General features: G+C 59.8%; 1 pseudogene; it reads right to left on the bottom strand.

The window, feature by feature from the left end:
• Positions 1-89,824: 89,824 nt before the first annotated feature.
• LOC147666755 (uncharacterized) lies at positions 89,825-140,900 on the bottom strand (annotated as a pseudogene).
• Between the last annotated feature and the right edge of the window lie 3,279 nt (positions 140,901-144,179).

Raw genomic sequence — 144,179 nt, 5'->3', positions numbered from 1 at the left:
CATGACACCGCCAGGCCTCCGTGCTGCATGACACCGCCAGGCCTCCGTGCTGCATGACACCGCCAGGCCTCCGTGCATGACACCGCCAGGCCTCCGTGCATGACACCGCCAGGCCTCCATGCTGCATGACACCGACATGCCTCCGTGCTATATGACACCGCCAGGCCTCCGTGCTGCATGACACCGCCAGGCCTCCGTGCATGACACTGCCAGGCCTCCGTGCATGACACCGCCAGGCCTCCGTGCTGCATGACACCGCCAGGCCTCCGTGCTGCATGACACTGCCAGGCCTCCGTGCTGCATGACACCGCCAGGCCTCCGTGCTGCATGACACCGCCAGGCCTCCGTGCATGACACCGCCAGGCCTCCGTGCTGCATGACACCGCCAGGCCTCCGTGCATGACACCGCCAGGCCTCAGTGCATGACACCGCCAGGCCTCAGTGCATGACACCGCCAGGCCTCCGTGCATGACACCGCCAGGCCTCCGTGCATGACATCGCCAGGCCTCCGTGCATGACATCGCCAGGCCTCCGTGCTGCATGACACCGCCAGGCCTCCGTGCTGCATGACACCGCCAGGCCTCCGTGCTGCATGACAACGCCAGGCCTCCGTGCATGACACCACCAGGCCTCCGTGCTGCATGACACCGCCAGGCCTCTGTGCATGACACCGCCAGGCCTCCGTGCTTCATGACACCGCCAGGCCTCTGTGGTGCATGACACCGCCAGGCCTCCGTGCATGACACCGCCAGGCCTCCGTACATGACACCGCCAGGCCTCCGTGCTGCATGACACCGCCAGGCCTCCGTGCTGCTTGACACCGCCAGGCCTCCGTGCTGCATGACACCGCCAGGCCTCTGTGCTGCATGACACCGCCAGGCCTCCGTGCATGACACCGCCAGGCCTCCGTGCTGCATGACACCGCCAGGCCTCCGTGTATGACACCGCCAGGCCTCCGTGCTGCATGACACCGCCAGGCCTTCGTGCTGCATGACACCGCCAGGCCTCCGTGCATGACACCGCTAGGCCTCCGTGCATGACACCGGCAGGCCTCCGTGCTGCATGACACCGCCAGGCCTCCGTGCTGCATGACACCGACATGCCTCCGTGCTGCATGACACCGCCATGCCTCCGTGCTGTATGACACCGCCAGGCCTCCGTGCTGCATGACACCGCCAGGCCTCCGTGCTGCATGACACCGCCAGGCCTCGGTGCATGACACCGCCAGGCCTCCGTGCTGCATGACACCGCCAGGCCTCCGTGCTGCATGACACCGCCAGGCCTCCGTGCATGACACCGCCATGCCTCCGTGCTAAATGACACCGCCAGGCCTCCGTGCTGCATGACACCGCCAGGCCTCCGTGCTGCATGACACCGCCAGGCCTCCGTGCATGACACCGCCAGGCCTCCGTGCTGCATGACACCGCCAGGCCTCCGTGTTGCATGACACCGCCAGGCCTCCGTTCATGACACCGGCAGGCCTCCGTGCTGCATGACACCGCCAGGCCTCCGTGCTGCATGACACCGCCATGCCTCTGTGCTGCATGACACTGCCATGCCTCCGTGCTGTATGACACCGCCAGGCCTCCGTGCTGCATGACACCGCCAGGCCTCCGTGCTGCATGACACCGCCAGGCCTCCGTGCTGCATGACACCGCCAGGCCTCCGTGCTGCATGACACCGCCAGGCCTCCGTGCTGCATGACACCGCCAGGCCTCCGTGCATGACACCGCCAGGCCTCCGTGCATGACACCGCCAGGCCTCCATGCTGCATGACACCGACATGCCTCCGTGCTGTATGACACCGCCAGGCCTCCGTGCTGCATGACACCGCCAGGCCTCCGTGCATGACACTGCCAGGCCTCCGTGCATGACACCGCCAGGCCTCCGTGCTGCATGACACCGCCAGGCCTCCGTGCTGCATGACTCTGCCAGGCCTCCGTGCTGCATGACACCGCCAGACCTCCGTGCTGCATGACACCACCAGGCCTCCGTGCATGACACCGCCAGGCCTCCGTGCTGCATGACACCGCCAGGCCTCCGTGCATGACACCGCCAGGCCTCAGTGCATGACACCGCCAGGCCTCAGTGCATGACACCGCCAGGCCTCCGTGCATGACATCGCCAGGCCTCTGTGCTGCATGACACCGCCAGGCCTCCGTGCTGCATGACACCGCCAGGCCTCCGTGCTGCATGACAACGCCAGGCCTCCGTGCATGACACCACCAGGCCTCCGTGCTGCATGACACCGCCAGGCCTCTGTGCATGACACCGCCAGGCCTCCGTGCTTCATGACACCGCCAGGCCTCCGTGGTGCATGACACCGCCAGGCCTCTGTGCATGACACCGCCAGGCCTCCGTGCTGCATGACACCGCCAGGCCTCCGTGCATGACACCGCCAGGCCTCCGTGCATGACACCGCCAGGCCTCCGTGCATGACACCGGCAGGCCTCCGTGCTGCATGACACCGCCAGGCCTCCGTGCTGCATGACACCGACATGCCTCCGTGCTGCATGACACCGCCATGCCTCCGTGCTGTATGGCACCGCCAGGCCTCCGTGCTGCATGACACCGCCAGGCCTCCGTGCATGACACTGCCAGGCCTCCGTGCATGACACCGCCAGGCCTCCGTGCTGCATGACACCACCAGGCCTCCGTGCTGCATGACACCGCCAGGCCTCCGTGCTGCATGACACCGCCAGGCCTCCGTGCATGACACCGCCAGGCCTCCGTGCTGCATGACACCGCCAGGCCTCCGTGCATGACACCGCCAGGCCTCAGTGCATGACACCGCCAGGCCTCTGTGCATGACATCGCCAGGCCTCCGTGCTGCATGACACCGCCAGGCCTCCGTGCTGCATGACACCGCCAGGCCTCCGTGCTGCATGACAACGCCAGGCCTCCGTGCATGACACCACCAGGCCTCCGTGCTGCATGACACCGCCAGGCCTCCGTGCATGACACCGCCAGGCCTCCGTGCTGCATGACACCGCCAGGCCTCCGTGGTGCATGACACCGCCAGGCCTCCGTGCATGACACCGCCAGGCCTCCGTGCTGCATGACACCGCCAGGCCTCCGTGCTGCATGACACCGCCAGGCCTCCGTGCATGACACCGCCAGGCCTCCGTGCTGCATGACACCGCCAGGCCTCCGTGTTGCATGACACCGCCAGGCCTCCGTTCATGACACCGGCAGGCCTCCGTGCTGCATGACACCGCCAGGCCTCCGTGCTGCATGACACCGCCATGCCTCTGTGCTGCATGACACCGCCATGCCTCCGTGCTGTATGACACCGCCAGGCCTCCGTGCTGCATGACACCGCCAGGCCTCCGTGCTGCATGACACCGCCAGGCCTCCGTGCTGCATGACACCGCCAGGCCTCCGTGCTGCATGACACCGCCAGGCCTCCGTGCTGCATGACACCGCCAGGCCTCCGTGCATGACACCGCCAGGCCTCCGTGCATGACACCGCCAGGCCTCCATGCTGCATGACACCGACATGCCTCCGTGCTGTATGACACCGCCAGGCCTCCGTGCTGCATGACACCGCCAGGCCTCCGTGCATGACACTGCCAGGCCTCCGTGCATGACACCGCCAGGCCTCCGTGCTGCATGACACCGCCAGGCCTCCGTGCTGCATGACACTGCCAGGCCTCCGTGCTGCATGACACCGCCAGACCTCCGTGCTGCATGACACCGCCAGGCCTCCGTGCATGACACCGCCAGGCCTCCGTGCTGCATGACACCGCCAGGCCTCCGTGCTGCATGACACCGCCAGGCCTCCGTGCTGCATGACAACGCCAGGCCTCCGTGCATGACACCACCAGGCCTCCGTGCTGCATGACACCGCCAGGCCTCTGTGCATGACACCGCCAGGCCTCCGTGCTTCATGACACCACCAGGCCTCCGTGGTGCATGACACCGCCAGGCCTCCGTGCATGACACCGCCAGGCCTCCGTGCTGCATGACACCGCCAGGCCTCCGTGCTGCTTGACACCGCCAGGCCTCCGTGCTGCATGACACCGCCAGGCCTCTGTGCTGCATGACACCGCCAGGCCTCCGTGCATGACACCGCCAGGCCTCCGTGCTGCATGACACCGCCAGGCCTCCGTGCATGACACCGCCAGGCCTCTGTGCTGCATGACACCGCCAGGCCTCCGTGCTGCATGACACCGACATGCCTCCATGCTGCATGACAACGCCAGGCCTCCGTGCATGACACCACCAGGCCTCCGTGCTGCATGACACCGCCAGGCCTCTGTGCATGACACCGCCAGGCCTCCGTGCTTCATGACACCGCCAGGCCTCCGTGGTGCATGACACCGCCAGGCCTCCGTGCATGACACCGCCAGGCCTCCATGCTGCATGACACCGCCAGGCCTCCGTGCTGCTTGACACCGCCAGGCCTCCGTGCTGCATGACACCGCCAGGCCTCTGTGCTGCATGACACCGCCAGGCCTCCGTGCATGACACCGCCAGGCCTCCGTGCTGCATGACACCGCCAGGCCTCCGTGTATGACACCGCCAGGCCTCCGTGCTGCATGACACCGCCAGACCTTCGTGCTGCATGACACCGCCAGGCCTCCGTGCATGACACCGCCAGGCCTCCGTGCATGACACCGGCAGGCCTCCGTGCTGCATGACACCGCCAGGCCTCCGTGCTGCATGACACCGCCAGGCCTCCGTGCTGCATGACACCGCCAGGCCTCCGTGCTGCATGACACCGCCAGGCCTCCGTGCATGACACCGCCAGGCCTCCGTGCATGACACCGCCAGGCCTCCATGCTGCATGACACCGACATGCCTCCGTGCTGTATGACACCGCCAGGCCTCCGTGCTGCATGACACCGCCAGGCCTCCGTGCATGACACTGCCAGGCCTCCGTGCATGACACCGCCAGGCCTCCGTGCTGCATGACACCGCCAGGCCTCCGTGCTGCATGAAACTGCCAGGCCTCCATGCTGCATGACACCGCCAGACCTCCGTGCTGCATGACACCGCCAGGCCTCCGTGCATGACACCGCCAGGCCTCCGTGCTGCATGACACCGCCAGGCCTCCGTGCATGACACCGCCAGGCCTCAGTGCATGACACCGCCAGGCCTCAGTGCATGACACCGCCAGGCCTCCGTGCATGACATCGCCAGGCCTCCGTGCTGCATGACACCGCCAGGCCTCCGTGCTGCATGACACCGCCAGGCCTCCGTGCTGCATGACACCGCCAGGCCTCCGTGCTGCATGACAACGCCAGGCCTCGGTGCATGACACCACCAGGCCTCCGTGCTGCATGACACCGCCAGGCCTCTGTGCATGACACCGCCAGGCCTCCGTGCTTCATGACACCGCCAGGCCTCCGTGGTGCATGACACCGCCAGGCCTCCATGCATGACACCGCCAGGCCTCCGTGCTGCATGACACCGCCAGGCCTCCGTGCTGCTTGACACCGCCAGGCCTCCGTGCTGCATGACACCGCCAGGCCTCTGTGCTGCATGACACCGCCAGGCCTCCGTGCATGACACCGCCAGGCCTCCGTGCTGCATGACACCGCCAGGCCTCCGTGTATGACACCGCCAGGCCTCCATGCTGCATGACACCGCCAGGCCTTCGTGCTGCATGACACCGCCAGGCCTCCGTGCATGACACCGCCAGGCCTCCGTGCATGACACCGGCAGGCCTCCGTGCTGCATGACACCGCCAGGCCTCCGTGCTGCATGAAACCGACATGCCTCCGTGCTGCATGACACCGCCATGCCTCCGTGCTGTATGACACCGCCAGGCCTCCGTGCTGCATGACACCACCATGCCTCCGTGCTGTATGACACCGCCAGGCCTCCGTGCTGCATGACACCGCCAGGCCTCCGTGCATGACATCGCCAGGCCTCCGTGCATGACATCGCCAGGCCTCCGTGCTGCATGACACCGCCAGGCCTCCGTGCTGCATGACACCGCCAGGCCTCCGTGCTGCATGACAACGCCAGGCCTCCGTGCATGACACCACCAGGCCTCCGTGCTGCATGACACCGCCATGCCTCTGTGCTGCATGACACCGCCATGCCTCCGTGCTGTATGACACCGCCAGGCCTCCGTGCTGCATGACACCGCCAGGCCTCCGTGCTGCATGACACCGCCAGGCCTCCGTGCTGCATGACACCGCCAGGCCTCCGTGCTGCATGACACCGCCAGGCCTCCGTGCTGCATGACACCGCCAGGCCTCCGTGCATGACACCGCCAGGCCTCCGTGCATGACACCGCCAGGCCTCCATGCTGCATGACACCGACATGCCTCCGTGCTGTATGACACCGCCAGGCCTCCGTGCTGCATGACACCGCCAGGCCTCCGTGCATGACACTGCCAGGCCTCCGTGCATGACACCGCCAGGCCTCCGTGCTGCATGACACCGCCAGGCCTCCGTGCTGCATGACACTGCCAGGCCTCCGTGCTGCATGACACCGCCAGACCTCCGTGCTGCATGATACCGCCAGGCCTCCGTGCTGCATGACACCGACATGCCTCCGTGCTGCATGACACCGCCATGCCTCCGTGCTGTATGACACCGCCAGGCCTCCGTGCTGCATGACACCGCCAGGCCTCCGTGCTGCATGACACCGCCAGGCCTCGGTGCATGACACCGCCAGGCCTCCGTGCTGCATGACACCGCCAGGCCTCCGTGCTGCATGACACCGCCAGGCCTCCGTGCATGACACCGCCATGCCTCCGTGCTAAATGACACCGCCAGGCCTCCGTGCTGCATGACACCGCCAGGCCTCCGTGCTGCATGACACCGCCAGGCCTCCGTGCATGACACCGCCAGGCCTCCGTGCTGCATGACACCGCCAGGCCTCCGTGTTGCATGACACCGCCAGGCCTCCGTTCATGACACCGGCAGGCCTCCGTGCTGCATGACACCGCCAGGCCTCCGTGCTGCATGACACCGCCATGCCTCTGTGCTGCATGACACTGCCATGCCTCCGTGCTGTATGACACCGCCAGGCCTCCGTGCTGCATGACACCGCCAGGCCTCCGTGCTGCATGACACCGCCAGGCCTCCGTGCTGCATGACACCGCCAGGCCTCCGTGCTGCATGACACCGCCAGGCCTCCGTGCATGACACCGCCAGGCCTCCGTGCATGACACCGCCAGGCCTCCATGCTGCATGACACCGACATGCCTCCGTGCTGTATGACACCGCCAGGCCTCCGTGCTGCATGACACCGCCAGGCCTCCGTGCATGACACTGCCAGGCCTCCGTGCATGACACCGCCAGGCCTCCGTGCTGCATGACACCGCCAGGCCTCCGTGCTGCATGACACTGCCAGGCCTCCGTGCTGCATGACACCGCCAGACCTCTGTGCTGCATGTCACCGCCAGGCCTCCGTGCTGCATGACACCGCCAGGCCTCCGTGCATGACACCGCCAGGCCTCCGTGCATGACACCGCCAGGCCTCCATGCTGCATGACACCGACATGCCTCCGTGCTGTATGACACCGCCAGGCCTCCGTGCTGCATGACACCGCCAGGCCTCCGTGCATGACACTGCCAGGCCTCCGTGCATGACACCGCCAGGCCTCCGTGCTGCATGACACCGCCAGGCCTCCGTGCTGCATGACACTGCCAGGCCTCCGTGCTGCATGACACCGCCAGACCTCCGTGCTGCATGACACCGCCAGGCCTCCGTGCATGACACCGCCAGGCCTCCGTGCTGCATGACACCGCCAGGCCTCCGTGCTGCATGACACCGCCAGGCCTCCGTGCTGCATGACAACGCCAGGCCTCCGTGCATGACACCACCAGGCCTCCGTGCTGCATGACACCGCCAGGCCTCTGTGCATGACACCGCCAGGCCTCCGTGCTTCATGACACCACCAGGCCTCCGTGGTGCATGACACCGCCAGGCCTCCGTGCATGACACCGCCAGGCCTCCGTGCTGCATGACACCGCCAGGCCTCCGTGCTGCTTGACACCGCCAGGCCTCCGTGCTGCATGACACCGCCAGGCCTCTGTGCTGCATGACACCGCCAGGCCTCCGTGCATGACACCGCCAGGCCTCCGTGCTGCATGACACCGCCAGGCCTCCGTGCATGACACCGCCAGGCCTCTGTGCTGCATGACACCGCCAGGCCTCCGTGCTGCATGACACCGACATGCCTCCATGCTGCATGACAACGCCAGGCCTCCGTGCATGACACCACCAGGCCTCCGTGCTGCATGACACCGCCAGGCCTCTGTGCATGACACCGCCAGGCCTCCGTGCTTCATGACACCGCCAGGCCTCCGTGGTGCATGACACCGCCAGGCCTCCGTGCATGACACCGCCAGGCCTCCATGCTGCATGACACCGCCAGGCCTCCGTGCTGCTTGACACCGCCAGGCCTCCGTGCTGCATGACACCGCCAGGCCTCTGTGCTGCATGACACCGCCAGGCCTCCGTGCATGACACCGCCAGGCCTCCGTGCTGCATGACACCGCCAGGCCTCCGTGTATGACACCGCCAGGCCTCCGTGCTGCATGACACCGCCAGACCTTCGTGCTGCATGACACCGCCAGGCCTCCGTGCATGACACCGCCAGGCCTCCGTGCATGACACCGGCAGGCCTCCGTGCTGCATGACACCGCCAGGCCTCCGTGCTGCATGACACCGCCAGGCCTCCGTGCTGCATGACACCGCCAGGCCTCCGTGCTGCATGACACCGCCAGGCCTCCGTGCATGACACCGCCAGGCCTCCGTGCATGACACCGCCAGGCCTCCATGCTGCATGACACCGACATGCCTCCGTGCTGTATGACACCGCCAGGCCTCCGTGCTGCATGACACCGCCAGGCCTCCGTGCATGACACTGCCAGGCCTCCGTGCATGACACCGCCAGGCCTCCGTGCTGCATGACACCGCCAGGCCTCCGTGCTGCATGAAACTGCCAGGCCTCCATGCTGCATGACACCGCCAGACCTCCGTGCTGCATGACACCGCCAGGCCTCCGTGCATGACACCGCCAGGCCTCCGTGCTGCATGACACCGCCAGGCCTCCGTGCATGACACCGCCAGGCCTCAGTGCATGACACCGCCAGGCCTCAGTGCATGACACCGCCAGGCCTCCGTGCATGACATCGCCAGGCCTCCGTGCTGCATGACACCGCCAGGCCTCCGTGCTGCATGACACCGCCAGGCCTCCGTGCTGCATGACACCGCCAGGCCTCCGTGCTGCATGACAACGCCAGGCCTCGGTGCATGACACCACCAGGCCTCCGTGCTGCATGACACCGCCAGGCCTCTGTGCATGACACCGCCAGGCCTCCGTGCTTCATGACACCGCCAGGCCTCCGTGGTGCATGACACCGCCAGGCCTCCATGCATGACACCGCCAGGCCTCCGTGCTGCATGACACCGCCAGGCCTCCGTGCTGCTTGACACCGCCAGGCCTCCGTGCTGCATGACACCGCCAGGCCTCTGTGCTGCATGACACCGCCAGGCCTCCGTGCATGACACCGCCAGGCCTCCGTGCTGCATGACACCGCCAGGCCTCCGTGTATGACACCGCCAGGCCTCCATGCTGCATGACACCGCCAGGCCTTCGTGCTGCATGACACCGCCAGGCCTCCGTGCATGACACCGCCAGGCCTCCGTGCATGACACCGGCAGGCCTCCGTGCTGCATGACACCGCCAGGCCTCCGTGCTGCATGAAACCGACATGCCTCCGTGCTGCATGACACCGCCATGCCTCCGTGCTGTATGACACCGCCAGGCCTCCGTGCTGCATGACACCACCATGCCTCCGTGCTGTATGACACCGCCAGGCCTCCGTGCTGCATGACACCGCCAGGCCTCCGTGCATGACATCGCCAGGCCTCCGTGCATGACATCGCCAGGCCTCCGTGCTGCATGACACCGCCAGGCCTCCGTGCTGCATGACACCGCCAGGCCTCCGTGCTGCATGACAACGCCAGGCCTCCGTGCATGACACCACCAGGCCTCCGTGCTGCATGACACCGCCATGCCTCTGTGCTGCATGACACCGCCATGCCTCCGTGCTGTATGACACCGCCAGGCCTCCGTGCTGCATGACACCGCCAGGCCTCCGTGCTGCATGACACCGCCAGGCCTCCGTGCTGCATGACACCGCCAGGCCTCCGTGCTGCATGACACCGCCAGGCCTCCGTGCTGCATGACACCGCCAGGCCTCCGTGCATGACACCGCCAGGCCTCCGTGCATGACACCGCCAGGCCTCCATGCTGCATGACACCGACATGCCTCCGTGCTGTATGACACCGCCAGGCCTCCGTGCTGCATGACACCGCCAGGCCTCCGTGCATGACACTGCCAGGCCTCCGTGCATGACACCGCCAGGCCTCCGTGCTGCATGACACCGCCAGGCCTCCGTGCTGCATGACACTGCCAGGCCTCCGTGCTGCATGACACCGCCAGACCTCCGTGCTGCATGATACCGCCAGGCCTCCGTGCTGCATGACACCGACATGCCTCCGTGCTGCATGACACCGCCATGCCTCCGTGCTGTATGACACCGCCAGGCCTCCGTGCTGCATGACACCGCCAGGCCTCCGTGCTGCATGACACCGCCAGGCCTCGGTGCATGACACCGCCAGGCCTCCGTGCTGCATGACACCGCCAGGCCTCCGTGCTGCATGACACCGCCAGGCCTCCGTGCATGACACCGCCATGCCTCCGTGCTAAATGACACCGCCAGGCCTCCGTGCTGCATGACACCGCCAGGCCTCCGTGCTGCATGACACCGCCAGGCCTCCGTGCATGACACCGCCAGGCCTCCGTGCTGCATGACACCGCCAGGCCTCCGTGTTGCATGACACCGCCAGGCCTCCGTTCATGACACCGGCAGGCCTCCGTGCTGCATGACACCGCCAGGCCTCCGTGCTGCATGACACCGCCATGCCTCTGTGCTGCATGACACTGCCATGCCTCCGTGCTGTATGACACCGCCAGGCCTCCGTGCTGCATGACACCGCCAGGCCTCCGTGCTGCATGACACCGCCAGGCCTCCGTGCTGCATGACACCGCCAGGCCTCCGTGCTGCATGACACCGCCAGGCCTCCGTGCATGACACCGCCAGGCCTCCGTGCATGACACCGCCAGGCCTCCATGCTGCATGACACCGACATGCCTCCGTGCTGTATGACACCGCCAGGCCTCCGTGCTGCATGACACCGCCAGGCCTCCGTGCATGACACTGCCAGGCCTCCGTGCATGACACCGCCAGGCCTCCGTGCTGCATGACACCGCCAGGCCTCCGTGCTGCATGACACTGCCAGGCCTCCGTGCTGCATGACACCGCCAGACCTCTGTGCTGCATGTCACCGCCAGGCCTCCGTGCTGCATGACACCGCCAGGCCTCCGTGCTGCATGACAACGCCAGGCCTCCGTGCATGACACCACCAGGCCTCCGTGCTGCATGACACCGCCAGGCCTCCGTGCATGACACCGCCAGGCCTCCGTGCTGCATGACACCGCCAGGCCTCCGTGCTGCATGACACCGCCAGGCCTCCGTGCTGCATGACACCGCCAGGCCTCCGTGCTGCATGACACCGCCAGGCCTCCGTGCTGCATGACACCGCCAGGCCTCCGTGCATGACACCGCCAGGCCTCCGTGCATGACACCGCCAGGCCTCCATGCTGCATGACACCGACATGCCTCCGTGCTATATGACACCGCCAGGCCTCCGTGCTGCATGACACCGCCAGGCCTCCGTGCATGACACTGCCAGGCCTCCGTGCATGACACCGCCAGGCCTCCGTGCTGCATGACACCGCCAGGCCTCCGTGCTGCATGACACTGCCAGGCCTCCGTGCTGCATGACACCGCCAGGCCTCCGTGCTGCATGACACCGCCAGGCCTCCGTGCATGACACCGCCAGGCCTCCGTGCTGCATGACACCGCCAGGCCTCCGTGCATGACACCGCCAGGCCTCAGTGCATGACACCGCCAGGCCTCAGTGCATGACACCGCCAGGCCTCCGTGCATGACACCGCCAGGCCTCCGTGCATGACATCGCCAGGCCTCCGTGCATGACATCGCCAGGCCTCCGTGCTGCATGACACCGCCAGGCCTCCGTGCTGCATGACACCGCCAGGCCTCCGTGCTGCATGACAACGCCAGGCCTCCGTGCATGACACCACCAGGCCTCCGTGCTGCATGACACCGCCAGGCCTCTGTGCATGACACCGCCAGGCCTCCGTGCTTCATGACACCGCCAGGCCTCTGTGGTGCATGACACCGCCAGGCCTCCGTGCATGACACCGCCAGGCCTCCGTACATGACACCGCCAGGCCTCCGTGCTGCATGACACCGCCAGGCCTCCGTGCTGCTTCACACCGCCAGGCCTCCGTGCTGCATGACACCGCCAGGCCTCTGTGCTGCATGACACCGCCAGGCCTCCGTGCATGACACCGCCAGGCCTCCGTGCTGCATGACACCGCCAGGCCTCCGTGTATGACACCGCCAGGCCTCCGTGCTGCATGACACCGCCAGGCCTTCGTGCTGCATGACACCGCCAGGCCTCCGTGCATGACACCGCTAGGCCTCCGTGCATGACACCGGCAGGCCTCCGTGCTGCATGACACCGCCAGGCCTCCGTGCTGCATGACACCGACATGCCTCCGTGCTGCATGACACCGCCATGCCTCCGTGCTGTATGACACCGCCAGGCCTCCGTGCTGCATGACACCGCCAGGCCTCCGTGCTGCATGACACCGCCAGGCCTCGGTGCATGACACCGCCAGGCCTCCGTGCTGCATGACACCGCCAGGCCTCCGTGCTGCATGACACCGCCAGGCCTCCGTGCATGACACCGCCATGCCTCCGTGCTAAATGACACCGCCAGGCCTCCGTGCTGCATGACACCGCCAGGCCTCCGTGCTGCATGACACCGCCAGGCCTCCGTGCATGACACCGCCAGGCCTCCGTGCTGCATGACACCGCCAGGCCTCCGTGTTGCATGACACCGCCAGGCCTCCGTTCATGACACCGGCAGGCCTCCGTGCTGCATGACACCGCCAGGCCTCCGTGCTGCATGACACCGCCATGCCTCTGTGCTGCATGACACTGCCATGCCTCCGTGCTGTATGACACCGCCAGGCCTCCGTGCTGCATGACACCGCCAGGCCTCCGTGCTGCATGACACCGCCAGGCCTCCGTGCTGCATGACACCGCCAGGCCTCCGTGCTGCATGACACCGCCAGGCCTCCGTGCTGCATGACACCGCCAGGCCTCCGTGCATGACACCGCCAGGCCTCCGTGCATGACACCGCCAGGCCTCCATGCTGCATGACACCGACATGCCTCCGTGCTGTATGACACCGCCAGGCCTCCGTGCTGCATGACACCGCCAGGCCTCCGTGCATGACACTGCCAGGCCTCCGTGCATGACACCGCCAGGCCTCCGTGCTGCATGACACCGCCAGGCCTCCGTGCTGCATGACTCTGCCAGGCCTCCGTGCTGCATGACACCGCCAGACCTCCGTGCTGCATGACACCACCAGGCCTCCGTGCATGACACCGCCAGGCCTCCGTGCTGCATGACACCGCCAGGCCTCCGTGCATGACACCGCCAGGCCTCAGTGCATGACACCGCCAGGCCTCAGTGCATGACACCGCCAGGCCTCCGTGCATGACATCGCCAGGCCTCTGTGCTGCATGACACCGCCAGGCCTCCGTGCTGCATGACACCGCCAGGCCTCCGTGCTGCATGACAACGCCAGGCCTCCGTGCATGACACCACCAGGCCTCCGTGCTGCATGACACCGCCAGGCCTCTGTGCATGACACCGCCAGGCCTCCGTGCTTCATGACACCGCCAGGCCTCCGTGGTGCATGACACCGCCAGGCCTCTGTGCATGACACCGCCAGGCCTCCGTGCTGCATGACACCGCCAGGCCTCCGTGCATGACACCGCCAGGCCTCCGTGCATGACACCGCCAGGCCTCCGTGCATGACACCGGCAGGCCTCCGTGCTGCATGACACCGCCAGGCCTCCGTGCTGCATGACACCGACATGCCTCCGTGCTGCATGACACCGCCATGCCTCCGTGCTGTATGGCACCGCCAGGCCTCCGTGCTGCATGACACCGCCAGGCCTCCGTGCATGACACTGCCAGGCCTCCGTGCATGACACCGCCAGGCCTCCGTGCTGCATGACACCACCAGGCCTCCGTGCTGCATGACACCGCCAGGCCTCCGTGCTGCATGACACCGCCAGGCCTCCGTGCATGACACCGCCAGGCCTCCGTGCTGCATGACACCGCCAGGCCTCCGTGCATGACACCGCCAGGCCTCAGTGCATGACACCGCCAGGCCTCTGTGCATGACATCGCCAGGCCTCCGTGCTGCATGACACCGCCAGGCCTCCGTGCTGCATGACACCGCCAGGCCTCCGTGCTGCATGACAACGCCAGGCCTCCGTGCATGACACCACCAGGCCTCCGTGCTGCATGACACCGCCAGGCCTCCGTGCATGACACCGCCAGGCCTCCGTGCTGCATGACACCGCCAGGCCTCCGTGGTGCATGACACCGCCAGGCCTCCGTGCATGACACCGCCAGGCCTCCGTGCTGCATGACACCGCCAGGCCTCCGTGCTGCATGACACCGCCAGGCCTCCGTGCATGACACCGCCAGGCCTCCGTGCTGCATGACACCGCCAGGCCTCCGTGTTGCATGACACCGCCAGGCCTCCGTTCATGACACCGGCAGGCCTCCGTGCTGCATGACACCGCCAGGCCTCCGTGCTGCATGACACCGCCATGCCTCTGTGCTGCATGACACCGCCATGCCTCCGTGCTGTATGACACCGCCAGGCCTCCGTGCTGCATGACACCGCCAGGCCTCCGTGCTGCATGACACCGCCAGGCCTCCGTGCTGCATGACACCGCCAGGCCTCCGTGCTGCATGACACCGCCAGGCCTCCGTGCTGCATGACACCGCCAGGCCTCCGTGCATGACACCGCCAGGCCTCCGTGCATGACACCGCCAGGCCTCCATGCTGCATGACACCGACATGCCTCCGTGCTGTATGACACCGCCAGGCCTCCGTGCTGCATGACACCGCCAGGCCTCCGTGCATGACACTGCCAGGCCTCCGTGCATGACACCGCCAGGCCTCCGTGCTGCATGACACCGCCAGGCCTCCGTGCTGCATGACACTGCCAGGCCTCCGTGCTGCATGACACCGCCAGACCTCCGTGCTGCATGACACCGCCAGGCCTCCGTGCATGACACCGCCAGGCCTCCGTGCTGCATGACACCGCCAGGCCTCCGTGCTGCATGACACCGCCAGGCCTCCGTGCTGCATGACAACGCCAGGCCTCCGTGCATGACACCACCAGGCCTCCGTGCTGCATGACACCGCCAGGCCTCTGTGCATGACACCGCCAGGCCTCCGTGCTTCATGACACCACCAGGCCTCCGTGGTGCATGACACCGCCAGGCCTCCGTGCATGACACCGCCAGGCCTCCGTGCTGCATGACACCGCCAGGCCTCCGTGCTGCTTGACACCGCCAGGCCTCCGTGCTGCATGACACCGCCAGGCCTCCGTGCTGCATGACACCGCCAGGCCTCCGTGCATGACACCGCCAGGCCTCCGTGCTGCATGACACCGCCAGGCCTCCGTGCATGACACCGCCAGGCCTCTGTGCTGCATGACACCGCCAGGCCTCCGTGCTGCATGACACCGACATGCCTCCATGCTGCATGACAACGCCAGGCCTCCGTGCATGACACCACCAGGCCTCCGTGCTGCATGACACCGCCAGGCCTCTGTGCATGACACCGCCAGGCCTCCGTGCTTCATGACACCGCCAGGCCTCCGTGGTGCATGACACCGCCAGGCCTCCGTGCATGACACCGCCAGGCCTCCATGCTGCATGACACCGCCAGGCCTCCGTGCTGCTTGACACCGCCAGGCCTCCGTGCTGCATGACACCGCCAGGCCTCTGTGCTGCATGACACCGCCAGGCCTCCGTGCATGACACCGCCAGGCCTCCGTGCTGCATGACACCGCCAGGCCTCCGTGTATGACACCGCCAGGCCTCCGTGCTGCATGACACCGCCAGACCTTCGTGCTGCATGACACCGCCAGGCCTCCGTGCATGACACCGCCAGGCCTCCGTGCATGACACCGGCAGGCCTCCGTGCTGCATGACACCGCCAGGCCTCCGTGCTGCATGACACCGCCAGGCCTCCGTGCTGCATGACACCGCCAGGCCTCCGTGCTGCATGACACCGCCAGGCCTCCGTGCTGCATGACACCGCCAGGCCTCCGTGCATGACACCGCCAGGCCTCCGTGCATGACACCGCCAGGCCTCCATGCTGCATGACACCGACATGCCTCCGTGCTGTATGACACCGCCAGGCCTCCGTGCTGCATGACACCGCCAGGCCTCCGTGCATGACACTGCCAGGCCTCCGTGCATGACACCGCCAGGCCTCCGTGCTGCATGACACCGCCAGGCCTCCGTGCTGCATGAAACTGCCAGGCCTCCATGCTGCATGACACCGCCAGACCTCCGTGCTGCATGACACCGCCAGGCCTCCGTGCATGACACCGCCAGGCCTCCGTGCTGCATGACACCGCCAGGCCTCCGTGCATGACACCGCCAGGCCTCAGTGCATGACACCGCCAGGCCTCAGTGCATGACACCGCCAGGCCTCCGTGCATGACATCGCCAGGCCTCCGTGCTGCATGACACCGCCAGGCCTCCGTGCTGCATGACACCGCCAGGCCTCCGTGCTGCATGACACCGCCAGGCCTCCGTGCTGCATGACAACGCCAGGCCTCGGTGCATGACACCACCAGGCCTCCGTGCTGCATGACACCGCCAGGCCTCTGTGCATGACACCGCCAGGCCTCCGTGCTTCATGACACCGCCAGGCCTCCGTGGTGCATGACACCGCCAGGCCTCCATGCATGACACCGCCAGGCCTCCGTGCTGCATGACACCGCCAGGCCTCCGTGCTGCTTGACACCGCCAGGCCTCCGTGCTGCATGACACCGCCAGGCCTCTGTGCTGCATGACACCGCCAGGCCTCCGTGCATGACACCGCCAGGCCTCCGTGCTGCATGACACCGCCAGGCCTCCGTGTATGACACCGCCAGGCCTCCATGCTGCATGACACCGCCAGGCCTTCGTGCTGCATGACACCGCCAGGCCTCCGTGCATGACACCGCCAGGCCTCCGTGCATGACACCGGCAGGCCTCCGTGCTGCATGACACCGCCAGGCCTCCGTGCTGCATGAAACCGACATGCCTCCGTGCTGCATGACACCGCCATGCCTCCGTGCTGTATGACACCGCCAGGCCTCCGTGCTGCATGACACCACCATGCCTCCGTGCTGTATGACACCGCCAGGCCTCCGTGCTGCATGACACCGCCAGGCCTCCGTGCATGACATCGCCAGGCCTCCGTGCATGACATCGCCAGGCCTCCGTGCTGCATGACACCGCCAGGCCTCCGTGCTGCATGACACCGCCAGGCCTCCGTGCTGCATGACAACGCCAGGCCTCCGTGCATGACACCACCAGGCCTCCGTGCTGCATGACACCGCCAGGCCTCTGTGCATGACACCGCCAGGCCTCCGTGCTTCATGACACCGCCAGGCCTCCGTGGTGCATGACACCGCCAGGCCTCCGTGCATGACACCGCCAGGCCTCCGTACATGACACCGCCAGGCCTCCGTGCTGCATGACACCGCCAGGCCTCCGTGCTGCTTGACACCGCCAGGCCTCCGTGCTGCATGACACCGCCAGGCCTCTGTGCTGCATGACACCGCCAGGCCTCCGTGCATGACACCGCCAGGCCTCCGTGCTGCATGACACCGCCAGGCCTCCGTGTATGACACCGCCAGGCCTCCGTGCTGCATGACACCGCCAGGCCTTCGTGCTGCATGACACCGCCAGGCCTCCGTGCATGACACCGCCAGGCCTCCGTGCATGACACCGGCAGGCCTCCGTGCTGCATGACACCGCCAGGCCTCCGTGCTGCATGACACCGACATGCCTCCGTGCTGCATGACACCGCCATGCCTCCGTGCTGTATGACACCGCCAGGCCTCCGTGCTGCATGACACCGCCAGGCCTCCGTGCTGCATGACACCGCCAGGCCTCCGTGCATGACACCGCCAGGCCTCCGTGCTGCATGACACCGCCAGGCCTCCGTGCTGCATGACACCGCCAGGCCTCCGTGCATGACACCGCCATGCCTCCGTGCTAAATGACACCGCCAGGCCTCCGTGCTGCATGACACCGCCAGGCCTCCGTGCTGCATGACACCGCCAGGCCTCCGTGCATGACACCGCCAGGCCTCCGTGCTGCATGACACCGCCAGGCCTCCGTGTTGCATGACACCGCCAGGCCTCCGTTCATGACACCGGCAGGCCTCCGTGCTGCATGACACCGCCAGGCCTCCGTGCTGCATGACACCGCCATGCCTCTGTGCTGCATGACACCGCCATGCCTCCGTGCTGTATGACACCGCCAGGCCTCCGTGCTGCATGACACCGCCAGGCCTCCGTGCTGCATGACACCGCCAGGCCTCCGTGCTGCATGACACCGCCAGGCCTCCGTGCTGCATGACACCGCCAGGCCTCCGTGCTGCATGACACTGCCAGGCCTCCGTGCATGACACCGCCAGGCCTCCGTGCATGACACCGCCAGGCCTCCATGCTGCATGACACCGACATGCCTCCGTGCTGTATGACACCGCCAGGCCTCCGTGCTGCATGACACCGCCAGGCCTCCGTGCATGACACTGCCAGGCCTCCGTGCATGACACCGCCAGGCCTCCATGCTGCATGACACCGCCAGGCCTCCGTGCTGCATGACACTGCCAGGCCTCCGTGCTGCATGACACCGCCAGACCTCCGTGCTGCATGACACCGCCAGGCCTCCGTGCATGACACCGCCAGGCCTCCGTGCTGCATGACACCGCCAGGCCTCCGTGCATGACACCGCCAGGCCTCAGTGCATGACACCGCCAGGCCTCAGTGCATGACACCGCCAGGCCTCCGTGCATGACATCGCCAGGCCTCTGTGCTGCATGACACCGCCAGGCCTCCGTGCTGCATGACACCGCCAGGCCTCCGTGCTGCATGACACCGCCAGGCCTCCGTGCTGCATGACAACGCCAGGCCTCCGTGCATGACACCACCAGGCCTCCGTGCTGCATGACACCGCCAGGCCTCTGTGCATGACACCGCCAGGCCTCCGTGCTTCATGACACCGCCAGGCCTCCGTGGTGCATGACACCGCCAGGCCTCCGTGCATGACACCGCCAGGCCTCCGTGCTGCATGACACCGCCAGGCCTCCGTGCATGACACCGCCAGGCCTCCGTGCATGACACCGCCAGGCCTCCGTGCATGACACCGGCAGGCCTCCGTGCTGCATGACACCGCCAGGCCTCCGTGCTGCATGACACCGACATGCCTCCGTGCTGCATGACACCGCCATGCCTCCGTGCTGTATGACACCGCCAGGCCTCCGTGCTGCATGACACCGCCAGGCCTCCGTGCATGACACTGCCAGGCCTCCGTGCATGACACCGCCAGGCCTCCGTGCTGCATGACACCACCAGGCCTCCGTGCTGCATGACACCGCCAGGCCTCCGTGCTGCATGACACCGCCAGGCCTCCGTGCATGACACCGCCAGGCCTCCGTGCTGCATGACACTGCCAGGCCTCCGTGCATGACACCGCCAGGCCTCAGTGCATGACACCGCCAGGCCTCTGTGCATGACATCGCCAGGCCTCCGTGCTGCATGACACCGCCAGGCCTCCGTGCTGCATGACACCGCCAGGCCTCCGTGCTGCATGACAACGCCAGGCCTCCGTGCATGACACCACCAGGCCTCCGTGCTGCATGACACCGCCAGGCCTCCGTGCATGACACCGCCAGGCCTCCGTGCTGCATGACACCGCCAGGCCTCCGTGGTGCATGACACCGCCAGGCCTCCGTGCATGACACCGCCAGGCCTCCGTGCTGCATGACACCGCCAGGCCTCCGTGCTGCATGACACCGCCAGGCCTCCGTGCATGACACCGCCAGGCCTCCGTGCTGCATGACACCGCCAGGCCTCCATGTTGCATGACACCGCCAGGCCTCCGTGCTGCATGACACTGCCAGGCCTCCGTGCTGCTTGACACGGCCAGGCCTCCGTGCTGCATGACACCGCCAGGCCTCTGTGCTGCATGACACCGCCAGGCCTCCGTGCTGCATGACACCGCCAGGCCTCCGTGCTGCATGACACCGCCAGGCCTCCGTGCATGACACCGCCAGGCCTCTGTGCTGCATGACACCGCCAGGCCTCCGTGCTGCATGACACCGACATGCCTCCATGCTGCATGACAATGCCAGGCCTCCGTGCATGACACCACCAGGCCTCCGTGCTGCATGACACCGCCAGGCCTCTGTGCATGACACCGCCAGGCCTCCGTGCTTCATGACACCGCCAGGCCTCCGTGGTGCATGACACCGCCAGGCCTCCGTGCATGACACCGCCAGGCCTCCGTGCTGCATGACACCGCCAGGCCTCCGTGCTGCTTGACACCGCCAGGCCTCTGTGCTGCATGACACCGCCAGGCCTCCGTGCATGACACCGCCAGGCCTCCGTGCTGCATGACACCGCCAGGCCTCCGTGTATGACACCGCCAGGCCTCCGTGCTGCATGACACCGCCAGGCCTTCGTGCTGCATGACACCGCCAGGCCTCCGTGCATGACACCGCCAGGCCTCCGTGCATGACACCGGCAGACCTCCGTGCTGCATGACACCGCCAGGCCTCCGTGCTGCATGACACCGACATGCCTCCGTGCTGCATGACACCGCCATGCCTCCGTGCTGTATGACACCGCCAGGCCTCCGTGCTGCATGACACCGCCAGGCCTCCGTGCATGACACTGCCAGGCCTCCGTGCATGACACCGCCAGGCCTCTGTGCTGCATGACACCGCCAGGCCTCCGTGCTGCATGACACCGCCAGGCCTCCGTGCTGCATGACACCGCCAGGCCTCCGTGCTGCATGACACCGCCAGGCCTCCGTGCTGCATGACACCGCCAGGCCTCCGTGCTGCATGACACCGCCAGGCCTCCGTGCTGCATGACACCGCCAGGCCTCCGTGCTGCATGACACCGCCAGGCCTCCGTGCTGCATGACACCGCCAGGCCTCCGTGCTGCATGACACCGCCAGGCCTCCGTGCTGCATGACACCACCAGGCCTCCGTGCTGCATGACACCGCCAGGCCTCTGTGCTGCATGACACCGCCAGGCCTCTGTGCATGACACCGCCAGGCCTCCGTGCTGCATGACACCGCCAGGCCTCTGTGCATGACACCGCCAGGCCTCCGTGCTGCATGACACCGCCAGGCCTCCGTGCTGCATGACACCGCCAGGCCTACGTGCTGCATGACACCGCCAGGCCTCTGTGCATGACACCGCCATGCCTCCGTGCTGCATGACACCGCCAGGCCTCCGTGCTGCATGACACCGCCAGGCCTCCGTGCTGCATGACACCGCCAGGCCTCCGTGCTGCATGACACCGCCAGGCCTCCGTGCATGACACCGCCAGGCCTCCGTGCTGCATGACACCGCCAGGCCTCCGTGCATGACACCGCCAGGCCTCAGTGCATGACACCGCCAGGCCTCCGTGCATGACATCGCCAGGCCTCCGTGCATGACATCGCCAGGCCTCCGTGCTGCATGACACCGCCAGGCCTCCGTGCTGCATGACAACGCCAGGCCTCCGTGCATGACACCACCAGGCCTCCGTGCTGCATGACACCGCCACGCCTCCGTGCATGACACTGCCAGGCCTCCGTGCTGCATGACACCGCCAGGCCTCCGTGGTGCATGACACCGCCAGGCCTCCGTGGTGCATGACACCGCCAGGCCTCCGTGCATGACACCACCAGGCCTCCGTGCTGCATGACACCGCCAGGCCTCCGTGCTGCTTGACACCGCCAGGCCTCCGTGCTGCATGACACCGCCAGGCCTCTGTGCTGCATGACACCGCCAGGCCTCTGTGCATGACACCGCCAGGCCTCCGTGCTGCATGACACCGCCAGGCCTCCGTGTATGACACCGCCAGGCCTCCGTGCTGCATGACACCGCCAGGCCTTCGTGCTGCATGACACCGCCAGGCCTCCGTGCATGACACCGCCAGGCCTCCGCATGACATGCCAGGCCTCCGTGCATGACACCGCCAGGCCTCCGTGCTGCATGACACCGCCAGGCATCCGTGCATGACACCGCCAGGCCTCAGTGCTGCATGACACCGCCAGGCCTCCGTGCTGCATGACACCGCCAGGCCTCCATGCATGACACCGCCATGCCTCCGTGCTGCATGACACCGCCAGGCCTCCGTGCTGCATGACACCGCCAGGCCTCCGTGCTGCATGACACCGCCAGGCCTCCGTGCTGCATGACACTGCCAGGCCTCCGTGCATGACACCGCCAGGCCTCTGTGCTGCATGACACCGCCAGGCCTCCGTTCATGACACCGGCAGGCCTCCGTGCTGCATGACACCGCCAGGCCTCCGTGCTGCATGACACCGCCAGGCCTCCGTGCTGCATGACACCGCCAGGCCTCCGTGCTGCATGACACCGCCAGGCCTCCGTGCTGCATGACACCGCCAGGCCTCCGTGCTGCATGACACCGCCAGGCCTCCGTGCATGACACCGCCAGGCCTCCGTGCATGACACCGCCAGGCCTCCATGCTGCATGACACCGACATGCCTCCGTGCTATATGACACCGCCAGGCCTCCGTGCTGCATGACACCGCCAGGCCTCCGTGCATGACACTGCCAGGCCTCCGTGCATGACACCGCCAGGCCTCCGTGCTGCATGACACCGCCAGGCCTCCGTGCTGCATGACACCGCCAGGCCTCCGTGCTGCATGACACCGCCAGGCCTCCGTGCATGACACCGCCAGGCCTCCGTGCTGCATGACACCGCCAGGCCTCCGTGCATGACACCGCCAGGCCTCAGTGCATGACACCGCCAGGCCTCAGTGCATGACACCGCCAGGCCTCCGTGCATGACATCGCCAGGCCTCCGTGCATGACATCGCCAGGCCTCCGTGCTGCATGACACCGCCAGGCCTCCGTGCTGCATGACACCGCCAGGCCTCCGTGCTGCATGACAACGCCAGGCCTCCGTGCATGACACCACCAGGCCTCCGTGCTGCATGACACCGCCAGGCCTCTGTGCATGACACCGCCAGGCCTCAGTGCATGACACCGCCAGGCCTCAGTGCATGACACCGCCAGGCCTCCGTGCATGACATCGCCAGGCCTCCGTGCTGCATGACACCGCCAGGCCTCCGTGCTGCATGACACCGCCAGGCCTCCGTGCTGCATGACACCGCCAGGCCTCCGTGCTGCATGACAACGCCAGGCCTCCGTGCATGACACCACCAGGCCTCCGTGCTGCATGACACCGCCAGGCCTCTGTGCATGACACCGCCAGGCCTCCGTGCTTCATGACACCGCCAGGCCTCCGTGGTGCATGACACCGCCAGGCCTCCATGCATGACACCGCCAGGCCTCCGTGCTGCATGACACCGCCAGGCCTCCGTGCTGCTTGACACCGCCAGGCCTCCGTGCTGCATGACACCGCCAGGCCTCTGTGCTGCATGACACCGCCAGGCCTCCGTGCATGACACCGCCAGGCCTCCGTGCTGCATGACACCGCCAGGCCTCCGTGTATGACACCGCCAGGCCTCCATGCTGCATGACACCGCCAGGCCTTCGTGCTGCATGACACCGCCAGGCCTCCGTGCATGTCACCGCCAGGCCTCCGTGCATGACACCGGCAGGCCTCCGTGCTGCATGACACCGCCAGGCCTCCGTGCTGCATGACACCGACATGCCTCCGTGCTGCATGACACCGCCATGTCTCTGTGCTGTATGACACCGCCAGGCCTCCGTGCTGCATGACACCGCCAGGCCTCCGTGCATGACACCGCCAGGCCTCCGTGCTGCATGACACCGCCAGGCCTCCGTGGTGCATGACACCGCCAGGCCTCCGTGCATGACACCGCCAGGCCTCCGTGCTGCATGACACCGCCAGGCCTCTGTGCTGCATGACACCGCCAGGCCTCCGTGCATGACACCGCTAGGCCTCCGTGCTGCATGACACCGCCAGGCCTCCGTGTTGCATGACACCGCCAGGCCTCCGTTCATGACACCGGCAGGCCTCCGTGCTGCATGACACCGCCAGGCCTCCGTGCTGCATGACACCGCCATGCCTCTGTGCTGCATGACACCGCCATGCCTCCGTGCTGTATGACACCGCCAGGCCTCCGTGCTGCATGACACCGCCAGGCCTCCGTGCTGCATGACACCGCCAGGCCTCCGTGCTGCATGACACCGCCAGGCCTCCGTGCTGCATGACACCGCCAGGCCTCCGTGCTGCATGACACCGCCAGGCCTCCGTGCATGACACCGCCAGGCCTCCGTGCATGACACCGCCAGGCCTCCATGCTGCATGACACCGACATGCCTCCGTGCTGTATGACACCGCCAGGCCTCCGTGCTGCATGACACCGCCAGGCATGACACCGCCAGGCCTCCGTGCTGCATGACACCGCCAGGCCTCCGTGCATGACACCGCCAGGCCTCAGTGCATGACACCGCCAGGCCTCTGTGCATGACATCGCCAGGCCTCCGTGCTGCATGACACCGCCAGGCCTCCGTGCATGACACCGCCAGGCCTCCGTGCTGCATGACACCGCCAGGCCTCCGTGCTGCTTGACACCGCCAGGCCTCCGTGCTGCATGACACCGCCAGGCCTCTGTGCTGCATGACACCGCCAGGCCTCCGTGCATGACACCGCCAGGCCTCCGTGCTGCATGACACCGCCAGGCCTCCGTGTATGACACCGCCAGGCCTCCGTGCTGCATGACACCGCCAGGCCTTCGTGCTGCATGACACCGCCAGGCCTCCGTGCATGACACCGCCAGGCCTCCGTGCATGACACCGGCAGGCCTCCGTGCTGCATGACACCGCCAGGCCTCCGTGCTGCATGACACCGACATGCCTCCGTGCTGCATGACACCGCCATGCCTCCGTGCTGTATGACACCGCCAGGCCTCCTGTGCTGCATGACACCGCCAGGCCTCCGTGCATGACACTGCCAGGCCTCCGTGCATGACACCGCCAGGCCTCCGTGCTGCATGACACCACCAGGCCTCCGTGCTGCATGACACCGCCAGGCCTCCGTGCTGCATGACACCGCCAGGCATCCGTGCATGACACCGCCAGGCCTCCGTGCTGCATGACACCGCCAGGCCTCCGTGCATGACACCGCCAGGCCTCAGTGCATGACACCGCCAGGCCTCTGTGCATGACATCGCCAGGCCTCCGTGCTGCATGACACCGCCAGGCCTCCGTGCTGCATGACACCGCCAGGCCTTCGTGCTGCATGACAACGCCAGGCCTCCGTGCATGACACCACCAGGCCTCCGTGCTGCATGACACCGCCAGGCCTCCGTGCATGACACCGCCAGGCCTCCGTGCTGCATGACACCGCCAGGCCTCCGTGGTGCATGACACCGCCAGGCCTCCGTGCATGACACCGCCAGGCCTCCGTGCTGCATGACACCGCCAGGCCTCCGTGCTGCATGACACCGCCAGGCCTCCGTGCATGACACCGCCAGGCCTCCGTGCTGCATGACACCGCCAGGCCTCCGTGTTGCATGACACCGCCAGGCCTCCGTTCATGACACCGGCAGGCCTCCATGCTGCATGACACCGCCAGGCCTCCGTGCTGCATGACACCGCCATGCCTCTGTGCTGCATGACACCGCCATGCCTCCGTGCTGTATGACACCGCCAGGCCTCCGTGCTGCATGACACCGCCAGGCCTCCGTGCTGCATGACACCGCCAGGCCTCCGTGCTGCATGACACCGCCAGGCCTCCGTGCTGCATGACACCGCCAGGCCTCCGTGCTGCATGACACCGCCAGGCCTCCGTGCATGACACCGCCAGGCCTCCGTGCATGACACCGCCAGGCCTCCATGCTGCATGACACCGACATGCCTCCGTGCTGTATGACACCGCCAGGCCTCCGTGCTGCATGACACCGCCAGGCCTCCGTGCATGACACTGCCAGGCCTCCGTGCATGACACCGCCAGGCCTCCGTGCTGCATGACACCGCCAGGCCTCCGTGCTGCATGACACTGCCAGGCCTCCGTGCTGCATGACACCGCCAGACCTCCGTGCTGCATGACACCGCCAGGCCTCCGTGCATGACACCGCCAGGCCTCCGTGCTGCATGACACCGCCAGGCCTCCGTGCATGACACCGCCAGGCCTCAGTGCATGACACCGCCAGGCCTCAGTGCATGACACCGCCAGGCCTCCGTGCATGACATCGCCAGGCCTCCGTGCATGACATCGCCAGGCCTCCGTGCTGCATGACACCGCCAGGCCTCCGTGCTGCATGACACCGCCAGGCCTCCGTGCTGCATGACAACGCCAGGCCTCCGTGCATGACACCACCAGGCCTCCGTGGTGCATGACACCGCCAGGCCTCTGTGCATGACACCGCCAGGCCTCCGTGCTTCATGACACCACCAGGCCTCCGTGGTGCATGACACCGCCAGGCCTCCGTGCATGACACCGCCAGGCCTCCGTGCTGCATGACACCGCCAGGCCTCCGTGCTGCTTGACACCGCCAGGCCTCCGTGCTGCATGACACCGCCAGGCCTCTGTGCTGCATGACACCGCCAGGCCTCCGTGCATGACACCGCCAGGCCTCCGTGCTGCATGACACCGCCAGGCCTCCGTGTATGACACCGCCAGGCCTCCGTGCTGCATGACACCGCCAGGCCTTCGTGCTGCATGACACCGCCAGGCCTCCGTGCATGACACCGCCAGGCCTCCGTGCATGACACCGGCAGGCCTCCGTGCTGCATGACACCGCCAGGCCTCCGTGCTGCATGACACCGACATGCATCCGTGCTGCATGACACCGCCATGCCTCCGTGCTGTATGACACCGCCAGGCCTCCGTGCTGCATGACACCGCCAGGCCTCCGTGCATGACACTGCCAGGCCTCCGTGCATGACACCGCCAGGCCTCCGTGCTGCATGACACCGCCAGGCCTCCGTGCTGCATGACACCGCCAGGCCTCCGTGCTGCATGACACCGCCAGGCCTCCATGCATGACACCGCCAGGCCTCCGTGCTGCATGACACCGCCAGGCCTCCGTGCATGACACCGCCAGGCCTCAGTGCATGACACCGCCAGGCCTCTGTGCATGACATCGCCAGGCCTCCGTGCTGCATGACACCGCCAGGCCTCCGTGCTGCATGACACCGCCAGGCCTCCGTGCTGCATGACAACGCCAGGCCTCCGTGCATGACACCACCAGGCCTCTGTGCTGCATGACACCGCCAGGCCTCCGTGCATGACACCGCCAGGCCTCCGTGCTGCATGACACCGCCAGGCCTTCGTGCTGCATGACACCGCCAGGCCTCCGTGCATGACACCGCCAGGCCTCCGCATGACACGCCAGGCCTCCATGCATGACACCGCCAGGCCTCCGTGCTGCATGACACCGCCAGGCCTCCGTGCTGCATGACACCGCCAGGCCTCCATGCATGACACCGCCAGGCCTCAGTGCTGCATGACACCGCCAGGCCTCCGTGCTGCATGACACCGCCATGCCTCCGTGCTGCATGACACCGCCAGGCCTCCGTGCTGCATGACACTGCCAGGCCTCAGTGTTGCATGACACCGCCAGGCCTCTGTGCTGCATGACACCGCCAGGCCTCTGTGCTGCATGACACCGCCAGGCCTCCGTGTATGACACCGCCAGGCCTCCGTGCTGCATGACACCGCCAGGCCTCCGTGCTGCATGACACCGCCAGGCCTCCGTGCTGCATGACACCGCCAGGCCTCCGTGCTGCATGACACCGCCAGGCCTCCGTGCTGCATGACACCGCCAGGCCTCCGTGCTGCATGACACCGCCAGGCCTCCGTGCATGACACCGCCAGGCCTCCGTGCTGCATGACACCGGCAGGCCTCCGTGCTGCATGACACCGCCAGGCCTCAGTGTTGCATGACACCGCCAGGCCTCCATGCTGCATGACAACGCCAGGCCTCCGTGCATGACACCACCAGGCCTCTGTGCTGCATGACACCGCCAGGCCTCTGTGCATGACACCGCCAGGCCTCCGTGCTGCATGACACCGCCAGGCCTCCGTGGTGCATGACACCGCCAGGCCTCTGTGCTGCATGACAACGCCAGGCCTCCGTGCATGACACCGCCAGGCCTCCGTGCTGCATGACACCGCCAGGCCTCCGTGCTGCTTGACACCGCCAGGCCTCCGTGCTGCATGACACCGCCAGGCCTCTGTGCTGCATGACACCGCCAGGCCTCCGTGCATGACACCGCCAGGCCTCCGTGCTGCATGACACCGCCAGGCCTCCGTGTATGACACCGCCAGGCCTCCGTGCTGCATGACACCGCCAGGCCTTCGTGCTGCATGACACCGCCAGGCCTCCGTGCATGACACCGCCAGGCCTCCGCATGACACGCCAGGCCTCCGTGCATGACACCGCCAGGCCTCCGTGCTGCATGACACCGCCAGGCAACCGTGCATGACACCGCCAGGCCTCCATGCTGCATGACACCGCCAGGCCTCCGTGCTGCATGACACTGCCAGGCATCCATGCATGACACCGCCAGGCCTCAGTGCTGCATGACACCGCCAGGCCTCCGTGCTGCATGACACCGCCATGCCTCCGTGCTGCATGACACCGCCAGGCCTCCGTGCTGCATGACACTGCCAGGCCTCCGTGCATGACACCGCCAGGCCTCCGTGCTGCATGACACCGCCAGGCCTCTGTGCTGCATGACACCGCCAGGCCTCCGTGTTGCATGACACCGGCAGGCCTCCGTGCTGCATGACACCGCCAGGCCTCAGTGTTGCATGACACCGCCAGGCCTCCATGCTGCATGACACCGCCAGGCCTCCGTGTATGACACCGCCAGGCCTCCGTGCTGCATGACACCGCCAGGCCTCCGTGCTGCATGACACCGCCAGGCCTCCGTGCATGACACCGCCAGGCCTCCGTGCTGCATGACACCGCCAGGCCTCCGTGCTGCATGACACCGCCAGGCCTCCGTGCATGACACCGCCAGGCCTCCGTGCTGCATGACACCGCCAGGCCTCCGTGCTGCATGACACCGCCAGGCCTCTGTGCTGCATGACACCGCCAGGCCTCAGTGTTGCATGACACCGCCAGGCCTCTGTGCTGCATGACACCGCCAGGCCTCTGTGCTGCATGACACCGCCAGGCCTCCGTGTATGACACCGCCAGGCCTCCGTGCTGCATGACACCGCCAGGCCTCCGTGCTGCATGACACCGCCAGGCCTCCGTGCTGCATGACACCGCCAGGCCTCCGTGCTGCATGACACCGCCAGGCCTCCGTGCTGCATGACACCGCCAGGCCTCCGTGCTGCATGACACCGCCAGGCCTCCGTGCATGACACCGCCAGGCCTCCGTGCTGCATGACACCGGCAGGCCTCCGTGCTGCATGACACCGCCAGGCCTCAGTGTTGCATGACACCGCCAGGCCTCCATGCTGCATGACACCGCCAGGCCTCCGTGTATGACACCGCCAGGCCTCCGTGCTGCATGACACCGCCAGGCCTCCGTGCTGCATGACACCGCCAGGCCTCCGTGCATGACACCGCCAGGCCTCCGTGCTGCATGACACCGCCAGGCCTCCGTGCTGCATGACACCGCCAGGCCTCCGTGCATGACACCGCCAGGCCTCCGTGCTGCATGACACCGCCAGGCCTCCGTGCTGCATGACACCGCCAGGCCTCTGTGCTGCATGACACCGCCAGGCCTCAGTGTTGCATGACACCGCCAGGCCTCTGTGCTGCATGACACCGCCAGGCCTCTGTGCTGCATGACACCGCCAGGCCTCCGTGTATGACACCGCCAGGCCTCCGTGCTGCATGACACCGCCAGGCCTCCGTGCTGCATGACACCGCCAGGCCTCCGTGCATGACACCGCCAGGCCTCCGTGCTGCATGACACCGCCAGGCCTCCGTGCTGCATGACACCGCCAGGCCTCCGTGCTGCATGACACCGCCAGGCCTCCGTGCATGACACCGCCAGGCCTCCGTGCTGTATGACACCGCCAGGCCTCCGTGCTGCATGACACCGCCAGGCCTCCGTGCATGACACTGCCAGGCCTCCGTGCATGACACCGCCAGGCCTCCGTGCTGCATGACACCGCCAGGCCTCCGTGCTGCATGACACCGCCAGGCCTCCGTGCTGCATGACACCGCCAGGCCTCCGTGCATGACACCGCCAGGCCTCCGTGCTGCATGACACCGCCAGGCCTCCGTGCATGACACCGCCAGGCCTCAGTGCATGACACCGCCAGGCCTCTGTGCATGACATCGCCAGGCCTCCGTGCTGCATGACACCGCCAGGCCTCCGTGCTGCATGACACCGCCAGGCCTCCGTGCTGCATGACAACGCCAGGCCTCCGTGCATGACACCACCAGGCCTCCGTGCTGCATGACACCGCCAGGCCTCCGTGCATGACACCGCCAGGCCTCCGTGCTGCATGACACCGCCAGGCCTCCGTGGTGCATGACACCGCCAGGCCTCCGTGCATGACACCGCCAGGCCTCCGTGCTGCATGACACCGCCAGGCCTCCGTGCTGCTTGACACTGCCAGGCCTCCGTGCTGCATGACACCGCCAGGCCTCTGTGCTGCATGACACCGCCAGGCCTCCGTGCATGACACCGCCAGGCCTCCGTGCTGCATGACACCGCCAGGCCTCCGTGTATGACACCGCCAGGCCTCCGTGCTGCATGACACCGCCAGGCCTTCGTGCTGCATGACACCGCCAGGCCTCCGTGCATGACACCGCCAGGCCTCCGTGCTGCATGACACCGCCAGGCCTCCGTGCTGCATGACACCGCCAGGCCTCCGTGCTGCATGACACCGCCAGGCCTCCATGCTGCATGACATTGCCAGGCCTCCGTGCTGCATGACACCGCCAGGCCTCCGTGCTGCATGACACCGCCAGGCCTCCGTGCTGCATGACACCGCCAGGCCTCCATGCTGCATGACACCGCCAGGCCTCCGTGCTGCATGACACCGCCAGGCCTCCGTGCTGCATGACACCGCCAGGCCGCCATGCTGCATGACACCGCCAGGCCTCCGTGCATGACACTGCCAGGCCTCCGTGCTGCATGACACCGCCAGGCCTCCGTGCTGCATGACACCGCCAGGCCTCCGTGTTGCATGACACCGGCAGGCCTCCTTGCTGCATGACACCGGCAGGCCTCCTTGCTGCATGACACTGCCATGCCTCCGTGCATGACACCACCAGGCCTCCGTGCTGCATGACACCGCCAGGCCTCCGTGCTGCATGACACCGCCAGGCCTCCGTGCTGCATGACACCGCCAGGCCTCTGTGCTGCATGACACCGCCCGGCCTCCGTGATTGACACCGGCAGGCCTCCGTGCATGACACCGCCAGGCCTCCGTGCTGCATGACACCGCCAGGCCTCCGTGCATGACAAAGCCAGGCCTCCGTGCATGACACAGCCAGGCCTCCGTGCTGCATGACACCGCCAGGCCTCCATGCTGCATGACACCGCCAGGCCTCCGTGCTGCATGACACCGCCAGGCCTCCGTGCATGACACCGCCAGGCCTCCGTGCTGCATGACACCGCCAGGCCTCCGTGCTGCATGACACCGCCAGGCCTCCGTGCTGCATGACACCGCCAGGCCTCCGTGCTGCATGACACCGCCAGGCCTCCGTGCATGACACTGCCAGGCCTCCGTGCTGCATGACACCGCCATGCCTCCGTGTTGCATGACACCGCCAGGCCTCCGTGCTGCATGACACCGCCAGGCCTCCGTGCTGCATGACACTGCCAGGCATCCATGCATGACACCGCCAGGCCTCAGTGCTGCATGACACCGCCAGGCCTCCGTGCTGCATGACACCGCCATGCCTCCGTGCTGCATGACACCGCCAGGCCTCCGTGCTGCATGACACTGCCAGGCCTCCGTGCATGACACCGCCAGGCCTCCGTGCTGCATGACACCGCCAGGCCTCCGTGCTGCATGACACCGCCAGGCCTCTGTGCTGCATGACACCGCCAGGCCTCCGTGTTGCATGACACCGGCAGGCCTCCGTGCTGCATGACACCGCCAGGCCTCAGTGTTGCATGACACCGCCAGGCCTCCATGCTGCATGACACCGCCAGGCCTCCGTGTATGACACCGCCAGGCCTCCGTGCTGCATGACACCGCCAGGCCTCCATGCTGCATGACACCGCCAGGCCTCCGTGCATGACACCGCCAGGCCTCCGTGCTGCATGACACCACCAGGCCTCCGTGCTGCATGACACCGCCAGGCCTCCGTGCATGACACCGCCAGGCCTCCGTGCTGCATGACACCGCCAGGCCTTCGTGCTGCATGACACCGCCAGGCCTCTGTGCTGCATGACACCGCCAGGCCTCAGTGTTGCATGACACCGCCAGGCCTCCGTGCTGCATGACACCGCCAGGCCTCCGTGTATGACACCGCCAGGCCTCCGTGCTGCATGACACCGCCAGGCCTCCGTGCATGACACCGCCAGGCCTCCGTGCTGCATGACACCGCCAGGCCTCCGTGCTGCATGACACCGCCAGGCCTCCGTGCTGCATGACACCGCCAGGCCTCCGTGCTGCATGACACCACCAGGCCTCCGTGCATGACACCGCCAGGCCTCCGTGCTGCATGACACCGCCAGGCCTCCGTGTTGCATGACACCGCCAGGCCTCCGTGCATGACACCGGCAGGCCTCCGTGCTGCATGACACCGCCAGGCCTCCGTGCTGCATGACACCGACATGCCTCCGTGCTGCATGACACCGCCATGCCTCCGTGCTGTATGACACCGCCAGGCCTCCGTGCTGCATGACACCGCCAGGCCTCTGTGCATGACACCGCCAGGCCTCCGTGCTGCATGACACCGCCAGGCCTCCGTGCTGCATGACACCGCCAGGCCTCCGTGCTGCATGACACCGCCAGGCCTCCGTGCTGCATGACACCGCCAGGCCTCCGTGCTGCATGACACCGCCAGGCCTCCGTGCATGACACCGCCAGGCCTCAGTGCATGACACCGCCAGGCCTCTGTGCATGACATCGCCAGGCCTCCGTGCTGCATGACACCGCCAGGCCTCCGTGCTGCATGACACCGCCAGGCCTCCGTGCTGCATGACAACGCCAGGCCTCCGTGCATGACACCACCAGGCCTCCGTGCTGCATGACACCGCCAGGCCTCCGTGCATGACACCGCCAGGCCTCCGTGCTGCATGACACCGCCAGGCCTCCGTGGTGCATGACACCGCCAGGCCTCCGTGCATGACACCGCCAGGCCTCCGTGCTGCATGACACCGCCAGGCCTCCGTGCTGCTTGACACTGCCAGGCCTCCGTGCTGCATGACACCGCCAGGCCTCTGTGCTGCATGACACCGCCAGGCCTCCGTGCATGACACCGCCAGGCCTCCGTGCTGCATGACACCGCCAGGCCTCCGTGTATGACACCGCCAGGCCTCCGTGCTGCATGACACCGCCAGGCCTTCGTGCTGCATGACACCGCCAGGCCTCCGTGCATGACACCGCCAGGCCTCCGTGCTGCATGACACCGCCAGGCATCCGTGCATGACACCGCCAGGCCTCCGTGCTGCATGACACCGCCAGGCCTCCGTGCTGCATGACACCGCCAGGCCTCCATGCATGACACCGCCAGGCCTCAGTGCATGACACCGCCAGGCCTCTGTGCATGACATCGCCAGGCCTCCGTGCTGCATGACACCGCCAGGCCTCCGTGCTGCATGACACCGCCAGGCCTCCGTGCTGCATGACAACACCAGGCCTCCGTGCATGACACCACCAGGCCTCCGTGCTGCATGACACCGCCAGGCCTCCGTGCATGACACCGCCAGGCCTCCGTGCTGCATGACACCGCCAGGCCTCCGTGGTGCATGACACCGCCAGGCCTCCGTACATGACACCGCCAGGCCTCCGTGCTGCATGATACCGCCAGGCCTCCGTGCTGCTTGACACCGCCAGGCCTCCGTGCTGCATGACACCGCCAGGCCTCTGTGCTGCATGACACCGCCAGGCCTCCGTGCTGCATGACACCGCCAGGCCTCCGTGTATGACACCGCCAGGCCTCCGTGTATGACACCGCCAGGCCTCCGTGCTGCATGACACCGCCAGGCCTTCGTGCTGCATGACACCGCCAGGCCTCCGTGCATGACACCGCCAGGCCTCCGCATGACACGCCAGGCCTCCGTGCATGACACCGCCAGGCCTCCGTGCTGCATGACACCGCCAGGCATCCGTGCATGACACCGCCAGGCCTCCGTGCCGCATGACACCGCCAGGCCTCCGTGCTGCATGACACCGCCAGGCCTCCATGCATGACACCGCCAGGCCTCAGTGCTGCATGACACCGCCAGGCCTCCGTGCTGCATGACACCGCCATGCCTCCGTGCTGCATGACACCGCCAGGCCTCCGTGCTGCATGACACTGCCAGGCCTCCGTGCATGACACCGCCAGGCCTCCGTGCTGCATGACACCGCCAGGCCTCCGTGCTGCAAGACACCGCCAGGCCTCCGTGCTGCATGACACCGCCAGGCCTCCGTGTTGCATGACACCGGCAGGCCTCCGTGCTGCATGACACCGCCAGGCCTCATTGCTGCATGACACCGCCAGGCCTCCGTGCTGCATGACACCGCCATGCCTCCGTGCATGACACAGCCAGGCCTCCGTGCTGCATGACACCGCCAGGCCTCCGTGCTGCATGACACCGCCAGGCCTCCATGCTGCATGACACCGCCAGGCCTCCGTGCATGACACCGCCAGGCCTCCGTGCTGCATGACACCGCCAGGCCTCCGTGCTGCATGACACCGCCAGGCCTCCGTGCTGCATGACACCGCCACGCCTCCGTGTTGCATGACACCGGCAGGCCTCCGTGCTGCATGACACCGCCAGGCCTCAGTGTTGCATGACACCGCCAGGCCTCCATGCTGCATGACACCGCCAGGCCTCCGTGTATGACACCGCCAGGCCTCCGTGCTGCATGACACCGCCAGGCCTCCGTGCTGCATGACACCGCCAGGCCTCCGTGCATGACACCGCCAGGCCTCCGTGCTGCATGACACCGCCAGGCCTCCGTGCTGCATGACACCGCCAGGCCTCCGTGCATGACACCGCCAGGCCTCCGTGCTGCATGACACCGCCAGGCCTCCGTGCTGCATGACAACGCCAGGCCTCCGTGTTGCATGACACCGGCAGGCCTCCATGCTGCATGACACCGCCAGGCCTCCGTGCTGCATGACACCGCCATGCCTCCGTGCATGACACCGCCAGGGCTCCGTGCTGCATGACACCGCCAGGCCTCTGTGCTGCATGACACCGCCAGGCCTCCGTGCTGCATGACACCGCCAGGCCTCCATGCTGCATGACACCAACAGGCCTCAGTGTTGCATGACACCGCCAGGCCTCCGTGCTGCATGACACCGCCAGGCCTCCGTGCTGCATGACAGCGCCAGGCCTCCGTGCTGCATGACACCGCCAGGCCTCCGTGTATGACACCGCCAGGCCTCCGTGCTGCATGACACCGCCAGGCCTCTGTGCTGCATGACACCGCCAGGCCTCCGTGCATGACACCGCCAGGCCTCCGTGCTGCATGACACCGCCAGGCCTCCGTGCTGCATGACACCGCCAGGCCTCCGTGCATGACACCGCCATGCCTCCGTGCTGCATGACACCGCCAGGCCTCCGTGCTGCATGACACCGCCAGGCCTCCGTGCTGCATGACACCGCCAGGCCTCCGTGCATGACACCGCCAGGCCTCCGTGCTGCATGACACCGCCAGGCCTCCGTGTTGCATGACACCGCCAGGCCTCCGTTCATGACACCGGCAGGCCTCCGTGCTGCATGACACCGCCAGGCCTCCGTGCTGCATGACACCGCCATGCCTCCGTGCTGCATGACACCGCCATGCCTCCGTGCTGTATGACACCGCCAGGCCTCCGTGCTGCATGACACCGCCAGGCCTCCGTGCTGCATGACACCGCCAGGCCTCCGTGCTGCATGACACCGCCAGGCCTCCGTGCTGCATGACACCGCCGGGCATCCGTGCTGCATGACACCGCCAGGCCTCCGTGCTGCATGACACCGCCAGGCCTCCGTGCATGACACCGCCAGGCCTCCATGCTGCATGACACCGCCAGGCCTCCGTGCATGACACCGCCAGGCCTCAGTGCATGACACCGCCAGGCCTCAGTGCATGACACCGCCAGGCCTCCGTGCATGACATCGCCAGGCCTCCGTGCTGCATGACACCGCCAGGCCTACGTGCTGCATGACACCGCCAGGCCTCCGTGCTGCATGACACCGCCAGGCCTCAGTGCTGCATGACACCGCCAGGCCTCCGTGCTGCATGACACCGCCAGGCCTCCGTGCTGCATGACACCGCCAGGCCTCCGTGCATGACACCGCCAGGCCTCTGTGCATGACACCGCCAGGCCTCCGTTCTGCATGACACCGCCAGGCCTCCGTGCATGACACCGCCAGGCCTCGGTGCTGCATGACACCGCCAGGCCTCCGTGCATGACACCGCCAGGCCTCAGTGCATGACACCGCCAGGCCTCAGTGCATGACACCGCCAGGCCTCCGTGCATGACATCGCCAGGCCTCCGTGCTGCATGACACCGCCAGGCCTCCGTGCTGCATGACACTGCCAGGCCTCCGTGCATGACACCGCCAGGCCTCCGTGCTGCATGACACCGCCAGGCCTCCATGCATGACACCGCCAGGCCTCCGTGCTGCATGACACCACCAGGCCTCCGTGCATGACACCGCCAGGCCTCCGTGCATGACACCGCCAGGCCTCCGTGCATGACACCGCCAGGCCTCCGTGCGGCATGACACCGCCAGGCCTCCGTGCTGCATGACACCGCCAGGCCTCCGTGCATGACACCGCCAGGCCTCTGTGCTGCATGACACCGCCAGGCCTCTGTGCTGCAAGACACCGCCAGGCCTCAGTGCTGCATGACACCGCCAGGCCTCCGTGCTGCATGACACCGCCAGGCCTCCGTGCTGCATGACACTCCCAGGCCTCCGTGCATGACACCGCCAGGCCTCCGTGCATGACACCGCCAGGCCTCTGTGCTGCATGACACCGCCAGGCCTCCGTGCATGACAAAGCCAGGCCTCCGTGCATGACACAGCCAGGCCTCCGTGCTGCATGACACCGCCAGGCCTCCGTGCATGACACCGCCAGGCCTCAGTGCATGACACCGCCAGGCCTCAGTGCATGACACCGCCAGGCCTCCGTGCATGACATCGCCAGGCCTCCGTGCTGCATGACACCGCCAGGCCTCCGTGCTGCATGACACCGCCAGGCCTCCGTGCTGCATGACAATGCCAGGCCTCCGTGCATGACACCGCCAGGCCTCCGTGCTGCATGACACCGCCAGGCCTCCGTGCATGACACCGCCAGGCCTCTGTGCTGCATGACACCGCCAGGCCTCCGTGCTGCATGACACCGCCAGGCCTCCGTGTTGCATGACACCGTCAGGCCTCCGTGTTGCATGACACCGGCAGGCCTCCGTGCTGCATGACACCGCCAGGCCTCCGTGCATGACACCGCCAGGCCTCCGTGCTGCATGACAACTCCAGGCCTCTGTGCTGCATGACACCTCCAGGCCTCCGTGCTGCATGACACCGCCAGGCCTCTGTGCTGCATGACACCGCCAGGCCTCCGTGCATGACACCGCCAGGCCTCCGTGCATAACACCGCCAGGCCTCCGTGTTGCATGACACCGCCATGCCTCCGTGCATGACACCGCCAGGGCTCCGTGCTGCATGACACCGCCAGGCCTCCGTGCTGCATGACACCGCCAGGCCTCCGTGCTGCATGACACCGCCAGGCCTCCGTGCTGCATGACACCAACAGGCCTCAGTGTTGCATGACACCGCCAGGCCTCCGTGTTGCATGACACCGCCAGGCCTCCGTGCTGCATGACACCGCCAGGCCTCCGTGCTGCATGACACCGCCAGGCCTCCGTGTATGACACCGCCAGGCCTCCGTGCTGCATGACACCGCCAGGCCTCCGTGCTGCATGACACCGCCAGGCCTCCGTGCATGACACCGCCAGGCCTCCGTGCTGCATGACACCGCCAGGCCTCCGTGCATGACACCGCCATGCCTCCGTGCTGCATGACACCGCCAGGCCTCCGTGCTGCATGACACCGCCAGGCCTCCGTGCTGCATGACACCGCCAGGCCTCCGTGCATGACACCGCCAGGCCTCCGTGCTGCATGACACCGCCAGGCCTCCATGTTGCATGACACCGCCAGGCCTCCGTTCATGACACCGGCAGGCCTCCGTGCTGCATGACACCGCCAGGCCTCCGTGCTGCATGACACCGCCATGCCTCCGTGCTGCATGACACCGCCATGCCTCCGTGCTGTATGACACCGCCAGGCCTCCGTGCTGCATGACACCGCCAGGCCTCCGTGCTGCATGACACCGCCAGGCCTCCGTGCTGCATGACACCGCCAGGCCTCCGTGCTGCATGACACCGCCGGGCATCCGTGCTGCATGACACCGCCAGGCCTCCGTGCTGCATGACACCGCCAGGCCTCCGTGCATGACACCGCCAGGCCTCCATGCTGCATGACACCGCCAGGCCTCCGTGCATGACACCGCCAGGCCTCAGTGCATGACACCGCCAGGCCTCAGTGCATGACACCGCCAGGCCTCCGTGCATGACATCGCCAGGCCTCCGTGCTGCATGACACCGCCAGGCCTCCGTGCTGCATGACACCGCCAGGCCTCCGTGCTGCATGACACCGCCAGGCCTCAGTGCTGCATGACACCGCCAGGCCTCCGTGCTGCATGACACCGCCAGGCCTCCGTGCTGCATGACACCGCCAGGCCTCCGTGCATGACACCGCCAGGCCTCCGTGCATGACACCGCCAGGCCTCCGTTCTGCATGACACCGCCAGGCCTCCGTGCATGACACCGCCAGGCCTCGGTGCTGCATGACACCGCCAGGCCTCCGTGCATGACACCGCCAAGCCTCAGTGCATGACACCGCCAGGCCTCAGTGCATGACACCGCCAGGCCTCCGTGCATGACATCGCCAGGCCTCCGTGCTGCATGACACCGCCAGGCCTCCGTGCTGCATGACACTGCCAGGCCTCCGTGCATGACACCGCCAGGCCTCCGTGCTGCATGACACCGCCAGGCCTCCATGCATGACACCGCCAGGCCTCCGTGCTGCATGACACCACCAGGCCTCCGTGCATGACACCGCCAGGCCTCCGTGCATGACACCGCCAGGCCTCCGTGCATGACACCGCCAGGCCTCCGTGCTGCATGACACCGCCAGGCCTCCGTGCTGCATGACACCGCCAGGCCTCCGTGCATGACACCGCCAGGCCTCTGTGCTGCATGACACCGCCAGGCCTCCGTGCTGCAAGACACCGCCAGGCCTCAGTGCTGCATGACACCGCCAGGCCTCCGTGCTGCATGACACCGCCAGGCCTCCGTGCTGCATGACACTCCCAGGCCTCCGTGCATGACACCGCCAGGCCTCCGTGCATGACACCGCCAGGCCTCCGTGCTACATGACACCGCCAGGCCTCAGTGCATGACACCGCCAGGCCTCCGTGCATGACATCGCCAGGCCTCCGTGCTGCATGACACCGCCAGGCCTCCGTGCTGCATGACACTGCCAGGCCTCCGTGCATGACACCGCCAGGCCTCCGTGCTGCATGACACCGCCAGGCCTCCATGCATGACACCGCCAGGCCTCCGTGCTGCATGACACCACCAGGCCTCCGTGCATGACACCGCCAGGCCTCCGTGCATGACACCGCCAGGCCTCCGTGCATGACACCGCCAGGCCTCCGTGCTGCATGACACCGCCAGGCCTCCGTGCTGCATGACACCGCCAGGCCTCCGTGCATGACACCGCCAGGCCTCTGTGCTGCATGACACCGCCAGGCCTCCGTGCTGCAAGACACCGCCAGGCCTCAGTGCTGCATGACACCGCCAGGCCTCCGTGCTGCATGACACCGCCAGGCTTCCGTGCTGCATGACACTCCCAGGCCTCCGTGCATGACACCGCCAGGCCTCCGTGCATGACACCGCCAGGCCTCCGTGCTACATGACACCGCCAGGCCTCCGTGCATGACAAAGCCAGGCCTCCGTGCATGACACCGCCAGGCCTCCGTGCTGCATGACACTCCCAGGCCTCCGTGCATGACACCGCCAGGCCTCCGTGCATGACACCGCCAGGCCTCCGTGCTACATGACACCGCCAGGCCTCCGTGCATGACAAAGCCAGGCCTCCGTGCATGACACAGCCAGGCCTCCGTGCTGCATGACACCGCCAGGCCTCCGTGCATGACACCGCCAGGCCTCAGTGCATGACACCGCCAGGCCTCAGTGCATGACACCGCCAGGCCTCCGTGCATGACATCGCCAGGCCTCCGTGCTGCATGACACCGCCAGGCCTCCGTGCTGCATGACACCGCCAGGCCTCCGTGCTGCATGACAACGCCAGGCCTCCGTGCATGACACCGCCAGGCCTCCGTGCTGCATGACACCGCCAGGCCTCCGTGCATGACACCGCCAGGCCTCTGTGCTGCATGACACCGCCAGGCCTACGTGCTGCATGACACCGCCAGGCCTCCGTGTTGCATGACACCGTCAGGCCTCCGTGTTGCATGACACCGGCAGGCCTCCGTGCTGCATGACACCGCCAGGCCTCCGTGCATGACACCGCCAGGCCTCCGTGCTGCATGACACCTCCAGGCCTCTGTGCTGCATGACACCTCCAGGCCTCCGTGCTGCATGACACCGCCAGGCCTCTGTGCTGCATGACACCGCCAGGCCTCCGTGCATGACACCGCCAGGCCTCCGTGCATGACACCGCCAGGCCTCCGTGTTGCATGACACCGGCAGGCCTCCGTGCTGCATGACACCGGCAGGCCTCCTTGCTGCATGACACCGCCATGCCTCCGTGCATGACACCGCCAGGCCTCCGTGCATGATACCGCCAGGCCTCCGTGCTGCATGACACCGCCAGGCCTCCGTGCTGCATGACACCGCCAGGCCTCCGTGCTGCATGACACCGCCAGGCCTCCGTGCTGCATGACACCGCCAGGCCTCCGTGCATGACACCGCCAGGCCTCCGTGCATGACACCGCCAGGCCTCCGTGTTGCATGACACCGGCAGGCCTCCGTGCTGCATGACACCGGCAGGCCTCCTTGCTGCATGACACCGCCATGCCTCCGTGCATGACACCGCCAGGCCTCCGTGCTGCATGACACCGCCAGGCCTCCGTGCTGCATGACACCGCCAGGCCTCCGTGCTGCATGACACCGCCAGGCCTCCGTGCTGCATGACACCGCCAGGCCTCCATGCTGCATGACACCGCCAGGCCTCTGTGCTGCATGACACTGCCAGGCCTCCGTGCTGCATGACACCACCAGGCCTCCGTGCTGCATGACACCGCCAGGCCTCCATGCTGCATGACACCGCCAGGCCTCTGTGCTGCATGACACCGCCAGGCCTCCGTGCATGACACCGCCAGGCCTACGTGCTGCATGACACCGCCAGGCCTCCGTGCTGCATGACACCACCAGGCCTCCGTGCTGCATGACACCGCCAGGCATCCGTGCTGCATGACACCGCCAGGCCTCCGAGCTGCATGACACCGCCAGGCCTCCGTGCTGCATGACACCGCCAGGCCTCCATGCTGCATGACACCGCCAGGCCTCCGTGCATGACACCGCCAGGCCTCCGTGCTGCATGACACCGCCAGGCCTCCGTGCATGACACCGCCAGGCCTCTGTGCTGCATGACACCGCCAGGCCTCCGTGCTGCATGACACCGCCAGGCCTCCGTGTTGCATGACACCGCCATGCCTCCGTGCTGTATGACACCGCCAGGCCTCTGTGCTGCATGACACTGCCAGGCCTCCGTGCATGACACCGCCAGGCCTCCGTGCTGCATGACACCGCCAGGCCTCCGTGCTGCATGACACCGCCAGGCCTCCGTGCTGCATGACACCGCCAGGCCTCCGTGCTGCATGACACCGCCAGGCCTCCGTGCATGACACCGCCAGGCCTCAGTGCATGACACCGCCAGGCCTCCGTGCATGACATCGCCAGGCCTCCGTGCTGCATGACACCGCCAGGCCTCCGTGCTGCATGACACCGCCAGGCCTCCGTGCTGCATGACAACGCCAGGCCTCCGTGCATGACACCACCAGGCCTCCGTGCATGACACCACCAGGCCTCCGTGCTGCATGACACCGCCAGGCCTCCGTGCATGACACCGCCAGGCCTCCGTGCTGCATGACACCGCCATGCCTCCGTGCTGCATGACACCGCCAGGCCTCCGTGCATGACACTGCCAGGCCTCCGAGCTGCATGACACCGCCAGGCCTCCGTGCTGCTTGACACCACCAGGCATCCGTGCTGCATGACACCGCCAGGCCTCTGTGCTGCATGACACCGCCAGGCCTCCGTGCATGACACCGCCAGGCCTCCGTGCTGCATGACACCGCCAGGCCTCCGTGTATGACACCGCCAGGCCTCCGTGCTGCATGACACCGCCAGGCCTCCGTGCTGCATGACACCGCCAGGCCTCTGTGCATGACACCGCCAGGCCTCCGCATGACACGCCAGGCCTCCGTGCATGACACCGCCAGGCCTCCGTGCTGCATGACACCGCCAGGCATCCGTGCATGACACCGCCAGGCCTCCGTGCTGCATGACACCGCCAGGCCTCCGTGCTGCATGACACCGCCAGGCCTCCATGCATGACACCGCCAGGCCTCAGTGCTGCATGACACCGCCAGGCCTCCGTGCTGCATGACACCGCCATGCCTCCGTGCTGCATGACACCGCCAGGCCTCCGTGCTGCATGACACTGCCAGGCCTCCGTGCATGACACCGCCAGGCCTCCGTGCTGCATGACACCGCCAGGCCTCCGTGCTGCATGACACCGCCAGGCCTCCGTGCATGACACCGCCAGGCCTCCGTGCTGCATGACACCGCCAGGCCTCCGTGTTGCATGACACCGGCAGGCCTCCGTGCTGCATGACACCGCCAGGCCTCAGTGTTGCATTACACCGCCAGGCCTCCGTGCTGCATGACACCGCCAGGCCTCCGTGTATGACACCGCCAGGCCTCCGTGCTGCATGACACCGCCAGGCCTCCGTGCTGCATGACACCGCCAGGCCTCCGTGCTGCATGACACCGCCAGGCCTCCGTGCATGACACCGCCAGGCCTCCGTGCTGCATGACACCGCCAGGCCGCCGTGCTGCATGACACCGGCAGGCCTCCGTGCTGCATGACACCGCCAGGCCTCCGTGCTGCATGACACCGCCATGCCTCCGTGCATGACACCGCCAGGCCTCCGTGCTGCATGACACCGCCAGGCCTCCGTGCTGCATGACACCACCAGGCCTCCGTGCTGCATGACACCGCCAGGCCTCCGTGCATGACACCGCCAGGCCTCCGTGCTGCATGACACCGCCAGGCCTCCGTGTTGCATGACACCGCCAGGCCTCCGTGCATGACACCGCCAGGCCTCCGTGCTGCATGACACCGCCAGGCCTCCGTGCTGCATGACACCGCCAGGCCTCCGTGCTGCATGACACCGCCAGGCCTCCGTGCATGACACCGCCAGGCCTCCGTGCATGACACCGCCAGGCCTCAGTGCATGACACCGCCAGGCCTCCGTGCATTACATCGCCAGGCCTCCGTGCTGCATGACACCGCCATGCCTCCGTGCTGCATGACACCGCCATGCCTCCGTGCTGTATGACACCGCCAGGCCTCCGTGCTGCATGACACTGCCAGGCCTCCGTGCATGACACCGCCAGGCCTCCGTGCTGCATGACACCGCCAGGCCTCCGTGCTGCATGACACCGCCAGGCCTCCGTGCTGCATGACACCGCCAGGCCTCCGTGCTGCATGACACCGCCAGGCCTCCGTGCATGACACCGCCAGGCCTCCGTGCATGACACCGCCAGGCCTCCGTGCTGCATGACACCGCCAGGCCTCCGTGCATGACACCGCCAGGCCTCAGTGCATGACACCGCCAGGCCTCCGTGCATTACATCGCCAGGCCTCCGTGCTGCATGACACCTCCAGGCCTCCGTACTGCATGACACCGCCAGGCCTCCGTGCTGCATGACAACGCCAGGCCTCCGTGCTGCATGACACCACCAGGCCTCCGTGCATGACACCGCCAGGCCTCCGTGCATGACACCCCCAGGCCTCCGTGTTGCATGACACCGCCAGGCCTCCATGCTGCATGACACCGCCAGGCCTCCGTGCATGACACCGCCAGGCCTCCGTGCTGCATGACACCGCCAGGCCTCCGTGCTGCTTGACACCGCCAGGCCTCCGTGCTGCATGACACCGCCAGGCCTCTGTGCTGCATGACAAAGCCAGGCCTCCGTGCATGACACCGCCAGGCCTCCGTGCTGCATGACACCGCCAGGCCTCCGTGTATGACACCGCCAGGCCTCCGTGCTGCATGACACCGCCAGGCCTCCGTGCTGCATGACACCGCCAGGCCTCCGTGCATGACACCGCCAGGCCCCCGCATGACACCGCCAGGCCTCCGTGCATGACACCGCCAGGCCTCCGTGCTGCATTACACCGCCAGGCATCCGTGCATGACACCGCCAGGCCTCCGTGCTGCATGACACCGCCAGGCCTCCGTGCTGCATGACACCGCCAGGCCTCCATGCATGACACCGCCAGGCCTCAGTGCTGCATGACACCGCCAGGCCTCCGTGCTGCATGACACCGCCATGCCTCCGTGCTGCATGACACCGCCAGGCCTCCGTGCTGCATGACACCGCCAGGCCTCCGTGCATGACACCGCCAGGCCTCCGTGCTGCATGACACCGCCAGGTCTCCGTGCTGCATGACACCGCCAGGCCTCCGTGCATGACACCGCCAGGCCTCCATGCTGCATGACACTGCCAGGCCTCCATGCTGCATGACACCGCCAGGCCTCCGTGCATGACACCGCCAGGCCTCCGTGCTGCATGACACCGCCAGGCCTCCGTGCATGACACCGCCAGGCCTCCGTGCTGCATGACACCGCCAGGCCTCAGTGCTGCATGACACCGCCAGGCCTCCGTGCTGCATGACACCGCCAGGCCTCCGTGCTGCATGACACTGCCAGGCCTCCGTGCATGACACCGCCAGGCCTCCGTGCTGCATGACACCTCCAGGCCTCCGTGCTGCATGACACCGCCAGGCCTCCGTGCATGACACCGCCAGGCCTCCGTGCTGCATGACACCGCCAGGCCTCCGTGCATGACACCGCCAGGCCTCCGTGCATGACACCGCCAGGCCTCCGTGCATGACATCGCCAGGCCTCCGTGCTGCATGACACCTTCAGGCCTCCGTGCTGCATGACACCGCCAGGCCTCCGTGCTGCATGACACCGCCAGGCCTCCGTGCTGCATGACACCGCCAGGCCTCCGTGCTGCATGACAACGCCAGGCCTCCGTGCATGACACCACCAGGCCTCCGTGCTGCATGACACCGCCAGGCCTCTGTGCTGCATGACACCGCCAGGCCTCCGTGCATGACACCGCCAGGCCTCTTTGCTGCATGACACCGCCAGGCCTCCGTGCTGCATGACACCGCCAGGCCTCCGTGCATGACACTGCCAGGCCTCCGTGCTGCATGACACCGCCAGGCCTCCGTGCATGACACCGCTAGGCCTCCGTGCTGCATGACACCGCAAGGCCTCCGTGCATGACACCGCCAGGCCTCCGTGCTGCATGACACCGCCAGGCCTCCGTGCTGCATGACACCGCCAGGCCTCCGTGCTGCATGACACCGCCAGGCCTCCGTGCTGCATGACACCGCCAGGCCTCCGTGTTGCATGACACCGCCAGGCCTCCGTGTTGCATGACACCGGCAGGCCTCCTTGCTGCATGATACCGCCAGGCCTCCTTGCTGCATGACACCACCATGCCTCCGTGCATGACACCGCCAGGCCTCCGTGCTGCATGACACCGCCGGGCCTCCGTGCTGCATGACACCGCCAGGCCTCCGTGCTGCATGACACTGCCAGGCCTCTGTGCTGCATGACACCGCCAGGCCTCCGTGCATGACACCGTCAGGCCTCCGTGCTGCATGACACCGCCAGGCCTCCGTGTATGACACTGCCAGGCCTCCGTGCTGCATGACACCGCCAGGCCTCCGTGCTGCATGACACCGCCAGGCCTCCGTGCTGCATGACACTGCCAGGCCTCCGTGCTGCATGACACCGCCAGGCCGCCGTGCATGACACCGCCAGGCCTCCGTGCATGACACCGCCATGCCTCCGTGCTGCATGACACCGCCAGGCCTCCGTGCTGCATGACACTGCCAGGCCTCCGTGCATGACACCGCCAGGCCTCCGTGCTGCATGACACTGCCAGGCCTCCGTGCATGACACCGCCAGGCCTCCGTGCTGCATGACACCGCCAGGCCTCCGTGCATGACACCGCCAGGCCTCCGTGCTGCATGACACCGCCAGGCCTCCGTGCATGACACCGCCAGGCCTCCATGCATGACACCGCCAGGCCTCCGTGCTGCATGACACCACCAGGCCTCCGTGCTGCTTGACACCGCCAGGCCTCCGTGCTGCATGACACCGCCAGGCCTCCGTGCTGCATGACACCGCCAGGCCTCCGTGCATGATACCGCCAGGCCTCCATGCTGCATGACACCGCCAGGCCTCCATGCATGACACCGCCAGGCCTCCGTGCTGCATGACACCGCCAGGCCTCCGTGCTGCATGATACCGCCAGGCCTCCGTGCATGACACCGCCAGGCCTCCATGCTGCATGACACCGCCAGGCCTCCATGCATGACACCGCCAGGCCTCCGTGCTGCATGACACCGCCAGGCCTCCGTGCTGCATGACACCGCCAGGCCTCCGTGCATGACACCGCCAGGCCTCCGTGCATGACACTGCCAGGCCTCCGTGCATGACACCGCCAGGCCTCCGTGCTGCATGACACCGCCAGGCCTCTGTGCTGCATGACACCGCCAGGCCTCCGTGCTGCATGACACCGCCAGGCCTCCGTGCTGCATGACACCGCCAGGCCTCCGTGCTGCATGACACCGCCAGGCCTCCATGCTGCATGACACCGCCAGGCCTCCGTGCTGCATGACACCGCCAGGCCTCCGTGCATGACACCGCCAGGCCTCCATGCTGCATGACACCGCCAGGCCTCCGTGCATGACACCGCCAGGCCTCCGTGCTGCATGACACCGCCAGGCCTCCGTGCTGCATGACACCGCCAGGCCTCCGTGCATGATACCGCCAGGCCTCCGTGCATGACACTGCCAGGCCTCCGTGCATGACACCGCCAGGCCTGCATGCTGCATGACACCGCCAGGCCTCTGTGCTGCATGACACCGCCAGGCCTCCGTGCTGCATGACACCGCCAGGCCTCCGTGCTGCATGACACCGCCAGGCCTCCGTGCTGCATGACACCGCCAGGCCTCCGTGCATGACACCGCCAGGCCTCGTGCTGCATGACACCGCCAGGCCTCCGTGCTGCATGACACTGCCAGGCCTCCGTGCTGCATGACACCGCCAGGCCTCCGTGCATGACACCGCCAGGCCTCCGTGCTGCATGACACCGCCAGGCCTCTGTGCTCTTAATGTCAAAGCTCTCCAGCCGTCTCCACTAAAATAACTTCAATCTTTCTAAGAGAGTATCAGTTTCTTAATTCTTCTCAGTCTTTGGAATGGCGACTATCTTCCCTGAAATAATTAATAGCTTCGCTGCTGACGGCTGGATGCCGCCTACGGACTGACTCCACAACTGCTTTGTGCTTTCACTAATATAGAAGCTTGTTCCTTCATGGAAAAATACGGCCAGTAGCCTGCCGCCCACCAAATTCTTGTACCTCCCCGTACCAAGGACACGTTCCCAGCCGGCCGGCCTGATGTTGTGTCTTCGGCATGAAGAAAAATACAATCCTTCGACAAGGGCCAGCCTGAGCCGATTCTCTCCAGGCGAACAACACCTCATAACTAAAACATTACATTTGACCTAGAAGCGTCTCAAGCTGCCGGAGCAGAAAGAAAGATGGAGTCTCTCCCGTTTGAGGCCTACCAGACCAGAACTAAGCATAATTCAATAGAAAGTATACTAATACCCTTACAAAAGGACAGATTTTCCCTAGTACTAATGAATCTATCCCCTAGCATAAGTTTATAAGCCCTAATCTAAGGAGAGGAATACAGAATTATGTCAAAATGCCTTGTAAATAGGCACTATTCACGGTTCCAACCCTCACACTGGAATGATAGTAGACTGAAGTCACCTCCAATCACCTTCCCTCAAAAGAGGGCCGGAAAAGTCGAGCAGAACACACCACCAGGCCTCCGTGCATGACACCGCCAGGCCTCCGTGCATGACACCGCCAGGCCTCCGTGCTGCATGACACCGCCAGGCCTCCGTGCTGCATGACACCGCCAGGCCTCCGTGCTGCATGACACCGCCAGGCCTCCGTGCTGCGTGATACCGCCAGGCCTCCGTGCTGCATGACACCGCCAGGCCTCCGTGCTGCATGACACCGCCAGGCCTCCATGCATGACACCGCCAGGCCTCCGTGCTGCATGACACCGCCAGGCCTCCGTGCTGCTTGACACCGCCAGGCCTCCGTGCTGCATGACACCGCCAGGCCTCTGTGCTGCATGACACCGCCAGGCCTCCGTGCATGACACCGCCAGGCCTCCGTGCTGCATGACACCACCAGGCCTCCGTGTATGACACCGCCAGGCCTCCGTGCTGCATGACACCGCCAGGCCTCCGTGCTGCATGACACCGCCAGGCCTCCGTGCTGCATGACACCGCCAGGCCTCCGTGCATGACACCGCCAGGCCTCCGCATGACACGCCAGGCCTCCGTGCATGACACCGCCAGGCCTCCGTGCATGACACCGCCAGGCCTCCGTGCTGCATGACACCGCCAGGCATCCGTGCATGACACCGCCAGGCCTCCCTGCTGCATGACACCGCCAGGCCTCCGTGCTGCATGACACCGCCAGGCCTCCATGCATGACACCGCCAGGCCTCAGTGCTGCATGACACCGCCAGGCCTCCGTGCTGCATGACACCGCCATGCCTCCGTGCTGCATGACACCGCCAGGCCTCCGTGCTGCATGACACTGCCAGGCCTCCGTGCATGACACCGCCAGGCCTCCGTGCTGCATGACACCGCCAGGCCTCCGTGCTGCATGACACCGCCAGGCCTCCGTGCATGACACCGCCAGGCCTCCATGCATGACACCGCCAGGCCTCCGTGTTGCATGACACCGGCAGGCCTCCGTGCTGCATGACACCGCCAGGCCTCAGTGTTGCATGACACCGCCAGGCCTCTGTGCTGCATGACACCACCAGGCCTCCGTGTATGACACCGCCAGGCCTCCGTGCTGCATGACACCGCCAGGCCTCCGTGCTGCATGACACCACCAGGCCTCCGTGCATGACACCGCCAGGCCTGGGTGCTGCATGACACCGCCAGGCCTCCGTGCTGCATGACACCGCCAGGCCTCCGTGCATGACACCGCCAGGCCTCCGTGCTGCATGACACCGCCAGGCCTCCGTGTTGCATGACACCGGCAGGCCTCCGTGCTGCATGACACCGCCAGGCCTCCGTGCTGCATGACACCGCCATGCCTCCGTGCATGACACCGCCAGGCCTCCGTGCTGCATGACACCGCCAGGCCTCCGTGCTGCATGACACCGCCAGGCCTCCGTGCTGCATGACACCGCCAGGCCTCCGTGCTGCATGACACCGCCAGGCCTCCGTGCTGCATGACACCGCCAGGCCTCCGTGCTGCATGACACCGCCAGGCCTCCGTGCATGACACCGCCAGGCCTCCGTGCTGCATGACACCGCCAGGCCTCCATGTTGCATGACACCACCAGGCCTCCGTTCATGACACCGGCAGGCCTCCGTGTTGCATGACACCGCCAGGCCTCCGTGCATGACACCGGCAGGCCTCCGTGCTGCATGACACCGCCAGGCCTCCGTGCTGCATGACACCTCCATGCCTCCGTGCTGTATGACACCGCCAGGCCTCCGTGCTGCATGACACCGCCAGGCCTCCGTGCATGACACCGCCAGGACTCCGTGCTGCATGACACCGCCAGGCCTCCGTGCTTCATGACACCGCCAGGCCTCCGTGCTGCATGACACCGCCAGGCCTCCGTGCTGCATGACACCGCCAGGCCTCCGTGCATGACACCGCCAGGCCTCCGTGCTGCATGACACCGCCAGGCCTCCGTGCATGACACCGCCAGGCCTCAGTGCATGACACCGCCAGGCCTCCGTGCATGACATCGCCAGGCCTCCGTGCTGCATGACACCGCCAGGCCTCCGTGCTGCATGACACCGCCAGGCCTCCGTGCTGCATGACAACGCCAGGCCTCCGTGCATGACACCACCAGGCCTCCGTGCTGCATGACACCGCCAGGCCTCCGTGCAGGACACCGCCAGGCCTCCGTGCATGACACCGCCAGGCCTCCGTGCATGACATCGCCAGGCCTCCGTGCTGCATGACACCGCCAGGCCTCCGTGCTGCATGACACCGCCAGGCCTCCGTGCATGACACCGCCAGGCCTCCGTGCTGCATGACACCGCCAGGCCTCCGTGCTGCTTGACACCGCCAGGCCTCCGTGCTGCATGACACCGCCAGGCCTCTGTGCTGCATGACACAGCCAGGCCTCCGTGCATGACACCGCCAGGCCTCCGTGCTGCATGACACCGCCAGGCCTCCGTGCTGCATGACACCGCCAGGCCTCCGTGCTGCATGACACCGCCAGGCCTCCATGCATGACACCGCCAGGCCTCCGTGCTGCATGACACCGCCAGGCCTCCGTGTTGCATGACACCGCCAGGCCTCCGTGCATGACACCAGCAGGCCTCCGTGCTGCATGACACCGCCAGGCCTCCGTGCTGCATGACACCGCCATGCCTCCGTGCTGCATGACACCGCCATGCCTCCGTGCTGCATGACACCGCCATGCCTCCGTGCTGTATGACACCGCCAGGCCTCCGTGCTGCATGACACTGCCAGGCCTCCGTGCATGACACCGCCAGGCCTCCGTGCTGCATGACACCGCCAGGCCTCCGTGCTGCATGACACCGCCAGGCCTCCGTGCTGCATGACACCGCCAGGCCTCCGTGCTGCATGACACCGCCAGGCCTCCGTGCTGCATGACACCGCCAGGCCTCCGTGCATGACACCGCCAGGCCTCAGTGCATGACACCGCCAGGCCTCCGTGCATGACATCGCCAGGCCTCCGTGCTGCATGACACCGCCAGGCCTCCGTGCTGCATGACACCGCCAGGCCTCCGTGCTGCATGACAACGCCAGGCCTCCGTGCATGACACCACCAGGCCTCCGTGCATGACACCACCAGGCCTCCGTGCTGCATGACACCGCCAGGCCTCCGTGCATGACACCGCCAGGCCTCCGTGCTGCATGACACCGCCATGCCTCCGTGCTGCATGACACCGCCAGGCCTCCGTGCATGACACTGCCAGGCCTCCGTGCTGCATGACACCGCCAGGCCTCCGTGCTGCTTGACACCACCAGGCATCCGTGCTGCATGACACCGCCAGGCCTCTGTGCTGCATGACACCGCCAGGCCTCCGTGCATGACACCGCCAGGCCTCCGTGCTGCATGACACCGCCAGGCCTCCGTGTATGACACCGCCAGGCCTCCGTGCTGCATGACACCGCCAGGCCTCCGTGCTGCATGACACCGCCAGGCCTCCGTGCATGACACCGCCAGGCCTCCGCATGACACGCCAGGCCTCCGTGCATGACACCGCCAGGCCTCCGTGCTGCATGACACCGCCAGGCATCCGTGCATGACACCGCCAGGCCTCCGTGCTGCATGACACTGCCAGGCCTCCGTGCTGCATGACACCGCCAGGCCTCCATGCATGACACCGCCAGGCCTCAGTGCTGCATGACACCGCCAGGCCTCCGTGCTGCATGACACCGCCATGCCTCCGTGCTGCTTGACACCGCCAGGCCTCCGTGCTGCATGACACCGCCAGGCCTCTGTGCTGCATGACACAGCCAGGCCTCCGTGCATGACACCGCCAGGCCTCCGTGCTGCATGACACCGCCAGGCCTCCGTGCTGCATGACACCGCCAGGCCTCCGTGCTGCATGACACCGCCAGGCCTCCATGCATGACACCGCCAGGCCTCCGTGCTGCATGACACCGCCAGGCCTCCGTGTTGCATGACACCGCCAGGCCTCCGTGCATGACACCAGCAGGCCTCCGTGCTGCATGACACCGCCAGGCCTCCGTGCTGCATGACACCGCCATGCCTCCGTGCTGCATGACACCGCCATGCCTCCGTGCTGCATGACACCGCCATGCCTCCGTGCTGCATGACACCGCCATGCCTCCGTGCTGTATGACACCGCCAGGCCTCCGTGCTGCATGACACTGCCAGGCCTCCGTGCATGACACCGCCAGGCCTCCGTGCTGCATGACACCGCCAGGCCTCCGTGCTGCATGACACCGCCAGGCCTCCGTGCTGCATGACACCGCCAGGCCTCCGTGCTGCATGACACCGCCAGGCCTCCGTGCTGCATGACACCGCCAGGCCTCCGTGCATGACACCGCCAGGCCTCAGTGCATGACACCGCCAGGCCTCCGTGCATGACATCGCCAGGCCTCCGTGCTGCATGACACCGCCAGGCCTCCGTGCTGCATGACACCGCCAGGCCTCCGTGCTGCATGACAACGCCAGGCCTCCGTGCATGACACCACCAGGCCTCCGTGCATGACACCACCAGGCCTCCGTGCTGCATGACACCGCCAGGCCTCCGTGCATGACACCGCCAGGCCTCCGTGCTGCATGACACCGCCATGCCTCCGTGCTGCATGACACCGCCAGGCCTCCGTGCATGACACTGCCAGGCCTCCGTGCTGCATGACACCGCCAGGCCTCCGTGCTGCTTGACACCACCAGGCATCCGTGCTGCATGACACCGCCAGGCCTCTGTGCTGCATGACACCGCCAGGCCTCCGTGCATGACACCGCCAGGCCTCCGTGCTGCATGACACCGCCAGGCCTCCGTGTATGACACCGCCAGGCCTCCGTGCTGCATGACACCGCCAGGCCTCCGTGCTGCATGACACCGCCAGGCCTCCGTGCATGACACCGCCAGGCCTCCGCATGACACGCCAGGCCTCCGTGCATGACACCGCCAGGCCTCCGTGCTGCATGACACCGCCAGGCATCCGTGCATGACACCGCCAGGCCTCCGTGCTGCATGACACTGCCAGGCCTCCGTGCTGCATGACACCGCCAGGCCTCCATGCATGACACCGCCAGGCCTCAGTGCTGCATGACACCGCCAGGCCTCCGTGCTGCATGACACCGCCATGCCTCCGTGCTGCATGACACCGCCAGGCCTCCGTGCTGCATGACACTGCCAGGCCTCCGTGCATGACACCGCCAGGCCTCCGTGCTGCATGACACCGCCAGGCCTCCGTGCTGCATGACACCGCCAGGCCTCCGTGCATGACACCGCCAGGCCTCCGTGCTGCATGACACCGCCAGGCCTCCGTGTTGCATGACACCGGCAGGCCTCCGTGCTGCATGACACCGCCAGGCCTCAGTGTTGCATTACACCGCCAGGCTTCCGTGCTGCATGACACCGCCAGGCCTCCGTGTATGACACCGCCAGGCCTCCGTGCTGCATGACACCGCCAGGCCTCCGTGCTGCATGACACCGCCAGGCCTCCGTGCTGCATGACACCGCCAGGCCTCCGTGCATGACACCGCCAGGCCTCCGTGCTGCATGACACCGCCAGGCCTCCGTGCTGCATGACACCGCCAGGCCTCCGTGCATGACACCGCCAGGCCTCCGTGCTGCATGACACCGCCAGGCCTCCGTGTTGCATGACACCGCCAGGCCTCCGTGCATGACACCGGCAGGCCTCCGTGCTGCATGACACCGCCAGGCCTCCGTGCTGCATGACACCGCCAGGCCTCCGTGTATGACACCGCCAGGCCTCCGTGCTGCATGACACCGCCAGGCCTCCGTGCTGCATGACACCGCCAGGCCTCCGTGCATGACACCGCCAGGCCTCCGCATGACACGCCAGGCCTCCGTGCATGACACCGCCAGGCCTCCGTGCTGCATGACACCGCCAGGCATCCGTGCATGACACCGCCAGGCCTCCGTGCTGCATGACACCGCCAGGCCTCCGTGCTGCATGACACCGCCAGGCCTCCATGCATGACACCGCCAGGCCTCCATGCATGACACCGCCAGGCCTCAGTGCTGCATGACACCGCCAGGCCTCCCTGCTGCATGACACCGCCATGCCTCCGTGCTGCATGACACCGCCAGGCCTCCGTGCTGCATGACACTGCCAGGCCTCCGTGCATGACACCGCCAGGCCTCCGTGCTGCATGACACCGCCAGGCCTCCGTGCTGCATGACACCGCCAGGCCTCCGTGCATGACACCGCCAGGCCTCCGTGCTGCATGACACCGCCAGGCCTCCGTGTTGCATGACACCGGCAGGCCTCCGTGCTGCATGACACCGCCAGGCCTCAGTGTTGCATTACACCGCCAGGCCTCCGTGCTGCATGACACCGCCAGGCCTCCGTGTATGACACCGCCAGGCCTCCGTGCTGCATGACACCGCCAGGCCTCCGTGCTGCATGACACCGCCAGGCCTCCGTGCTGCATGACACCGCCAGGCCTCCGTGCATGACACCGCCAGGCCTCCGTGCATGACACCGCCAGGCCGCCGTGCTGCATGACACCGGCAGGCCTCCGTGCTGCATGACACCGCCAGGCCTCCGTGCTGCATGACACCGCCATGCCTCCGTGCATGACACCGCCAGGCCTCCGTGCTGCATGACACCGCCAGGCCTCCGTGCTGCATGACACCACCAGGCCTCCGTGCTGCATGACACCGCCAGGCCTCCGTGCATGACACCGCCAGGCCTCCGTGCATGACACCGCCAGGCCTCCGTGCTGCATGACACCGCCAGGCCTCCGTGCTGCATGACACCGCCAGGCCTCCGTGCATGACACCGCCAGGCCTCCGTGCTGCATGACACCGCCAGGCCTCCGTGTTGCATGACACCGCCAGGCCTCCGTGCATGACACCGGCAGGCCTCCGTGCTGCATGACACCGCCAGGCCTCCGTGCTGCATGACACCGCCATGCCTCCGTGCTGCATGACACCGCCATGCCTCCGTGCTGTATGACACCGCCAGGCCTCCGTGCTGCATGACACTGCCAGGCCTCCGTGCATGACACCGCCAGGCCTCCGTGCTGCATGACACCGCCAGGCCTCCGTGCTGCATGACACCGCCAGGCCTCCGTGCTGCATGACACCGCCAGGCCTCCGTGCTGCATGACACCGCCAGGCCTCCGTGCATGACACCGCCAGGCCTCCGTGCATGACACCGCCAGGCCTCCGTGCTGCATGACACCGCCAGGCCTCCGTGCATGACACCGCCAGGCCTCAGTGCATGACACCGCCAGGCCTCCGTGCATTACATCGCCAGGCCTCCGTGCTGCATGACACCTCCAGGCCTCCGTACTGCATGACACCGCCAGGCCTCCGTGCTGCATGACAACGCCAGGCCTCCGTGCATGACACCACCAGGCCTCCGTGCTGCATGACACCGCCAGGCCTCCGTGCATGACACCGCCAGGCCTCCGTGCATGACACCCCCAGGCCTCCGTGTTGCATGACACCGCCAGGCCTCCATGCTGCATGACACCGCCAGGCCTCCGTGCATGACACCGCCAGGCCTCCGTGCTGCATGACACCGCCAGGCCTCCGTGCTGCTTGACACCGCCAGGCCTCCGTGCTGCATGACACCGCCAGGCCTCTGTGCTGCATGACAAAGCCAGGCCTCCGTGCATGACACCGCCAGGCCTCCGTGCTGCATGACACCGCCAGGCCTCCGTGTATGACACCGCAAGGCCTCCGTGCTGCATGACACCGCCAGGCCTCCGTGCTGCATGACACCGCCAGGCCTCCGTGCATGACACCGCCAGGCCCCCGCATGACACCGCCAGGCCTCCGTGCATGACACCGCCAGGCCTCCGTGCTGCATTACACCGCCAGGCATCCGTGCATGACACCGCCAGGCCTCCGTGCTGCATGACACCGCCAGGCCTCCGTGCTGCATGACACCGCCAGGCCTCCATGCATGACACCGCCAGGCCTCAGTGCTGCATGACACCGCCAGGCCTCCGTGCTGCATGACACCGCCATGCCTCCGTGCTGCATGACACCGCCAGGCCTCCGTGCTGCATGACACCGCCAGGCCTCCGTGCATGACACCGCCAGGCCTCCGTGCATGACACCGCCAGGCCTCCGTGCATGACATCGCCAGGCCTCCGTGCTGCATGACACCTTCAGGCCTCCGTGCTGCATGACACCGCCAGGCCTCCGTGCTGCATGACACCGCCAGGCCTCCGTGCTGCATGACACCGCCAGGCCTCCGTGCTGCATGACAACGCCAGGCCTCCGTGCATGACACCACCAGGCCTCCGTGCTGCATGACACCGCCAGGCCTCTGTGCTGCATGACACCGCCAGGCCTCCGTGCATGACACCGCCAGGCCTCTGTGCTGCATGACACCGCCAGGCCTCCGTGCTGCATGACACCGCCAGGCCTCCGTGCATGACACTGCCAGGCCTCCGTGCTGCATGACACCGCCAGGCCTCCGTGCATGACACCGCTAGGCCTCCGTGTTGCATGACACCGCCAGGCCTCCGTGCATGACACCAGCAGGCCTCCGTGCTGCATGACACCGCCAGGCCTCCGTGCTGCATGACACCGCCATGCCTCCGTGCTGCATGACACCGCCATGCCTCCGTGCTGCATGACACCGCCATGCCTCCGTGCTGCATGACACCGCCATGCCTCCGTGCTGTATGACACCGCCAGGCCTCCGTGCTGCATGACACTGCCAGGCCTCCGTGCATGACACCGCCAGGCCTCCGTGCTGCATGACACCGCCAGGCCTCCGTGCTGCATGACACCGCCAGGCCTCCGTGCTGCATGACACCGCCAGGCCTCCGTGCTGCATGACACCGCCAGGCCTCCGTGCTGCATGACACCGCCAGGCCTCCGTGCATGACACCGCCAGGCCTCAGTGCATGACACCGCCAGGCCTCCGTGCATGACATCGCCAGGCCTCCGTGCTGCATGACACCGCCAGGCCTCCGTGCTGCATGACACCGCCAGGCCTCCGTGCTGCATGACAACGCCAGGCCTCCGTGCATGACACCACCAGGCCTCCGTGCATGACACCACCAGGCCTCCGTGCTGCATGACACCGCCAGGCCTCCGTGCATGACACCGCCAGGCCTCCGTGCTGCATGACACCGCCATGCCTCCGTGCTGCATGACACCGCCAGGCCTCCGTGCATGACACTGCCAGGCCTCCGTGCTGCATGACACCGCCAGGCCTCCGTGCTGCTTGACACCACCAGGCATCCGTGCTGCATGACACCGCCAGGCCTCTGTGCTGCATGACACCGCCAGGCCTCCGTGCATGACACCGCCAGGCCTCCGTGCTGCATGACACCGCCAGGCCTCCGTGTATGACACCGCCAGGCCTCCGTGCTGCATGACACCGCCAGGCCTCCGTGCTGCATGACACCGCCAGGCCTCCGTGCATGACACCGCCAGGCCTCCGCATGACACGCCAGGCCTCCGTGCATGACACCGCCAGGCCTCCGTGCTGCATGACACCGCCAGGCATCCGTGCATGACACCGCCAGGCCTCCGTGCTGCATGACACTGCCAGGCCTCCGTGCTGCATGACACCGCCAGGCCTCCATGCATGACACCGCCAGGCCTCAGTGCTGCATGACACCGCCAGGCCTCCGTGCTGCATGACACCGCCATGCCTCCGTGCTGCATGACACCGCCAGGCCTCCGTGCTGCATGACACTGCCAGGCCTCCGTGCATGACACCGCCAGGCCTCCGTGCTGCATGACACCGCCAGGCCTCCGTGCTGCATGACACCGCCAGGCCTCCGTGCATGACACCGCCAGGCCTCCGTGCTGCATGACACCGCCAGGCCTCCGTGTTGCATGACACCGGCAGGCCTCCGTGCTGCATGACACCGCCAGGCCTCAGTGTTGCATTACACCGCCAGGCTTCCGTGCTGCATGACACCGCCAGGCCTCCGTGTATGACACCGCCAGGCCTCCGTGCTGCATGACACCGCCAGGCCTCCGTGCTGCATGACACCGCCAGGCCTCCGTGCTGCATGACACCGCCAGGCCTCCGTGCATGACACCGCCAGGCCTCCGTGCTGCATGACACCGCCAGGCCTCCGTGCTGCATGACACCGCCAGGCCTCCGTGCATGACACCGCCAGGCCTCCGTGCTGCATGACACCGCCAGGCCTCCGTGTTGCATGACACCGCCAGGCCTCCGTGCATGACACCGGCAGGCCTCCGTGCTGCATGACACCGCCAGGCCTCCGTGCTGCATGACACCGCCAGGCCTCCGTGTATGACACCGCCAGGCCTCCGTGCTGCATGACACCGCCAGGCCTCCGTGCTGCATGACACCGCCAGGCCTCCGTGCATGACACCGCCAGGCCTCCGCATGACACGCCAGGCCTCCGTGCATGACACCGCCAGGCCTCCGTGCTGCATGACACCGCCAGGCATCCGTGCATGACACCGCCAGGCCTCCGTGCTGCATGACACCGCCAGGCCTCCGTGCTGCATGACACCGCCAGGCCTCCATGCATGACACCGCCAGGCCTCCATGCATGACACCGCCAGGCCTCAGTGCTGCATGACACCGCCAGGCCTCCCTGCTGCATGACACCGCCATGCCTCCGTGCTGCATGACACCGCCAGGCCTCCGTGCTGCATGACACTGCCAGGCCTCCGTGCATGACACCGCCAGGCCTCCGTGCTGCATGACACCGCCAGGCCTCCGTGCTGCATGACACCGCCAGGCCTCCGTGCATGACACCGCCAGGCCTCCGTGCTGCATGACACCGCCAGGCCTCCGTGTTGCATGACACCGGCAGGCCTCCGTGCTGCATGACACCGCCAGGCCTCAGTGTTGCATTACACCGCCAGGCCTCCGTGCTGCATGACACCGCCAGGCCTCCGTGTATGACACCGCCAGGCCTCCGTGCTGCATGACACCGCCAGGCCTCCGTGCTGCATGACACCGCCAGGCCTCCGTGCTGCATGACACCGCCAGGCCTCCGTGCATGACACCGCCAGGCCTCCGTGCATGACACCGCCAGGCCGCCGTGCTGCATGACACCGGCAGGCCTCCGTGCTGCATGACACCGCCAGGCCTCCGTGCTGCATGACACCGCCATGCCTCCGTGCATGACACCGCCAGGCCTCCGTGCTGCATGACACCGCCAGGCCTCCGTGCTGCATGACACCACCAGGCCTCCGTGCTGCATGACACCGCCAGGCCTCCGTGCATGACACCGCCAGGCCTCCGTGCATGACACCGCCAGGCCTCCGTGCTGCATGACACCGCCAGGCCTCCGTGCTGCATGACACCGCCAGGCCTCCGTGCATGACACCGCCAGGCCTCCGTGCTGCATGACACCGCCAGGCCTCCGTGTTGCATGACACCGCCAGGCCTCCGTGCATGACACCGGCAGGCCTCCGTGCTGCATGACACCGCCAGGCCTCCGTGCTGCATGACACCGCCATGCCTCCGTGCTGCATGACACCGCCATGCCTCCGTGCTGTATGACACCGCCAGGCCTCCGTGCTGCATGACACTGCCAGGCCTCCGTGCATGACACCGCCAGGCCTCCGTGCTGCATGACACCGCCAGGCCTCCGTGCTGCATGACACCGCCAGGCCTCCGTGCTGCATGACACCGCCAGGCCTCCGTGCTGCATGACACCGCCAGGCCTCCGTGCATGACACCGCCAGGCCTCCGTGCATGACACCGCCAGGCCTCCGTGCTGCATGACACCGCCAGGCCTCCGTGCATGACACCGCCAGGCCTCAGTGCATGACACCGCCAGGCCTCCGTGCATTACATCGCCAGGCCTCCGTGCTGCATGACACCTCCAGGCCTCCGTACTGCATGACACCGCCAGGCCTCCGTGCTGCATGACAACGCCAGGCCTCCGTGCATGACACCACCAGGCCTCCGTGCTGCATGACACCGCCAGGCCTCCGTGCATGACACCGCCAGGCCTCCGTGCATGACACCCCCAGGCCTCCGTGTTGCATGACACCGCCAGGCCTCCATGCTGCATGACACCGCCAGGCCTCCGTGCATGACACCGCCAGGCCTCCGTGCTGCATGACACCGCCAGGCCTCCGTGCTGCTTGACACCGCCAGGCCTCCGTGCTGCATGACACCGCCAGGCCTCTGTGCTGCATGACAAAGCCAGGCCTCCGTGCATGACACCGCCAGGCCTCCGTGCTGCATGACACCGCCAGGCCTCCGTGTATGACACCGCAAGGCCTCCGTGCTGCATGACACCGCCAGGCCTCCGTGCTGCATGACACCGCCAGGCCTCCGTGCATGACACCGCCAGGCCCCCGCATGACACCGCCAGGCCTCCGTGCATGACACCGCCAGGCCTCCGTGCTGCATTACACCGCCAGGCATCCGTGCATGACACCGCCAGGCCTCCGTGCTGCATGACACCGCCAGGCCTCCGTGCTGCATGACACCGCCAGGCCTCCATGCATGACACCGCCAGGCCTCAGTGCTGCATGACACCGCCAGGCCTCCGTGCTGCATGACACCGCCATGCCTCCGTGCTGCATGACACCGCCAGGCCTCCGTGCTGCATGACACCGCCAGGCCTCCGTGCATGACACCGCCAGGCCTCCGTGCATGACACCGCCAGGCCTCCGTGCATGACATCGCCAGGCCTCCGTGCTGCATGACACCTTCAGGCCTCCGTGCTGCATGACACCGCCAGGCCTCCGTGCTGCATGACACCGCCAGGCCTCCGTGCTGCATGACACCGCCAGGCCTCCGTGCTGCATGACAACGCCAGGCCTCCGTGCATGACACCACCAGGCCTCCGTGCTGCATGACACCGCCAGGCCTCTGTGCTGCATGACACCGCCAGGCCTCCGTGCATGACACCGCCAGGCCTCTGTGCTGCATGACACCGCCAGGCCTCCGTGCTGCATGACACCGCCAGGCCTCCGTGCATGACACTGCCAGGCCTCCGTGCTGCATGACACCGCCAGGCCTCCGTGCATGACACCGCTAGGCCTCCGTGCTGCATGACACCGCAAGGCCTCCGTGCATGACACCGCCAGGCCTCCGTGCTGCATGACACCGCCAGGCCTCCGTGCTGCATGACACCGCCAGGCCTCCGTGCTGCATGACACCGCCAGGCCTCCGTGTTGCATGACACCGCCAGGCCTCCGTGTTGCATGACACCGGCAGGCCTCCTTGCTGCATGATACCGCCAGGCCTCCTTGCTGCATGACACCACCATGCCTCCGTGCATGACACCGCCAGGCCTCCGTGCTGCATGACACCGCCGGGCCTCCGTGCTGCATGACACCGCCAGGCCTCCGTGCTGCATGACACTGCCAGGCCTCTGTGCTGCATGACACCGCCAGGCCTCCGTGCATGACACCGTCAGGCCTCCGTGCTGCATGACACCGCCAGGCCTCCGTGTATGACACTGCCAGGCCTCCGTGCTGCATGACACCGCCAGGCCTCCGTGCTGCATGACACCGCCAGGCCTCCGTGCTGCATGACACTGCCAGGCCTCCGTGCTGCATGACACCGCCAGGCCGCCGTGCATGACACCGCCAGGCCTCCGTGCATGACACCGCCATGCCTCCGTGCTGCATGACACCGCCAGGCCTCCGTGCTGCATGACACTGCCAGGCCTCCGTGCATGACACTGCCAGGCCTCCGTGCTGCATGACACTGCCAGGCCTCCGTGCATGACACCGCCAGGCCTCCGTGCTGCATGACACCGCCAGGCCTCCGTGCATGACACCGCCAGGCCTCCGTGCTGCATGACACCGCCAGGCCTCCGTGCATGACACCGCCAAGCCTCCATGCATGACACCGCCAGGCCTCCGTGCTGCATGACACCACCAGGCCTCCGTGCTGCATGACACCGCCAGGCCTCCGTGCATGACACCGCCAGGCCTCTGTGCTGCATGACACCGCCATGCCTCTGTGCATGACACCGCCAGGCCTCCGTGCTGCATGACACCGCCGGGCCTCCGTGCTGCATGACACCGCCAGGCCTCCGTGCTGCATGACACCGCCAGGCCTCTGTGCTGCATAACACCGCCAGGCCTCCGTGCATGACACCGTCAGGCCTCCGTGCTGCATGACACCGCCAGGCCTCCGTGTATGACACTGCCAGGCCTCCGTGCTGCATGACACCGCCAGGCCTCCGTGCATGACACCGCCAGGCTTCAGTGCTGCATGACACCGCCAGGCCTCCGTGCATGACATCGCCAGGCCTCCGTGCTGCATGACACCGTCAGGCCTCTGTGCTACATGACACCGCCAGGCCTCCGTGCATGACACCGCCAGGCCTCCGTGCATGACACCGCCAGGCCTCCGTGCATGACACCGCCAGGCCTCCGTGCATGACACCGCCAGGCCTCCGTGCTGCATGACACCGCCAGGCCTCCGTGCTGCATGACACCGCCAGGCCTCCGTGCTGCATGACACTGCCAGGCCTCCTTGCATGACACCGCCAGGCCTCCGTGCTGCATGACACCGCCAGGCCTCCGTGCTGCATGACACTGCCAGGCCTCCACGCATGACACCGCCAGGCCTCCGTGCTGCATGACACCGCCAGGCCTCCGTGCTGCATGACACCACCAGGCCTCCGTGCTGCATGACACCGCCAGGCCTCCGTGCATGACACCGCCAGGCCTCCATGCTGCATGACACCGCCAGGCCTCCGTGCATGACACCGCCAGGCCTCCGTGCTGCATGACACCGCCAGGCCTCCGTGCTGCATGACACCGCCAGGCCTCCATGCATGACACCGCCAGGCCTCCATGCTGCATGACACCGCCAGGCCTCCGTGCTGCATGACACCGCCAGGCCTCCGTGCATCACACCACCAGGCCTCCATGCTGCATGACACCGCCAGGCCTCCGTGCATGACACTGCCAGGCCGCCGCGCTGCATGACACCGCCAGGCCTCCGTGCTGCATGACACCGCCAGTCCTCCGTGCTGCATGACACCGCCAGGCATCCATGCTGCATGACACCGCCAGGCCTCCGTGCTGCATGACACCGCCAGGCCTCCGTGCTGCATGACACCGCCAGGCCTCCGTGCTGCATGACACCGCCAGGCCTCCGTGTTGCATGACACTGGCAGGCCTCCGTGCTGCATGACACCGCCAGGCCTCCTTGCTGCATGACACCGCCAGGCCTCTGTGTTGCATGACACCGCCAGGCCTCCGTGTTGCATGACACTGGCAGGCCTCCGTGCTGCATGACACCGCCAGGCCTCCTTGCTGCATGACACCGCCATGCCCCTGTGCATGACACCGCCAGGCCTCCGTGCTGCATGACACCGCCAGGCCTCCGTGCTGCATGACACCGCCAGGCCTCTGTGCTGCATGACACTGCCAGGCCTCCGTGCATGACACCGTCAGGCCTCCGTGCTGCATGACACCGCCAGGCCTCCGTGTATGACACCGCCAGGCCTCCGTGCTGCATGAAACCGCCAGGCCTCCGTGCTGCATGACACCGCCAGGCCTCCGTGCTGCATGACACCGCCAGGCCTCCGTGCATGACACCGCCAGGCCTCCGTGCATGACACCGCCAGGCCTCCGTGCATGACACCGCCAGGCCTCCGTGCATGACACCGCCAGGCCTCCGTGCTGCATGACACCGCCAGGCCTCCGTGCTGCATGACACCGCCAGGCCTCCGTGCTGCATGACACCGCCAGGCCTCCATGCATGACACCGCCAGGCCTCAGTGCTGCATGACACCGCCAGGCCTCCGTGCTGCATGACACCGCCATGCCTCCGTGCTGCATGACACCGCCAGGCCTCCGTGCTGCATGACACTGCCAGGCCTCCGTGCATGACACCGCCAGGCCTCCGTGCTGCATGACACTGCCAGGCCTCCGTGCTGCATGACACCGTCAGGCCTCCGTGCATGACACCGCCAGGCCTCCGTGCTGCATGACACCGCCAGGCATCCGTGCTGCATGACACCGCCAGGCCTCTGTGCTGCATGACACCGCCAGGCCTCCGTGCTGCATGACACCGCCAGGCCTCCGTGCTGCATGACACCGCCAGGCCTCCGTGCATGACACCGCCAGGCCTCCGTGCTGCATGACACCGCCAGGCCTCCGCGCTTGACACCGCCAGGCATCCGTGCTGCATGACACCGCCAGGCCTCCGTGCTGCATGACACCACCAGGCCTCCGTGCTGCATGACACCGCCAGGCCTCCGCCAGGCCTCCGTGCTGCATGACACCGCCAGGCCTCCGTGCTGCATGACACCGCCAGGCCTCCATGCTGCATGACACAGCCAGGCCTCCGTGCTGAATGACACCGCCAGGCCTCCGTGCTGCATGACACCGCCAGGCCTCCGTGCTGCATGACACCGCCAGGCCTCCGTGCTGCATGACACCGCCAGGCCTCCGTGCTGCATGACACCGCCGGGCCTCCGTGCTGCATGACACCGCCAGGCCTCCGTGCTGCATGACACCACCAGGCCTCCGTGCTGCATGACACCGCCAGGCCTCCGTGCATGACACCGCCAGGCCTCCATGCTGCATGACACCGCCAGGCCTCCATGCATGACACTGCCAGGCCTCCGTGCTGCATGACACCGCCAGGCCTCCGTGCTGCATGACACCGCCAGGCCTCCATGCATGACACCGCCAGGCCTCCATGCTGCATGACACCGCCAGGCCTCCATGCATGACACCGCCAGGCCTCCGTGCTGCATGACACCGCCAGGCCTCCGTGCTGCATGACACCGCCAGGCCTCCGTGCATGACACCGCCAGGCCTCCGTGCATGACACTGCCAGGCCTCCGTGCATTACACCGCCAGGCCTCCGTGCTGCATGACACCGCCAGGCCTCTGTGCTGCATGACACCGCCAGGCCTCCGTGCTGCATGACACCGCCAGGCCTCCATGCTGCATGACACCGCCAGGCCTCCGTGCTGCATGACACCGCCAGGCCTCCATGCTGCATGACACCGCCAGGCCTCCGTACTGCATGACACCGCCAGGCCTCCGTGCATGACACCGCCAGGCCTCCGTGCATGACACCGCCAGGCCTCCGTGCTGCATGACACCGCCAGGCCTCCGTGCTGCATGACACTGCCAGGCCTCCGTGCTGCATGACACCGCCAGGCCTCCGTGCATGACACCGCCAGGCCTCCGTGCTGCATGACACCGCCAGGCCTCCGTGCTCTTAATGTCAAAGCTCTCCAGCCGTCTCCACTAAAATAACTTCAATCTTTCTAAGAGAGTATCAGTTTCTTAATTCTTCTCAGTCTTTGGAATGGCGACTATCTTCCCTGAAATAATTAATAGCTTCGCTGCTGACGGCTGGATGCCGCCTACGGACTGACTCCACAACTGCTTCGTGCTTTCACTAATATAGAAGCTTGTTCCTTCATGGAAAAATACGGCCAGTAGCCTGCCGCCCACCAAATTCTTGTACCTCCCCGTACCAAGGACACGTTCCCAGCCGGCCGGCCTGATGTTGTGTCTTCGGCATGAAGAAAAATACAATCCTTCGACAAGGGCCAGCCTGAGCCGGTTCTCTCCAGGCGAACAACACCTCATAACTAAAACATTACATTTGACCTAGAAGCGTCTCAAGCTGCCGGAGCAGAAAGAAAGATGGAGTCTCTCCCGTTTGAGGCCTACCAGACCAGAACTAAGCATAATTCAATAGAAAGTATACTAATACCCTTACAAAAGGACAGATTTTCCCTAGTACTAATGAATCTATCCCCTAGCATAAGTTTATAAGCCCTAATCTAAGGAGAGGAATACAGAATTATGTCAAAATGCCTTGTAAATAGGCACTATTCACGGTTCCAACCCTCACACTGGAATGATAGTAGACTGAAGTCACCTCCAATCACCTTCCCTCAAAAGAGGGCCGGAAAAGTCGAGCAGAACACACCACCAGGCATCCGTGCTGCATGACACCGCCAGGCCTCCGTGCATGACACCGCCAGGCCTTCGTGCTGCATGACACCGCCAGGCCTCCGTGCTGCATCACACCGCCAGGCCTCTGTGCTGCATGACACTGCCAGGCCTCCGTGCTGCATGACACCACCAGGCCTCCGTGCTGCATGACACCGCCAGGCCTCCGTGCTGCATGACACCGCCAGGCCTCCGTGCATGACACCGCCAGGCCTCCGTGCTGCATGACACCGCCAGGCCTCCGTGCTGCATGACACCGCCATGCCTCCGTGCTGCATGACACCGCCATGCCTCCGTGCTGTATGACACCGCCAGGCCTCCGTGCTGCATGACACTGCCAGGCCTCCGTGCTGCATGACACCGCCAGGCCTCCGTGCTGCATGACACCGCCAGGCCTCCGTGCTGCATGACACCGCCAGGCCTCCGTGCATGACACCGCCAGGCCTCTGTGCTGCATGACACCGCCAGGCCTCAGTGCTGCATGACACCGCCAGGCCTTAGTGCTGCATGACACCGCCAGGCCTCCGTGCTGCATGACACTGCCAGGCCTCCGTGCATGACACCGCCAGGCCTCCGTGCATGACACCGCCAGGCCTCCGTGCTGCATGACACCGCCAGGCCTCCGTGCATGACACCGCCAGGCCTCCGTGCTGCATGACACTGCCAGGCCTCCGTGTATGACACCACCAGGCCTCCGTGCTGCATGACACCGCCAGGCCTCCGTGCTGCATGACACCGCCAGGCCTCCGTGCATGACACCGCCAGGCCTCCGTGCTGCATGACACCACCAGGCCTCAGTGCATGACACCGCCAGGCCTCCGTGCTGCATGACACCGCCAGGCCTCCGTGCTGCATGACACCGCCAGGCCTCCGTGCTGCATGACACCGCCAGGCCTCCGTGCTGCATGATACCGCCAGGCCTCCGTGCTGCATGACACCGCCAGGCCTCCGTGCATGACACCGCCAGGCCTCCGTGCTGCATGACACCGCCAGGCCTCCGTGCTGCATGACACCGCCAGGCCTCCATGCATGACACCGCCAGGCCTCCGTGCTGCAAGACACCGCCAGGCCTCAGTGCTGCATGACACCGCCAGGCCTCCGTGCTGCATGACACCGCCAGGCCTCCGTGCTGCATGACACTGCCAGGCCTCCGTGCATGACACCGCCAGGCCTCCGTGCATGACACCGCCAGGCCTCCGTGCTGCATGACACCGCCAGGCCTCCGTGCATGACACCGCCAGGCCTCCGTGCTGCATGACACCGCCAGGCCTCCGTGCTGCATGACACCGCCAGGCCTCCGTGCATGACACCGCCAGGCCTCTGTGCTGCATGACACCGCCAGGCCTCCGTGCTGCAAGACACCGCCAGGCCTCAGTGCTGCATGACACCGCCAGGCCTCCGTGCTGCATGACACCGCCAGGCCTCCGTGCTGCATGACACTGCCAGGCCTCCGTGCATGACACCGCCAGGCCTCCGTGCATGACACCGCCAGGCCTCCGTGCTGCATGACACCGCCAGGCCTCCGTGCATGACACCGCCAGGCTTCAGTGCATGACACCGCCAGGCCTCAGTGCATGACATCACCAGGCCTCCGTGCTGCATGACACCGCCAGGCCTCCGTGCTGCATGACACCGCCAAGCCTCCTTGCTGCATGACACCGCCATGCCTCCGTGCTGCATGACACCGCCAGGCCTCCGTGCATGACATCGCCAGGCCTCCGTGCTGCATGACACCGTCAGGCCTCTGTGCTGCATGACACCGCCAGGCCTCCGTGCATGACACCGCCAGGCCTCCGTGCTGCATGACACCGCCAGGCCTCCGTGCATGACATCGCCAGGCCTCCGTGCTGCATGACACCGCCAGGCCTCCGTGTTGCATGACACCGCCAGGCCTCCGTGTTGCATGACACCGCCAGGCCTCCGTGCATGACACCAGCAGGCCTCCGTGCTGCATGACACCGCCAGGCCTCCGTGCTGCATGACACCGCCATGCCTCCGTGCTGTATGACACCGCCAGGCCTCCGTGCTGCATGACACTGCCAGGCCTCCGTGCTGCATGACACCGCCAGGCCTCCGTGCTGCATGACACCGCCAGGCCTCCGTGCTGCATGACACCACCAGGCCTCCGTGCATGACACCGCCAGGCCTCTGTGCTGCATGACACCGCCAGGCCTCCGTGCTGCATGACACCGCCAGGCCTCAGTGCTGCATGACACCGCCAGGCCTCCGTGCTGCATGACACCGCCAGGCCTCCGTGCTGCATGACACTGCCAGGCCTCCGTGCATGACACCGCCAGGCCTCCGTGCATGACACCGCCAGGCCTCCGTGCTGCATGACACCGCCAGGCCCCCGTGCATGACACCGCCAGGCCTCCGTGCTGCATGACACCGCCAGGCCTCCGTGTATGACACCACCAGGCCTCCGTGCTGCATGACACTGCCAGGCCTCCGTGCTGCATGACACCGCCAGGCCTCCGTGCATGACACCGCCAGGCCTCCGTGCTGCATGACACCGCCAGGCCTCAGTGCATGACACCGCCAGGCCTCCGTGCTGCATGACACCGCCAGGCCTCCGTGCTGCATGACACCGCCAGGCCTCCGTGCTGCATGACACCGCCAGGCCTCCGTGCTGCATGACACCGCCAGGCCTCCGTGCTGCATGACACCGCCAGGCCTCCGTGCATGACACCGCCAGGCCTCCGTGCTGCATGACACCGCCAGGCCTCCGTGCATGACACCGCCAAGCCTCCATGCATGACACCGCCAGGCCTCCGTGCTGCATGACACCACCAGGCCTCCGTGCTGCATGACACCGCCAGGCCTCCGTGCATGACACCGCCAGGCCTCTGTGCTGCATGACACCGCCAGGCCTCCGTGCTGCATGACACCGCCAGGCCTCCGTGCTGCATGACACCGCCAGGCCTCCGTGCTGCATGACACCGCCAGGCCTCCGTGCTGCATGACACAGCCAGGCCTCCGTGCTGCATGACACCGCCAGGCCTCCGTGCATGACACCGCCAGGCCTCCGTGCATGACACCGCCAGGCCTCCGTGCTGCATGACACCGCCAGCCTCCGTGCTGCATGACACCGCCAGGCCTCCGTGCATGACACCGCCAGGCCTCCGTGCTGCATTACACCGCCAGGCCTCCGTGCTGCATGACACCGCCAGGCCTCCGTGCATGACACCGCCAGGCCTCCGTGCTGCATGACACCGCCAGGCCTCCGTGCTGCATGACACCGCCAGGCCTCCATGCATGACACCGCCAGGCCTCCGTGCTGCAAGACACCGCCAGGCCTCAGTGCTGCATGACACCGCCAGGCCTCCGTGCTGCATGACACCGCCAGGCCTCCGTGCTGCATGACACTGCCAGGCCTCCGTGCATGACACCGCCAGGCCTCCGTGCATGACACCGCCAGGCCTCCGTGCTGCATGACACCGCCAGGCCTCCGTGCATGACACCGCCAGGCCTCCGTGCTGCATGACACCGCCAGGCCTCCGTGCTGCATGACACCGCCAGGCCTCCGTGCATGACACCGCCAGGCCTCTGTGCTGCATGACACCGCCAGGCCTCCGTGCTGCAAGACACCGCCAGGCCTCAGTGCTGCATGACACCGCCAGGCCTCCGTGCTGCATGACACCGCCAGGCCTCCGTGCTGCATGACACTGCCAGGCCTCCGTGCATGACACCGCCAGGCCTCCGTGCATGACACCGCCAGGCCTCCGTGCTGCATGACACCGCCAGGCCTCCGTGCATGACACCGCCAGGCTTCAGTGCATGACACCGCCAGGCCTCAGTGCATGACATCACCAGGCCTCCGTGCTGCATGACACCGCCAGGCCTCCGTGCTGCATGACACCGCCAAGCCTCCTTGCTGCATGACACCGCCATGCCTCCGTGCTGCATGACACCGCCAGGCCTCCGTGCATGACATCGCCAGGCCTCCGTGCTGCATGACACCGTCAGGCCTCTGTGCTGCATGACACCGCCAGGCCTCCGTGCATGACACCGCCAGGCCTCCGTGCTGCATGACACCGCCAGGCCTCCGTGCATGACATCGCCAGGCCTCCGTGCTGCATGACACCGCCAGGCCTCCGTGTTGCATGACACCGCCAGGCCTCCGTGTTGCATGACACCGCCAGGCCTCCGTGCATGACACCAGCAGGCCTCCGTGCTGCATGACACCGCCAGGCCTCCGTGCTGCATGACACCGCCATGCCTCCGTGCTGTATGACACCGCCAGGCCTCCGTGCTGCATGACACTGCCAGGCCTCCGTGCTGCATGACACCGCCAGGCCTCCGTGCTGCATGACACCGCCAGGCCTCCGTGCTGCATGACACCACCAGGCCTCCGTGCATGACACCGCCAGGCCTCTGTGCTGCATGACACCGCCAGGCCTCCGTGCTGCATGACACCGCCAGGCCTCAGTGCTGCATGACACCGCCAGGCCTCCGTGCTGCATGACACCGCCAGGCCTCCGTGCTGCATGACACTGCCAGGCCTCCGTGCATGACACCGCCAGGCCTCCGTGCATGACACCGCCAGGCCTCCGTGCTGCATGACACCGCCAGGCCCCCGTGCATGACACCGCCAGGCCTCCGTGCTGCATGACACCGCCAGGCCTCCGTGTATGACACCACCAGGCCTCCGTGCTGCATGACACTGCCAGGCCTCCGTGCTGCATGACACCGCCAGGCCTCCGTGCATGACACCGCCAGGCCTCCGTGCTGCATGACACCGCCAGGCTTCAGTGCATGACACCGCCAGGCCTCCGTGCTGCATGACACCGCCAGGCCTCCGTGCTGCATGACACCGCCAGGCCTCCGTGCTGCATGACACCGCCAGGCCTCCGTGCTGCATGACACCGCCAGGCCTCCGTGCATGACACCGCCAGGCCTCCGTGCTGCATGACACCGCCAGGCCTCCGTGCTGCATGACACCGCCAGGCCTCCATGCATGACACCGCCAGGCCTCTGTGCTGCATGACACCGCCAGGCCTCCGTGCTGCAAGACACCGCCAGGCCTCAGTGCTGCATGACACCGCCAGGCCTCCGTGCTGCATGACACCGCCAGGCCTCCGTGCTGCATGACACTGCCAGGCCTCCGTGCATGACACCGCCAGGCCTCTGTGCATGACACCGCCAGGCCTCCGTGCTGCATGACACCGCCAGGCCTCCGTGCATGACACCGCCAGGCCTCCGTGCTGCATGACACCGCCAGGCCTCCGTGCTGCATGACACCGCCAGGCCTCCGTGCTGCATGACACTGCCAGGCCTCTGTGCTGCATGACACCGCCAGGCCTCCGTGCTGCAAGACACCGCCAGGCCTCAGTGCTGCATGACACCGCCAGGCCTCCGTGCTGCATGACACCGCCAGGCCTCCGTGCTGCATGACACTGCCAGGCCTCCGTGCATGACACCGCCAGGCCTCCGTGCATGACACCGCCAGGCCTCCGTGCTGCATGACACCGCCAGGCCTCCGTGCATGACACCGCCAGGCTTCAGTGCATGACACCGCCAGGCCTCAGTGCATGACATCACCAGGCCTCCGTGCTGCATGACACCGCCAGGCCTCCGTGCTGCATGACACCGCCAGGCCTCCTTGCTGCATGACACCGCCATGCCTCCATGCTGCATGACACCGCCAGGCCTCCGTGCATGACATCGCCAGGCCTCCGTGCTGCATGACACCGTCAGGCCTCTGTGCTGCATGACACCGCCAGGCCTCCGTGCATGACACCGCCAGGCCTCCGTGCATAACACCGCCAGGCCTCCGTGCTGCATGACACCGCCAGGCCTCCGTGCATGACACCGCCAGGCCTCCGTGCTGCATGACACCGCCAGGCCTCCGTGCTGCATGACACCGCCAGGCCTCCGTGCTGCATGACACCGCCAGGCCTCCGTGCTGCATGACACCGCCAGGCCTCCGTGCTGCATGACACCGCCAGGCCTCCGTGCTGCATGACACTGCCAGGCCTCCGTGCATGACACCGCCAGGCCTCTGTGCTGCATGACACCGCCAGGCCTCCGTGCTGCAAGACACCGCCAGGCCTCAGTGCTGCATGACACCGCCAGGCCTCCGTGCTGCATGACACCGCCAGGCCTCCGTGCTGCATGACACTGCCAGTCCTCCGTGCATGACACCGCCAGGCCTCCGTGCATGACACCGCCAGGCCTCCGTGCTGCATGACACCGCCAGGCCTCCGTGCATGACACCGCCAGGCTTCAGTGCATGACACCGCCAGGCCTCCGTGCATGACACCGCCAGGCCTCTGTGCTGCATGACACCGCCAGGCCTCCGTGCATGACACCGCCAGGCCTCAGTGCATGACACCGCCAGGCCTCCGTGCATGACATCGCCAGGCCTCCGTGCTGCATGACACCTCCAGGCCTCCGTACTGCATGACACCGCCAGGCCTCCGTGCTGCATGACAACGCCAGGCCTCCGTGCATGACACCACCAGGCCTCCGTGCTGCATGACACCGCCAGGCCTCCGTGCATGACACCGCCAGGCCTCCGTGCATGACACCCCCAGGCCTCCGTGTTGCATGACACTGCCAGGCCTCCATGCTGCATGACACCGCCAGGCCTCCGTGCATGACACCGCCAGGCCTCCGTGCTGCATGACACCGCCAGGCCTCCGTGCTGCTTGACACCGCCAGGCCTCCGTGCTGCATGACACCGCCAGGCCTCTGTGCTGCATGACACCGCCAGGCCTCCGTGCATGACACCGCCAGGCCTCCGTGCTGCATGACACTGCCAGGCCTCCGTGCTGCATGACACCGCCAGGCCTCCGTGCATGACACCGCCAGGCCTCCGCATGACACCGCCAGGCCTCCGTGCATGACACCGCCAGGCCTCCGTGCTGCATTACACCGCCAGGCATCCGTGCATGACACCGCCAGGCCTCCGTGCTGCATGACACCGCCAGGCCTCCGTGCTGCATGACACCGCCAGGCCTCCATGCATGACACCGCCAGGCCTCAGTGCTGCATGACACCGCCAGGCCTCCGTGCTGCATGACACCGCCATGCCTCCGTGCTGCATGACACCGCCATGCCTCCGTGCTGCATGACACCGCCAGGCCTCCGTGCTGCATGACACCGCCAGGCCTCCGTGCATGACACCGCCAGGCCTCCGTGCTGCATGACACCGCCAGGCCTCCATGCTGCATGACACCGCCAGGCCTCCGTGCATGACACCGCCAGGCCTCCATGCTGCATGACACCGCCAGGCCTCAGTGCTGCATGACACCGCCAGGCCTCTGTGCTGCATGACACTGCCAGGCCTCAGTGCTGCATGACACCGCCATGCCTCCGTGCTGCATGACACCGCCAGGCCTCCGTGCTGCATGACACCGCCAGGCCTCCGTGCATGACACCGCCAGGCCTCAGTGCTGCATGACACCGCCAGGCCTCCGTGCTGCATGACACCGCCAGGCCTCCGTGCATGACACCGCCAGGCCTCCGTGCTGCATGACACCGCCAGGCCTCCGTGCATGACACCGCCAGGCCTCCGTGCATGACACCGCCAGGCCTCCGTGCATGACATCGCCAGGCCTCCGTGCTGCATGACACCTTCAGGCCTCCGTGCTGCATGACACCGCCAGGCCTCCGTGCTGCATGACACCGCCAGGCCTCCGTGCTGCATGACACCGCCAGGCCTCCGTGCTGCATGACAACGCCAGGCCTCCGTGCATGACACCACCAGGCCTCCGTGCTGCATGACACCGCCAGGCCTCCGTGCTGCATGACACCGCCAGGCCTCCGTGCATGACACCGTCAGGCCTCTGTGCTGCATGACACCGCCAGGCCTCCGTGCTGCATGACACCGCCAGGCCTCCGTGCTGCATGACACCGCCAGGCCTCCGTGCATGACACCGCCAGGCCTCTGTGCATGACACCGCCAGGCCTCTGTGCTGCATGACACCGCCAGGCCTCCGTGCTGCATGACACCGCCAGGCCTCCATGCATGACACTGCCAGGCCTCCGTGCTGCATGACACCGCCAGGCCTCCGTGCATGACACCGCTAGGCCTCCGTGCTGCATGACACCGCAAGGCCTCCGTGCATGACACCGCCAGGCCTCCGTGCTGCATGACACCGCCAGGCCTCCGTGCATGACACCGCCAGGCCTCCGTGCTGCATGACACCGCCAGGCCTCCGTGCTGCATGACACCGCCAGGCCTCCGTGTTGCATGACACCGCCAGGCCTCCGTGTTGCATGACACCGGCAGGCCTCCTTGCTGCATGATACCGCCAGGCCTCCTTGCTGCATGACACCACCATGCCTCCGTGCATGACACCGCCGGGCCTCCGTGCTGCATGACACCGCCGGGCCTCCGTGCTGCATGACACCGCCAGGCCTCCGTGCTGCATGACACTGCCAGGCCTCTGTGCTGCATGACATCGCCAGGCCTCCGTGCATGACACCGTCAGGCCTCCGTGCTGCATGACACCGCCAGGCCTCCGTGTATGACACTGCCAGGCCTCCGTGCTGCATGACACCGCCAGGCCTCCGTGCTGCATGACACCGCCAGGCCTCCGTGCTGCATGACACCGCCAGGCCTCCGTGCTGCATGACACCGCCAGGCCTCCGTGCATGACACCGCCAGGCCTCCGTGCTGCATGACACCGTCAGGCCTCCGTGCTGCATGACACCGCCAGGCCTCCGTGCATGACACCGCCAGGCCTCTGTGCTGCATGACACCGCCAGGCCTCCGTGCTGCATGACACCGCCAGGCCTCCGTGCTGCATGACATCGCCAGGCCTCTGTGCTGCATGACACCGCCATGCCTCCGTGCTGCATGACACCGCCAGGCCTCCGTGCTGCATGACACTGCCAGGCCTCCGTGCATGACACCGCCAGGCCTCCGTGCTGCATCACACCGCAAGGCCTCTTGGCATGACACCGCCAGGCATCCGTGCTGGATGACACCGCCAGGCCTCCGTGCTGCATGACACCGCCAGGCCACCGTGCTTTATGACACCGCCAGGCCTCTGTGCTGCATGACACCGCCAGGCCTCCGTGCATGACACCGCCAGGCCTCCGTGCTGCATGACACCGCCAGGCCTCCGTGCTGCATGACACCGCCAGGCCTCCGTGCTGCATGACACCGCCAGGCCTCCGTGCTGCATGACACCGCCAGGCCTCCGTGCTGCATGACACCGCCAGGCCTCCGTGCTGCATGACACCGCCAGGCCTCCGTGCTGCATGACACCACCAGGCCTCCGTGCTGCATGACACCGCCAGGCCTCCGTGCTGCATGAGACCGCCAGGCCTCCGTGCTGCATGACACTGCCAGGCCTCCGTGCATGACACCGCCAGGCCTCCGTGCTGCATGACACCGCCAGGCCACCATGCATGACACCGCCAGGCCTCCGTGCTGCATGACACCGCCAGGCCTCCGTGCTGCATGACACCGCCAGGCCTCCGTGCTGCATGACACCGCCAGGCCTCCATGCTGCATGACACCGCCAGGCCTCCGTGCATGACACCGCCAGGCCTCCGTGCTGCATGACACCGCCAGGCCTCCGTGCTGCATGACACCGCCAGGCCTTCGGGCATGACACCGCCAGGCCTCCGTGCTGCATAACACCGCCAGGCCTCCGTGCATGACACCGCCAAGCCTCCATGCTGCATGACACCGCCAGGCCTCAGTGTTGCATGACACCGCCAGGCCTCCGTGCATGACACCGCCAGGCCTCTGTGCTGCATGACACCGCCAGGCCTCCGTGCTGCATGACACCGCCAGGCCTCCGTGCTGCATGACACCGCCAGGCCTCCGTGCATGACACCGCCAGGCCTCCGTGCTGAATGACACCGCCAGGCCTCCGTGCTGCATGACACCGCCAGACCTCCGTGCTGCATGACACCGCCAGGCCTCCGTGCTGCATGACACCGCCAGGCCTCCGTGCTGCATGACACCGCCAGGCCTCCGTGCTGCATGACACCGCCAGGCCTCCGTGCTGCATGACACCGCCAGGCCTCCGTGCTGCATGACACCGCCAGGCCTCCGTGCTGCATGACACCACCAGGCCTCCGTGCTGCATGACACTGCCAGGCCTCCGTGCATGACACCGCCAGGCCTCCGTGCATGACACCGCCAGGCCTCCGTGCTGCATGACACCGCCAGGCCTCCGTGCATGACACCGCCAGGCCTCCGTGTATGACACCGCCAGGCCTCCGTGCTGCATGACACCGCCAGGCCTCCGTGCATGACACCGCCAGGCCTCCGTGCTGCATGACACCGCCAGGCCTCAGTGCATGACACCGCCAGGCCTCCGTGCTGCATGACACCGCCAGGCCTCCGTGCTGCATGACACCGCCAGGCCTCCGTGCTGCATGACACCGCCAGGCCTCCGTGCTGCATGACACCGCCAGGCCTCCGTGCTGCATGACACCGCCAGGCCTCCGTGCTGCATGACACCGCCAGGCCTCCGTGCATGACACCGCCAGGCCTCCGTGCTGCATGACACCGCCAGGCCTCCGTGCTGCATGACACCGCCAGGCCTCCATGCATGACACCGCCAGGCCTCTGTGCTGCATGACACCGCCAGGCCTCCGTGCTGCAAGACACCGCCAGGCCTCAGTGCTGCATGACACCGCCAGGCCTCCGTGCTGCATGACACCGCCAGGCCTCCGTGCTGCATGACACTGCCAGGCCTCCGTGCATGACACCGCCAGGCCTCCGTGCATGACACCGCCAGGCCTCCGTGCATGACACCGCCAGGCCTCCGTGCTGCATGACACCGCCAGGCCTCCGTGCTGCATGACACCGCCAGGCCTCCGTGCATGACACCGCCAGGCCTCTGTGCTGCATGACACCGCCAGGCCTCTGTGCTGCAAGACACCGCCAGGCCTCAGTGCTGCATGACACCGCCAGGCCTCCGTGCTGCATGACACCGCCAGGCCTCCGTGCTGCATGACACTGCCAGGCCTCCGTGCATGACACCGCCAGGCCTCCGTGCATGACACCGCCAGGCCTCCGTGCTGCATGACACCGCCAGGCCTTCGTGCATGACACCGCCAGGCTTCAGTGCATGACACCGCCAGGCCTCAGTGCATGACATCACCAGGCCTCCGTGCTGCATGACACCGCCAGGCCTCCGTGCTGCATGACACCGCCAGGCCTCCTTGCTGCATGACACCGCCATGCCTCCGTGCTGCATGACACCGCCAGGCCTCCGTGCATGACATCGCCAGGCCTCCGTGCTGCATGACACCGTCAGGCCTCTGTGCTGCATGACACCGCCAGGCCTCCGTGCATGACACCGCCAGGCCTCCGTGCATAACACCGCCAGGCCTCCGTGCTGCATGACACCGCCAGGCCTCCGTGCATGACACCGCCAGGCCTCCGTGCTGCATGACACCGCCAGGCCTCCGTGCTGCATGACACCGCCAGGCCTCCATGCTGCATGACACCGCCAGGCCTCCGTGCTGCATGACACCGCCAGGCCTCCGTGCTGCATGACACCGCCAGGCCTCCGTGCATGACACCGCCAGGCCTCTGTGCTGCAAGACACCGCCAGGCCTCCGTGCTGCAAGACACCGCCAGGCCTCAGTGCTGCATGACACCGCCAGGCCTCCGTGCTGCATGACACCGCCAGGCCTCCGTGCTGCATGACACTGCCAGGCCTCCGTGCATGACACCGCCAGGCCTCCGTGCATGACACCGCCAGGCCTCCGTGCTGCATGACACCGCCAGGCCTCCGTGCATGACACCGCCAGGCTTCAGTGCATGACACCGCCAGGCCTCCATGCATGACACCGCCAGGCCTCCGTGCTGCATGACACTGCCAGGCCTCCGTGCATGACACCGCCAGGCCTCAGTGCATGACACCGCCAGGCCTCCGTGCATGACATCGCCAGGCCTCCGTGCTGCATGACACCTCCAGGCCTCCGTACTGCATGACACCGCCAGGCCTCCGTGCTGCATGACAACGCCAGGCCTCCGTGCATGACACCACCAGGCCTCCGTGCTGCATGACACCGCCAGGCCTCCGTGAATGACACCGCCAGGCCTCCGTGCATGACACCCCCAGGCCTCCGTGTTGCATGACACTGCCAGGCCTCCATGCTGCATGACACCGCCAGGCCTCCATGCATGACACCGCCAGGCCTCCGTGCTGCATGACACCGCCAGGCCTCCGTGCTGCTTGACACCGCCAGGCCTCCGTGCTGCATGACACCGCCAGGCCTCTGTGCTGCATGACACCGCCAGGCCTCCGTGCATGACACCGCCAGGCCTCCGTGCTGCATGACACCGCCAGGCCTCCGTGCTGCATGACACCGCCAGGCCTCCGTGCTGCATGACACCGCCAGGCCTCCGTGCTGCATGACACCGCCAGGCCTCCGCATGACACCGCCAGGCCTCCGTGCATGACACCGCCAGGCCTCCGTGCTGCATTACACCGCCAGGCATCCGTGCATGACACCGCCAGGCCTCCGTGCTGCATGACACTGCCAGGCCTCCGTGCTGCATGACACCGCCAGGCCTCCATGCATGACACCGCCAGGCCTCAGTGCTGCATGACACCGCCAGGCCTCCGTGCTGCATGACACCGCCAGGCCTCCGTGCTGCATGACACCGCCAGGCCTCCGTGCTGCATGACACCGCCAGGCCTCCGTGCATGACACCGCCAGGCCTCCGTGCTGCATGACACCGCCAGGCCTCCATGCTGCATGACACCGCCAGGCCTCCGTGCATGACACCGCCAGGCCTCCATGCTGCATGACACCACCAGGCCTCCATGCTGCATGACACCGCCAGGCCTCCGTGCATGACACCGCCAGGCCTCCGTGCTGCATGACACCGCCAGGCCTCCGTGCATGACACCGCCAGGCCTCCGTGCTGCATGACACCGCCAGGCCTCAGTGCTGCATGACACCGCCAGGCCTCCGTGCTGCATGACACCGCCTGGCCTCCGTGCTGCATGACACCGCCAGGCCTCCGTGCATGACACCGCCAGGCCTCAGTGCTGCATGACACCGCCAGGCCTCCGTGCTGCATGACACCGCCAGGCCTCCGTGCATGACACCGCCAGGCCTCCGTGCTGCATGACACCGCCAGGCCTCCGTGCATGACACCGCCAGGCCTCCGTGCATGACACCGCCAGGCCTCCGTGCATGACACCGCCAGGCCTCCGTGCTGCATGACACCTTCAGGCCTCCGTGCTGCATGACACCGCCAGGCCTCCGTGCTGCATGACACCGCCAGGCCTCCGTGCTGCATGACAACGCCAGGCCTCCGTGCATGACACCACCAGGCCTCCGTGCTGCATGACACCGCCAGGCCTCCGTGCTGCATGACACCGCCAGGCCTCCGTGCATGACACCGCCAGGCCTCTGTGCTGCATGACACCGCCAGGCCTCCGTGCTGCATGACACCGCCAGGCCTCCGTGCTGCATGACACCGCCAGGCCTCCGTGCATGACACCGCCAGGCCTCCATGCATGACACCGCCAGGCCTCTGTGCTGCATGACACCGCCAGGCCTCCGTGCTGCATGACACCGCCAGGCCTCCGTGCATGACACTGCCAGGCCTCCGTGCTGCATGACACCGCCAGGCCTCCGTGCATGACACCGCTAGGCCTCCGTGCTGCATGACACCGCAAGGCCTCCGTGCATGACACCGCCAGGCCTCCGTGCTGCATGACACCGCCAGGCCTCCGTGCATGACACCGCCAGGCCTCCGTGCTGCATGACACCGCCAGGCCTCCGTGCTGCATGACACCGCTAGGCCTCCGTGCTGCATGACACCGCCAGGCCTCCGTGTTGCATGACACCGCCAGGCCTCCGTGTTGCATGACACCGGCAGGCCTCCTTGCTGCATGATACCGCCAGGCCTCCTTGCTGCATGACACCACCATGCCTCCGTGCATGACACCGCCGGGCCTCCGTGCTGCATGACACCGCCGGGCCTCCGTGCTGCATGACACCGCCAGGCCTCCGTGCTGCATGACACTGCCAGGCCTCTGTGCTGCATGACACCGCCAGGCCTCCGTGCATGACACCGTCAGGCCTCCGTGCTGCATGACACCGCCAGGCCTCCGTGTATGACACTGCCAGGCCTCCGTGCTGCATGACACCGCCAGGCCTCCGTGCTGCATGACACCGCCAGGCCTCCGTGCTGCATGACACTGCCAGGCCTCCGTGCTGCATGACACCGCCAGGCCTCCGTGCATGACACCGCCAGGCCTCCGTGCATGACACCGCCGTGCCTCCGTGCTGCATGACACCGCCAGGCCTCCGTGCTGCATGACACTGCCAGGCCTCCGTGCATGACACCGCCAGGCCTCCGTGCTGCATGACACTGCCAGGCCTCCGTGCATGACATCGCCAGGCCTCCGTGCATGACACCGCCAGGTCTCTGTGCTGCATGACACTGCCAGGCCTCCGTGCTGCATGACACCGCCAGGCCTCCCTGCATGACACCGCCAGGCCTCCGTGCTGCATGACACCGCCAGGCCTCCGTGCATGACACCGCCAGGCCTCCGTGCTGCATGACACCGCAAGGCCTCCGTGCATGACACCGCCAGGCCTCTGTGCTGCATGACACCACCAGGCCTCCGTGCATGACACCGCCAGGCCTCCGTGCTGCATGACACCGCCAGACCTCCGTGTTGCATGACACCGCCAGGCCTCCGTGTTGCATGACACCGGCAGGCCTCCGTGCTGCATGACACCGCCAGGCCTCCTTGCTGCATGACACCGCCATGCCTCCGTGCAAGATACCGCCCGGCCTCCGTGCTGCATGACACCGCCAGGCCTCCGTGCTGCATGACACCGCCAGGCCTCCGTGCTGCATGACACCGCCAGGCCTCTGTGCTGCATGACACCGCCAGGCCTCCGTGCATGACACCGTCAGGCCTCCGTGCTGCATGACACCGCCAGGCCTCCGTGCTGCATGACACTGCCAGGCCTCCGTGCTGCATGACACTGCCAGGCCTCCGTGCATGACACCGCCAGGCCTCCGTGCATGACACCGCCAGGCCTCCGTGCTGCATGACACCGCCAGGCCTCCGTGCATGACACCGCCAGGCCTCCGTGCATGACACCGCCAGGCTTCAGTGCATGACACCACCAGGCCTCAGTGCATGACACCGCCAGGCCTCCGTGCATGACATCGCCAGGCCTCCGTGCTGCATGACACCGCCAGGCCTCCGTGCTGCATGATACCGCCAGGCCTCCGTGCTGCATGACAACGCCAGGCCTCCGTGCATGGCACCACCAGGCCTCCGTGCTGCATGACACCGCCAGGCCTCCGTGCTGCATGACACCGCCAGGCCTCCGTGCTGCATGACACCGCCAGGCCTCCGTGCATGACACCGCCAGGCCTCCGTGCTGCATGACACCGTCAGGCCTCCGTGCTGCATGACACCGCCAGGCCTCCGTGCATGACACCGCCAGGCCTCTGTGCTGCATGACACCGCCAGGCCTCCGTGCTGCATGACACCGCCAGGCCTCCGTGCTGCATGACACCGCCAGGCCTCCGTGCTGCATGACACCGCCATGCCTCCGTGCTGCATGACACCGCCAGGCCTCCGTGCTGCATGACACTGCCAGGCCTCCGTGCATGACACCGCCAGGCCTCCGTGCTGCATCACACCGCAAGGCCTCTTGGCATGACACCGCCAGGCATCCGTGCTGGATGACACCGCCAGGCCTCCGTGCTGCATGACACCGCCAGGCCACCGTGCTTTATGACACCGCCAGGCCTCTGTGCTGCATGACACCGCCAGGCCTCTGTGCTGCATGACACCGCCAGGCCTCCGTGCATCATGACACCGCCAGGCCTCCGTGCTGCATGACACCGCCAGGCCTCCGTGCTGCATGACACCGCCAGGCCTCCGTGCTGCATGACACCGCCAGGCCTCCGTGCTGCATGACACTGCCAGGCCTCCGTGCTGCATGACACCGCCAGGCCTCCGTGCTGCATGACACCGCCAGGCCTCCGTGCTGCATGACACCGCCAGGCCTCCGTGCTGCATGACACCACCAGGCCTCCGTGCTGCATGACACCGCCAGGCCTCCGTGCTGCATGAGACCGCCAGGCCTCCGTGCTGCATGACACTGCCAGGCCTCCGTGCATGACACCGCCAGGCCTCCGTGCTGCATGACACCGCCAGGCCACCATGCATGACACCGCCAGGCCTCCGTGCTGCATGACACCGCCAGGCCTCCGTGCTGCATGACACCGCCAGGCCTCCGTGCTGCATGACACCGCCAGGCCTCCGTGCTGCATGACACCGCCAGGCCTCCGTGCATGACACCGCCAGGCCTCCGTGCTGCATGACACCGCCAGGCCTCCGTGCTGCATGACACCGCCAGGCCTCCGTTCTGCATGACACCGCCAGGCCTCCGTGCTGCATGACACCGCCAGGCCTCCGTGCATGACACCGCCAGGCCTCCATGCATGACACCGCCAGGCCTCCATGCTGCATGACACCGCCAGGCCTCCGTGCTGCATGACACCGCCAGGCCTCCATGCTGCATGACACCGCCAGGCCTCCGTGCTGCATGACACTGCCAGGCCTCCATGCTGCATGACACCGCCAGGCCTCCGTGCATGACACCGCCAGGCCTCCGTGCTGCATGACACCGCCAGGCCTCCGTGCTGCATGACACCGCCAGGCCTTCGGGCATGACACCGCCAGGCCTCCGTGCTGCATAACACCGCCAGGCCTCCGTGCATGACACCGCCAAGCCTCCATGCTGCATGACACCGCCAGGCCTCAGTGTTGCATGACACCGCCAGGCCTCCGTGCATGACACCGCCAGGCCTCTGTGCTGCATGACACCGCCAGGCCTCCGTGCTGCATGACACCGCCAGGCCTCGGTGCTGCATGACACCGCCAGGCCTCCGTGCTGCATGACACCGCCAGGCCTCCGTGCATGACACCACCAGGCCTCCGTGCTGAATGACACCGCCAGGCCTCCGTGCTGAATGACACCGCCAGGCCTCCGTGCATGTCACCGCCAGGCCTCCGTGCATGACACCGCCAGGCCTCCGTGCTGCATGACACCGCCAGGCCTCCGTGCTGCATGACACCGCCAGGCCTCCGTGCATGACACCGCCAGGCCTCCGTGCATGACACTGCCAGGCCTCCGTGCATGACACCGCCAGGCCTCCGTGCTGCATGACACCGCCAGGCCTCTGTGCTGCATGACACCGCCAGGCCTCCGTGCTGCATGACACCGCCAGGCCTCCGTGCTGCATGACACCGCCAGGCCTCCGTGCTGCATGACACCGCCAGGCCTCCATGCTGCATGACACCGCCAGGCCTCCGTGCTGCATGACACCGCCAGGCCTCCGTGCATGACACCGCCAGGCCTCCATGCTGCATGACACCGCCAGGCCTCCGTGAATGACACCGCCAGGCCTCCGTGCTGCATGACACCGCCAGGCCTCCGTGCTGCATGACACTGCCAGGCCTCCGTGCATGACACCGCCAGGCCTCCGTGCATGACACTGCCAGGCCTCCGCATGACACCGCCAGGCCTCCATGCTGCATGACACCGCCAGGCCTCTGTGCTGCATGACACCGCCAGGCCTCTGTGCTGCATGATACCGCCAGGCCTCCGTGCTGCATGACACCGCCAGGCCTCCGTGCTGCATGACACCGCCAGGCCTCCGTGCATGACACCGCCAGGCCTCCGTGCTGCATGACACCGCCAGGCCTCCGTGCTGCATGACACCGCCAGGCCTCCGTGCTGCATGACACCGCCAGGCCTCCGTGCTGCATGACACCGCCAGGCCTCCATGCTGCATGACACCGCCAGGCCTCCGTGCTCTTAATGTCAAAGCTCTCCAGCCGTCTCCACTAAAATAACTTCAATCTTTCTAAGAGAGTATCAGTTTCTTAATTCTTCTCAGTCTTTGGAATGGCGACTATCTTCCCTGAAATAATTATTAGCTTCGCTGCTGACGGCTGGATGCCGCCTACGGACTGACTCCACAACTGCTTCGTGCTTTCACTAATATAGAAGCTTGTTCCTTCATGGAAAAATACGGCCAGTAGCCTGCCGCCCACCAAATTCTTGTACCTCCCCGTACCAAGGACACGTTCCCAGCCGGCCGGCCTGATGTTGTGTCTTCGGCATGAAGAAAAATACAATCCTTCGACAAGGGCCAGCCTGAGCCGGTTCTCTCCAGGCGAACAACACCTCATAACTAAAACATTACATTTGACCTAGAAGCGTCTCAAGCTGCCGGAGCAGAAAGAAAGATGGAGTCTCTCCCGTTTGAGGCCTACCAGACCAGAACTAAGCATAATTCAATAGAAAGTATACTAATACCCTTACAAAAGGACAGATTTTCCCTAGTACTAATGAATCTATCCCCTAGCATAAGTTTATAAGCCCTAATCTAAGGAGAGGAATACAGAATTATGTCAAAATGCCTTGTAAATAGGCACTATTCACGGTTCCAACCCTCACACTGGAATGATAGTAGACTGAAGTCACCTCCAATCACCTTCCCTCAAAAGAGGGCCGGAAAAGTCGAGCAGAACACACCACCAGGCCTCCGTGCTGCATGACACCGCCAGGCCTCCGTGCTGCATGACACCGCCAGGCCTCCGTGCATGACACCGCCAGGCCTCCGTGCTGCATGACACCGCAAGGCCTCCGTGCTGCATGACACCGCCAGGCCTCCGTGCTGCATGACACCGCCAGGCCTCCGTGCATGACACCGCCAGGCGTCCGTGCTGCATGACACCGCCAGGCCTCCGTGCTGCAGCACACCGCCAGGCCGCCGGGCTGCATGACACCGCCAGGCCTCCGTGCTCCATGACACCGCCAGGCCTCCGTGCTGCAGCACACCGCCAGGCCGCCGTGCTGCATGACACCGCCAGGCCTCCGTGCTCCATGACACCGCCAGGCCTCCGTGCTGCATGACACCACCAGGCCTCCGTGCTGCATGACACCGCCAGGCCTCCGTGCTGCATGACACCGCCAGGCCTCCGTGCATGACACCGCCAGGCCTCCGTGCATGACACCGCCAGGCCTCCGTGCTGCATGACACCGCCAGGCCTCCGTGCTGCATGACACCGCCAGGCCTCCGTGCTGCAGCACACCGCCAGGCCGCCGTGCTGCATGACACCGCCAGGCCTCCGTGCTCCATGACACCGCCAGGCCTCCGTGCTGCATGACACCGCCAGGCCTCCGTGCTGCATGACACTGCCAGGCCTCCGTGCATGACACCGCCAGGCCTCCGTGCTGCATGACACTGCCAGGCCTCCGTGCTGCATGACACTGCCAGGCCTCCGTGCTGCATGACACCGTCAGGCCTCCGTGCTGCATGACACCGCCAGGCCTCCGTGCTACATGACACCACCAGGCCTCCGTGCTGCATGACACCGCCAGGCCTCCTTGCATGACACCGCCAGGCCTCCGTGCTGCATGACACCGCCAGGCCTCTGTGCTGCATGACACCACCAGGCCTCCGCGCATGACACCGCCAGGCCTCCGTGCTGCATGACACCGCCAGGCCTCCGTGCATGACACCGCCAGGCCTCCGTGCTGCATGACACCGCCAGGCCTCCGTGCTGCATGACACCGCCAGGCCTCCGTGCTGCATGACACCGCCAGGCTTCCGTGCTGCATGACACCGCCAGGCTTCCGTGCTGCATGACACCGCCAGGCCTCCATGCTGCATGACACCACCAGGCCTCCGTGCTGCATGACACCGCCAGGCCTCCGTGCTGCATGACACCACCAGGCCTCCGTGCTGCATGACATCGCCAGGCCTCCGTGCTGCATGACACCGCCAGGCCTCCGTGCTGCATGACACTGCCAGGCCTCTGTGCATGACACCGTCAGGCCTCCCTGCATGACTCCGCCAGGCCTCCGTGCTGCATGACACCGCCAGGCCTCTGTGCTGCACGACACCGCCAGGCCTCCGTGCATGACACCGCCAGGCCTCCGTGCTGCATGACACCGCCAGGCCTCCGCACATAGCCCCGAGACCACCAGTCCTCCGCACATAGCCCCGAGACCGCCAGTCCTCCGTGCATGAGACCGCCAGTCCTCCGCACATAGCCACGAGACCGCCAGTCCTCTGCACATAGCCACGAGACCTCTATTTTCCCTTTTTGTTGGTGTTGGTGTTTATAGGTGTTTATTCCATTATGGTGAGACCAGTGTTTACAAGTGTTGCAGTGTTTGATTTGTAATGATAAGTACTTACATTTTTTTTCATTAAATTGGTGGGAGGGGGTCATGTAGTTTGACCTTTGACCTCTATTTCCACTGATCTAAGTGTTTCATAGTCATTAATCCATTACTGTTAGATCATTTGTTACAATTGAGGCATTATTGGAATTGTAAAGATGAGTACCTACATCCTCCTTAGTTACTGTGTTGGAGGAGGTTATGCTTTTTGACCTTTGACCTCTAATTATACATGTTTAGGTGCATCGAGGTTGTTTTTGCACAACCCTTGGATCATTTGTTACTAGTGTTGCATTATTGTAATTGTCTTGATAAATACTTTCATTTTCATTATTTTAATTGGTGTTGGGGATCATGTCTCTTGACCTTTGACCTCTAATAACACTTTTCTAAGTCTTTCAATGTCATTAATGCATTACGGCTGGATTCTTCCTGCCCCTATGACCCCTTACACCTCTACTTACGTCTGCTATCATTGGTCTCTTGACGGCATCCTCCGGTGCCACGCCTGCAGACTTTTTATCAAAAGAAGAAACTCCATTGAGAAGCATTGGGCGCCTGGCACTTAATTGGCACCCTGCACATGGCCACCCCTGTGCCCCTAGTGGTGTATGTTTAGTTCTGTTTGAAGCTCCCCCCCCTGTGCTTGTGCTAACCCCCAAAACTTGGGACCTGCAACCAATCTCCTTATCTGCAAGCAGTGTGGCTCTAGGCATTCCCAGTCTCCATTGGAAAGACCAGACTTGCTAGACCAGCATGGCCTGGCAGCATTTCTTGAGAGCCGGTGTGGGACGGTGGTCAACACAGGTTGCCAATGGAGACTCTTCGATGCTCTCCCATTGATGGAGGCTTGGGAGCCCCTGACTTCGAATGATATTATTTGTCCGACAATCTACAGTGGGTAGCACAGTGGACAGCTGGTTCCTTCTGGGAGGAAACTTGCCTGGCGGGTAGATTTACTCCTAAAGAAGCATTACTAGAGAAGCTTCTGGCTTGAAAGGCTGACCTCCTACGGCAGGAGATTCTGTTGTCTGTGGTCCTGGAGTGTTGTGAGCGATTTCTAAGACAAAAAGCTGAGAACGCACTATACGGCCCAGAATTAACACTGTTAGGATTGTTTGTTGTTATAAGTTTACCCTTTGTTTTGTTGAATGGCCACTGCAATAGTTCCTATCTTAGACACATGCGGAGCACTGCAAAATGGCAAAACATATTATACAGTTTCCTGGTATCCTGGAAACTCCCTTAGAGGTATTTTACGCACAGGGAGAATAAATGACTAACATCTGGATGAATACGTCAGACAGGCAGAAATAGTATCCCATGGACACATGTGGAAACCCTATGGTATCACCAGCCGGGGTTGCATGTGTGGTCATATCTCATATTGGGGATAACTGTAAGGTGATTAATTAAATCCTTGTAAAGTGCTTTGAATATATGATTGCAATGTATATTGTAAAATGGCAATAAAGATATGTTAAAAAAATAACATTCTTGGCAGAGCCAGGGGAGACAAAACAAGAGCGAGGTTACCTTGAAACAACTGTCAAAAGCAGGGCTGTGGCTTTGCTGGCAGTAAACGCACCTCAGTGAGGGCATTAGCTCAAGGCAAGCTGCAAAGCATGTACCTACAAGCTGTCCCTAGGCTAAACCCTTGTAGGTGATGGTTGTTGAAGTTCTGGTCCACCTAGAAGGGGGAAAAGAGAGAGAGTGTGCCTACAACCTGTCCCTGTTCTAAACATTCATGGCAAAGTGAGGAGATACAAAACGAGAGGCAGGTTACCTTGAACCAACTGTCAAAAGCAGGGCTGTGGCTCTGCTGGCAGCAAACGCACCTCAGTGAGGGCATTAGCTCAAGGCAAGCTGCAAAGCATGTACCTACAAGCTGTCCCTAGGCTTAACCCTTGTAGGTGATGGTTGTTGAAGTTCTGGTCCACCTAGAATGGGAAAAAGAGAGAGAGTGTGCCTACAACCTGTCCCTGTTCTAAACATTCATGGCAGAGTGAGGAGATACAAAACAAGAGGCAGGTTACCTTGAACCAACGGTACAAAGGGGTGCTGTGGCTTTGCTGGCAGCAAACGCACCTCAGTGAGGGCATTAGCTCAAGGCAAGCTGCAAAGCATGTACCTACAAGCTGTCCCTAGGCTAAACCCTTGTAGGTGATGGTTGTTGAAGTTCTGGTCCACCTAGAAGGGGGAAAAGAGAGAGAGTGTGCCTACAACCTGTCCCTGTTCTAAACATTCATGGCAGAGTGAGGAGATACAAAACAAGAGGCAGGTTACCTTGAACCAACGGTACAAAGGGGTGCTGTGGCTTTGCTGGCAGCAAACGCACCTCAGTGAGGGCATTAGCTCAAGGCAAGCTGCAAAGCATGTACCTACAAGCTGTCCCTAGGCTAAACCCTTGTAGGTGATGGTTGTTGAAGTTCTGGTCCACCTAGAAGGGGGAAAAGAGAGAGAGTGTGCCTACAACCTGTCCCTGTTCTAAACATTCATGGCAAAGTGAGGAGATACAAAACGAGAGGCAGGTTACCTTGAACCAACTGTACAAAGGGGTGCTGTGGCTCTGTTGGCAGCAAACGCACCTCAGTGAGGGCATTAGCTCAAGGCAAGCGGCAAAGCATGTACCTACAGCTGTCCCTAGGCTAAACATGTGTTGTGGATAGTTGTCGAAGTTCTGGTCCACCTAGAAGGGGGAAAAGAGAGAGAGTGTGCCTACAACCTGTCCCTGTTCTAAACATTCATGGCAAAGTGAGGAGATACAAAACGAGAGGCAGGTTACCTTGAACCAACGGTACAAAGGGGTGCTGTGGCTCTGCTGCTGGCAGCAAACGCACCTCAGTGAGGGCATTAGCTCAAGGCAAGCGGCAAAGCATGTACCTACAGCTGTCCCTAGGCTAAACATGTGTTGTGGATAGTTGTCGAAGTTCTGGTCCACCTAGAAGGGGGAAAAGAGAGAGAGTGTGCCTACAACCTGTCCCTGTTCTAAACATTCATGGCAAAGTGAGGAGATACAAAACGAGAGGCAGGTTACCTTGAACCAACGGTACAAAGGGGTGCTGTGGCTCTGCTGCTGGCAGCAAACGCACCTCAGTGAGGGCATTAGCTCAAGGCAAGCTGCCATAAACTTACAAGCTGTCCCTAAGCTAAACGTGTAGTTGACTATTGTTGAAGTTCCTGGTCCACCTAGGAAGGAAAAAAGGAAATGTCTATAACCTGACCGTATGCTCCTCTTATTGTAAGAGTTAGAACTAGATCCGGATTCCTAGAGCGTATACCAAGATGCTTCCTGGGAGGTCCACAGATTTGGTATACCTTCTAGTCACCGACTTACCTGAATGATGTTTCTTTGGCAACATCCAACAGTCTTTCCAGCGTGACGTGATTGTTCATCTTCTTCACCTTCATCACAGTGTTCTCGTGAGTACGGTTTCCACCTTGTGAAGAAAAAACATAATTTAATGATTAAGTACTACAAGTCACACATCCCCAAATCACACCCACCCATTTATTTGCCCATTTACTATACAGAGTTGGATTGAAAGTAGCAATTTCAGAGGCAGAGCATTCTATCAGAAACTCTCATGCAGAACACAGTTAGTGAAACCATGTAGAGCTAAACCAAGGGCAATAAAATCACTTCCAAAAAGACATTGGTCACCCTAGCTCACCCCCAAATCAAACGCGACTGATTTTCCACTGGTTTATATCCACACACTTGTCAGTCAACACCGTATGCTTCTCTGTATCCTTTTCTGATAAGTTAGACTGCTATTTATTATGCAGGGTAGAGCAGTTCCATTCACTCTGCACTGTCCGCAAGGTCACGCAAGGCTAAGCTCATTGTTTATCCAAGCTGAGATCAAAAGATAGTCACAGAACAGGACGCTGCTTCTAGAATAACTACCGATCTGACCATCCCCCTGACAACATGATACCAAGAGGCCAATGCTTGCTGGAGGTTCATCAAACAAGCCATGCAGCTAGAGGCCTGTGCATGATGTCAGATTTCCATGTCATGTCATGTTATCCCAGAAGGGTATTCTGGAGCTGAACCAGGAAATATTTAGGCCAGAGTAGGTGCTAGATCAAGAGCCAGGTCTTCACTTTCTAGTGGAATTCAAGCACGGAGGTGGTGACTCTGATGCACAGGGGGCGATCATCCCTGGCTTTAGGAGGGAGGAGAGCGCATGACTGCCAGATATGCCTCTGTATATGTAGGGGTGTGTGTGAGTCAAATACCAAGGTTCACAAACAGATAATAAGGAGTCGGGCCAAAAACTGAATTTCTAATGAGCGACTAAGAGTGGAAAACTGCAAAAGATAATAGTGAGTAAAAGACACAGAGAGAGCACCAAGGCTGTTTAGGCCACTATAGGTAGATGACAGTTGGAGAAATGAGCTGGTTAATTAGTGTGGTGCATGACTTACCTTGAGACTGTCTTTACCTGTGAATATGCCATCAGATACCCAAACAACGCCATCCCCTTTCACAGGTGGCCCAAGAACAACACTCTACCAGCACTCTAAGAACTCTAAAATGCCTCTAGGCTCCCTCCACACAATTCTAACCTATACTTGTTAAAATAAATGCTTTACAACTCCAGCAGGGGCTGCAAGGACTATATAAATGCAAACCTTTTTCCCTCTTCTATCTCTCAGCTATTCTCCTCAATCAAAATAACTGACTAATATCCACCACTTAAATTACTTTCATATTTTACTATACTAATTATCCACTAATCCTTTATAGTTTCTGGAGTAGCGTGCTACTCGCCAAAAGAGCACTGCAACACCCCATATGGGGTAACAAGTGTTATATTATTGTAAACCTTTTTCCCTCTTCTGTCCCTTCGCCAACCTTCTGAATCAAAATAACTGACTAACATGTCCACCACTCAAATCACTTTCACATTTCACTATACTAATTCACCACTAATCATTTTTGGGTTCTGGAGTAGCATGCTACTCACTGAAAAAGCGATTTGACGCCTGGTCAGGGATAGTAAGCGCTAAATAAGTGCATCATCACAGTAGAGGTTAACATTACAATCAAATTCAGTCACCAGTATTAAACGTATTATCAGCTATTAAAAACTAACAGTGAAAATATATGTAAATACCTATTTCGCAATTAGCAGAAGAAAAATAAGTCATGTTGGTAATATAAGCATCGATGTAAAATTCATTCCCTGAAAGTCTCGGGAAGATTTGTCAAGCGGGGGCCAAGAAAAAAGTGAATGGACATTTGATATCATGTGAAGCAAAATACAGCTCGAAAAGGCGGAGATTGGCAGGAACAAACCTGGTATACAAATCTGGAGAGAACAGATCAAGCTGCAACTCAACGTTTGCTGTCAAACAGGAGGGTGAAGCAAAATATACTGCCATAATCTGGACTCCCCAAAATTTGAGAAAGTGATCCATACCCATAAAAAGAGTAAAAAGTACCATTTAGTAAATAGTGTGTAAACCTTCAGATGAACAAAAGCTTAAAGCCTTGCAGAACTTTACCCCAGTATGATAAGCAGGCCTATACGATAACTCTCAGCAAGTATAACCTTACCTATTATTACAAAACCAACCACAGTCACATTTGTCACCCTCCCCCTAGAAACACTGGTCAAGAAACAAAATCAAGCGTCATCGCCAGGGAGCGTGGCTAGGAAAGGGAGCGTGGCAAGGACAGGGAGCGTGGCAAGGACGGTAGCCACGATGGCCTTGTGTCGTACAGGTACACAGCTGTGCTCGACATTGACCTCTCAACGTGATGTCTGGGCAGTGCAGATGGCAGAAATGCAGGGTTTAATTTGTAAAAAATAAGTGCCTCGGCCCTCATCAGGAGGTCACTGCAGCAGGCATCACACATTGACGCTGCCAATGATAGTACCAACACAACTACTAACCATCGCACTCCTACAAGTGTGACAATTCAGATTATTCCAGGCTCCAAAAGCTATGAGAAGTGCTTGTGTGGCAGGCATCAGTCATTTTGAATGAATATGAAATTAATAAGCTACTGTTGTTGTGCTCATTGTTAAATTAGGCAAAGAGCACCACCATGTGCCAGACTGACATAACTGCCGGTGCTGACACCGCCAGGCCTCCGTGCTGCATGACACCGCCAGGCCTCCGTGCATGACACCGCCAGGCCTCCGTGCATGACACCGCCTGCCCCTGTGCTGCATGACACCGCCAGGCCTCCGTGCTGCATGACACCGCCAGGCCTCCGTGCTGCATGACACCGCCAGGCCTCCGTGCTGCATGACACCGCCAGGCCTCCGTGCTGCATGACACCGCCAGGCCTCCGTGCTGCATGACACAGCCAGGCCTCCGTGCTGCATGACACCGCCAGGCCTCCGTGCATGACACCGCCAGGCCTCCGTGCATGACACCGCCAGGCCTCCGTGCTGCATGACACCGCCAGCCTCCGTGCTGCATGACACCGCCAGGCCTCCGTGCATGACACCGCCAGGCCTCCGTGCTGCATTACACCGCCAGGCCTCCGTGCTGCATGACACCGCCAGGCCTCCGTGCATGACACCGCCAGGCCTCCGTGCTGCATGACACCGCCAGGCCTCCGTGCATGACACCGCCAGGCCTCCGTGCATGACACCGCCAGGCCTCCGTGCTGCATGACACCGCCAGGCCTCCGTGCATGACACAGCCAGGCCTCCGTGCATGACACCGCCAGGCCTCTATGCTGCATGACACCGCCAGGCCTCCGTGCTGCATGACACCGCCAGGCCTCCGTGCTGCATGACACCGCCAGGCCTCCGTGCTGCATGACACCGCCAGGCCTCCGTGCTGCATGACACCGCCAGGCCTCCGTGCTGCATGACACCGCCAGGCCTCCGTGCTGCATGACACCGCCAGGCCTCCGTGCTGCATGACACCGCCAGGCCTCCGTGCTGCATGACACCGCCAGGCCTCCGTGCTGCATGACACCGCCAGGCCTCCGTGCTGCATGACATCGCCAGGCCTCCGTGCTGCATGACACCACCAGGCCTCCGCGCATGACACCGCCAGGCCTCCGTGCTGCATGACACCGCCAGGCCTCCGTGCATGACACCGCCAGGCCTCCGTGCTGCATGACACCGCCAGGCCTCCGTGCTGCATGACACCGCCAGGCCTCCGTGCTGCATGACACCGCCAGGCTTCCGTGCTGCATGACACCGCCAGGCTTCCGTGCTGCATGACACCGCCAGGCCTCCATGCTGCATGACACCACCAGGCCTCCGTGCTGCATGACACCGCCAGGCCTCCGTGCTGCATGACACCACCAGGCCTCCGTGCTGCATGACATCGCCAGGCCTCCGTGCTGCATGACACCGCCAGGCCTCCGTGCTGCATGACACTGCCAGGCCTCTGTGCATGACACCGTCAGGCCTCCCTGCATGACTCCGCCAGGCCTCCGTGCTGCATGACACCGCCAGGCCTCTGTGCTGCACGACACCGCCAGGCCTCCGTGCATGACACCGCCAGGCCTCCGTGCTGCATGACACCGCCAGGCCTCCGCACATAGCCCCGAGACCACCAGTCCTCCGCACATAGCCCCGAGACCGCCAGTCCTCCGTGCATGAGACCGCCAGTCCTCCGCACATAGCCACGAGACCGCCAGTCCTCTGCACATAGCCACGAGACCTCTATTTTCCCTTTTTGTTGGTGTTGGTGTTTATAGGTGTTTATTCCATTATGGTGAGACCAGTGTTTACAAGTGTTGCAGTGTTTGATTTGTAATGATAAGTACTTACATTTTTTTTTCATTAAATTGGTGGGAGGGGGTCATGTAGTTTGACCTTTGACCTCTATTTCCACTGATCTAAGTGTTTCATAGTCATTAATCCATTACTGTTAGATCATTTGTTACAATTGAGGCATTATTGGAATTGTAAAGATGAGTACCTACATCCTCCTTAGTTACTGTGTTGGAGGAGGTTATGCTTTTTGACCTTTGACCTCTAATTATACATGTTTAGGTGCATCGAGGTTGTTTTTGCACAACCCTTGGATCATTTGTTACTAGTGTTGCATTATTGTAATTGTCTTGATAAATACTTTCATTTTCATTATTTTAATTGGTGTTGGGGATCATGTCTCTTGACCTTTGACCTCTAATAACACTTTTCTAAGTCTTTCAATGTCATTAATGCATTACGGCTGGATTCTTCCTGCCCCTATGACCCCTTACACCTCTACTTACGTCTGCTATCATTGGTCTCTTGACGGCATCCTCCGGTGCCACGCCTGCAGACTTTTTATCAAAAGAAGAAACTCCATTGAGAAGCATTGGGCGCCTGGCACTTAATTGGCACCCTGCACATGGCCACCCCTGTGCCCCTAGTGGTGTATGTTTAGTTCTGTTTGAAGCTCCCCCCCCTGTGCTTGTGCTAACCCCCAAAACTTGGGACCTGCAACCAATCTCCTTATCTGCAAGCAGTGTGGCTCTAGGCATTCCCAGTCTCCATTGGAAAGACCAGACTTGCTAGACCAGCATGGCCTGGCAGCATTTCTTGAGAGCCGGTGTGGGACGGTGGTCAACACAGGTTGCCAATGGAGACTCTTCGATGCTCTCCCATTGATGGAGGCTTGGGAGCCCCTGACTTCGAATGATATTATTTGTCCGACAATCTACAGTGGGTAGCACAGTGGACAGCTGGTTCCTTCTGGGAGGAAACTTGCCTGGCGGGTAGATTTACTCCTAAAGAAGCATTACTAGAGAAGCTTCTGGCTTGAAAGGCTGACCTCCTACGGCAGGAGATTCTGTTGTCTGTGGTCCTGGAGTGTTGTGAGCGATTTCTAAGACAAAAAGCTGAGAACGCACTATACGGCCCAGAATTAACACTGTTAGGATTGTTTGTTGTTATAAGTTTACCCTTTGTTTTGTTGAATGGCCACTGCAATAGTTCCTATCTTAGACACATGCGGAGCACTGCAAAATGGCAAAACATATTATACAGTTTCCTGGTATCCTGGAAACTCCCTTAGAGGTATTTTACGCACAGGGAGAATAAATGACTAACATCTGGATGAATACGTCAGACAGGCAGAAATAGTATCCCATGGACACATGTGGAAACCCTATGGTATCACCAGCCGGGGTTGCATGTGTGGTCATATCTCATATTGGGGATAACTGTAAGGTGATTAATTAAATCCTTGTAAAGTGCTTTGAATATATGATTGCAATGTATATTGTAAAATGGCAATAAAGATATGTTAAAAAAATAACATTCTTGGCAGAGCCAGGGGAGACAAAACAAGAGCGAGGTTACCTTGAAACAACTGTCAAAAGCAGGGCTGTGGCTTTGCTGGCAGTAAACGCACCTCAGTGAGGGCATTAGCTCAAGGCAAGCTGCAAAGCATGTACCTACAAGCTGTCCCTAGGCTAAACCCTTGTAGGTGATGGTTGTTGAAGTTCTGGTCCACCTAGAAGGGGGAAAAGAGAGAGAGTGTGCCTACAACCTGTCCCTGTTCTAAACATTCATGGCAAAGTGAGGAGATACAAAACGAGAGGCAGGTTACCTTGAACCAACTGTCAAAAGCAGGGCTGTGGCTCTGCTGGCAGCAAACGCACCTCAGTGAGGGCATTAGCTCAAGGCAAGCTGCAAAGCATGTACCTACAAGCTGTCCCTAGGCTTAACCCTTGTAGGTGATGGTTGTTGAAGTTCTGGTCCACCTAGAATGGGAAAAAGAGAGAGAGTGTGCCTACAACCTGTCCCTGTTCTAAACATTCATGGCAGAGTGAGGAGATACAAAACAAGAGGCAGGTTACCTTGAACCAACGGTACAAAGGGGTGCTGTGGCTTTGCTGGCAGCAAACGCACCTCAGTGAGGGCATTAGCTCAAGGCAAGCTGCAAAGCATGTACCTACAAGCTGTCCCTAGGCTAAACCCTTGTAGGTGATGGTTGTTGAAGTTCTGGTCCACCTAGAAGGGGGAAAAGAGAGAGAGTGTGCCTACAACCTGTCCCTGTTCTAAACATTCATGGCAGAGTGAGGAGATACAAAACAAGAGGCAGGTTACCTTGAACCAACGGTACAAAGGGGTGCTGTGGCTTTGCTGGCAGCAAACGCACCTCAGTGAGGGCATTAGCTCAAGGCAAGCTGCAAAGCATGTACCTACAAGCTGTCCCTAGGCTAAACCCTTGTAGGTGATGGTTGTTGAAGTTCTGGTCCACCTAGAAGGGGGAAAAGAGAGAGAGTGTGCCTACAACCTGTCCCTGTTCTAAACATTCATGGCAAAGTGAGGAGATACAAAACGAGAGGCAGGTTACCTTGAACCAACTGTACAAAGGGGTGCTGTGGCTCTGTTGGCAGCAAACGCACCTCAGTGAGGGCATTAGCTCAAGGCAAGCGGCAAAGCATGTACCTACAGCTGTCCCTAGGCTAAACATGTGTTGTGGATAGTTGTCGAAGTTCTGGTCCACCTAGAAGGGGGAAAAGAGAGAGAGTGTGCCTACAACCTGTCCCTGTTCTAAACATTCATGGCAAAGTGAGGAGATACAAAACGAGAGGCAGGTTACCTTGAACCAACGGTACAAAGGGGTGCTGTGGCTCTGCTGCTGGCAGCAAACGCACCTCAGTGAGGGCATTAGCTCAAGGCAAGCGGCAAAGCATGTACCTACAGCTGTCCCTAGGCTAAACATGTGTTGTGGATAGTTGTCGAAGTTCTGGTCCACCTAGAAGGGGGAAAAGAGAGAGAGTGTGCCTACAACCTGTCCCTGTTCTAAACATTCATGGCAAAGTGAGGAGATACAAAACGAGAGGCAGGTTACCTTGAACCAACGGTACAAAGGGGTGCTGTGGCTCTGCTGCTGGCAGCAAACGCACCTCAGTGAGGGCATTAGCTCAAGGCAAGCTGCCATAAACTTACAAGCTGTCCCTAAGCTAAACGTGTAGTTGACTATTGTTGAAGTTCCTGGTCCACCTAGGAAGGAAAAAAGGAAATGTCTATAACCTGACCGTATGCTCCTCTTATTGTAAGAGTTAGAACTAGATCCGGATTCCTAGAGCGTATACCAAGATGCTTCCTGGGAGGTCCACAGATTTGGTATACCTTCTAGTCACCGACTTACCTGAATGATGTTTCTTTGGCAACATCCAACAGTCTTTCCAGCGTGACGTGATTGTTCATCTTCTTCACCTTCATCACAGTGTTCTCGTGAGTACGGTTTCCACCTTGTGAAGAAAAAACATAATTTAATGATTAAGTACTACAAGTCACACATCCCCAAATCACACCCACCCATTTATTTGCCCATTTACTATACAGAGTTGGATTGAAAGTAGCAATTTCAGAGGCAGAGCATTCTATCAGAAACTCTCATGCAGAACACAGTTAGTGAAACCATGTAGAGCTAAACCAAGGGCAATAAAATCACTTCCAAAAAGACATTGGTCACCCTAGCTCACCCCCAAATCAAACGCGACTGATTTTCCACTGGTTTATATCCACACACTTGTCAGTCAACACCGTATGCTTCTCTGTATCCTTTTCTGATAAGTTAGACTGCTATTTATTATGCAGGGTAGAGCAGTTCCATTCACTCTGCACTGTCCGCAAGGTCACGCAAGGCTAAGCTCATTGTTTATCCAAGCTGAGATCAAAAGATAGTCACAGAACAGGACGCTGCTTCTAGAATAACTACCGATCTGACCATCCCCCTGACAACATGATACCAAGAGGCCAATGCTTGCTGGAGGTTCATCAAACAAGCCATGCAGCTAGAGGCCTGTGCATGATGTCAGATTTCCATGTCATGTCATGTTATCCCAGAAGGGTATTCTGGAGCTGAACCAGGAAATATTTAGGCCAGAGTAGGTGCTAGATCAAGAGCCAGGTCTTCACTTTCTAGTGGAATTCAAGCACGGAGGTGGTGACTCTGATGCACAGGGGGCGATCATCCCTGGCTTTAGGAGGGAGGAGAGCGCATGACTGCCAGATATGCCTCTGTATATGTAGGGGTGTGTGTGAGTCAAATACCAAGGTTCACAAACAGATAATAAGGAGTCGGGCCAAAAACTGAATTTCTAATGAGCGACTAAGAGTGGAAAACTGCAAAAGATAATAGTGAGTAAAAGACACAGAGAGAGCACCAAGGCTGTTTAGGCCACTATAGGTAGATGACAGTTGGAGAAATGAGCTGGTTAATTAGTGTGGTGCATGACTTACCTTGAGACTGTCTTTACCTGTGAATATGCCATCAGATACCCAAACAACGCCATCCCCTTTCACAGGTGGCCCAAGAACAACACTCTACCAGCACTCTAAGAACTCTAAAATGCCTCTAGGCTCCCTCCACACAATTCTAACCTATACTTGTTAAAATAAATGCTTTACAACTCCAGCAGGGGCTGCAAGGACTATATAAATGCAAACCTTTTTCCCTCTTCTATCTCTCAGCTATTCTCCTCAATCAAAATAACTGACTAATATCCACCACTTAAATTACTTTCATATTTTACTATACTAATTATCCACTAATCCTTTATAGTTTCTGGAGTAGCGTGCTACTCGCCAAAAGAGCACTGCAACACCCCATATGGGGTAACAAGTGTTATATTATTGTAAACCTTTTTCCCTCTTCTGTCCCTTCGCCAACCTTCTGAATCAAAATAACTGACTAACATGTCCACCACTCAAATCACTTTCACATTTCACTATACTAATTCACCACTAATCATTTTTGGGTTCTGGAGTAGCATGCTACTCACTGAAAAAGCGATTTGACGCCTGGTCAGGGATAGTAAGCGCTAAATAAGTGCATCATCACAGTAGAGGTTAACATTACAATCAAATTCAGTCACCAGTATTAAACGTATTATCAGCTATTAAAAACTAACAGTGAAAATATATGTAAATACCTATTTCGCAATTAGCAGAAGAAAAATAAGTCATGTTGGTAATATAAGCATCGATGTAAAATTCATTCCCTGAAAGTCTCGGGAAGATTTGTCAAGCGGGGGCCAAGAAAAAAGTGAATGGACATTTGATATCATGTGAAGCAAAATACAGCTCGAAAAGGCGGAGATTGGCAGGAACAAACCTGGTATACAAATCTGGAGAGAACAGATCAAGCTGCAACTCAACGTTTGCTGTCAAACAGGAGGGTGAAGCAAAATATACTGCCATAATCTGGACTCCCCAAAATTTGAGAAAGTGATCCATACCCATAAAAAGAGTAAAAAGTACCATTTAGTAAATAGTGTGTAAACCTTCAGATGAACAAAAGCTTAAAGCCTTGCAGAACTTTACCCCAGTATGATAAGCAGGCCTATACGATAACTCTCAGCAAGTATAACCTTACCTATTATTACAAAACCAACCACAGTCACATTTGTCACCCTCCCCCTAGAAACACTGGTCAAGAAACAAAATCAAGCGTCATCGCCAGGGAGCGTGGCTAGGAAAGGGAGCGTGGCAAGGACAGGGAGCGTGGCAAGGACGGTAGCCACGATGGCCTTGTGTCGTACAGGTACACAGCTGTGCTCGACATTGACCTCTCAACGTGATGTCTGGGCAGTGCAGATGGCAGAAATGCAGGGTTTAATTTGTAAAAAATAAGTGCCTCGGCCCTCATCAGGAGGTCACTGCAGCAGGCATCACACATTGACGCTGCCAATGATAGTACCAACACAACTACTAACCATCGCACTCCTACAAGTGTGACAATTCAGATTATTCCAGGCTCCAAAAGCTATGAGAAGTGCTTGTGTGGCAGGCATCAGTCATTTTGAATGAATATGAAATTAATAAGCTACTGTTGTTGTGCTCATTGTTAAATTAGGCAAAGAGCACCACCATGTGCCAGACTGACATAACTGCCGGTGCTGACACCGCCAGGCCTCCGTGCTGCATGACACCGCCAGGCCTCCGTGCATGACACCGCCAGGCCTCCGTGCATGACACCGCCTGCCCCTGTGCTGCATGACACCGCCAGGCCTCCGTGCTGCATGACACCGCCAGGCCTCCGTGCTGCATGACACCGCCAGGCCTCCGTGCTGCATGACACCGCCAGGCCTCCGTGCTGCATGACACCGCCAGGCCTCCGTGCTGCATGACACAGCCAGGCCTCCGTGCTGCATGACACCGCCAGGCCTCCGTGCATGACACCGCCAGGCCTCCGTGCATGACACCGCCAGGCCTCCGTGCTGCATGACACCGCCAGCCTCCGTGCTGCATGACACCGCCAGGCCTCCGTGCATGACACCGCCAGGCCTCCGTGCTGCATTACACCGCCAGGCCTCCGTGCTGCATGACACCGCCAGGCCTCCGTGCATGACACCGCCAGGCCTCCGTGCTGCATGACACCGCCAGGCCTCCGTGCATGACACCGCCAGGCCTCCGTGCATGACACCGCCAGGCCTCCGTGCTGCATGACACCGCCAGGCCTCCGTGCATGACACAGCCAGGCCTCCGTGCATGACACCGCCAGGCCTCTATGCTGCATGACACCGCCAGGCCTCCGTGCTGCATGACACCGCCAGGCCTCCGTGCTGCATGACACCGCCAGGCCTCCGTGCTGCATGACACCGCCAGGCCTCCGTGCTGCATGACACCGCCAGGCCTCCGTGCTGCATGACACCGCCAGGCCTCCGTGCTGCATGACACCGCCAGGCCTCCGTGCTGCATGACACCGCCAGGCCTCCGTGCTGCATGACACCGCCAGGCCTCCGTGCATGACACCGCCAGGCCTCCGTGCTGCATGACATCGCCAGGCCTCCGTGCTGCATGACACAGCCAGGCCTCCGTGCATGACACCGCCAGGCCTCCGTGCTGCATGACACCGCCAGGCCTCCGTGCTGCATGACACCGCCAGGCCTCCGTGCTGCATGACACCGCCAGGCCTCCGTGCTGCATGACACCGCCAGGCCTCCGTGCTGCATGACACCGCCAGGCCTCCGTGCTGCATGACACCGCCAGGCCTCCGTGCTGCATGACACCGCCAGGCCTCCGTGCTGCATGACACCGCCAGGCCTCTGTGCTGCATGACACTGCCAGGCTTCCGTGCTGCAGGACACCGCCAGGCCTCCGTGCTGCATGACACCGCCAGGCCTCCGTGCATGACACCGCCAGGTCTCCGTGCTGCATGACACCGCCAGGCCTCCGTGCTGCATGACACCGCCAGGCCTCCGTGCTGCATGACACCGCCAGGCCTCCGTGCTGCATGACACCGCCAGGCCTCCGTGCTGCATGACACCGCCAGGCCTCCATGCTGCATGACACCGCCAGGCCTCCGTGCTGCATGACACAGCCAGGCCTCCGTGCTGCATGACACCACCAGGCCTCCGTGCATGACACCGCCAGGCCTCCGTGCATGACACCGCCAGGCCTCCGTGCTGCATGACACCGCCAGCCTCCGTGCTGCATGACACCGCCAGGCCTCCGTGCATGACACCGCCAGGCCTCCGTGCTGCATTACACCGCCAGGCCTCCGTGCTGCATGACACCACCAGGCCTCCGTGCATGACACCGCCAGGCCTCCGTGCTGCATGACACCGCCAGGCCTCAGTGCTGCATGACACAGCCAGGCCTCCGTGCTGCATGACACCGCCAGGCCTCCGTGCATGACACCGCCAGGCCTCCATGCATGACACCGCCAGGCCTCCGTGCTGCATGACACCGCCAGCCTCCGTGCTGCATGACACCGCCAGGCCTCCGTGCATGACACCGCCAGGCCTCCATGCTGCATTACACCGCCAGGCCTCCGTGCTGCATGACACCACCAGGCCTCCGTGCATGACACCGCCAGGCCTCCGTGCATGACACCGCCAGGCCTCCGTGCTGCATGACACCGCCAGGCCTCCGTGCATGACACTGCCAGGCCTCCGTGTATGACACCGCCAGGCCTCCGTGCTGCATGACACCACCAGGCCTCCGTGCATGACACAGCCAGGCCTCCGTGCATGACACCGCCAGGCCTCTATGCTGCATGACACCGCCAGGCCTCCGTGCTGCATGACACCACCAGGCCTCCGTGCTGCATGACACCGCCAGGCCTCCATGCTGCATGACACCGCCAGGCCTCCGTGCTGCATGACACCGCCAGGCCTCCGTGCTGCATGACACCGCCAGGCCTCCGTGCTGCATGACACCGCCAGGCCTCCGTGCTGCATGACACCGCCAGGCCTCCGTGCTGCATGACACCGCCAGGCCTCCGTGCTGCATGACACCGCCAGGCCTCCGTGCATGACACCGCCAGGCCTCCGTGCATGACACCGCCAGGCCTCCGTGCTGCATGACACCGCCAGGCCTCCGTGCTGCATGACACCGCCAGGCCTCCGTGCTGCATGACACCGCCAGGCCTCCGTGCTGCATGACACCCCCAGGCCTCCGTGCTGCATGACACCGCCAGGCCTCCGTGCTGCATGACACCGCCAGGCCTCCGTGCTGCATGACACCGCCAGGCCTCCGTGCTGCATGACACCGCCAGGCCTCCGTGCTGCATGACACCGCCAGGCCTCCGTGCATGACACCGCTAGGCCTCCGTGCTGCATGACACCGCCAGGCCTCCGTGCTGCATGACACCGCCAGGCCTCCGTGCTGCATGACACCGCCAGGCCTCCGTGCTGCATGACACCGCCAGGCCTCCGTGCTGCATGACACCGCCAGGCCTCCGTGCTGCATGACACCGCCAGGCCTCCGTGCATGACACCGCCAGGCCTCCGTGCTGCATGACACCGCCAGGCCTCTGTGCATGACACCGCCAGGCCTCCGTGCATGACACCGCCAGGCCTCCGTGCATGACACCGCCAGGCCTCCGTACTGCATGACACCGCCAGGCCTCTGTGCTGCATGACACCGCCAGGCCTCCGTGCTGCATGACACCGCCAGGCCTCCGTGCTGCATGACACCGCCAGGCCTCCGTGCATAACACCGCCAGTCCTCCGTGCTGCATGACACTGCCAGGCCTCCGTGCATGACACCGCCAGGCCTCCGTGCTGCATGACACCGCCAGGCCTCCGTGCTGCATGACACCGCCAGGCCTCCGTGCTGCATGACACCGCCAGGCCTCCGTGCATGACACCGCCAGGCCTCCGTGCTGCATGACACCGCCAGGCCTCCGTGCATGACACTGCCAGGCCTCCGTGTATGACACCGCCAGGCCTCCGTGCTGCATGACACCACCAGGCCTCCGTGCATGACACAGCCAGGCCTCCGTGCATGACACCGCCAGGCCTCTATGCTGCATGACACCGCCAGGCCTCCGTGCTGCATGACACCACCAGGCCTCCGTGCTGCATGACACCGCCAGGCCTCCATGCTGCATGACACCGCCAGGCCTCCGTGCTGCATGACACCGCCAGGCCTCCGTGCTGCATGACACCGCCAGGCCTCCGTGCTGCATGACACCGCCAGGCCTCCGTGCTGCATGACACCGCCAGGCCTCCGTGCATGACACCGCCAGGCCTCCGTGCATGACACCGCCAGGCCTCCGTGCTGCATGACACCGCCAGGCCTCCGTGCTGCATGACACCGCCAGGCCTCCGTGCTGCATGACACCGCCAGGCCTCCGTGCTGCATGACACCCCCAGGCCTCCGTGCTGCATGACACCGCCAGGCCTCCGTGCTGCATGACACCGCCAGGCCTCCGTGCTGCATGACACCGCCAGGCCTCCGTGCTGCATGACACCGCCAGGCCTCCGTGCTGCATGACACCGCCAGGCCTCCGTGCATGACACCGCTAGGCCTCCGTGCTGCATGACACCGCCAGGCCTCCGTGCTGCATGACACCGCCAGGCCTCCGTGCTGCATGACACCGCCAGGCCTCCGTGCTGCATGACACCGCCAGGCCTCCGTGCTGCATGACACCGCCAGGCCTCCGTGCATGACACCGCCAGGCCTCCGTGCTGCATGACACCGCCAGGCCTCTGTGCATGACACCGCCAGGCCTCCGTGCATGACACCGCCAGGCCTCCGTACTGCATGACACCGCCAGGCCTCCGTACTGCATGACACCGCCAGGCCTCCGTGCTGCATGAGACCGCCAGGCCTCCGTGCTGCATGACACCGCCAGGCCTCCGTGCTGCATGACACCGCCAGGCCTCCGTGCTGCATGACACCGCCAGGCCTCCGTGCTGCATGACACCGCCAGGCCTCCGTGCTGCATGACACCGCCAGGCCTCCGTGCATAACACCGCCAGTCCTCCGTGCTGCATGACACTGCCAGGCCTCCGTGCATGACACCGCCAGGCCTCCGTGCTGCATGACACCGCCAGGCCTCCGTGCTGCATGACACCGCCAGGCCTCCGTGCTGCATGACACCGCCAGGCCTCCGTGCTGCATGACACCGCCAGGCCTCCATGCTGCATGACACCGCCAGGCCTCCGTGCTGCATGACACCGCCATACCTCCATGCATGACACCGTCAGGCCTCCATGCTGCATGACACCGCCAGGCCTCCGTGCTGCATGAGACCGCCAGGCCTCCGTGCATGACACCGCCAGGCCTCCGTGCTGCATGACACCGCCAGGCCTCCGTGCTGCATGACACCGCCAGGCCTCCATGCTGCATGACACCGCCAGGCCTCCGTGCATGACACCGCCAGGCCTCCGTGCTGCATGACACCGCCAGGCCTCCGTGCTGCATGACACCGCCAGGCCTCCGTGCTGCATGACACCGCCAGGCCTCCGTGCTGTATGACACCGCCTGGCCTCCGTGCATGACACCGCCAGGCCTCCATGCTGCATGACACCGCCAGGCCTCCGTGCTGCATGACACCGCCAGGCCTCCGTGCTGTATGACACCGCCAGGCCTCCGTGCATGACACTGCCAGGCCTCCGTGCATGACACCGCCAGGCCTCCGTGCTGCATGACACCGCCAGGCCTCCATGCTGCATGACACCGCCAGGCCTCCGTGCTGCATGACACCGCCAGGCCTCCATGCATGACACCGCCAGGCCTCCGTGCTGCATGACACCGCCAGGCCTCCGTGCTGCATGACACCGCCAGGCCTCCGTGCATGACACCGCCAGGCCTCTGTGCATGACACCGCCAGGCCTCCGTGCATGACACCGCCAGGCCACCGTGCTGCATGACACTGCCAGGCCTCCGTGCATGACAGCGCCAGGCCTCCGTGCTGCATGACACCGCCAGGCCTCCGTGCTACATGACACCGCCAGGCCTCCGTGCTGCATGACACCGCCTGGCCTCCGTGCTGCATGACACCGCCAGGCCTCCGTGCTGCATGACACCGCCAGGCCTCCGTGCTGCATGACACCGCCAGGCCTCCGTGCTGCATGACACCGCCAGGCCTCCGTGCATGACACCGCCAGGCCTCCGTGCATGACACCGCCAGTCCTCTGTGCATGACACCGCCAGTCCTCCGTGCATGACACCACCAGTCCTCCGTGCATGACACCGCCAGTCCTCTGTGCATGACATCGCCAGGCCTCCGTGCATGACACCACCAGGCCTCCGTGCATGACACCGCCAGGCCTCCGTGCTGCATGACACCGCCAGGCCTCCGTGCTGCATGACACCGCCAGGCCTCCGTGCTGCATGACACCGCCAGGCCTCCGTGCTGCATGACACCGCCAGGCCTCCGTGCTGCATGACACCGCCAGGCCTCCGTGCTGCATGACACCGCCAGGCCTCCGTGCTGCATGACACCGCCAGGCCTCCGTGCTGCATGACACCGCCAGGCCTCCGTGCTGCATGACACCGCCAGGCCTCCGCACATAGCCATGAGACCGCCAGTCCTCTGCACATAGCCACGAGACCTCTATTTTCCCTTTTTTGTTGGTGTTGGTGTTTATAGGTGTTTATTCCATTATGGTGAGACCAGTGTTTACAAGTGTTGCAGTGTTTGATTTGTAATGATAAGTACTTACATTTTTTTTCATTAAATTGGTGGGAGGGGGTCATGTAGTTTGACCTTTGACCTCTATTTCCACTGATCTAAGTGTTTCATAGTCATTAATCCATTACTGTTAGATCATTTGTTACAATTGAGGCATTATTGGAATTGTAAAGATGAGTACCTACATCCTCCTTAGTTACTGTGTTGGAGGAGGTTATGCTTTTTGACCTTTGACCTCTAATTATACATGTTTAGGTGCATCGAGGTTGTTTTTGCACAACCCTTGGATCATTTGTTACTAGTGTTGCATTATTGTAATTGTCTTGATAAATACTTTCATTTTCATTATTTTAATTGGTGTTGGTGATCATGTCTCTTGACCTTTGACCTCTAATAACACTTTTCTAAGTCTTTCAATGTCATTAATGCATTACGGCTGGATTCTTCCTGCCCCTATGACCCCTTACACCTCTACTTACGTCTGCTATCATTGGTCTCTTGACGGCATCCTCCGGTGCCACGCCTGCAGACTTTTTATCAAAAGAAGAAACTCCATTGAGAAGCATTGGGCGCCTGGCACTTAATTGGCACCCTGCACATGGCCACCCCTGTGCCCCTAGTGGTGTATGTTTAGTTCTGTTTGAAGCTCCCCCCCCCTGTGCTTGTGCTAACCCCCAAAACTTGGGACCTGCAACCAATCTCCTTATCTGCAAGCAGTGTGGCTCTAGGCATTCCCAGTCTCCATTGGAAAGACCAGACTTGCTAGACCAGCATGGCCTGGCAGCATTTCTTGAGAGCCGGTGTGGGACGGTGGTCAACACAGGTTGCCAATGGAGACTCTTCGATGCTCTCCCATTGATGGAGGCTTGGGAGCCCCTGACTTCGAATGATATTATTTGTCCGACAATCTACAGTGGGTAGCACAGTGGACAGCTGGTTCCTTCTGGGAGGAAACTTGCCTGGCGGGTAGATTTACTCCTAAAGAAGCATTACTAGAGAAGCTTCTGGCTTGAAAGGCTGACCTCCTACGGCAGGAGATTCTGTTGTCTGTGGTCCTGGAGTGTTGTGAGCGATTTCTACGACAAAAAGCTGAGAACGCACTATACGGCCCAGAATTAACACTGTTAGGATTGTTTGTTGTTATAAGTTTACCCTTTGTTTTGTTGAATGGCCACTGCAATAGTTCCTATCTTAGACACATGTGGAGCACTGCAAAATGGCAAAACATATTATACAGTTTCCTGGTATCCTGGAAACTCCCTTAGAGGTATTTTACGCACAGGGAGAATAAATGACTAACATCTGGATGAATACGTCAGACAGGCAGAAATAGTATCCCATGGACACATGTGGAAACCCTATGGTATCACCAGCCGGGGTTGCATGTGTGGTCATATCTCATACTGGGGATAACTGTAAGGTGATTAATTAAATCCTTGTAAAGTGCTTTGAATATATGATTGCAATGTATATTGTAAAATGGCAATAAAGATATGTTAAAAAAATAACATTCTTGGCAGAGCCAGGGGAGACAAAACAAGAGCGAGGTTACCTTGAACCAACTGTCAAAAGCAGGGCGGGCATTAGCTCAAGGCAAGCTGCAAAGCATGTACCTACAAGCTGTCCCTAGGCTAAACCCTTGTAGGTGATGGTTGCTGAAGTTCTGGTCCACCTAGAAGGGGGAAAAGAGAGAGAGTGTGCCTACAACCTGTCCCTGTTCTAAACATTCATGGCAAAGTGAGGAGATACAAAACGAGAGGCAGGTTACCTTGAACCAACTGTACAAAGGGGTGCTGTGGCTCTGCTGGCAGCAAACGCACCTCAGTGAGGGCATTAGCTCAAGGCAAGCTGCAAAGCATGTACCTACAGCTGTCCCTAGGCTAAACCCTTGTAGGTGATGGTTGTTGAAGTTCTGGTCCACCTAGAAGGGGGAAAAGAGAGAGAGTGTGCCTACAACCTGTCCCTGTTCTAAACATTCATGGCAAAGTGAGGAGATACAAAACAAGAGGCAGGTTACCTTGAATCAACTGTACAAAGGGGTGCTGTGGCTTTGCTGGCAGCAAACGCACCTCAGTGAGGGCATTAGCTCAAGGCAAGCTGCAAAGCATGTACCTACAAGCTGTCCCTAGGCTAAACCCTTGTAGGTGATGGTTGTTGAAGTTCTGGTCCACCTAGAAGGGGGAAAAGAGAGAGAGTGTGCCTACAACCTGTCCCTGTTCTAAACATTCATGGCTAAGTGAGGAGATACAAAACGAGAGGCAGGTTACCTTGAACCAACGGTACAAAGGGGTGCTGTGGCTCTGCTGCTGGCAGTAAACGCACCTCAGTGAGGGCATTAGCTCAAGGCAAGCGGCAAAGCATGTACCTACAGCTGTCCCTAGGCTAAACATGTGTTGTGGATAGTTGTCGAAGTTCTGGTCCACCTAGAATGGGAAAAAGAGAGAGAGTGTGCCTACAACCTGTCCCTGTTCTAAACATTCATGGCAAAGTGAGGAGATACAAAACAAGAGGCAGGTTACCTTGAACCAACTGTACAAAGGGGTGCTGTGGCTCTGCTGGCAGTAAACGCACCTCAGTGAGGGCATTAGCTCAAGGCAAGCTGCCATAAACTTACAAGCTGTCCCTAAGCTAAACGTGTAGTTGACTATTGTTGAAGTTCCTGGTCCACCTAGGAAGGAAAAAAGGAAATGTCTATAACCTGACCCTATGCTCCTCTTATTGTAAGAGTTAGAACTAGATCCGGATTCCTAGAGCGTATACCAAGATGCTTCCCGGGAGGTCCACAGATTTGGTATACCTTCTAGTCACCGACTTACCTGAATGATGTTTCTTTGGCAACATCCAACAGTCTTTCCAGCGTGACGTGATTGTTCATCTTCTTCACCTTCATCACAGTGTTCTCGTGAGTACGGTTTCCACCTTGTGAAGAAAAAACATACATTAATGATTAAGTACTACAAGTCACACATCCCCAAATCACACCCATCCATTTATTTGCCCATTTACTATACAGAGTTGGATTGAAAGTAGCAATTTCAGAGGCAGAGCATTCTATCAGAAACTCTCATGCAGAACACAGTTAGTGAAACCATGTAGAGCTAAACCAAGGGCAATAAAATCACTTCCAAAAAGACATTGGTCACCCTAGCTCACCCCCAAATCATACGCGACTGATTTTCCACTGGTTTATATCCACACACTTGTCAGACAAGACAGTATGCTTCTCTGTATCCTTTTCTGATAAGTTAGACTGCTATTTATTATGCAGGGTAGAGCAGTTCCATTCACTCTGCACTGTCCGCAAGGTCACGCAAGGCTAAGCTCATTGTTTATCCAAGCTGAGATCAAAAGATAGTCACAGAACAGGACGCTGCTTCTAGAATAACTACCGATCTGACCATCCCCCTGACAACATGATACCAAGAGGCCAATGCTTGCTGGAGGTTCATCAAACAAGCCATGCAGCTAGAGGCCTGTGCATGATGTCAGATATCCATGTCATGTCATGTTATCCCAGAAGGGTATTCTGGAGCTGAACCAGGAAATATTTAGGCCAGAGTAGGTGCTAGATCAAGAGCCAGGTCTTCACTTTCTAGTGGAATTCAAGCACGGAGGTGGTGACTCTGATGCACAGGGGGCGATCATCCCTGGCTTTAGGAGGGAGGAGAGCGCATGACTGCCAGATATGCCTCTGTATATGCAGGGGTGTGTGTGAGTCAAATACCAAGGTTCACAAACACATAATAAGGAGTCGGGCCAAAAACTGAATTTCTAATGAGCGACTAAGAGTGGAAAACTGCAAAAGATAATAGTGAGTAAAAGACACAGAGAGAGCACCAAGGCTGTTTAGGCCACTATAGGTAGATGACAGTTGGAGAAATGAGCTGGTTAATTAGTGTGGTGCATGACTTACCTTGAGACTGTCTTTACCTGTGAATATGCCATCAGATACCCAAACAACGCCATCCCCTTTCACAGGTGGCCCAAGAACAACACTCTACCAGCACTCTAAGAACTCTAAAATGCCTCTAGGCTCCCTCCACACAATTCTAACCTATACTTGTTAAAATAAATGCTTTACAACTCCAGCAGGGGCTGCAAGGACTATATAAATGCAAACCTTTTTCCCTCTTCTATCTCTCAGCTATTCTCCTCAATCAAAATAACTGACTAATATCCACCACTTAAATTACTTTCATATTTTACTATACTAATTATCCACTAATCCTTTATAGTTTCTGGAGTAGCGTGCTACTCGCCAAAAGAGCACTGCAACACCCCATATGGGGTAACAAGTGTTATATTATTGTAAACCTTTTTCCCTCTTCCGTCCCTTCGCCAACCTTCTGAATCGAAATAACTGACTAACATATCCACCACTCAAATCACTTTCACATTTCACCATACTAAATTCACCACTAATCATTTCTGGGTTCTGGAGTAGCATGCTACTCACTGAAAAAGCGATTTGACGCCTGGTCAGGGATAGTAAGCGCTAAATAAGTGCATCATCACAGTAGAGGTTAACATTACAATCAAATTCAGTCACCAGTATTAAACGTATTATCAGCTATTAAAAACTAACAGTGAAAATATATGTAAATACCTATTTCGCAATTAGCAGAAGAAAAATAAGTCATGTTGGTAATATAAGCATCGATGTAAAATTCATTCCCTGAAAGTCTCGGGAAGATTTGTCAAGCGGGGGCCAAGAAAAAAGTGAATGGACATTTGATATCATGTGAAGCAAAATACAGCTCGAAAAGGCGGAGATTGGCAGGAACAAACCTGGTATACAAATCTGGAGAGAACAGATCAAGCTGCAACTCAACGTTTGCTGTCAAACAGGAGGGTGAAGCAAAATATACTGCCATAATCTGGACTCCCCAAAATTTGAGAAAGTGATCCATACCCATAAAAAGAGTAAAAAGTACCATTTAGTAAATAGTGTGTAAACCTTCAGATGAACAAAAGCTTAAAGCCTTACAGAACTTTACCCCAGTATGATAAGCAGGCCTATACGATAACTCTCAGCAAGTATAACCTTACCTATTATTACAAAACCAACCACAGTCACATTTGTCACCCTCCCCCTAGAAACACTGGTCAAGAAACAAAATCAAGCGTCATCGCCAGGGAGCGTGGCTAGGAAAGGGAGCGTGGCAAGGACAGGGAGCGTGGCAAGGACGGTAGCCACGATGGCCGTGTGTCGTACAGGTACACAGCTGTGCTCGACATTGACCTCTCAACGTGATGTCTGGGCAGTGCAGATGGCAGAAATGCAGGGTTTAATTTGTAAAAAATAAGTGCCTCGGCCCTCATCAGGAGGTCACTGCAGCAGGCATCACACATTGACGCTGCCAATGATAGTACCAACACAACTACTAACCATCGCACTCCTACAAGTGTGACAATTCAGATTATTCCAGGCTCCAAAAGCTATGAGAAGTGCTTGTGTGGCAGGCATCAGTCATTTTGAATGAATATGAAATTAATAAGCTACTGTTGTTGTGCTCATTGTTAAATTAGGCAAAGAGCACCACCATGTGCCAGACTGACATAACTGCCGGTGCTGACGGATACCGGCTCAAGTTAAGCACTACAAAAATAAGGCGTTTCAGTAAGCGGAAACAAGCACAGTACGGGGAGGCCTGGTCATGTCAGGAGCCAGATATGAGGATGTGGCTGCGTTCATGACACGCCCACCCTCCCCAGAGTCCAGCAGGCGTTCACACTCTCAGTCCATGAACCTCAAATGTAGTTGCTCCACCTAAACTACATGCCTGGGACCTGGATGTGTTCCGGATCACTGAGGCATATGGCAGAACCCTGGGCCTGGTGGAGAGGTGACATGGGGCTGTAGGGCCTCTCTAATTATACTTGCGGAGAGGTGAGGTGCACCAACCTCCCCACCTGCTACTGCCTCCAATAGACTCCCATGCCCCCCTGTGCTACCCGTCTTGCAGCCCTCAGTGTCCGAGCACTGGGATTAGACATGGGGGACCCATTGCTTGGAGCATAGGAGCAGTGCTTTAAATAGCTAAATAGCGCCCCAATCGCCCTGAAAACACTAAGATCTCAGACACCTCCTCACACTTGATATATATATATGGTGAGGGATAGAGGGACGGAAGGGATAGTTGGGAAGGTAACACTCTGTTCCAGACCTGGTGGTAGGGAGGGAGGGATGGAAGGGAGGGAGTGAGGGATAGAGGGACGGAAGGGATAGGTGGGAAGGTAACACTCTGTTCCAGACCTGGTGGGAGGGAGGGAGGGATGGAAGGGAGGGAGGGATGGAAGGAAGGGAGGGAGGGAGGGATGGAAGGGAGGGAGTGAGGGATAGAGGGACGGAAGGGATAGGTGGGAAGGTAACACTCTGTTCCAGACCTGGTGGGAGGGAGGGATGGAAGGGAGGGAGTGAAAGATTGTAGTGTAGTTCCTATTATCCCAATAGGCTCTGCGCATTGGAATAATACCTTCAATAGTATAGACCTAGGGCAGAGGTTAACTAGGTCTCCTACTGACGATATTAGACTTAAAGTTTTGTGTTTGCCAGCTAGCTCAGAGTTCACTAGAAACTTTCTCGAATAGGCAAGGAGGGTTTTAACCTCCCTGGATAGACAAGAAGGGATTTAGTTTCAGACAACCATAGAACATGACAACTTTGCTCTCCCCTAATCAAGAGTGTATCTCTAGAGTCGTGTGAAAACAAAAGACAACTTATGTTACTCAGTCAGTACGTGCATTCTTAGTTTCACCAGATTGTAGAGAAAAGGAAGAGACGGGCGTGTTCAATAAAAGATGGTATTTATTGATCAGTCTCTTTTCTCGTACAAGAGAAATGGATCGCTACTATTGTAATACTTAGAGTTAAGTAAAGTGCATATAGTAAAAGCAGAATTATAAAGTAATACTGTAAAAGCATTGATATGGTTTCTAAGCCATATGATGTTTTAAAATGGATAAAATAGATACATACATATATACATTGGCTAATCGTACTCAACTGGTGCTTCTAACCACGCCTACCCCAGTGTACCTGACCTAAGCCTAATACGTGGGCGGGAGTAGATAAGTAACAGTTTAAGTTAAGTTTGTTTTGCCAAGGGACTGACTCAAGAATTCTCTGTAAGGGGTTATTCAGTTCTGTACCTGAGTTCTAGAATGGTGGAGGGCTGGTATCTCGTATCCCAGGTCTCGATATTCCAGCTGCCTGCGAGGGCTGCTTGGAAACGCCAGAGCTGGATTTCTCGGCAGGAGAAAGGCAGCGTCTCTCTCTCAGCGCGTCAGGAAGGCGGGGCAGCGCCTGTGGGCTTCGCTCTCTGCTGGGCTCCTCGGCAAGTCTCGCTGCTCCAATCTCGTCACCACCGCGTGTGTTTGCTTAAGGCAATGTCGGTAATATTTATACCTGAAAGGTGCCGAGATTGACGTAAGGATGGACATATATACGTCAATAAGGATGTCATACGAACGGGTTCGTTCGCACATTCTTTACTGAAGTTCTCGGTGAAATCAAAACAATGGCTACGGGAAAATCCCAGGTCGCGGTAGGTTTGATTTGTTTTGAGAACTCCGTATGCCTTATCAGGGGCTGGAGGAATAGTGCTTGCCTAATTAGATGGCATGCGTTATGACCTAATCAGATAACGCGCTTCTGTCCTGTGGTGTGGCTCAATCAGATAGCGGTTTTTGCACCGTTGGATGGCTGCTAGTTAATTATTAACCAAACCAGGGTCAGGAGTAGGGGGATCGATACAGTACCTATAGAAATACATCACACCCACTCCACGTAGACTATGGCCATATTTACAAATCTAGGCATAGTAAAAAAACTAGTAGTGTTCGTGTATACCGTACCACCCCAAAATACATTCATATGCATTCTGAAATTTGGAATTATGAAATATACGAAACACAATTACATGTACTATATGCACTCAAGCAGTATAATAATGCTAAACATATAACACATATTATAAATCAGCATGAATAAAAAATGCGAAATTTACACATGAAATGGCTCTTAATACAGAAGAAAAAATTCGAGACCATTCCATCACAAAATATAACATACTTATGAACATGCTACAGGGTAGCTAATGTCTCTAGAGTACCTAAGAATAGAAAGTTAGTTCTCTAAGAATAGTTCTACCTTAAGCAGAAGATAAGTGTTCCAAAAAAATTGGTAAATATATTGGATTTGAAAAGGGTTCCTGCTGTCTGAACAGAATGGTGAGTAAAATTTCCATATCGCTTTATTTTCAAAGTTGAAGGACAAATTCAGGGTGTGGGGAACGCCGTGTGCTAGTTTGCTCAAAGTCATTCTTTCTGTTCTGGTGAAAACATCATATCATTTAGACTTTCGAAAAAACTGTCAACTGCTTCTTGCGAAAGTTCCATTAACTCGTAAAAAGTTGTTACCATGCATTCATGAGCATGATTGCCTTCATTGATGGTTTGATCAGCATAGCTGACAGAAGGTCGTACCTGATCGATGCTGCTTTCATCTTGTACTTCACTACCCCTCAATCGTAGTGGTGAAGTCTCCACGAATGCCGTCATCAGGATAGGTAGCTGCTGGGGGCAGCACAATGCATGAGCCGTTACCGGACCCAACAAGGTTTCTGCGTCCAATGGCACATCCGATTGTAGTGTCAAACAGGTGTCCAACATGCATTCTTCGCCGCATAGCAAGCACCTTAATACAGGCATAACACAACGTTGCCACATTGGTCTAAATGAAAGAAACCAAGTCATGTTCAAGTCCCGTAGCCGTGCTAGTCCAAGGACTCTAGTTATGCGGTCCCGGTAGCCAATGGCTAGAATCGTTTCTTCCCTTGTCGCAGGTGTTTTGTCTGTGACATGGTTTGCCATAGCGAAATAACAGGATCAAAAATAGGATGCCTGCCACCAGTCCCAAAAGGAGAGGAAGTCCGCCAAAGATGGAATGGACAAAGTCTGGAAAAATACCCAGGATGGCTTTGAATGGGGTTAAGGCTCCCGAAAACACTGTCTTAAATACACTTGAGACACCACTGGTATCAGAAATGTTTAAGATTTCGTTCAGTAATTCTGCGAAATGTATGGGGGAATTAGTTGATAACAATGAATGAATCTCTGCCGTTGTCCTTGCAACTTGGAGATCATACGTTTCTTTTGATGACGTTAGCCTGGTCGGCGTCTGTAGGAGCACTGTCTTCATTCTGCTTAAAGTATCAATTCGAATAGAAGCAATTTTCAAGTTGGGCCATAACCCTGCCTCCCTGTCTGGGGAATCGCTGGGGAACAATACCCGTTCACAGCACATGACCTTCGTAGTCACCGTTATGAGATAAGGTTTTCCGGGCAGCAAAATACAACATCTGCGATCTACTATTAGAATGTAACTCCCGTTCGAAAGTCTCCTAAAAAATGGTTCTATTTGTGTTGCAGGTGTGCCTAGCTGGTGACATGAAAGGTTATTTGAGGTCCCTTCACAGGCTCCATGCAAACTAATACCCTGACACAGAAGTGTACCGCTTAATGACCTCGCGCAATTATTGCCACTAAGAAACACTTTCTGGCCTTTATTACTGACACAAGCATGTGTATAGGGTAAGTTCCATGTTGACTTAATGTACCCTTTACCCAACCTTTCATACTGGCCTGCCTGTATATATTTTTGGCAGTACTGAAACCTGAAAGTAGATATCGGAATATTTATTATCCCATGTGTTGGACAGGCCACATGAAGGGCCGCTCTCCCCCGGCCCGACCAGGCCCGAGCCCGGTCACACAGATACCACACACCACCATTGCACGTCCTCCGTCCCCTCAGGGACCCCTGCACTCGAACATGTCGACCTCGTGGGCCCGATCCACTGCCGGCCCGCGCGCCCATCCTGGGGCGCCATCTTGGACACTCCACCACGAGGCCGCCTGGCCCCCGATCGACCTCAACCCTGGGCCTGGCCAGGCCTCAGACATCCCGGCACCACCATCCACCCAGGAGGTGAGCGGGCTACTTGGCAAGTCAATGGGAGAAAGAGGTGTCGATGGCTCTCCCCCGCCAAGTGCCGCTCGCCCATCGCCTCCCCGGGCGCTGGCTCCACCCCCCTGCTGGGTGTCTGGACTCCCTCATCCCGGACCTCCCGACCTCCAAGTGCGAGGGTCCGGACATCAAAGAACACCAGCCCTATAACTGGGGCAGCTCCAGAGCAGGAAGGCAGTTGTATATTGGAGTCGAGAGACGCAAAGAAGAACTCATCCTTGACGGACTACTGGCGCTGCCGTAGCTCTGTCTTGTGCACCATCGTCTGCCTGCTGGCGCTGCCGCAACCTTCGTAACCTTCATATCCTTCATCGTCGTCGGGACCTGCTGGCGTGGCCGCGGACCGTTTGTAACCATCATCTTCATCGGGACCTGCTGGCTCCGCCGCGGCCCGATCATCTAGAACGCCGAGCTCGAGGATTGAGAGCTATTTCCATCTTTTTGGTAACAAAGACTGTCCCGCTACCCTTTTCCCAAACCAGAGACCAGAATCGAGGGGACCCCTGAGTCCAGACCTCCTTGTACCATTCCATCGTAACTTAAAGAATTGCCTATAAAGTCTTGTTGAACTTTAACCTTGTGTGGTGTCCGTCTGTGGGGGGGAAGTTACTTGTCTGTACGATCGCTGGAGACGGCTCTCCCCGGAGACCTCTCCCTTTATCCTCGGCCGACCCTCCCGGTCCGTCTAACATTGGTGGCCAGCGGCGCGATCCGAATCACCGCATAATCGTACAGAGAGTAGCTCACCCCACGACGAAATCACGATGACAACTAAAGAAAGCGGATCAACCGAGAAGTTCCAGATGGAGAAATTGGACGAATACAGCCATCGTGAACTAAAACAATTCTGCATCGAACTAGGTATCGCTACCACCGGACTAAGTACCAAAGACGATTTTAAGCATGCCCTAGAATCTTGGGCAGAAACCGGGGCCGCCGGAACCCCCGATCAAAGCACCGCAGCAAAAACCACCACGGCCCCTGAAGAGCGAAGAACGGGTCTCTCGCAAGACGAGATCCAGGAACGAGAAAAAACCCGACTACACGAGCTGGAAATGGCCCGGCTCAAAATGGACGTTGAACTTAAGTTGGCCGAACAAAAAATCAACTTAGAGCACCTGCGTCTCCGAGAAGAAAGAGAGGAGAAACAGAGACAAAGGGAGCTCGAGGAAAAGAAACTGGCATATGAACATGAGCGGAAACTAGCTGAGATCGACCTACGCAAGCAGAATAAAGAAGTAGGGGTGTCCGAGCAACCCCACACCCCAGGGGCAACAGAGAAAAAGGTACACATCCCCAAGGATGTCGTTCGAGAATACTTCCGAGAGGACGACATCCAGCAATGGTTTAAGGCCTATGAAATCGCTATGACTGCACACCGGATCGATAGAAGCGATTGGGGAGCCGGTCTATGGGGGAGATTCCTCAATGAGGGCCGCGACGCCCTGCTACAGCTCCCGGACCACCAGATGACCTCCTATGACCATATGAAAGCTGCACTCCTCACCCGCTATGGCCTCACACCCGAGATGTACCGTCAGAGGTTCCGAGACTGCACCCGCATCCCGGGTACAACTTGGGTGGACTATGTAAACTACTTTAGCCGAGCCTTCGAGGGCTGGATCAAAGGAAGCAAGGTCACAACCTACGAACAACTGTTCAATCTTATGGTATGGGAGCATCTGTCGAACAATTGCTTCATTGAACTCCGCCAGCACCTCCTCGACAGCAAGTTAACGGATCCCCGGCAGCTCGCAGCCGAAGCTGACCGGTGGGAAATCACCAGAGTGGGCCGGAATGGGTCCTACGAACAGAACCGGAACAACAATGGTCAGCACCGTCCCCGAGGAGGAGGAGGAGGCCAAGGACGAGGAAGAGACAACGCCCCGGTCGCCCCCGCTACCAGCACCACCCCCCCGGCCAACCGGGGCAGCACCCCGGCGCGACCGGGATACCGAGCCAATGTTACGTGCCATCGATGCCAACGAGTCGGCCACTATGCAAACGACCCAAGCTGCCCCCAGTACCAGAGCCCAAGACCCCGCCAAGTAGCCGCTGCTGCTCTGGGGGAGGAACAGATCTCAGAGGAACAAGAGGAATATGAACAGGAGCTCCAAGAATGGGAGCCAGCCGCCATGGCTCTAGCCTGCTTAGGGGGGAGAGACATGGTCCCGCGGGTCCCCCTACCCGCTAACACCCAGAAGTACAGCCAATGGGTGAGCATCAATGGACGCCGGGCCGAAGCCCTTCGTGACACCGGGGCCAGTGTAACAGCCGTCCGCTGTCACCTGGTGACCCCAGAACAGTATCTACCAAACATTCTCTGCCCTGTACGTTCAGCCGATAACTCAGAAAGTCTGTGTCGGATGGCCTGCGTCCCCTTCGAATGGGGAGGGGTCTCCGGCATGTTGAAGGTAACGGTCCGAGACGATGCCCCCGTAGACTGCCTCCTGGGGAATGACCTTGAAAGCTCTCCGTGGGCAGCCGTAGAACGAAGAGAACACCTGGGGATGTTAGGGGTCCCGGACTGGGCGTGCGTCACCACCCGGTCCATGGCCGCCCGTGCCAACCACCGCCCAGAGGAACCCGAATGGCCGGCGCCACCGCCTCCGGTCGCCCCAGCCGAAACCACCGACCGTGACGTCCCCCCAGAACCAGCTCAACCTCCAGACCTCGCTAACCTCGACCAGTGGCCTCAAGAGGGGGGGCCCACGCAAGAACAATTTCGCCAAGAACAGAAGACCTGTCCCTCCCTCGAGGGACTCCGCCAGCAAGCGCTCGCCCAAGGTGCAGGGGATACCTCCGGAACTCACTGGGTCTACTGGGACAATGATCTGCTGTACAGTGAGCAAAGAATCGCGGAGCTGGGGGCCAGCCGAGTACTAGTGGTGCCCCTCCGTTTTAGAGACTTTCTGCTAAACCTGGCCCACGATGTCCCCCTGGCGGGACACCTGGGTCAAGATAAAACCTACAGTCGCCTGGTGACCCACTTCTTCTGGCCCAAAATGAGGAACGATGTACACAGGCATTGCCGATCTTGCCCCACGTGCCAAGCCAGTGGAAAGAGCGGCCGCAAACTAAAAGCCCCCCTGCAACCTTTCCCTGTGGTCACCACCCCGTTCGAGAGGGTCGGGATAGACATCGTGGGGCCCCTGGACCCGCGCACAAAACAAGGCCATAGATTCATCTTGGTGCTAGTAGACCACGCCACCCGCTACCCCGAGGCTGTTCCCCTGCGAACTGTGACAGCCCCGGTGGTCGGCCGGGCTCTAATGGGGATCTTCTCCCGGGTGGGCTTCCCCCGAGAAGTCGTCAGCGACAGAGGCACGAACTTTATTTCTAAATATATGAAGTCCCTCTGGCAACAGTGTGGGGTTACCTACCGATTCACGACCCCCTATCACCCTCAAGGAAACGGACTCGTTGAGCGGTTCAACCGCACGCTCAAAGGGATGATCGGGGGGTTGGAAGAGCCCCTCCGTCGCCAGTGGGATGTGCTGCTGCCGTGCCTCCTCTTCGCATATCGAGAGGTTCCCCAGAAGTCCCTGGGCTTCAGCCCATTTGAACTGCTATATGGACACCCAGTGCGGGGGCCGCTCAGCCTAGTCAAGGAAGGCTGGGAGATGCCGCCGCTAAAGAACCCACCAGATGTCTTCCGGTACCTCCTAACCCTCCGCAACCAGACCCGGCGGTTCAGAGAGCTGGCAAAAGCCAACCTAGAGGCCAGTCAAGAGGACATGAAAAAGTGGTATGACCGGAATGCCTCATCCATCGAATTTGAACCTGGCCAACAGGTATGGGTGATGTCCCCCACCGAACCCTGCGCCCTGCAAGACAAGTGGATGGGGCCCTTCAAAGTAGTCGAGCGCAAGGGTCCTGCCACCTATCTCATCGACATGGAATCTTCCCGGAACCCCCTCCGGGTCCTCCACGCTAACAGACTGAAACCCCACTTTGTGCGTACAGAACTCAGCCTCCTGATGGCCACAGACAATGGGGCTGAAGAAGACTCCGAGCCCCTCCCTGACCTCCTACGGACTCGGGAGAAAGACGGCTCCGTGGATGGGGTCCGACTCTCGGAGGCCCTCACCAGAGAGCAACGCCAGGAGTGTCGAGCCCTCCTGTCACAGTTCGCCAGCCTGTTCTCCCTCACCCCAGGTGTCACTTCCTGGTGTGTGCACGATGTGGACACTGGGGACAGCCCCCCTATCCGCCACCGGGCCTACCGCGTGCCAGATCGGGTACGGGCCTGCATCCAGGAAGAGGTAGCAAAAATGCTCACGCTCGGGGTCATCGAGCCCTCAGACAGCCCCTGGGCCAGTCCTGTAGTACTGGTCCCCAAAGCGGCCGCCCCTGGCACCACACCGGACCTCCGGTTCTGTGTCGACTACCGGGGCTTGAATGCGGTCACCAGAACAGACGCACATCCCATCCCCCGGGCAGATGAACTAATCGACCGCATGGGAGCTGCCCGCTACCTCAGTATTTTTGACCTGACGGCGGGCTACTGGCAAATCGGCCTCACACCCCGGGCCCAAGAACGTTCTGCCTTTTCCACCCCCGATGGCCATTACCATTTCACGGTCATGCCCTTCGGCATGAAGAATGCCCCAGCAACATTTCAGCGGCTCGTCAATCAGGTCCTGGCGGGGCTCGAAGGGTTCAGCGCCGCCTACCTAGACGACATCGCTGTATACAGCCACCATTGGTCCGAGCACCTCCACCACCTCCGAGCAGTGCTGCAAGCCCTTCAGCGAGCTGGCCTCACGATCAAGGCCAGCAAATGTCAGATTGGTCAAGGATCCGTAACCTACCTCGGGCACCAGGTGGGAAGCGGCCTGGTGGCCCCTCTGCAGCTCAAAATTGCCGCCATCCAGTCCTGGCAGCCCCCCATCACCCAGACCGAGGTACGAGCCTTCCTGGGCCTCACGGGCTATTACCGAAGGTTCGTGAAAGACTATGGTACTATAGTGGGGCCCCTCACAGAACTCACGTCAAAAAATCAACCCAAGAAAGTCAACTGGACCCCAGAGTGTCAAACAGCATTCGAACAATTGAAAGCCGCCATGTGTTCCGCCCCTGTGCTCCAGGCCCCCGACTACAGCCGAGTGTTCGTCGTCCAGACGGATGCCTCCGACCATGGCATTGGGGCAGTCCTGTCTCAGGTGAACACCGAAGGCCTTGATCAGCCAGTGGCCTTCATCAGCAGGCGACTCCTACCACGAGAACAACGCTGGAGCACCATAGAGAGGGAGGCCTTTGCTGTGGTATGGGCCCTCAAGAAGCTCCGGCCCTACCTCTTTGGCACACACTTTCGGGTGCAGACCGACCACCGACCCCTGCAGTGGCTGATGCAGATGCGGGGGGAAAACCCGAAGTCACTACGCTGGTCCATCTCCCTACAAGGGATGGACTTCACGGTCGAACACCGGCCTGGGCCAGATCACGCCAACGCGGATGGCCTGTCCCGGTTCTTCCGCCTCGACGAGGAGAGTCCCCAAGAGGATGGGTAACTCTCCCCGCCTTCAGCTGGGGGGGACGCATGTTGGACAGGCCACATGAAGGGCCGCTCTCCCCCGGCCCGACCAGGCCCGAGCCCGGTCACGCAGATACCACACACCACCATTGCACGTCCTCCGTCCCCTCAGGGACCCCTGCACTCGAACATGTCGACCTCGTGGGCCCGATCCACTGCCGGCCCGCGCGCCCATCCTGGGGCGCCATCTTGGACACTCCACCACGAGGCCGCCTGGCCCCCGATCGACCTCAACCCTGGGCCTGGCCAGGCCTCAGACATCCCGGCACCACCATCCACCCAGGAGGTGAGCGGGCTACTTGGCAAGTCAATGGGAGAAAGAGGTGTCGATGGCTCTCCCCCGCCAAGTGCCGCTCGCCCATCGCCTCCCCGGGCGCTGGCTCCACCCCCCTGCTGGGTGTCTGGACTCCCTCATCCCGGACCTCCCGACCTCCAAGTGCGAGGGTCCGGACATCAAAGAACACCAGCCCTATAACTGGGGCAGCTCCAGAGCAGGAAGGCAGTTGTATCTTGGAGTCGAGAGACGCAAAGAAGAACTCATCCTTGACGGACTACTGGCGCTGCCGTAGCTCTGTCTTGTGCACCATCGTCTGCCTGCTGGCGCTGCCGCAACCTTCGTAACCTTCATATCCTTCATCGTCGTCGGGACCTGCTGGCGTGGCCGCGGACCGTTTGTAACCATCATCTTCATCGGGACCTGCTGGCTCCGCCGCGGACCGTCGTTTCCTTCGTCCATCTCGGGACCTGCTGGCTCCGCCGCGGCCCGATCATCTAGAACGCCGAGCTCGAGGATTGAGAGCTATTTCCATCTTTTTGGTAACAAAGACTGTCCCGCTACCCTTTTCCCAAACCAGAGACCAGAATCGAGGGGACCCCTGAGTCCAGACCTCCTTGTACCATTCCATCGTAACTTAAAGAATTGCCTATAAAGTCTCGTTGAACTTTAACCTTGTGTGGTGTCCGTCTGTGGGGGGGAAGTTACTTGTCTGTACGATCGCTGGAGACGGCTCTCCCCGGAGACCTCTCCCTTTATCCTCGGCCGACCCTCCCGGTCCGTCTAACACCATGTATTATCCATTCAATGACAGGTCGTTCTGACATTGTCAATGGTAGTCTTTCGAGTTTTTCAATGCTCAGGATTGTATAATCAGCACCCTTCTGCGCCATACTGATTTGTTTATCAGTAAGGTTAAAGATATTAAATAATGACGTTGTGTTGATTAAACGCCAAGGCACATAGCCTGAACGCAGGTTTTGTAACGTCCAGCCAAGCTGTACAATAGAACGCAATTGGGACTGACCGTGTTGTAACAACAGTAAGTTTTGCGATATTATATCGATTGCTGAAGACACAATGCTGTCCAAAGAATATATTCTGGAAGACAGAGTCATTAACCCATTGTCCACAACAGAAAGCGATTTTTCCAAATTAATACGGTCAATTTCCCGTATTTTCTCTGCTGTTTCAATTTGAGCTTCTTTCCAGGCTTCGTTATAAGCTGCATATATAGAGGCCGCTATGAAACGTTTTTGACGCTGTTTGCGTGGTCCCATGATGAAATCACGCAAGTCAGCACCTTCTGTAAGTAAAGTTAGGTGTTGCTTAATTTCTATACAAACAAAGGAAGAGTGTCCGTCAGTGAGACGTGGGTGTGATCAAGATAGCACGTATTAGTATGAGGCCAGCTGTAGTTGGTCAATACACTGGGCTAACTTTCTAGAAAAAACAAATTATTTCTTCAAGAAACCCTCACTCACCCTAGTGGTGACATGCTTCATCATCGGGTCCACTCGGGAGATCGAGTACCTCCCGAGTGTGCTACGACGCCAGGAGACTGCGGAGCGGGTTGTTGTGAGAGTGAATGTGAAAAAGAAGGTGTAGTTAAAAATGTCAGAGGTTGTCCCAAAAAATCATTTATTAGCTGGTCAACTTGACATATTAAAATTAATGCTATGTGCAGGGAAACTATCCACAAGAAATACAGGTGTTTCCCTGTTAGGGGAAGGTCAACATGTTTCTGCCCTTTAAGTGTGTGAGTTTACAGGGCTTTCGTCAGGACCAGTGGAGTGGGTGTTACCTCAACAGGTATAGGCGCGCTAAGGCCTACCCTGCTGTAGGTGTGAAAGTTAAAAACAGTGGCACTATGTGTAAAAAAGTGCGTGAAAATACAAACCAAAGGCTAGGGATTTGCCTCAGTTGCGAGGAGCCCAAAAGTCTGCAAGTAGGTAAAAGACAGACAGACAGACAAGACACGAAACATACAAATGAGCAAATGGTCATTGATGATCACGGTTTTGCCATGCAACTTTTAGGTGTGGCGTGGTACGTGCTATCAGACCTATCAATGGCCGTGGTCAGTAGGAGGAGATCACGTTGTAAAATGCAAGTTGTGCCCAAGAACGGTGGTGATGGGCCTCAACTAGGGCCAAGGTAGTGTGACCTTGCGCTATTTAAAATGGAGTGGTAAATGCCACGTGGGCTTGCAGTGCTAAGTACGGCCGTGTGGGCAGCCCTGTAGACTGTCCATATTAGTAACATTACCTATGAAGAGAGTATCGGGAATGTTGCCCGAAGGGTGAATGTAATATACCAAAGCTGCGTAATAGTAATGCGCAGCCCTGCTGGCCGTGAATTAGAGAGCTTAAGGTGGCACACTAAATTAAAAAATGGTGGCAGAGTCCTCACTTGTATTCAGTATGAACCACGCCCCATAGATTCAGAGGGGGGGTGGGAGCGACAATGGCACACCCTGTCAGGGTAAAGATAGACACACACACAAAGGAGAGATTACGAATGGTAGGCAGAAGCTCACAACCAAACACTTATCTTGTACTGAAGTCAGGTCGCTTGTACATACGCCCGCAACGCTCTGCACCCTCTCGGCACCTAGCTGTCCCCGCTGGATCTCGTGGATCACGAGCGAGGGACGAGCCCGGTGCTAAGAGGGGAGGCGTCGGGACGCAGTCCAATCGCGAGCCTGGATTAGAACGAGGCTTGAGAAGCAAGCCTCGCGTAGTCGCGTAAAGAACTCTGTCACGCGTTGGTAGGCAGAGAGGCAAACAGCGCACAGTCAGTGCGCCTGCGCGTGCAGGAAATGAGTTGGCCAGATCGAGGCTTGACACGCAAGCTGTCAGCCGGGGATTACAAACGAGGCTTGGCTCATCAAAACGAATGAGCGAGTGGGGGAGCGGACCCGATCAGAGGGATATACAATAGGGGTCCGTTATGTTAAAATGTTAGAAATTAACATTTAAGAATAACTTGACAATGAAGGTGGATTTAGGTTAGCTGCTTTGAAAAGTGGAAGACAAAGTGTAGGAGTATCCACTTTCACAGTTGTCATATGGGAATGAATGAGTTACGCCCACACATATTGGTGTACTGTGGGTGATACCAAGGGGGTACAGTTGGTCGGTATGGGTGAATATCACCCTGAGAGGTGTTGTTGTAAATAGGGAAGTCGCAAAATTGGCGATCTCATCAACCGGGAAAATACAGTCCAGGCAGTAGGAAGGTGTTACTATTTAAGAACGCTGGCCCAAGGTATTTGGTCATTTAGACCATCAATATGAGTGTTGAGTCTGTACACCCAGCGTTGCTCTTTTTCGAACAGGATATTGTCTCTGTTCCTGGGGTTGTTGACCTGTTCAATTACCGTCCAGAACATATCATTGGGGGTATGATTTGTTTGCAGAAAATGTTCGCTGAGTTTGGTCGTTACTTTCTTGCAGCGAACATTGCTGCGATGTTCGCCAATGCGTGTCTTAACTTTCCGAGTTGTCATGCCTACATATCTCTTGGCACACGGGCATGTAATCAGATAAACCACATGGGTGGAATTGCAGTTAGTATGGGACATCTGTGTCCATACTTTCCCCGGTTCCAAATTTAACTGTTTAGTGTGAGTGGTCAAATGACAGACACTGCAGTCGGTGCATGGAAAGTGTCCAGTTACGGGGGGTAAATTCCATGGTTCAGTCACAGATCTGATAAGTGATGATTGACTTGCTATGGGCCTTGTGTGTACCAGGGCATCCTTAATACTCCTGCCCTTTTTAAAGGAAAACAATGGTTTCTCCCAGTTCCCGATGCTACTGGTGATAATTCTCCAATTTTTGTTTATTGACTTTTTTACATTGTCTGATAGTGTGCTGTAAGTTGTAACACACGTCAAAGGGATCTCTGTGTCCAATTTTTCGTTCTCTTCCAGAAGGGCTTCCCGGGGTTGGTTCCGGGCCCTGAGCTGTCCTTTATTGAGGATGCCTTGAGGGTAGCCTCTTTGTTTCAATTTGACAGTTAGGTCCTCTGCCTGTCTCTTGTAGTCCGTAGTACTGCTGCAGTTCCTTCTAAGGCGGAGATATTGCCCGTAGGGCAAGTTCTCACGTAGTGGTCTAGGGTGGAAACTGCTGAATTGTAGAAGGTTGTTCCTCGCTGTAGGTTTGTGATGGGTCACAGTAGTCAGAGCTGTCCCATTGATCCTGATCACCACATCCAGGAAGACTAATGATTCTTTGCTGTAGTTGCTTGTGAATTTTAAATAGGGGTCAAGAGTGTTGACCCAGCTTAGAAATTCAGTAAGATTGTTTTCGGTGCCCGTCCATAATATGAGAATATCATCTATGTACCTCTTCCATAGGCCTATGGAGGAGGCAAAAGGGTTCGAAGGGGGCAGAATATGTTTAGTCTCGAAATCGTACACGTACAACCCCGCTACGCTTGGAGCGAAGGTGCTGCCCATAGAGGTCCCTGTGCATTGGAGGTACAGTTGTCCCTTGTACTCAAAATAATTTTCTTTGAGTGCCATCCTTGCACATTGTAGAATAAACGCCTTTGGTGTGACATATTCCCAAGTCACTGTGTCCAGTGCTTGTGCCAGTACCCGTAATGTTTCTTCCTGCGGGATACTCGTGTATAGACTCTCTATGTCCATGGTGACTAAGATGACTGAGTCTGGTTCGAAAGAGATGTCATTCAGTAGCCTGAGAAGGCTTTTAGTATCCTTTAGATAGGTGCTGGAGTTTTGTACTATTGGCTTCAAGTAATGATCGCAGAATGTAGATAGCGGTTCCAGTACTGAGCCAATGCCAGACACTATGGGGCGTCCTGGTGGCGGTAATCTATTCTTGTGAGTTTTTGGCAGTGTATAAAAATAAGGGATTGTTGGCCCCCCTGCCGTGAGAAATGCCGCCTCGTGAGCTGAGATGTGTTCATTCAGCTCAGCCTCCTGTACAAAGGTGAATATTCGTGCTTTCATGGCAACAGTTGGGTCTGTATTGAGGAGGGTATAATTGGTCCTGTCATTAAGGAGAGACAGGCATACTTCGTCATAGTCTTTGCTATCCTGAATGACGATTCCACCGCCCTTATCGGCGGGTTTAATGACGATGTCTTTGTCATTTTTCAAGTTCTCGAGGGCTTTGTGTTCCGCCGCCGAAAAGTTGTTGTACCGTTTGGGGTTTTCCAGGGCTTCCAGATCTTTTGTCACCGCCTGTTCAAAGGCCGTGATTGCGGCTGGTATAGAATGCGGTGGTGGCATGAAGGTTGATTTAGGTCTGAATGTTGTATCAAACTCCTGTTCATGGGTTTCGGGCTGTTCTTTAGACTCAAAGAACGCCTTGAGTTTGAGTTTTCGAAAGAATTGTGCTAGCTCGCAATGGAGTCGAAATTTGTCCGGACGTGAAGTTGGGACAAACCCTAGGCCCCTCTCTAGGACTTTTGTTTCCTCTGGTGTCAGAATTTTCTTTGAGAGGTTTGTTACGAGACTTAGATTGCGCTCGTGCTGGCTGTTGCTGTTCGACTGCGAGTGTGTTTCCCCACTGAGTCTTCGTCCTCCCAGGTCACTTGTGTGGTTCCTCTGCTCCGTCCCCGTCCCCGCCCGCCTCTCCCTAAAAAAGGCATGGGTGGGTGGTTCTGAGGAATGAGGGGTTGCATATAGGGGTTCCAGTTCATCATCGGGAACTGGGGTTGTTGGTAAAATATGGGTGGAGGACCATTGTTTGGTTGTCCATAGTTCTGCCACCTTGGTTGTTGGGTAGGGTAATTAAACCTGCCTCTACCCCCTCTGCGTCCTCTTTGTTTTGGGCTCTGGTTGCTAATGGAGCTGCCACTGGACGAATGGCTGTCTGAATCGTCAGATTTGTTGGAATCCTTTTTAGGTATACTATAGTTTGGATCGGAGTAAGGGTAAACGCTTTCAAATTTAAATTTTTTAAGGTCCTTTTGGAACTTTGTTAGTTTTGCTTGCATCAGGTTGTCTTTGTATTCCACAAGATCTCTATTAATTTCATCCAACTTTTTTTTATATCCAGTTATAGTAGTTTTGAACTGGGCTTCTGTCTGTTGGATCTCAATTTGTAGAGTTTCTGATAGGCGTAGTGCTGTTTTAATGATCAGCACTAGCCAGTCCCTTGTGCAGTGCCATGCAATCATGGCCCAATCCCTTCTAAAGGTGGCATCGTTTAAGAATATTCTAGGAGCATTGGTGACCAACAGCCCTTTTGGGGCTGAGTTAGAAGTGAGGTATTGTTTTAGAATTGTACCATGTAATATGGTTCTAATTCTGTCACGTTTTATTTCTGTCAGTTGTTCCCATTCAGCTGTGTGTGACACTGCCTGGGCTACTGCTGGATCTGCAAAGATGTTTGGGTCTGCCAGTAGTTCGTCTATCTCCTCCGTGGTGAAAGTTAAACCCAGGTTAGGTATAGGTGTTGCCATTTTTTTGGTTTCTATAGATACACGTAGTTGTATCTATGATTCTTTTGATAGAATCAGTGAAAAAAAGGGGAAAGGTAAAAACTCTCACTGCTGTGCGCAGCTTAATATCGATCAACAAAGGGAGAGACAGGGTTCAGAGGCACTCTTAGTCCCCAATCAATAGATATACAAACAAAGGAAGAGTGTCCGTCAGTGAGACGTGGGTGTGATCAAGATAGCACGTATTAGTATGAGGCCAGCTGTAGTTGGTCAATACACTGGGCTAACTTTCTAGAAAAAACAAATTATTTCTTCAAGAAACCCTCACTCACCCTAGTGGTGACATGCTTCATCATCGGGTCCACTCGGGAGATCGAGTACCTCCCGAGTGTGCTACGACGCCAGGAGACTGCGGAGCGGGTTGTTGTGAGAGTGAATGTGAAAAAGAAGGTGTAGTTAAAAATGTCAGAGGTTGTCCCAAAAAATCATTTATTAGCTGGTCAACTTGACATATTAAAATTAATGCTATGTGCAGGGAAACTATCCACAAGAAATACAGGTGTTTCCCTGTTAGGGGAAGGTCAACATGTTTCTGCCCTTTAAGTGTGTGAGTTTACAGGGCTTTCGTCAGGACCAGTGGAGTGGGTGTTACCTCAACAGGTATAGGCGCGCTAAGGCCTACCCTGCTGTAGGTGTGAAAGTTAAAAACAGTGGCACTATGTGTAAAAAAGTGCGTGAAAATACAAACCAAAGGCTAGGGATTTGCCTCAGTTGCGAGGAGCCCAAAAGTCTGCAAGTAGGTAAAAGACAGACAGACAGACAAGACACGAAACATACAAATGAGCAAATGGTCATTGATGATCACGGTTTTGCCATGCAACTTTTAGGTGTGGCGTGGTACGTGCTATCAGACCTATCAATGGCCGTGGTCAGTAGGAGGAGATCACGTTGTAAAATGCAAGTTGTGCCCAAGAACGGTGGTGATGGGCCTCAACTAGGGCCAAGGTAGTGTGACCTTGCGCTATTTAAAATGGAGTGGTAAATGCCACGTGGGCTTGCAGTGCTAAGTACGGCCGTGTGGGCAGCCCTGTAGACTGTCCATATTAGTAACATTACCTATGAAGAGAGTATCGGGAATGTTGCCCGAAGGGTGAATGTAATATACCAAAGCTGCGTAATAGTAATGCGCAGCCCTGCTGGCCGTGAATTAGAGAGCTTAAGGTGGCACACTAAATTAAAAAATGGTGGCAGAGTCCTCACTTGTATTCAGTATGAACCACGCCCCATAGATTCAGAGGGGGGGTGGGAGCGACAATGGCACACCCTGTCAGGGTAAAGATAGACACACACACAAAGGAGAGATTACGAATGGTAGGCAGAAGCTCACAACCAAACACTTATCTTGTACTGAAGTCAGGTCGCTTGTACATACGCCCGCAACGCTCTGCACCCTCTCGGCACCTAGCTGTCCCCGCTGGATCTCGTGGATCACGAGCGAGGGACGAGCCCGGCGCTAAGAGCAACGCTGGGTGTACAGACTCAACACTCATATTGATGGTCTAAATGACCAAATACCTTGGGCCAGCGTTCTTAAATAGTAACACCTTCCTACTGCCTGGACTGTATTTTCCCGGTTGATGAGATCGCCAATTTTGCGACTTCCCTATTTACAACAACACCTCTCAGGGTGATATTCACCCATACCGACCAACTGTACCCCCTTGGTATCACCCACAGTACACCAATATGTGTGGGCGTAACTCATTCATTCCCATATGACAACTGTGAAAGTGGATACTCCTACACTTTGTCTTCCACTTTTCAAAGCAGCTAACCTAAATCCACCTTCATTGTCAAGTTATTCTTAAATGTTAATTTCTAACATTTTAACATAACGGACCCCTATTGTATATCCCTCTGATCGGGTCCGCTCCCCCACTCGCTCATTCGTTTTGATGAGCCAAGCCTCGTTTGTAATCCCCGGCTGACAGCTTGCGTGTCAAGCCTCGATCTGGCCAACTCATTTCCTGCACGCGCAGGCGCACTGACTGTGCGCTGTTTGCCTCTCTGCCTACCAACGCGTGACAGAGTTCTTTACGCGACTACGCGAGGCTTGCTTCTCAAGCCTCGTTCTAATCCAGGCTCGCGATTGGACTGCGTCCCGACGCCTCCCCTCTTAGCGCCGGGCTCGTCCCTCGCTCGTGATCCACGAGATCCAGCGGGGACAGCTAGGTGCCGAGAGGGTGCAGAGCGTTGCGGGCGTATGTACAAGCGACCTGACTTCAGTACAAGATAAGTGTTTGGTTGTGAGCTTCTGCCTACCATTCGTAATCTCTCCTTTGTGTGTGTGTCTATCTTTACCCTGACAGGGTGTGCCATTGTCGCTCCCACCCCCCCTCTGAATCTATGGGGCGTGGTTCATACTGAATACAAGTGAGGACTCTGCCACCATTTTTTAATTTAGTGTGCCACCTTAAGCTCTCTAATTCACGGCCAGCAGGGCTGCGCATTACTATTACGCAGCTTTGGTATATTACATTCACCCTTCGGGCAACATTCCCGATACTCTCTTCATAGGTAATGTTACTAATATGGACAGTCTACAGGGCTGCCCACACGGCCGTACTTAGCACTGCAAGCCCACGTGGCATTTACCACTCCATTTTAAATAGCGCAAGGTCACACTACCTTGGCCCTAGTTGAGGCCCATCACCACCGTTCTTGGGCACAACTTGCATTTTACAACGTGATCTCCTCCTACTGACCACGGCCATTGATAGGTCTGATAGCACGTACCACGCCACACCTAAAAGTTGCATGGCAAAACCGTGATCATCAATGACCATTTGCTCATTTGTATGTTTCGTGTCTTGTCTGTCTGTCTGTCTTTTACCTACTTGCAGACTTTTGGGCTCCTCGCAACTGAGGCAAATCCCTAGCCTTTGGTTTGTATTTTCACGCACTTTTTTACACATAGTGCCACTGTTTTTAACTTTCACACCTACAGCAGGGTAGGCCTTAGCGCGCCTATACCTGTTGAGGTAACACCCACTCCACTGGTCCTGACGAAAGCCCTGTAAACTCACACACTTAAAGGGCAGAAACATGTTGACCTTCCCCTAACAGGGAAACACCTGTATTTCTTGTGGATAGTTTCCCTGCACATAGCATTAATTTTAATATGTCAAGTTGACCAGCTAATAAATGATTTTTTGGGACAACCTCTGACATTTTTAACTACACCTTCTTTTTCACATTCACTCTCACAACAACCCGCTCCGCAGTCTCCTGGCGTCGTAGCACACTCGGGAGGTACTCGATCTCCCGAGTGGACCCGATGATGAAGCATGTCACCACTAGGGTGAGTGAGGGTTTCTTGAAGAAATAATTTGTTTTTTCTAGAAAGTTAGCCCAGTGTATTGACCAACTACAGCTGGCCTCATACTAATACGTGCTATCTTGATCACACCCACGTCTCACTGACGGACACTCTTCCTTTGTTTGTATATCTATTGATTGGGGACTAAGAGTGCCTCTGAACCCTGTCTCTCCCTTTGTTGATCGATATTAAGCTGCGCACAGCAGTGAGAGTTTTTACCTTTCCCCTTTTTTTCACTGATTCTATCAAAAGAATCATAGATACAACTACGTGTATCTATAGAAACCAAAAAAATGGCAACACCTATACCTAACCTGGGTTTAACTTTCACCACGGAGGAGATAGACGAACTACTGGCAGACCCAAACATCTTTGCAGATCCAGCAGTAGCCCAGGCAGTGTCACACACAGCTGAATGGGAACAACTGACAGAAATAAAACGTGACAGAATTAGAACCATATTACATGGTACAATTCTAAAACAATACCTCACTTCTAACTCAGCCCCAAAAGGGCTGTTGGTCACCAATGCTCCTAGAATATTCTTAAACGATGCCACCTTTAGAAGGGATTGGGCCATGATTGCATGGCACTGCACAAGGGACTGGCTAGTGCTGATCATTAAAACAGCACTACGCCTATCAGAAACTCTACAAATTGAGATCCAACAGACAGAAGCCCAGTTCAAAACTACTATAACTGGATATAAAAAAAAGTTGGATGAAATTAATAGAGATCTTGTGGAATACAAAGACAACCTGATGCAAGCAAAACTAACAAAGTTCCAAAAGGACCTTAAAAAATTTAAATTTGAAAGCGTTTACCCTTACTCCGATCCAAACTATAGTATACCTAAAAAGGATTCCAACAAATCTGACGATTCAGACAGCCATTCGTCCAGTGGCAGCTCCATTAGCAACCAGAGCCCAAAACAAAGAGGACGCAGAGGGGGTAGAGGCAGGTTTAATTACCCTACCCAACAACCAAGGTGGCAGAACTATGGACAACCAAACAATGGTCCTCCACCCATATTTTACCAACAACCCCAGTTCCCGATGATGAACTGGAACCCCTATATGCAACCCCTCATTCCTCAGAACCACCCACCCATGCCTTTTTTAGGGAGAGGCGGGCGGGGACGGGGACGGAGCAGAGGAACCACACAAGTGACCTGGGAGGACGAAGACTCAGTGGGGAAACACACTCGCAGTCGAACAGCAACAGCCAGCACGAGCGCAATCTAAGTCTCGTAACAAACCTCTCAAAGAAAATTCTGACACCAGAGGAAACAAAAGTCCTAGAGAGGGGCCTAGGGTTTGTCCCAACTTCACGTCCGGACAAATTTCGACTCCATTGCGAGCTAGCACAATTCTTTCGAAAACTCAAACTCAAGGCGTTCTTTGAGTCTAAAGAACAGCCCGAAACCCATGAACAGGAGTTTGATACAACATTCAGACCTAAATCAACCTTCATGCCACCACCGCATTCTATACCAGCCGCAATCACGGCCTTTGAACAGGCGGTGACAAAAGATCTGGAAGCCCTGGAAAACCCCAAACGGTACAACAACTTTTCGGCGGCGGAACACAAAGCCCTCGAGAACTTGAAAAATGACAAAGACATCGTCATTAAACCCGCCGATAAGGGCGGTGGAATCGTCATTCAGGATAGCAAAGACTATGACGAAGTATGCCTGTCTCTCCTTAATGACAGGACCAATTATACCCTCCTCAATACAGACCCAACTGTTGCCATGAAAGCACGAATATTCACCATTGTACAGGAGGCTGAGCTGAATGAACACATCTCAGCTCACGAGGCGGCATTTCTCACGGCAGGGGGGCCAACAATCCCTTATTTTTATACACTGCCAAAAACTCACAAGAATAGATTACCGCCACCAGGACGCCCCATAGTGTCTGGCATTGGCTCAGTACTGGAACCGCTATCTACATTCTGCGATCATTACTTGAAGCCAATAGTACAAAACTCCAGCACCTATCTAAAGGATACTAAAAGCCTTCTCAGGCTACTGAATGACATCTCTTTCGAACCAGACTCAGTCATCTTAGTCACCATGGACATAGAGAGTCTATACACGAGTATCCCGCAGGAAGAAACATTACGGGTACTGGCACAAGCACTGGACACAGTGACTTGGGAATATGTCACACCAAAGGCGTTTATTCTACAATGTGCAAGGATGGCACTCAAAGAAAATTATTTTGAGTACAAGGGACAACTGTACCTCCAATGCACAGGGACCTCTATGGGCAGCACCTTCGCTCCAAGCGTAGCGGGGTTGTACGTGTACGATTTCGAGACTAAACATATTCTGCCCCCTTCGAACCCTTTTGCCTCCTCCATAGGCCTATGGAAGAGGTACATAGATGATATTCTCATATTATGGACGGGCACCGAAAACAATCTTACTGAATTTCTAAGCTGGGTCAACACTCTTGACCCCTATTTAAAATTCACAAGCAACCACAGCAAAGAATCATTAGTCTTCCTGGATGTGGTGATCAGGATCAATGGGACAGCTCTGACTACTGTGACCCATCACAAACCTACAGCGAGGAACAACCTTCTACAATTCAGCAGTTTCCACCCTAGACCACTACGTGAGAACTTGCCCTACGGGCAATATCTCCGCCTTAGAAGGAACTGCAGCAGTACTACGGACTACAAGAGACAGGCAGAGGACCTAACTGTCAAATTGAAACAAAGAGGCTACCCTCAAGGCATCCTCAATAAAGGACAGCTCAGGGCCCGGAACCAACCCCGGGAAGCCCTTCTGGAAGAGAACGAAAAATTGGACACAGAGATCCCTTTGACGTGTGTTACAACTTACAGCACACTATCAGACAATGTAAAAAAGTCAATAAACAAAAATTGGAGAATTATCACCAGTAGCATCGGGAACTGGGAGAAACCATTGTTTTCCTTTAAAAAGGGCAGGAGTATTAAGGATGCCCTGGTACACACAAGGCCCATAGCAAGTCAATCATCACTTATCAGATCTGTGACTGAACCATGGAATTTACCCCCCGTAACTGGACACTTTCCATGCACCGACTGCAGTGTCTGTCATTTGACCACTCACACTAAACAGTTAAATTTGGAACCGGGGAAAGTATGGACACAGATGTCCCATACTAACTGCAATTCCACCCATGTGGTTTATCTGATTACATGCCCGTGTGCCAAGAGATATGTAGGCATGACAACTCGGAAAGTTAAGACACGCATTGGCGAACATCGCAGCAATGTTCGCTGCAAGAAAGTAACGACCAAACTCAGCGAACATTTTCTGCAAACAAATCATACCCCCAATGATATGTTCTGGACGGTAATTGAACAGGTCAACAACCCCAGGAACAGAGACAATATCCTGTTCGAAAAAGAGCAACGCTGGGTGTACAGACTCAACACTCATATTGATGGTCTAAATGACCAAATACCTTGGGCCAGCGTTCTTAAATAGTAACACCTTCCTACTGCCTGGACTGTATTTTCCCGGTTGATGAGATCGCCAATTTTGCGACTTCCCTATTTACAACAACACCTCTCAGGGTGATATTCACCCATACCGACCAACTGTACCCCCTTGGTATCACCCACAGTACACCAATATGTGTGGGCGTAACTCATTCATTCCCATATGACAACTGTGAAAGTGGATACTCCTACACTTTGTCTTCCACTTTTCAAAGCAGCTAACCTAAATCCACCTTCATTGTCAAGTTATTCTTAAATGTTAATTTCTAACATTTTAACATAACGGACCCCTATTGTATATCCCTCTGATCGGGTCCGCTCCCCCACTCGCTCATTCGTTTTGATGAGCCAAGCCTCGTTTGTAATCCCCGGCTGACAGCTTGCGTGTCAAGCCTCGATCTGGCCAACTCATTTCCTGCACGCGCAGGCGCACTGACTGTGCGCTGTTTGCCTCTCTGCCTACCAACGCGTGACAGAGTTCTTTACGCGACTACGCGAGGCTTGCTTCTCAAGCCTCGTTCTAATCCAGGCTCGCGATTGGACTGCGTCCCGACGCCTCCCCTCTTAGCGCCGGGCTCGTCCCTCGCTCGTGATCCACGAGATCCAGCGGGGACAGCTAGGTGCCGAGAGGGTGCAGAGCGTTGCGGGCGTATGTACAAGCGACCTGACTTCAGTACAAGATAAGTGTTTGGTTGTGAGCTTCTGCCTACCATTCGTAATCTCTCCTTTGTGTGTGTGTCTATCTTTACCCTGACAGGGTGTGCCATTGTCGCTCCCACCCCCCCTCTGAATCTATGGGGCGTGGTTCATACTGAATACAAGTGAGGACTCTGCCACCATTTTTTAATTTAGTGTGCCACCTTAAGCTCTCTAATTCACGGCCAGCAGGGCTGCGCATTACTATTACGCAGCTTTGGTATATTACATTCACCCTTCGGGCAACATTCCCGATACTCTCTTCATAGGTAATGTTACTAATATGGACAGTCTACAGGGCTGCCCACACGGCCGTACTTAGCACTGCAAGCCCACGTGGCATTTACCACTCCATTTTAAATAGCGCAAGGTCACACTACCTTGGCCCTAGTTGAGGCCCATCACCACCGTTCTTGGGCACAACTTGCATTTTACAACGTGATCTCCTCCTACTGACCACGGCCATTGATAGGTCTGATAGCACGTACCACGCCACACCTAAAAGTTGCATGGCAAAACCGTGATCATCAATGACCATTTGCTCATTTGTATGTTTCGTGTCTTGTCTGTCTGTCTGTCTTTTACCTACTTGCAGACTTTTGGGCTCCTCGCAACTGAGGCAAATCCCTAGCCTTTGGTTTGTATTTTCACGCACTTTTTTACACATAGTGCCACTGTTTTTAACTTTCACACCTACAGCAGGGTAGGCCTTAGCGCGCCTATACCTGTTGAGGTAACACCCACTCCACTGGTCCTGACGAAAGCCCTGTAAACTCACACACTTAAAGGGCAGAAACATGTTGACCTTCCCCTAACAGGGAAACACCTGTATTTCTTGTGGATAGTTTCCCTGCACATAGCATTAATTTTAATATGTCAAGTTGACCAGCTAATAAATGATTTTTTGGGACAACCTCTGACATTTTTAACTACACCTTCTTTTTCACATTCACTCTCACAACAACCCGCTCTGCAGTCTCCTGGCGTCGTAGCACACTCGGGAGGTACTCGATCTCCCGAGTGGACCCGATGATGAAGCATGTCACCACTAGGGTGAGTGAGGGTTTCTTGAAGAAATAATTTGTTTTTTCTAGAAAGTTAGCCCAGTGTATTGACCAACTACAGCTGGCCTCATACTAATACGTGCTATCTTGATCACACCCACGTCTCACTGACGGACACTCTTCCTTTGTTTGTATATCTATTGATTGGGGACTAAGAGTGCCTCTGAACCCTGTCTCTCCCTTTGTTGATCGTTGCTTAATTTCTGCCAGTGTGGATGTTTGTAGCCATTGAAGGCAGAGCTTGCCCACACTGTAAGTGGTTATTATCCCTGGATGTTGTCTTTGGGAATATCTAGGGTCTGGCCTGGTCAATGTGAACCCCTGTATTTTGTTCAGGAATCTGTCTTGACAGTTATTTGTATCTGTGGGCCAGATCAACCCTTGTTTCCATTCAGGATGTGTTCTGTTTTGGTTTAATATATGGTTTACGTCTATCTCAACATCTATAGAGCTATTACTATTCACTGTTGGCTTTGGAATAGACGGTTTGTTTAAATCTTTGATTTTGGCTAAGCCAAGACAGGTAGTTTGTTGAATAGTGTCATTCAAAAATATAATTTGTTCTGGGATATTGTTCCAGAAATCAAAACCAAATGTATTCATTTGCTCAAAAAATGAATCAGAATATATCAATTTTGTGTTTGTAAGCATGGTCTTTGTACCTGTCTTATTTGACAATTTGAAATAAAATGTTTCTGCATTACTTGTGTTAAACCCTGAAAAGTATGAATATTTATCATAAAATGTTTTCGAGCTACCTTTTGGAGGAGTAGCACAATGTTCCCATTGGTTATAATTTAAAACATTTCTAGGTTGTGCAGATTTATGTAGATAATGGTTACCATAGTGGTTGTAGCAGAACATCTCATCATAGATAGACGAACCCTGCAAATAATCATGTTCTGTAAATTTAGCAGACATCACAAGATCAGACATCATATCATTAATACTTTCAAAGTCCCAATCATCAGCAAATGTGCTTGGTTTTACAAAGTCACTCAATGAGATCTTAAATTGGTGTAGATACTTCAGGATTTCAACCGGACCATAGATTTCATAATCAGTATTGTCCCATGCTACCCCGCCGGGGATAGGGTTGGCTGTAAGGTTGACTGAAGAAAGTTCTCTTTTCTCGACGTGTGAAGATGTGTGTGGTTTAAGGACCAAGTTGATTTTCTGGCTTGCTGTGTCCATTTTAGCATATTTTCCCTCAATGAAATGTCCCAAGCATAGTACCATGATGAACCAAAGTATGAGGACAAATGCACCTAAGGCCACCCAAAATTCAATCCATGGAGAAATCAGATAGGTTTCTTTCAGCTGTTGAAAAAGTTCCTTAGTTTTATCTTTAAAAGTTTTTGTTGATGGCTGTTTCTTAGATTCACTCAGATCTTCAGAGAAATCATCGAAGTTGATGAAGTAGCCGGATGCCGTTTTGTCAATTGTTCCAATTGCTTCTGGATTACTTCTTGTTCTAGAAGTTTCATTTGTTACTTCATCGTAGGTTGGTGTGTCTCGACTAAATGTTTTTATTTGGGTTTTTAGAGGTTTAAGTTCCATTGCTTTGTTGCATAGTCCTTGTTGATTTACTGTAGAGTTTTCGAATGTTATTAGTCTCTCAGTTTGAACCTCTGTATTTGTAGCAAACGTTGGTGTTCTGCTACTTCTTGGGAGTCCACTTGGCCTACTATTTGTTATCGGCCACATGATTGTGGTTTTACCAGGTCGATGGATACAACTCTGTTCTCCTTTTTACCAGCAAGGGGCGGTAGTACTACTGATCTTGTCCCGTTGACAGACAGGACAGGAACTGCTTTTCTGTATGAAGGCCCAAATTCCTTCTTTACCGCGATCTTCTCTCTGACTAGCTCCCCGACTTTTGGAATCCAGACAGGCCTTGCTGGGACAGGTGGTTTTTCTTCAGTGGTTGTTGGCTGTTGTTTCAACTTTATGTTGCTCAGGTCTTTCCTTGTTTCATTTAAGTCCTGCAAAATAGCCAAACGATCTTTGATATCAAAGCTTTTGTCTTTAACCACTGAAGTCTGACTATCAAGATCTTGGATCATCATTCTAGTCCCAAACAATAGTTCGTACGGACTGAATCCTCTCAGAGAATCTCTTGGCAGGTTATTTAGACTACGTTGGACACTTATTAGATGTTTGACCCACCCAGCTCCTGAACCCAATACCTTTGCTGTTATAGATTGCTTTATGTCACGGTTTTTTCTTTCTATGATTCCGTTTCCCTCAGGATGAAATGGACAAGAGTACCGCAATGCAATGCCCATGCTGGTCATGGCCTCCTTATAAGCCCGAGAGCTAAAAGCAGGACCCTGGTCAGAATGTAGCATGCCAATTGCGTATGTGCCGATAAAGACTCGCAAATCTTTTATAACAGTTCTGGCGTCAGCCGGTCGCTGGGGCCACATCCATATGAATCTCGTACATGAATCCACTGCGACCAAGATATATTTATAGTTACCATCCCTTTGTAAGGGACCACAGTGGTCCAGATACACACAGGCTAATGGTTTGTCTGAGATTAGAAGGGGCATCTGCGCTGGTCGTCTCACTGTTGATACCTTCATTCTTTGACATATTTCACATTCTAGAACATAGTTCCTTGTCTGTCTTCTCATTTGAGGCCACCAGTATCTCTGCTTTAATAATGATACTGTGGCTGAAACGCCAGCATGTACAGAAGCAAGCCCTTCGTGTGCCGCTATGATGAGTCCTAACCTATGTTCCATGTTTGGAATTGCCCTATCCCCCACTCCAGGGATTCGAGCAAACGGAACATTATTTGCATCAGTTATGTATGAGTACTTTACTGGAAAGCCTTTCGGGAGTGTTTCTATCGCTTTTTTTACTGTAGCGCTGACAGCCTGTAATATTCCGCTGTCTATTTTTGTTTTTGACCGGGTGATGGCAGCTACGGAAGCCGTTTGTACAGCTGCCTTCGCGGCCTCATCAGCCAATTAATTCCCTGCAACGTGAACGCCATCACGTTGATGACTCAGTGTATGGATCACGTGAGTCTTTTGTAGTTATTTTTGCAAAAGAACTACTTGTTCCCAAAGAATTTTATGCTTGATTGTGCCTCCTTTTGCATCTTTAAAGCCGTTTTGAACCCAGATCTGCAAGTATTCATTATAAGACTGGACGCAGTAATACGAATCACACACTATGAGTGTGGGGAATTCTCGATCGGTATTTTCAAGCGCCATTTTGAATGCTCGTAGTTCTGCTCTTTGAGCTGTGCAATCTCCTAGAGATTGCGTTTTAGTGACCAGTGGTTTAAATTTTCCTTCGTGCCAGCGACCTTTAACGATCGCGCACGCAGCACTGTAAGCTTGTTTACCCCCTACTGCGGGTTGTGCTGATCCGTCTGTATATATTATACAGCCGTAATGTTCTAGAGCTAAAATTTCGGTTGGCAGAGGACATTCGAATTCATATTGGAGAAATTCTTGTGTTTTCAGGTTGGGATCAAATTCGTATACCACGTCTGTTGCTGCAAGAGAATTAGCCCATTGTATCCATCTTGGATGGAGTGCTTTAGCATTCGGAATGCTAGCCTTCGTTACCGCCTCCAGGGCTGGTATCGGTGTTACGATGATTATTCATTTACCTTGTGCTAAGGCTCTTTCTTTTGCTACAGCAGTCTGTACCGCGGTTAGAATTTTTTCCGTTGGGCTGAATTTCATTTCAGCTTTTGTGTACAAGTGTGATTTGTATGCAATTGGTACCCTTTCTCCCTCATTAGAGGTCAGGTATGTGAATCCGCATCTTCCTGGGATGACTCGAATCACAAGGTTGCGTGTGTTGTCACGTGTTTGTAATTTTGTTTTAATTAACATGTCTGTTTGTAAAGATCTCAAAATTTCTGTGTGTTTTTGAGTCCAATTGTTTCTTTTAAAATCTGGTTTTATTAGATCATAAAGGGGTTTGACCCTTTCTGCGTAATTTATAATGTAAGTTCTTCCGAAATTCAGGAAGCCTAGAATTGATTGTAGGTTTTTTAGTGTTCTAGGCGCTTGGATTACAGCACATTTCTCTAGGAAATTGTCAGCCAGGCTTTTGCCTTCACTTGATAGTTCATATCCTAAAAACAGGACTGTTAGATGGGCAATTCTTGACTTTTTAAAGTTGAATTTGTAACCCTCTGCTGCGAACCCAAGTTTATGGTGTTCACTCTCTTCAAGTGAGTATCCAAGTCGTCATCTGTTAGATAGATGTCGTCGACATAAGATAATGCCTCATCATCATAGGTTTGTAGTAACTCTGTTACTCTCGCTGAGAATAATCCTGGGCTGTTCTTGAACCCCTGGGGCAAACGACAGAAATTTTTTTGCGCGCCATTTATTGACAACGCGGTCAAATATCTGCTCTCTGGTGCTATATTCTGACAAAAGAATCCATTAGAGATGTCTAACGTTGTTTTGTACTTTTTGCGCACTATGTTATTCATTAGTGCAGCACTATGCAAGTTTTGTACTGCAAATGTTTTGCAACATGAGTTAAGGTGTCTGTAGTCCAAAACTAGACGATATGAATTGTCTGGTTTGGAGACAGGAAACAAAGGGTTGTTCATTTGTGAGGTGCAAGTTTCAATCACCCCCTGGTATTCAAGTTGATCTAAGATCTCTTTTACCTGTTTTTTAGCTTCTTGCTTAATTGGGTACTGCCTCTGTGCAGTAGGTTGTGATTTTAACTGGATTTTGTGAGGAGGAGAGTCCTCATCCCATCCCGCATGATTTTTATATAAAACAGGAGCTTGAGCTACTGCCCACTTTCTTGCAAGTGTATATTTTTTATGTATTGGAATATGATTTGAGAAGGCAGGCATAATTATTTCTTCGCCATGAGGGCACTCCCTGACAAACTCTGGTGACCAGTCTTTTTCAGCTAGAAGGATGTCATAGCCCTTGGAGAGATTATCCCAAAATAGACCCCTTATTTTCCTAGTCTTATCCCCCTCTATACGTAATGTTATTTCATATATTTTATGGGGGTTGCTAACTCTGGTATCTGCAGTTTCCACTTGAATGTATTCATTCGTGTCCACTGTCTCCAGATGATTCATAAGGACTTTGCGAGCTATGCTCACTTCTGCTGTGCTGTCTAGCATTGTCTGAGCCCATTCTCCGTTTTTCAGCTGTGTCCTCAGTATTCTCGGCATTGTTGATTACTTTAATACTGGCTACCTTCTTTTTTGGAAATTGTAATTTTTTATTTTGATGAGCAGGCTCCTTGTCTTTGGACTTGACGTGCTCTTCCCTGTGTTCTGATCGTCCTCTTCTTTCCGATTTCTGCGAGGAAGTCTTAAAAGATTGAGAGGGACGTGTATCAATTTCTTGATATCTATCAGGTTTTTTTATATTATCCCTATTTCTAAGGTTGTATTTTTTCCCCAGAGGGCTCCCTCTTGGGAGACCTGCGTCCTTGGTTCGGAGATCTTTCTCTCCGCCGAGGAGACCTTCCTCTGGATTGGAATCTTTTTTCTTTAGGATTGGATTTTTTATTTCCATCCCAGCTCTTTTTTTGAGTGTTTAAATTATTTTTAATAAATACCTTTTCAGGACTTTCAATTAGTTGCGGTTTTACCGGTATTCCACCCAAACTATCTCTTCCTAGTGTGGAAAAGTAAATTTTGCCATGTTCTGTGTCCCTACGTGTTCCACATCCTAAGTTATATGTGCATGATTAATATGCATATGTATCCCCCTATGATCGATTAAAGACGCAATTATAGTTGTGTCCAACTCTAGTATGCCAGTTTCCAGGTCTCGTGAAAGCAACGAATATCAGGTCTATGTAAACCTATGTTGCCACGTTTTACAGTGTGCACGTTAATTCAGTAAAAGTCCCCGTTTCTAGGCCTCAAAAGGGCCCGGACACCAGATTCAGCTCCTGTCTCCTGAACCCACTCCGAGGAGCGATACAGCCCCCACCTGCATCCCTGACCCTTCACTTACTTCCTGCCTCACAGTGCCCGGCTCGGCCTGGCTCTGCCTGCCAGTCTGCCAAGAGTATGTTATGCTTCTAGTTATCAGTCCAGCTCTCCCTCTCTGCATTCCTAAGCTACTGAATCGCATCAATAGTTTCAGTCATAGTCTAGCCTCTCTGTCTCCATGTTAGAGAAATACTGTATTAATATTCATAGAATATTCCTCGCACACACAATATATGTAGAATAATGTATGCACCAGCCTTAGTGTCAAGTAGCCTTTGCCCTGATAACTTTTGGATTCTATCAACATGTTCTCTAAACATCAGATACCAGATATGGTTAGGTACATGTCGCTCTGACTCCGCAGACTTTAGTCTCCTCTTCTAGTGCAGAAGTCATAGCCCCCAGTTCTCCCTGGTAATACGTCATTGCCCGTTTGCGCGCACCACTAGGTCAGAGGTCCCAGCTCCTCAGGTAGCCCCCTCCATGTTTCCGCCCCATTCATGACACTTCTGTGACGTTCATACCACATGTCTATGTACACGCCTCTTGTTACACCCACTTTCTACCTTATCTTTCGCGACTGCTACAAGACACGCCCACTGCTACGCCTACTGTATTGAATATAATGCAATTGTTTTAGTATATATATGTTGTGCACTGTTATGTTTTCTCCATTATTCCACTATTCCCCTGCCCCCGGCAGCTGCCATCCTATTCCCATGCAGGCTGTCCTGTTCCAGTCCTTTATGCCTGATTAAAGCCTGTGACTCAAGATACCTCAAATCTTGTCTCTTATTTATTGAGCTATCTGTTTATATTGTATCCAGTCATAAATAGATCCGGTAATTAATTATTTATTTACCACATAATGGCGCCCGAACAGGGACTTGCCCTTTCCCCACGCGCCGGAGAAGCCACGCAGGCCCCCTGATCCTCTGCAGCCATGACGGAACCATACCGTGCACGTGCAGATATTTCTGCTTCAAGTATCCCTCAGGCCCACGGAGGAGACGGAGGTTGCGGTCCAGCA

The sequence above is a fragment of the Lissotriton vulgaris genome, unplaced genomic scaffold (assembly GCF_964263255.1).
Source record: "Lissotriton vulgaris unplaced genomic scaffold, aLisVul1.2 SCAFFOLD_831, whole genome shotgun sequence".
In the NCBI taxonomy this organism is placed as follows: domain Eukaryota; kingdom Metazoa; phylum Chordata; class Amphibia; order Caudata; family Salamandridae; genus Lissotriton; species Lissotriton vulgaris.
Note: the sequence above shows the minus strand (reverse complement) of the source record. Positions and strands in the feature narration are given on the sequence as shown.